This window comes from Hibiscus syriacus, unplaced genomic scaffold (genome assembly GCF_006381635.1).
Source record: "Hibiscus syriacus cultivar Baekdansim isolate YM2019G1 unplaced genomic scaffold, ASM638163v2 tig00110785_pilon, whole genome shotgun sequence".
Classification (NCBI taxonomy): domain Eukaryota; kingdom Viridiplantae; phylum Streptophyta; class Magnoliopsida; order Malvales; family Malvaceae; genus Hibiscus; species Hibiscus syriacus.
The window spans coordinates 1,142,149-1,250,915 of NW_024062862.1; the positions used below are offsets into that span (position 1 = coordinate 1,142,149).

A 108,767-nucleotide genomic window follows, 5' to 3' on the forward strand; every position below is an offset into this window, starting at 1 on the left:
CGAGTGACTCATCCTCGACCACGACCACGTCCTGTCCTGCGACCTCTAGCAGCACTCATCGTTGGATCTATAAAGCTCTACATAAAGAATTTGAAACATATGTCAGATTAGCATTAGGGATCTCGAGAGAACTTTAAATCATAAAATAAGGCGACACGTTTTTTCTTCTTCTTAAAAATCCAAAGTTTATGACCCATATACAGTTCGATTGTTTAAAACTGAAAGCTCTGATACCAACAAATGTAACCCCCCAGACCCGGTCTGTAAGTTAGACTCAAACCTAAGTGGTCACATATCCTATTTAGAGAGATTTTTTAAAACAACTTATAAAACATTACAGTTAATACTAAACAAAATATCGATAATACAAATATATCCAACAAGATAGAAAGATAAATGTCACCACACACAACTGAAAAACATATAGAGATATACATTCGTACAAAATAAAGTAGTTTATCTCCCCTGATGCCAAATCTGCTGCTTACTGTCTGCTGTTATCTGAAAAAGGGTAAATCTATAGAATGAGCTAAAAAGCCTAGTGTGCTTTAAATAGTGTATAAAAACATACATATCAAAATAATTCAGATAAAAAAACAATTTATCAAATACATTTTAATAATATGCTCACTACCCCCATCCAATCACTAAAATGTGTAGGTTCACCTGAACCGTACACCACCTGTACACCAATAAGGCTTAACATGTGCACAAAGCAGAGGAGCCTAGGAAAACTGTAAGGCTTACCCTCGCACACAACAAAGGGACCTGGGAAACTGTAAGGCTTACCTTTGCACACAACAAAGGGACCTGGGAAACTGTAAGGCTTACCTTAGCACACAACAAAGGGACCTGAGAAACTGTAAGGCTTACCTTTGTACACAACAAAGGGACCTGATAATACTTCCTTCAATTATACCCCAATGACAAAAATAAACATGTATCCATTGGAGTAAAAACGGTAATTAATCCATTAAATATGGAAATATTCCATATTTATAAATCATGTACAAAAATACTATAACTATAAACCAGTTTTAGATATATAGTTTAAAACTGTAAGATAACATTTTCAGGAAGCACACCTATAGCAGTTTGAGAAATCAGATAGGGAAACCTATTACTGGGTCTGTCGATCACGCTCTGCTGCAGCGCTAGATCCTACGAATTGGAAAAATTCATATTTAGAATCCTAATATAAATAATCTTAACCTTTTATTAAAAATAATTTACATAAACCTACGGGTAAGTCTCGTAGTACGTAGTTCGGGGTGATTTGACGAACGGACAACACTAGACCTAACTGATCCCCTCTCAGGTGAAACACGAGTACATTCATAAAATATTTTATTGAATTAATTCCTTAATCAACTTTCAAATAAATAATCAAAATGCTAAATTACTAAGCCTTTTGGGTTTACAAGCTCGATTCAGGAATTTCGGGTCAGAATTTTGCAAAACGGACTTCGAAATCGGATTCAGAACGTCGAAAAACATAAAATATGACTTTTTGAAAATTTGAATTCTTGGTCAAAATCAAAGTCAACGGGTTTGACTGACGATATGGAGACTTTCGGGTTCGAATTTTGTGAAACGGATCCCAAAAATAGATTCGGGACGTTAAAAAATATCAGGATATGTATACTCGGAAAAGATTAACGGTCTTTTAATGGCCGATCAAAGTTTTGGTCAAAGGTGGTTAAGATATGATCAACTATTATACGAAAATAGCATCATTTTCAAAATAATTATCAAAATATCACCTTTTTCAAAATAGTTATTAATATATCACTTTTTTTAAAAAAAAAAAACGAAAATAGCATATTTTCAAAAATAATTACCAGAATACCACCATTTTCGAAATAATTACCAAAATACCACCCGGTCAACGGGTCGAGTTGTAACCGGTCAAACCGATTTCAAGCATTGGCCGAGCCTTCTCCACGCGTAGTGGCGGCGTGTGGGACCTCCCCCAGTGTTCTATAATTCACGGAAAAATTTCCAAAAATTATTTTAAGTGATTTCGAGGTACTTACAAAGCTTAGTTCAAATTTTTGAACGGCGGAGAGCTCGATTTCAACAAATCGAAAACTTTGACCGTCTCACCTCCTCACGCGCCGCGGTCGACGGAGACCAAAGATGACACCGACAGACTTGAAACGGCACAAGGAACAGGATGGTGCGGGAGGTGTCGTAAACGGAGCAACGATCGGCGATGAATTTAAGATTTTCTCAGCGATGGAGCTAAAACAACGTCGAGACTTTGACTTGAAATTCACGGCGTTTGACAGTGTTTCACTTCAATTAATTTAAGGGATTTGTTCCTCGCTCGATGACGAACACGATGGTGGTTTTAAAACGACGATCAGAATTCGGACGGCGTCGGGATCATGGTTGGAAGTTGGGTGTTAGAAGGAAGAACAACTTATCAATTTTACTTATGAATTCCCCCCACGCATATCTGATTCAGCTTTTAATATAGTATCTGTCGACATTTTTTGGGTAAATTCAGGGCTTAGTCCCTGAATTTTCCTCAACTCTAAAATATGCTATAAATTTTAAAAACATTCAATTTAGTCCTCTAATTTTCACCAATTTACTTAATTAACCCTTCCAATTTGAATTAAATATTTTTTTTCCAATTTCTGGGTTGTTACATTGATATTACAAAAGGGGAGTAGAATCGTATCTGGCAGTGGTTCTTCGAATCGATCACAAATTTTCGGTCCGTCGTTTGGCTTCCACTCTAGTTGACGTCTCTTGTTTCCACCCCCATGAGAAAGTAGAGAGCAAAAACGAATCCTAGTTAATGTTAGTCGGAGTCATTGCTATGAGCGAGCTTTAATCTTCTTGCTATAAGCAGTGACCATATATAGCATATATAGCATGAAACGTCCATCTTTCCCTTAAGATTCGCAATGGGATAATAAAGATGAAAAGTGTGTTGAGGTTGTCAAACAACCTTGACAGCTTAATGTGCGTGACTCAAACTTGTTTAAAGTACAACAGAAATTGATAAAATAATATTATTTCGGTAAAATAGATATTTAGAAATAGATTCATAAATACCATCAATATCTACTAAAAGAGCAACAACGATAATAAATACAGAAGTTGCGGTCAATAAGATATTTCAATACCTTATACAATTACTTTTATAATTAAATAAATGTGAATAATAAACACAAAGAAAAGAGCTTTTAATTTAAGTTTAATTATTATTATGTAAATTATGAAATTCAAGCCTTTTTTTTTTGCTTTGAAAACTCTCTTTTATCATCCAGTGATTATCACAGTGTTTGAACCTTCCGTCATTCTAATTAATGTTTTTTCAGCTTAAATCATAATAGGTAATCTACCATTAACGTTTATAATCATCCCTCATTTTAAATTAATGTTTTTCAATTCTAAAAAATATTAAAAAATAAATACTATAATATGAGTTATACTAGTCAACTAAACACTAATTCCAAAATTTGAGGTATCAAATAAATTGTAGTGTTATATTTGGTCATAACTGTATTCTATTTATATTATAGAAATAAAATAAAAAAACAAAGAAAAGGATATGACCAAACTAATCATATTGCTTTGGGCACACTCTACCAGATACTCGAAAAATGCCACACACACAAAAAAGAGTAAATCAAATGGGTGTCCCACGTGTCTTTTTCTTTTTATTTTTTTATTCATAGCCCACGTGTCATTTTATTTTTTAATTTTATTGTTGTATCCCACGTGTACTTTCGGTTTGGGTAAGGAAAGATACAGCTTTTGTCAAACGGCGTCGTCTGGGACTTCTAGATTGTTCGTTAACTAATCTTCATAAATCAAAACATTTAATCAAGTACGATGTGGAAATGGTAGAATTAAATTCTGATAATTTTGAATGGTGTAAAATTAAATTTTGACCTTATTTTTTTATTCAAATATATTAATTCATTTTATATTTAGAAATAATTTTCATTAAGTGATAAATAAATTTTTATTTACTTAATATTTTAAATAGATTTGAAATTTGTCAATAGGTTGTTAAACACACGATTAGTAATAAATTCGGGCGATGTTGGGCCCGGTCCGGTTCAAGACTGTCCAACTTAAAAGTCAAGTGTGAATGGGCTCCAGGAAAACCCAACAGAAGGTTCGCGGATTTTGAATTCAGATTTGAGCGAAGAACGAAGATAAGCGAACCCTAGCTGCTAGGTAGTTAAGTTAGATTTGAGCAGGAAGGCTCGACCACGAGGCTTCTTCAAGCTCCAGTTTTGCTCTGCTTAGGGCCAACACGCTCTGATTCATTCTCATCGACTCCACTTCACTTTTCCCTAGCTCTCAGTTCTTCGGTACAATGTCGTTACCTTTTCATTACTTTCATATATATAGTTTTAAATTGTAGGTTCTTTTTTTTCTGATTATCATAATCTCTTGAAAGTAATTGCGGGTAATTGGAGATTAGGTTAAAGAAGGGAAGAAATATGGGAATTTTTAATGTATTTGTTAGGGTTTGCTGTTATTTTGAGTAAGGGAAAATGAAATAATCAATAAAGTGTCTTAGAATCTCATCTCATCTAGTGACACGCATGCTTGGATTATGATAGATGACAAGCGCTTGGTCAGACAGGGGCTTTGGAATGGTACATAGGGGTAGAGAAAGGAAGGGGGAAATTTGTGTGTGTGTGTGTGGTTTTTTTTTTGTTTGTCTTTTTTAATAATTGGATATTGTTGCTCCCTTCTGAAGCTCTGGAAAAATGTTAATGAGAGGATGAGGAGACTTAGTTAAAATTTCGAATTTGGAGCAAATGAGCAATGGAGCTTGTGGATGACAATTTGGAGGAATTTTGACTTGCTTTGCTTCATGTTTTTTTTTGGCTTTGCAATAAGCGTCATTTTATTCTTCTCATTATGGGAGGATGACGAGACCAATTTAACTTTCAAATGTTGGAGCAAAATGGAGCTTGTGGGACACTGCTTACAATTTGGAGGAATTACTGACTTGGTCTGCTTCATAGTTCTTTTATGCAATAATTTTTTTATCATTATCATCTGAGTGGATGCTAGTGATAATGAGATATCTGGGTGGATATTTGTTGCATTATTTTGTATATAGGGAATGGATTGTGGATTCTCTGTTAATTTGATTCTATTATTGTGCATGCAGTGAAATAATTATATTATTTGTTTTCCGTAGTTGAAATGAGCGGTCGCTTCTCTCGCACAATCTATGTTGGCAACCTACCCTCTGATATAAGAGAATGGGAGGTTGAAGATTTTTTCTACAAGGTGCCGCTGAATTTAATATTCTGCCAATGTATTTTTCTTCTATGAAAGAATAAATATAAACATTTCTTCAGCTAGTTTTCATCACAGAAGCAATGTATGTATCTTGTAGTTGTGCTTGATTTTGACGCATGTAATCTGGACTTTATATGAACCACATCATTATTAATGTGTTTGAAGGATCTCTTTACTTTTGATTGATATCTTTTTTTGTTTTCTAATATATGTCTTTCTTATGCAGTATGGTCGTATTTTGGATATTGAGTTGAAGATTCCGCATCACCCTCCATGTTTTTGTTTTGTTGAGGTACATTTTTCATCTCATGTTTTATCTAGGATGCAAAATAAAAAAGTGAAAGTTTCTTATTAAATTGTGTGTTTTGTAGTTTGAGGATCCCCGAGATGCTGAAGATGCTATCAGAGGTCGAGATGGTTATGACTTTGATGGTTGTCGTTTGAGGGTAATGAAAGGCACTTGTTGTTTTCATGTGTATTCCATCTGTGCTTCCTTCCTTAATTGGCTTTTGATTGTAATTGATGTAGGTTGAGCTTGCACATGGTGGTACGGGACAATCCTCAAGTGATCGTCGTGGTGGGTATGGTGGTGGTGCAGCTAAGTTTGGTGTATCATGTCACTCTGAATTTCGAGGTCTGGCTAACTGTTAAACTGTCATTTCTTATTTAGTTTCTATTTGCATTAGCAAATGGTTCTAATGTAGACATTTATTTCCCTGCAGTTATTGTCCGCGGGCTCCCTTCTTCTGCTTCCTGGCAAGATTTGAAGGTTTAGAGAACTTGTAAATCTTGAAACAAGTGTAGGGATTTGTTAATTAAGCTGTAACTCTTACCTATCCATATCCTCTTTTCAGGATCACATGCGAAAAGCTGGTGATGTGTGTTTTGCAGAAATTTCACGTGACAGTGATGGTATGATTTAAGGAGATGTATTGATAAGCTTATACGGTTCATTGTTTACCTTATCCCCTTGATGCCGTCTCTGTTTCTCCTTTTTCTTTTCTCATTTGATGCTGACATCTTGAATTGTAACTTGTTCCAACTCTGTTAGATCTAGCATGTTGCAATTTGATAATTCTTATCATATTATGCGGGACATACTTAAATATATGCTTTGGATGTTCCAACTTCCAACTGGTGATGTTTGTAATTATAAGATCCATTGTTTCTGCTACTTCTCTCTAATATGGTTGTACTTATCTTCTAATTCTGATTGTTTTATGGGCTTTTCCTTTAGGTTGAAACCAATTGAAATTTGAAATAGTTATTGTCTCATCTTGATTTTTCAACTGGATTGGCTTAGTTCTTAGGCCATCGTTTTTTTGAATGAATATATACTTATTTTTATCTCTCTGTTATCCAGGTACTTTTGGTATTGTTGATTTTACCAATTATGATGACATGAAATATGCTGTAAGTGGTTTAGAAAGAACATTTCATACCTCCTTGCCATGAATTTATGCTACTTCAATGCTTGTAATTCAGTGACATGTTTTTAACATCATGCAGATTCGTAAACTTGATGATACCGAGTTTAGAAATCCTTGGGCTAGAGCTTACATTCGGGTAACCTTGCTATGCATTCTTTTATTGTTACTATTTCCCATATTATTGAATGGTTTTGCTATATCCTCATTCCCTTTCATATTCGGCTGAAATATTACTTGCGTAAAATTTTATGAACAAGGTCTATTCCATTATTGATGTGGGATACATGGAGCCATTGATTTGTTTTAGTATGCAAAATTATAGTTTCTACTTTGTGCGTGTTCACACATCTGCAACTAATAGTGCTTGTACCTTTAGCCAAGTAAACACATGAAACGATACGGTTTTACCATCCCTCTATCCTTTCTCTTCTCACACTTTCTGAGAATTTTCACTGGTTAAAATTGCAAAGGTTTTCTTGCACTGTGACCCTACTCTTATGGATACATGGAGCATCATGCACCATGCACCATGCATCGATATATATATATATATATATATATTCCTTTCGTTTTGTGTACAACCTAGAATTTTCAAAATTCACCTCCATTTTTAAGCATTTGGTATTTATTAATTTATATGGACAGGTGAAGAAATACGAGAGCAGCCCCTCTAGAAGTAGAAGTAGAAGCCACAGCGTTAGAAGAGACCGGAGGTATAAACCCTATACTATTCTCTTTCAGCACTTAAACTTTATCCTTAAGATGCACTCCAAAACTCCAACCATTTTATTTCCTGTATGCAGTAAATCAAGGGAAATATCTCCGTCCAAATCACCTGTTAAATCCAGATCTGCCTCTCCTGTTAAGTCACCCAGGTAACTGGGTGTCAACTTGCTCTCAGTTTCTTTGCATTGCTATTCAGTTTTGTTGTTTTCCATATGATTTATGAAACTTCTTCACTTCTATTCTTTCATTCAGAACAAGATCAAGGTCCAAGTCAAGGTCAAGATCTGTATAGGCTAATTCCAGTTTCTGATATTCAATGCGAGTAGTGACCCTTCACATATTTTAATTTCGCATTCCATTTATAAGAAACATGAAACTGAAACTAGACAGGTTTTTTTTTTTCAAATGGCAAGCTTGAAGTAAATCTTATACATGTGGCTGATTATACTTGCAGGCCCGATCGGTGAGCCATTGATGTTCATACCGCATAGAAAACATAAGTCCGATATTGCTTGCAACTTAATGGAGTTCTAGGGTTAGTTTTGTTGAACGTCTTAGCACAGTATAACTGGATACAGTCTATGTGGGCAAGTTTAGCTAGGTGTGGCAGTGTTTCTTGGAGACAAAGCAACTATCTCTGAACGCTAATGAATGAACTAAGTTACCTTTTGTTTCATTTTGATACCATCTCTGAACACTAGTGGACAAGTTAGCTTGATATGTGACACTAACATATTTGTTGGTTTTGTCGCGGTTATTAAATTATGCATGTTGTGGTTGATGATTTTTCTTTTTTGATTTGGTTATTACATTTATTACTTATTACATGCAAAATATTAGAAAGAACTAAAATTTAATAATATAGTATCCTCAAATATATTATTATTAAGCTTTTAATTGAGTTGATATCACTAGTTAATCAAGTGTCGAATTCAGTTATAAAATTATTGTGATATTTTTTTAAAAACAAAATATTAATATCATTATTTATTGTAATAGGATTCTTATATTTTCATGGTTTTATATATTTCTTAAATAAAATAGTTAAAAACTAGGTAAAGTACACAAATGGTCCCTAAATACTATTAAAAGTTACAAAATGATCTTTTGATTATAGAATGTTGTTTTGTTCAATCATTTGACTGTTAAAAGTTATAAAATGGTCATTCGATTGTTATCGATTTTTTAATAGAAAAAGAGGAGTTTGGAACATATGAAAAGACATAATTATATTGTAACTTTTAATAGTCGGATATTCAATAAAGTAACACCCTATAGTCGAAGGATTCAATAAAATAATATTTTATTGTCGAGACACTATTTTTCTATTTTATCCTAAAATTCATTTAAAAAATGAGTAAAATATGACTATAAATTTATAGACCACTCAACATATGATCGTTGGATAAATTTTAGAAAAAAATATTTTTATACAACATTTTCTTTCTCTTATAGTGAGGTTTAAGGGAAGTTTTGTTGTGCGGCGCATAAAAAATGGCTAAAAAATAGCGTGACCGGTTAAAATTTAGACTGGTTATGTTATATCATTTAACCGGAAATATTATCAAGCACAATAACATATTAGGTAGCGCTTATATAATGTAATAGGTAGCGCTTATATAATGTAATAAGTAGCGCTTATATTGACCTATTTTCTCATAAAATCAGTAAATTTAAACCAGTTACATTATAAATTGACCTATTACATTATAAATATTGGTTTTGATGTTTTCGGGATCGATATAATTTTAAATGTATCGACACTTTATGCGTGCAACTCGTTTGTGTTTTATTTTGGAAAAAAGTATCGACACATATTTAAAGAGTGTCGATACATAATGTAGACCTATTTGCTAATTAACCGATATATTTTAACCGGTTACATTGTAAATTTACCTGTTACATAATAATTATCGATTTCGATGTTTCGAGGATCGATACTTTTTACAAATGTATCGACACTTTATGCGTACACCTCGTTTGCCATTCATTTTGGAAAAATGTATCGACACAAATTAAAAAAGTGTCGATACTTTATGTTGACCTATTCTCTCATGAACCCGATATATTTCTACCGGTTACATTGGAAATTTACCTATTACATTATAATTATCGGTCTCTCTGATTTTGGGATTGATACTTGTTATAAATGTATCGACACAAAATCTAACAGTGTCGATACTTTATGTTAACCTATTTTATAATTAAATAGTATATGTATACTGGTTACATTGTCAATTTACCTATTACATTATAATTATTTGTAATTAAAATAGTCTAATTTTACCACCTACATTGTAATTTTACCTATTACTTTAAAGTTATTGAATTCTGTAGTTATTGTACATACCTGAATATGTCCTGCAAATTTAATATTGTACCCACCCTTCAACTACCACCACTACCAATACCACATCCTATTGAAAGCACCACTGAAACATGTTGTTCAATGAACCTTTACTTACATACATCTCCATCAACTTCTGTTGGGACCACTGAAATTGCACAACAAAATTTTTGCCATGAATCATACTGATGCAGACAATGTTAAGCCAACCGAGGAATGCCATAAAGTACATAATGTTGATGAATCTGACATATTGGTTGGTAAGCTCTTTTCTTCACATGATCAAGCTTGGTACTTTTACAAGGAATTCGCACGGGAACATGGGCTTAGTGCACGTCGGGGAACAACACGGCTTGACATGGAAGAGAATGTGAAGACACAAGAATTTTGTTGTTCCAAAGAAGGTTATCGAGTATCAAAAGTCAATACCGTTGATCGTCAATGTGCTCATATGCCAATCACAAGAACAAGATGCAAGGCTAGAATCGTAGTTACAACAACAAATACAAACGATCAGTGTGTTATAAGTAAGTCTTATCAGAAACATAATCATGCATTGTGCACTCCTGCTATGACACCATTTATGCGTTCTAATAGAGCTGTAAGTAAGGCTGATACCGATGAGGCAACATCATTGAAAGAGGTTGGTGTTGGCACGTCACAAGTAATGAACTATTTAACGCAGCAGGCAGGGGGCTATCATAATGTTGGATTTACACATAAAGACCTCTACAATGCACTTCAAAGAGGCAAACCAAAGCAAATCGTCGATGGGGATGTGAATGCGCTTATTGCTTACTTTGATTATAAGAAACATGATGATCCCGGGTTTTTTGTGGCATACTCGGTAGACAAATCAGAGGCGTTGCATAATCTTATTTGGTCGGATTCTACATTGAGATCAGATTACATATGCTTCGGTGATCTAATTGCGTTTGACACAACGTACAAAGATAATTTGTATGGTCGACCAATTATGCCTATTGTCGGTGTCAATTATCACCATAACATAATTGTGTTTGCTACTGCCATAATCGCTGACGAGACGTCCCAATCTTTCGAGTGGGTGCTACAGAATTTTTTAGAAGCCATGATGAACAAATCGCCTATTTCAATTGTCACCGATGGGGATAGGGAAATGCAGAGGGTTATCAAATTTGTTATCCCTAATGCTAAGCACATATTATGTTCTTGGCATCTTTCTCGCAATGCACAAGCTAACATTGGTAACCCAAAATTTACAACAATATTCTCAAAATGCATGGTTTCCTTGTGGACATCCGACGAATTTGATATTCAACGTCGAAAAGCATCCATGGGTGATTGAGAAGGGAAATACTCGGCACTTATGGGCACAAGCATATCTAACCGGTCATTTCTTTGCTAATATTCGCTCAACACAAAGGTGCGAGTCTATGAATGCTTCACTCGCAATTGCACTGAAACACAAGAAGACATATTTAAATGTTGTTCGTGTAATTGAAGATGGAATTAGTAGAATGCGTCTGAACGAGTTGAAAGCGGATTACTTAAGTTCCCAGACGAAGCCCTTCCAGATCATAAAACTGGTTGAATTTGAAAGTCATGCTTCTGAGATTTATACGCGCGAATCTGTTCATGCGTTCCAAGAAGAACTTCAACGGGAGACATTGTACCAGATTTAGGAAGAGATTCAGTCCTTATCAGATGAATGCCAATATTTTTATTTGAAAAAGTACAAAGAAAAAAATAGGACATTTGAAATTAGTTTTGATTTTTATACGAAAACCTTAAATTGCTCATGCAGAAAATTCGAGACAGTTGGACTTCCATGTCACCATCAACTTCACGTTTTGAAGCACTTGGATTACACATATTTGCTCGGGTCTTTGATTCAAAGTAGGTGGACTAAGGATGCGAAGGCTTCTGCACCCAGTTTTGTTGATTTGAATGTGCCTCCAGAAATAATGCAAATGGCAAGGTTTGCTTCTCTATGTGCAACAACAAGTATGTTATGCTATGCTGCATCAAAGACAGACGCGTCTTTCAAAACCGCAAGAGATGAGATGAAAAGATTAATAGAAGAATTTGAGAACTCGTTTGGTATGAATGATTCAGTCAATCGGAGCAACGTATTAAACAACGTTCGCGACCCTCAATGAAAACAACGCAAGAGAAAAGAAGTAACAAAGAACAAGGTCGAGAAGAAAATTAGGCGATGTGGGTTCTGCAACGGTGAGGGACATAACAAACTAACATGTCCTCAAGTCAAGCTGGGTTTGAATACAAGCACGCAGCCTACTTCAACTGATTTTTTGAAGACGAAATGGACTGGTCATTCAGTCCCGCACATGATGTTAGAGACATTTGGAATAATGCAGACAACAATCTCCATATATCTTAAGTATCAACATGACTCATACTGTGTGTAAGAAACTGTTGAGTTAATCGATTGACAGAATTGGCCAAGAGGGGGTGAATTGGCAATTAAAAATTTGGTGGAAGCTTTTGCAGAAAATTGAAAGTAATTGCACAGCGATTTAGAGTGGTTCGACTTTCTCAATCAAAGTCTACGTCCAATACCTTAGCTATCCACACTAAGGATTTTCCAACAAATTCACTAATTTGTTCTTTCTTTTGAGGCCAAAGAGATAACCTTACAACACCCTCAAGAATATACCCCAATTCTTGAGAACACTCTTTCCCAAAGAGAAGATTACAAATTTGCAAACTTACAAGGAAAACCTCACAAGGTAAGATGTTTGCACAATTCTATAACAAGAAAAGAACACTCAAAGATAATTACAAATGAGCACAAATGGTGTTCTTGAAAGCAAAATAAATATTGAAAGGAAAATTGGCTTGATTTGCACAAACTTGGTGTTTGATGCTTTCTCTCTTGTTTCTCTATAATTTCTTATTGATCAAGGGCTTCAGAACTTGTTTAAATACACATTGAATCACTTCTGAACATTGGGGATGATTAGTGAAGATTATATAGCCGTTTTAGTGTGAAAACAATTAATAAAACAGCTTGGAGCGTGGGGGAATCGGTACCCCCTATGGGGAATCGGTTCCCTAAGTGTAAAATTCAAATATTTCGACCGTTATACAAGGGGGGAATCGGTATCCCCTGGGGGGAATCGGTTCCTTCCGAGCATACTGGAATTCTCGGAGCCAAACCATTCAGGGGGGAATCGGTACCCCCTTAGGGGGAATCGGTTCCCTCTGAGCAATCTGGAATTTTTGGTTTTGAAATGGTTCGAAATACTTTGTAAAATTATTTTTGAAATTGTTTTAAGATTAAAACTTAATTTTACACTTTGAGTAAGGATTAAAAATGATCTTTGAAAAATTTGGAGTAATGTTCTGATATTCGAATAATTCTATCGAATATACTTAGAAAATCATTTGGAAAATCTTAAAATTCATTTAACTTAATTTGTTATATCGAAATATCAAAATGTTTTCAACAATCTCCCCCTTTTTGATATAACAAAACATTTTAGTAATTTTAAGATTTTGAAATCAAGTTTTGAAATTACTCCCCCTTACTTTAACACTTCTCCCCCTTTTTGTTAAATCAAAAAGACATTTTAAAGAATTTAAACAAGGTTTTGAAATCATTTAGCCAATTGATTATATATAATATAAACTGCTAAGATCACAAGCAAGAGAAAACGTTAGCCATTAGTTTCATAATCAATATTCATAATTAATGTGAAATGGCAAAATTGGTCATATATCTAATCATGAAGTAAATGATGCAATAATGAATAAATTTAATCACACCAAATAGATAATTTCTAACCATTCATGAATCCAAACAAATTCAAAGTCAATCAATCCACAAATTCAAACATTCCAAAATATTCAAAATGTTAAAACAACAAGTTTGGAGTTCAAAGCAAAACATTGAATCATATATCCGGATCAGGAGGAGGAAAACGAGCTCGCATAGCGGCCATTTCGTTAGTGAGGTCATTAATACGTGCGTTGGTTGCTTCATTATTTGCACGTATTTCCCGAAGAATTTCTAATTGTTGAGCTCCCATTGTGGATAAATGGGACTCTATAGAAGTAAAGCGCGAATCCATAGTAGCGTATCGAAAATCGAATGTTTCCATAAAGGATTGGAAATATGGAGGCATTGGATGCGTTTGTTGTGCTTGCTCTTCGGGCTGCTCCTCGGGCTGCTCAGGTTCATCTTCGGCTTCATCGATGTCTCGCATTAATTGCTCAAGCTCGAGATCTTCGTCAGCTTCGGGTGGAGCTTGTGAAGAACTAGCTCCCGGAGTATTTGCAGAAGATCGAACCCATTTACCGGTTTCCTTATCCTTAATCCATCCCGCTCTCGTTAAGGAAATAAGGTTAATTTGTTTCTTAAGGGAAAAAACGGCATCTAGATCGACTCTAAGCCCAGCTTTGGAAAACAGATTACTCAAAATACAACCGTAAACAAAAGATGAACAGCGTTTTTTGTTAGGAACAAGATTTACGGTTTCAACAATTTCAGCAAAAATAATATGAGGTAGGTTGATTTTTAATATTGTTTTCGAAACAATGTAACCACCAAAGATCTAAGGCTCTAAGAGTAGAATAACGACCTCCGGATGGTCGAAACCACCAAGAAATCATTAGATGAAGAAAACGTTCATGAAGGTCTAGGACACTTGCACTATCCCTTCTTTTATAACGAGATCCTAAAACCTGTTTTTCATTTGAAATCCCATCATTATCTAATCCGAATGTATTGGCTATGTAAGCCGAGTCAATATATAAGAATTGTCCTAGAATGTAGGAACAAATTCCTATGGTTTCGGTTTCAGTTTGGTTTTTAACACAAACGACATTAGAATAGAAAATACGAACAAGTTGATGGTAAACGTTGGGTTCAAGGTCAAAGAGTTTATCAAATTTCCACTCTTGTAAAAGAGGAAGATATTTAAAATTGATAGCTAACATAGCTTGACGAGAAGGAATACGTTCTTCCCGGATTTTGTAAGAGTCGAAATATTGATAATACCAAAAGCGATGATTTCTAGGACCAGGATGATTGGAACACAAATTTTGGATAGTCAAATTAGGATCAATAGGATTATGATTAGAAATTGGAATAGGTGGAGGATTTGGAGGTGGATTTGGTTGACGGTGTGAACGACTAGATGAAGACCTAGCACGTTTAGGATTGGACATGGTTTAGGAAATCGGAATAGAATTGATAACCTGCAATTTGGAAAACACATGTATGCAATTCAATTAATCCCACAACTCAATTGAGTCCTCAATATTTCAAGGTTCTCTAAATCAATCCTAATGGGCAAAGTTTTTGAAAAACTTTTGAAAAAATATGGTTTTGAGAAACAATATATGTATAGTTTTCATAATAACAACATAATTTAATCAAAACACAATAATTTGATTTTTTTTTATTTCGAAAATTTAGAAAATTTAGAAAAAATCTTGTGTTTTTGATGAAATTAGTTGTAATATCTAGTTTCTAATTACTAACTAATCAATGCCCGATCAAAAATTCAACCTAGAACTAATTAAAACTAGTTCTATGTTCATAAATTGATAAAAAGAAGTTTTGGAAAAATACCTTGAATGATTTCGGATTTGAGTGAGATTAGATGAAGTTTGCACGTTTTTGATGATTCCAACAGGTTTAGAGGATGATATTTGAAGTGAATTCCGATTAAAAACGTTGATTTGAGGCAAAGTGGAGATATGGAGAGCGTAGAGAGGAGAAACGGCGTAAGAGAAGAGAGTTTTGGGCCAAAACCAAGGGTTCTGCCCGATAAAACCAGAACCCCAGGGGGGTATCGATTCCCCTGTGGGCGGGAATCGGTTCCCCTTCAAAGGGGGAATCGGTTCCCTCAAGGGGAGATCGATTCCCTCTGTACCAAAATGCTAAAATCCAATTTTAAACACCCAAAATGCTAAATTAATTTCCTCTAGTGGTATTGGCAACTCATATATTGAAAATTAATCATGTTCAAACAATTCAATTAATCTTTAAACGATATTTGAACGTAAAATTAATTTTTTTTTATCAAGAATCATAAACTCCCCCTAACTAATAGCAATGAATGCAATCAAAAATTACTATTATAAACATTTTTCATTTATTATTAAAAGTGCTAAAATTATTTTAAACACTCAGTGAAGATAGATTGGTCAAACCTAATTCTCTCCTAAGTGTCCAAAATCATTCCTTGTCTAAAGGTTTTGTAAAGATATCCGCTAATTGGTGCAAAGTATCAACAAATTCTAGAACTACATCTTCCTTAGTGACATGGTCTCTAATGAAGTGATGTCTTATTTCAATGTGCTTAGTTCTAGAGTGTTGGATGGGATTTTTAGTGACACAAATAGCACTAGTATTGTCACACTTGATAGGAATGGTACCTACTTCAATTCCATAATCAAAAAGTTGTTGTTTCATCCATAAAACTTGTGCACAGCAACTACCAGCTGAAATGTATTCGACTTCAGTGGTAGATAATGCAACACAATTTTGTTTCTTTGAAAACCAAGAAATTAGCATATTTTCAAGGAATTGGCAAGTACCGGAGGTGCTTTTCCTATCTAATTTGCATCCTCCATAATCCGTATCAGAAAAAGCATGCAAGCTAAAGCTAGAGTCTCTAGGATACCAAAGTCCTAAACTAGGAGTATCTTTAAGGTATCTAAAGATTCTCTTAACATCTAGTAAATGTGATTTCTTAGGACATAATTGAAATCTAGCACATAAGCAAACACTAAACATAATATCCGGTCTACTTACAGTTAGATAAAGTAGAGATCCAATCATTGACCTATATAATTTAACATCTACACATTTACCTCCTTCATCTAAGTCAAACTTTGTTGAAGAGTGTCATGAGGTTTCCCATTTTCCAGTCCAAACTTCTTGAGCATATATTTGACGTACTTAGCTTGATTGATGAAGATGCCATCTTTTCTTTGCTTGATTTGGAGTCCCAAGAAAAATAGGAGCTCCCCCATCATGCTCATCTCAAACTCACTTTGCATTAGCTTAGAAAATTCTTGGCAAAGAACATCATTAGTAGAACCAAATATTATATCATCAACATAAATTTGAACTACTAATAAATCTTCACCTTTATGCTTCAAAAACAATGTAGTGTCAATATTCCCTTTTGAAAAACCTTTTTCATACCAAGCTCTAGGAGCTTGCTTTAAACCATAAAGAGCTTTTGTCAATTTTAAAACATGATCCGAAAAATTTGAATCTTCAAAACCTGGAGGTTGTTCCACATACACTTCTTCTTTTATAAAACCATTTAAAAATGCACTTTTAACATCCATTTGATATAATTTAAATTCATTGAAACATGCAAATGCTAATAACATTCTAATTACTTCCATCCTAGCTACGGGAGCGTATGTTTCATCATAGTCTATGCCCTCTTCTTGAGTATACCCTTGAGCAACAAGTCTAGCATTGTTTCTAACTATATTACCACTCTCATCAAGCTTATTCCTAAATACCCATCTAGTACCTACAGTAGATTTATTACTAGGCCTTTCAACTAATGTCCATACTTTACTTCTCTCAAATTGATTTAACTCTTCTTGCATAGCCATAATCCAATGTTCATCATTTAATGCTTCTTTAATATTTTTAGGCTCTATGCATGAGATAAATGCAACATAATTACAAATATTTCTAAGAGAATATCGAGTTGTTACCCATTTTGATGGATCACCTATAATTTCACCATCCTTGACATAGTTGTACTCTCTTGGATAAGATACTTCCCTTTCTTCAATGGTTGGATTCTCAAGAGGATCATGAGTTTCCTCATTTTTTGTTTCTTCCTTTGATGATGGTTCTCCAACGTCATGTCTAACGTCATTTGTATTTATAACACCTACATCATCATTCACACAAGAATCCTTCCTCGAAAGGGGATTATCATCGAAAACAACATGTATAGACTCTTCTACAACTAAAGTTCTTTTATTAAATACACGATAGGCTTTAGAATTTAAGGAATAACCCAGAAAAATTCCTTCATCACTTTTAGCATCAAATTTGCCAAGGTTTTCTTTACCGTTGTTTAAAACAAAACATTTACATCCAAAAGGATGAAAATAACTAATGTTAGGCTTTTTGTTTTTGAAAATTTCATATGGAGTTTTCTTTAAAATTGGCCTAATCATTACTCGATTTACAACATAACAAGCGGTATTTGTGGCTTTCGCCCAAAAATATTTTGGCAAATTATTTTCACAAAGCATGGTTCTAGCCATTTCTTCTAAAGTTCGATTTTCCTCTCAACAACTCCATTTTGTTGAGGGGTTCTAGGTGTTGAAAAATTATGGCTAATACCGTTAGAGTTACAAAATTCAATAAATCCAAGATTTTCAAATTCAGTTCCATGATCACTCCTAACACTAGTTATAGAGTAACCTTTTTCATTTTGGATTACTTTTGAAAACGTGATGAATTGTTCTAATGCTTCATCTTTAGTATTTAAAAATAGAACCCAAGTATATCTAGAATAGTCATCTACCAAGACAAATGCATATTGTTTTCCACCCATGCTAGTAGTTCTAGTTGGCCCAAAAAGATCTAAATGAATCAATTGTAAAACTGTACTAGTTGATACATCATTAATGGATTTAAAAGAAACTCGCTTTTGTTTTCCTTGAGCACAAGCATCACAGATTTTATCATTATCAAATTTAAGCTTAGGCAACCCTCTTACTAGGTCTCCTTGAATTAACCGTTGCAAAACACTCATACTAGCATGTCCTAGTCTCCTATGCCATAACCAACTATCATGTTTATCCTTAGCAACTAGGCATAAATTAGTCATATCAAAAGAATCTAAATGCACCATGTATATGTTTCCTATTCTATGACCAACATGCATAATCTGATTAGATGCAATGTCAATGACTTTACAACCATTAATTTTAAATAAGACATTGAATCCTTTATCGCATAGTTGACTAATACTCAATAGATTATGCTTTAATCCATTCACATATAAAATTTTTTTAATTTGTACGGAAGAGGTATTACCTATTGTACCAATACCTTCAATGTGACCTTTTGAATTGTCTCCAAAAGTCACTTCTCCTCCATTTTTGGCGTTAAGCTCAATGAACCGGCTTTTGTCTCCGGTCATGTGTCTTGAGCATCCACTATCAAGGTACCATGAATTTGAATTTATTTCCCGTGCCTTGTAGCAATGCTCATTTCCCTACAAACATAGATTAATTTTTGATTTTTGGTACCCAAATTCTTTTGGGTCCATATTAATTAGTTTCCAAAATCCTAGTCCCCTTAGGTATCCATTTGTGTAGGATATTTTTATCTTTAGTAGTAATGAGTTCTTTAGGAACCCACATACTTCTAACGATTTTTTCATTAGAGGTTCTTTGGGGACCTCTATGATTGTAGTTTCTAAAACTTTTTCTAACAAAGTTGGATTTTGAATTTCCACCTTTTTCAAAATGTTTTGTTCCAACTTTATCAAAAGAAGTTTTAAGATCATCAATTTTCTTTTGATGATCATCATTGATCTTTGAAAGTAAATTTTGCAAATCTAAATTTTTCTTTTCAAACTCTTCTAGTTTGATTTGCAAATCTTTGATTTTACTTTCAAGATAGTTGTTGGTTTTGGATATGAGTTTGTTTTCATTTTTTAATTTTGAAACATCATTTTTATATTTTAAAAATAATTTCTCATAATCCGAAGCCAACCCATTATATTCCTCTAATAACTCATCATAGGATAAATCATCAAAATCGGATGAGTTAGATGTTACCTTAGAATCTTCCCCAAATGCCATCAAGCACAAGTTAGCTACTTCTTGTTCCTCTTCATCGGAACTTGTAGCCACATGAGCCTTGTGCTTATTCTTTGATTGATCCTTTTTCTTCAATTGTGGGTAATCATATTTGACATGCCCTGGCTTTTTGCATTCGTAGAAAATGATTGGGTCCTTCTCTTTCGGTTCATTTTTTAGGCCTTCATTTCGTTTGAATTTTCTTCCTCGATAAGGTCTCATCATTTTTCTGAACCGTTTGGCAAACAATGACATTTCCTCGTCATCGTCATCATTATTCGAATCACTCTCATCTTTTATGGATTTGAGAGCAACTCCAATGTTTTTCTTCTTCTCCTTCTCCTTTGGTGTCTCGTCAATCTTGTCGAGGTCCACCTCATCTTCGAGCATCATTTCATGAGTGAGGAGTGACCCAATCAGCTCTTCAAGAGTTAAGGACGTTAAGTCCTTAGACTCGATGATTGCCGTCTTCTTTGATTGCCACGATTTTGGGAGGGAGTAGACTAACTTCCTCACAAGCTTTTCATTTGAAATGATATCTCCATATGATTTGATACCATTGACAATCATTGAAAATCTACCCTTCATAGCTTTGATATCTTCATTTGGTTTCATCCTGAAATTTTCATAGCTATGCGTTAGAATACTAATTTTAGATTTCTTTACCTCATCGGTACCTTCATGAGTGACTTGAAGTTTGTCCCATATTTCTTTGGCGGTTGTACACGATGAAACTCTTCCGTATTCATCTGGTCCAAGAGCACAAAAAAATGATATGGATGGCTTTGGAGTTGAGCTGGAACATTCTTGTCTCTTATTCACTCCACAACCTTGGATGAGTGAGAGGTTTGATGTATCATTCTTCTACAGCATTCCATGCTCCCATGTCACTTGCTTGAATGAAGTACATCATTCTATTCTTCCAATAGGCATAGTTAGCTCCATTGAAGAAAGGAGGCTTGTTGACAGGCATCGAGTCGAGACCGGAGTCGAAGTTTGAAGCGGAGGCCATTGATGACTTTGATTATCGATATAACTCTTCCCGAATCGACTCAAGAGGTGATTAAACCTTCAAATGAGTTAGGCTCTGATGCCAATTGTTGAGTTAATCGATTGACGGAATTGGCCAAGAGGGGGGTGAATTGGCAATTAAAAATTTGGTGGAAGCTTTTGCAGAAAATTGAAAGTAATTGCACAACTATTTAGAGTGGTTCGACTTTCTCAATCAAAGTCTACGTCCACTACCTTAGCTATCCACACTAAGGATTTTCCAACAAATTCACTAATTTGTTCTTTCTTTTGAGGCCAAAGAGATAACCTTACAACACCCTCAATAATATACCCCAATTCTTGAGAACACTCTTTCCCAAAGATAAGATTACAAATTTGCAACCTTACAAGGAAAACCTCACAAGGTAAGATGTTTGCACAATTCTATAACAAGAAAAGAACACTCAAAGATAATTACAAATGAGCACAAATGGTGTTCTTGAAAGCAAAATGAATATTGAAAGGAAAATTGGCTTGATTTGCACAAACTTGGTGTTTGATGCTTTCTCTCTTGTTTCTCTATAATTTCTTGTTGATCAAGGGCTTCAGAACTTGTTTAAATACACCTTGAATCACTTTTGAACATTGGGGATGATTAGTGAAGATCATATAGCCGTTTTAGTGTGAAAACAATTAATAAAACAACTTGGAGCGTGGGGGGAATCGGTACCCCCTATGGGGAATCGGTTCCCTAAGTGTAAAATTTAAATATTTCGACCGTTATACAAGGGGGGAATCGGTACCCCCTGGGGGGGAATCGGTTCCCTCCGAGCATACTGGAATTCTCGGAGCCAAACCATTCAGGGGAGAATCGGTACCCCCTTAGGGGGAATCAGTTCCCTCTGAGCAATCTGGAATTTTTGGTTTTGAAATGGTTCGAAATACTTTGTAAAATTATTTTGAAATTGTTTTAAGATTAAAACTTAATTTTTCACTTTGTGTAAGGATTAAAAATGATCTTTGAAAGATTTGGAGTAATGTTCTGATATTTGAATAATTCTATCGAATATACTTAGAAAATCATTTGGAAAATCTTAAAATTCATTTAATTTAATTTGTTATATCGAAATATCAAAATGTTTTCAACAGAAACATGTACAACAACCTATTGTTATTGCAAATAAACCACAACATTCAATCATGTTTGAACATTACAACTATATTCGTATAAAATTAAAAACAATTCTTCAATAACTGAATACAACTGTTATATGTAATGTTCAATCATGTACTTCTTACGTTGTAGGGATTCAGTCCCTAAACCCTCAAAAGAAAGCTTATCTTACCAATTCGTAGCTTAGCATTTGGACCCTGAAAGGGTGTTTTATTGGCTATGCAGTCGACATGATTATGAGCTTCCTTTATCATTTTGCATTTAGTCAGACTGTAGAGATTTGAAATTTGTAATCAATTAAAAGATCTTAAACACTTGAATCCAATTACCATTTCAAGAACAATTACATGAATACATTGATACTTACTGGTCGCTTTCGATTTTCTTCAATGTTGATACGCTGAGGCTTCATTTGAAGGTCATCACCGTCGAAGTGGAAGAGTTCTCTGCCTTTAGGGTTTTTCGATTTGGGTTTTGTATATATAAGAAAAAAACACGCGTAATTTTAAAAAGTATCGACACTAATTTAAAAAGTGTCGATACATTATGTAGACCTATTTTCTCATAAAACTGGTAAATTTAAACCAGTTACATTGTAAAGTGACCTATTACATTACAATTACGGGTTTCGATGTTTTTAGGATCGACACTTTTTCTAAATGTATCGACACTTTTTTGTGAACTTGTTTGGAAAATTTATTATGAACATAAAGTGTCAACACAAATGTATAAAGTATCGATACATTATGTATACCTTTTTTTAATAACCGATATATTTAGACCGGTTACATTGTTATGTTACCTATTACATTATAATTATGGGTTTCGATGTTTTTGGGATCGACACTTGTTATAAATGTGTTGACACTTTTTCGTGAACTTGTTTGGAAAATTTATTATGGACATAAAGTGTCGACACAAATGTATAAAGTATCGATACATTATGTATACCTTTCTTTTTTAATAACCGGTATATTTAGACCGGTTACATTGTTATATTACCTATTACATTATAATTATGTGTTTCGATGTTTTTGGGATCGACACTTGTTATAAATGTATCAACACTTGTTATAAATGTATAGACACTTTTTTCGTGCACTTGGTTTGGAAATACATTCTGGACAACATGTATCGACACAAATGAATAAAGTGTCGATACATATTGTAGACCTATTTTCTCATAAAACCGGTAAATTTAATCTGGTTACATTGTAAAGTGACCTATTACATTATAGTTACGGGTTTTGATGTTTTTGGGATTGACACTTGATATAAATGTATCGACACTTATTTATGAACTTGTTTTGGTTGGAAAATACATTATGGACACAAAGTATCGACACAAATGTATAAAGTGTCGATACTTTATGTATACCTATTTTCTTATAAACCGGTATATTTAGACCAGTTACATTGTTATTTTACCTATTACATTATAATTATGGGTCTCGATGTTTTTGGGATCGATACTTTTTTATAAATGTATCGACACTTTGTTCGTGCACTTGGTTTGGAAATACATTCTGGACAACATGTATCGACACGAATGAATAAAGCAAATTCATTATGCACATTATAATTAGTGTTGATATTTCAACAATCCTCAAATGTATCGGTGTACAAAGAAGCAAATATGGATATAAAAGCCCGACCAATCAACCATCAACGATTTGGAGATCAAATGTCGTTATATATTCAGAGCAATCAACCTAAATAAAACACAAGAGAAATCTCGACCATTATAATTTTGAGTAACAAGCAGGCAGACTGGATAGGCGAAGAATGCCTTCCGAATATTATCCATTTCTTCCAGCTCATGAAGATATGAGAACCATAAACCGATACCGTCTGAGAGAAACATAACTGATGTAGAAGCAACTGCATATTTAAAATATCGAAGGCGATCCATTTGGTTCTCAAACATTTAAAGCATTTCGGACTTATGATTTGGATGGTACACGATAAATGCAACAAAACGCATCCAAAAAATCTCGAGAATTAAACGCTATATCTTTTAATAAATCTGAGTTGTGAGTTGATGGGGTTGTCACACTGGTCACATGGAATGGAATATTTACTTTATAAGTCACATGTTATAATATAATATTCATATTAAAAGACACAATTATTGTGTTATATGATTTAGTTTTTTTGAATGAAATGAAAATATACACACAATATAATCAAACCATAACATACATACACAACAAATTTCTGGATAACAATGTTCAAATAATATACCTACAACGAAATTAATCCGATGGAAAAGGGTTATCGCTAACGAAGTCCGAAACATAAGGCGCCTTCAACAAATTTTCCAAATACTCGCGTATGTTACCACCTTTTTCTGAGGACATATATAAATAATTTCAATAATCAAACTAATCAGGTGCAATTTTACTAACAAGAAACTAAATGATCATAATCATGAATAAATTTGTGTCATACTTAGAGCATCGTTGTCCGAATAGGAAGCAGCGTCGAAAGAATGTGGACATTTGTAATTGTTTATCTAATAAAAAACATAAATTGTTAATCAATTATTCTATGAACAACTGTTTAACTGAAAAAATATGGCATAACTGTAACTTACCGGATTATGAATCATTTTTCGCGGTGAATCATCGACCAACAATGTATTTAGTATGTTAAAATCAGTAAACTCGTTCCAAACATCATTGAGATCTTTACAATATGTAAACTTAGCTGTTGTTTTGCACTTTCTTTGATCCTGTTTACAAACAGTCAAACATAAATATGTAGGAATCTTAAACAAATTAAAGTTAGCAAAGTGTAATGACAATCATCTTACCCAAACGAATAGAAAATGGTCAGAGAACGAACGTAGTTTATCAAGTACACGGTCCATATTATGCCTGAGATTGTAATCAAGTTTGAATGTTAACATTTAATTGTATATTAACGATTTTGGCTATAGTAATTTGAATTGCTCAATAGTTCTAACCTTATCTTGGATGACCAAATGGCAACAACAAAATTATGTGTACAAAATTGCATAAATTCACATAATCCATTTCTGAGGATAACATCTGCAACATGAAGAAAATGAGATTAAAGTTGCACGCTTATATGTTAAAATAATGGATACAAATTAACAAAATTGAAACCTTCTGGATGTCTTGGGATGTAAGCAAGAACACCATTGACATAAAAAATTATAAGTTTTCTTGCAGGAGGCGTTGCAGACACGATATACTTGTTTGGATCATCATCATCTTCATCGTCATCGTTATCTTCATTGACCGCTTGGTTGTCCAAATCTATTAAAAGAAAATAAAATACATTTCAGAACGTGTAAATGTTTAGAATCATAAATAATTAATTACCTAACTCGTTTGATGTCGTTGACGTAATTCGTCACGCAACATGGAGACTTCATTGCGCAATGATGAAATATCGGCTCGCATTCCGCTCACAAGGGAATCAATATGCTCCCGAAAATTAACCATGTATTCCATCACTATCGTAATTGTGACATCCTGTCCAACTTGAGCTTCTGCAGCTTCTTCCATCATTGCGTCTCCTCCCCCGTCTCATATTGGTTGGTAGTCTTCATTGTCCTCCCTCTCTAGATCTAATCCGACATCCTTGACACGCTTCCAACTGACTTTTTCAACAAAATCATATTCCGTTTTTTTAATAAATAACATGTTAATCTTGCGAGTTAATCGAACAGGGGCGCCAAGCGAAAAATCAACTTCTTCCTTTTTCAACATATGGGTGATGACACATCCATATAGTAGTGAAGTTGAAATTGATGCTCCCTTTATGACCATATATACAAATATTTTAAACATCAGTTTAGCAATGTTTGGAGCCGTTTTGGATCTATACTTTGCTATCCACCAATAATCGCTGTCTCGAATCGTTGAATGTTTTCCCCCAGAAGGCCGAATAAACCAAGTCAACATTTTGTGAAACACTCTCACCTCTACATCTAGGTGAATTGGGCTATTTCTATCAACCCGTTGTATTGTAGTATCTAAATCATTTTCATCTGAATCCCCTTTATTCTCGACACCTATACCTGAAGTAATAGTCTCCGGAGATATATATATATATCCTTCCTCATGACATGGGTATTAATTCCTATTATATTATTCTTATTAGGCTCATACTAGAAGGAAGCATTGTTGTAGAAGACTCTAACTAGGTTGGGGTAATACTTTGGTTCTACACCAAGGAATTCAAGCCAACCCCACGATGTAAATGTGGATTTAAAACTAAATTCATATTTACCATCGAACAAGAAACCCAGGTCAATGACACGTTCGGGACGAATCTTCCTTACTTTAAAACTCCTTTTCCATCTTTCTTTCTCCGCATCGGATCTAAAGTTCTTAATGTAGAACGGCCTGATTTCCTCAGAAGAGCTAGGTTGAGAAGAGATGGGTTGAGAAGATCCCAGATTCTGAAGCTTATGTTTTGGAGCCATTTTAGGTATGGATGTTGTTACATTGGAACACAAACACATTAAGGAAATAAAAGTGACTAATCTGCAAATCAAATAAACCCTAATTTATGGCAAAATATCGACAAATTTACCTGAATATCTGACCGTAACTGTTATGAACGCTGGTATTCGTCGGAGTCGATGAGTTCTCTTCTGACTTTAGGTTTAGGGTTTTTTGATTTGGAGTTTGTATCATATAAATAATGAATGAAAAAAATGCGAGTAATTTAAAAATGTATCGACACAAATTTAAAATGTGTCCATACATTATGGTGACTTGTTTAAAATTAAATATGTATATTTATACCGGTTACATGGCAAAATGACCTATTACATTCAAATTATGAATTTCATTGTTTTAGGATCGATGCTTTTTATAAATATATCGACATTTTTTTGTGCACTTTTTGACCATTTACATTCTAGACAAAATGTATCGACACAAATTCAAAGAGTGTCGATACTTTATATACACCTGTTTTCTCATAAACCGGTGTATTTAGACCGATTATATTCATAATTTACCTATTACATTATAATTATGGGTCTCGATGTTTTTGGGATCGATACTTTTTATAAATGTATCGACACATTATGGTGACCTTGGTAAGGAAATCATTCTGGACACAAAGTATCGACACAAATTAAACAAGTGTCGATACTTTATGTACACCTATGTTCTCATAAACTGGTATATTTAGATCAGTTAGATTGATAATTTACCTATTACTTTATAATTATGGGTCTCGATGTTTTTGGGATCGATACTTTTTATAAATGTATCGACACATTATGATGACCTTGTTAAGGAAATCATTCTGGACACAAAGTATAGACACAAATTCAACAAGTGTTGATACTTTATGTACACCTGTTTTCACAAACCGGTGTATTTAGACCGGTTATATTCATAATTTACCTATTACTTTAAAATTATGAGTCTTGATGTTTTTGGGATTGATACTTGTTATAAATGTATCAACACATTTCCATGCAATTGGTAAAGAAATCATTCTAGACACAAAGTATAGACACAAATTCAACAAGTGTCGATACTGTAACATCCCCATACCGGGTTAGTGATTAAATTGTGAAATTTTAAAATTTAGTGATCAAAGTTGATAAATGGAAAGTTGAAGGATTTGATTGAAATATTTGGTGTAAGATCAATTAGCAAAGAATGGGGAACTAAAGGGGAAAATGAGTCTTTTGACAAGGAAATAATTAAATGTTTCCTTAAGGATATTTAATAAACCACGTGGAAAGCTAATGAGAGAAACAAGGTTCTGGATATTTTTTTCTTATTCTTTCTCATTCTCTGCCGTGAAGCCAAGTTAAAGGTGAGTTTTCTTGTGATCAAATTCTTGATGAATTTAAAGTTGCTTATTGATCCTTAGTTGGTAACTAAGCTTAAGGAAAGCTTAGATTATATTAAAACCATAAGATGAGGAGAATATGAAGAATCAAAGAAAGGAAGTAGAAAAGTGAAATCTTGGATTAGAGTTCCTAATAAGAATTAGAAGTGGGATTTGACTTGTCATAAAGCTAACTAAGAGGTATGAGGTGTTAGAATTCAAATTAGAACATGTTGGAATTTGGGTTAGATTCTTAAACTCTACATGGAGAATTGGATTTTTAAGTTTTAAAAGTATGGAATAGATAATAATTAGTTTAAGTAAGAGTATGCAAGTTAAGGATATAAAAAGAGGGGAAATATAAAGTGTTAAGTAGACTAAGAAGAGATTTTCGTGCTAAAATAACAATTATGGGCAATGTGCATCGATGCACATTCATTGTGCACCGATGCATCAATGATAAATCCCAAAAATTGTTTAAGGTGCATCGATGCACATGAAGTGCATCGATGCATTAATTTAAAAGAAAACATCGAATGCCATCGATGCATCGATGCATAAGGAGTGCATCGATGCACCCCATAAAATACAAACATCGAATAGGATTTATGCATCGATGCATGGTGTAGTGCATCGATGCATACCTCCATTAAAAATGAAAATGACTTTTCTTTTAGCCTAAGAAATGATAGTTTAGAATATATTAATTAGTATACTGATAAGTATCAATGAATTACTATGTAGATATCGAGCCTAAACGAGTTCTGGAACAATCGACAAGTAGGTTTGATCGAGGGAAAGACAAAGAAATCTAGGTGAGTGCATATGCATAGCATGAATATGTATTCTATTCAGTTCTAGACTTGTGATAAGTCTAGATTCAATATTTTGATACATGATCGCATTTCATATTATTATACATGACATGAATTTATACCATATGCATTATGTGACATGAATATGCAAGAAAAAGTTATATGTCTATGTGATAAAGGTATGAAAATAATATGTCTACGTGATACAAATTATGTGAATGGTGAAAGCCCATGTTATGTAGATGAGAACTATAGGTATAGTTGGCATGCCAAGGGTAGAGGGTCTACGCGGTCCTTCGGGATATATATATATATTCTTTGGAACATGTGTGAAGTCTTGTGAGACACATACTTGATCCCTAGTATATGTATATGATTCTTAAGGAATGATATGTGGTCCTTATGGACATTTTTATATGGCACTACGGTGCAATTCTATGCGACACTCCGGTGCAATTCTACGTGGTACTTCGGTGTAATTATACGAGCTGTGGTGACAGCATAGTGCACAACCTCACAATACTCACATACCTTAGGTTCTCAGTATGGTACCATGGGCTAATGAACTTAATAAGGTGAACTTATGAATGTGAATTTGATAAGTATATGTGTAAGAAACATGGTTCTGGTTATTGCATTATTTACATACATCTTATCATTGCAACCCATCTCATTTTGGCAATTCCTTTATATTTATTGATATTATTATATTGCCTCACTAAGTCGATGACTTAGCGTGTGAGTGTTTCACACGTAGGATCTGATAAAGTAGACGATCGAGGTTAAGTAACTGGACAATATTACTCCTGCAACTATCAGATCAGAAGCAACTTAATCAGTAGGTCATTTTGTTATGTAAATGGATGTTGGCATGTAAATAAAGGGTTAAGTTGTGTATGCTCTGAGTATTTTGATAAACTTGTATTAATATATGTATATTATTGTATTTTTAATAAAATAAGTTCAAATGTTTTATCGATTTTTTTAAGTATTGTTTTGTTTAGTCAATGTGACATCCCGGACTCGTATTCGGGTAGGATATGAATTGAGGGTATTACATTTAATGGTATCAGAGCTATGGTTTAGCCGATTCTAGGAATAAACCAGAGTCTATAGAGTCTTTAAATGGGATACATGCCAACAAATAGTGAGAACTTCTGATATGGTATAGTATGAGTATGTTGTTTTGCTAGTAGAACAATGTGTTTATTTTATTAGATATCCGGACATAATAGCTCCCGAAGTGAAGCGGGAGAAGATAGGCCTGCTGAAAGCAGTAATTCACCTACCCTGGCCAGGCAAGGTGAAGAACAGGCATCTCAAGGAGTGCCTGTGCAAGATCAGGATACGTTCTTCAGAACGTTAGACGCTATTTTGACGCGTCTTCAACCTCCTGCTCCACCAACTCAAAGAATGAATATAGAAAAAGAGTTGAGAGGTTTAGGAGCTCCCGAATTTAAGGAAGAAGCCGAGGAAGGTCTGGTTACAGCGGATCTTTGGCTAAATGATTTGAAAATCATATTGGATGGTCTTCACTGCTCTAAAGTGGAGAAGTTAGATGGAGTTGTCTCATTGCTGAGGGGTCAAGTGAGAATATGGTGGACGAATGTCACCATGAGGATGTCCAGTGACCAGTTGACTTGGTCTTTATTCTTAGATGAATTTAAAAACAAGTACATTGGAGATTAATTTATTCGGCAGATGAAGCAGGAGTTTTTGAATTTGAAACAGATGAACCGCTCTGTATATGAGTATGAATGTGAGTTTAACAAGTTGAGTAGGTTTGCATCCGAGCTTGTGCCTACTGAAAAAGAGGCTTGTGAATGGTTTGTGGAGGGCTTACGCCCTAGATTGAAAGAGATGCTGATAATATTGAATTTGTCCTCATTCAAGAGGTGATCAATCGTGCCAAGGCTCTTCAAAGAGCTCAGAATGAGAGATTCGGGGATTTTAGAGTTCAGACATAAAAGAGAACGAGTGTTTCTTCTAGCTCAGCACCATCAAAAAGAGGAAGAGACTCAGGATTTCGATCACAAGCTAGATCAGAATCAGTTACATCGTCTGCTAGGGGAGCAAGTCAGGCAAGACCTAGACAGATACAGTTAGTGGGATCTGGTGTTGGGAGATCTACTCCGAGTCAAGCGAGACAGTGTTAGCACTGTGGGAAAAACCATTCCGGGGCTTGTCGGATGGCTGTTGGGACTTGTTTTCGATGCGGAGATGCCGGACATTTTATTCGGGATTGTCCATTGATGGTTGGTGAGCCTGCACCATCTGAAAGAGTTGGTTCTGCCATACAAAGATGACGAGGAAGGAACCAGTCTGAATCCTCTGCTCAACCTGAAGTTTGGTCAACCGCACGGGTGTACCATCTAAAGACAAGTGAAGACCGTGATGACCCTGTTATTATAGCAGGTACTTTTCAGCTGTATGATAAATTAGTATTGGTACTGATTAATCCGGGTTCTAATTATTCTTACATTACAAGTAAGTTAGTAAAGGAATTGATGATTTCCTTAGAAGCTACGCGTAATGAGATTATAGTAACAAATCCTTTAGGCTATAGTGTTCGGGTGAATAAAGTCTGTAAGAGATGTCCCATAAAGGTTCAGGGAATTGAATTCCCTGCTAATCTGATAGAATTACTCTTTGACTAGTTTGAAGTGATTTTGGGGATAGATTGGTTATTCCGTTACTATGGAGATGTTAATTGCAGATTGAAAAAGGTAACCCTGAAAAGTCCAGGAGGAACAGAGATAAGTGTGAGTAGTGAAAGGTTTAATCCTTTAGCAAATGTAATGTCAGTAATGTCAGCTAATAAGCTATTGCTATAGGGATGTCAAGCATTTCTTGCAAATGTGATAACTTTAAGAGCTATAGAGAAAGGGCTAGAGGTGATAGCTTTAAGAGCTATAGAGAAAGGGCTAGATGTCAAGCTATTACTACAGTGTAATTCTACGCGGCATCCGGTGCAATTCTACGTGGCACTTCGGTGCAATTATACGAGTTGTGGTGATAGCATAGTGCACAACCTCACAATACTCGTATACCTTAGGTTCTCAGTATGGTTCCATGGGCTAATGAACTTAATAAGGTGAACTTATGAATGTGAATTTGATAAGTATATGTGTAAGAAACATGGTTCTGGTTATTGCATTGTTTACATACATCTTATCATTGCAACCCATCTCATTTTTGGCAATTCCTTTATATTTATTGATATTATTATATTGCCTCACTAAGTCGATGACTTAGCGTGTGAGTGTTTCACACGTAGGATCAATAAAGTAGACGATCGAGGTTAAGTACCTGGACAACATTACTCCTGCAACTATCAGATCAGAAGCAACTTAATCAGTAGGTCATTTTGTTATGTAAATGGATGTTGGCATGTAACTAAAGGGTTAAGTTATGTATGCTCTGAGTATTTTGATAAACTTGTATTAATATATGTATATTATTGTATTTTTAATAAAATAAGTTCAAATGTTTTATCGGTTTTTTTTAAGTATTGTTTTATTTAGTCAATGTGACATCCTGGACTCGTATCCAGGTCGGATATGAGTTGAGGGTGTTACAGATACTTTATGTACACCTGTTTTCTCATAAACCGGTGTATTTAGACCGATTAGATTCATAATTTACCTATTACATTATAATTATAGGTCTCGATGTTTTTGGGATCGATACTTTTTATAAATGTATCGACACATTTCCATGCACTTGGTAAGGAAATCATTCTGGACACAAAGTATCGACACAAATTCAACAAGTGTCGATACTTTATGTACACATGTTTTCTCATAAACCGGTGTATTTAGACCGGTTAGATTCATAATTTACCTATTACATTATAATTATGGGTCTCGATATTTTTGGGATCGATACTTTTTATAAATGTATCGACACATATGTTTACCATACTCTCATTAAACTGGTATATTTTACCTATTACGTTTTGGGAACCATACTTGGACAAAATGTTGGAATCAAATCTATGTTTATTAATTTTTTCAGTGTTATTTTCTATTTTTACCACCTACATTGTAAATTTACCTATTACTTTAAAGTTATTGCATTTTGTAGTTATTGAACATACCTAAATATGGAATGGCCATTCAGTCCCGCACATGATGATAATTATGTTAGTGACACTTGGAATAATGCAGACTCCTACCGTGTATAAGAAATATGTACAACAACCTATTGATAACTTTTCTCATCTCATACATAATTACATTCACATACAAAATTATAAATCATATACAAAATTAAAAATCTTATACAAAATTAACCCTACATTTACATCATCGCTTCCTTTTGTTATTCTTGTGTAGCATGGTAGCTTTTGTCATCTTTTCTCTTAGTTGATTTTGATTGTGGCATACGAGATCGTTTAATATTCGCATACGATCCCATTATCCAACAACTTATATTCAAATTATGATTCAAACCATATTTGGAGGCAAGTACTTTCCAGTTCTTACTCCTACAACACTTTTGCCTTTGTTTTGTACCCCCAAGACGGCTGCAACAGTCGATACCCCCAGAGGGAATGAATAATCTCCATATTTAGCAATACATTGTTTGACATCAAATTGCTCCATCAAGGATCGACACAATTCCCTCTGAATTGGTCGATCATTTACTCCTATCAATGATCCAAACCCCATTTCACTCAGCACATTCAACTGATCATTCTTTTTAAGTTGTTCAATTAATGAATACACCCTTTTTATGTTGCACCTTGTCGACACATCCTACAATTTTTAACAATATATAATGTTATTGTTCTTATATATCTTGTATCAACGTATTTACAAGTTTAATGAATACCTTCTTTTCATGTGCTTTCCTCCGTTCTTTGTATTCTTTACTATCATTCCTTGACTGTGTGATGTAAGGTTCCTTTTGAGCATCACTCATAGAATTCCATTTCGACCTCACATCTTTTGTCACCTAATATTAAGCATAAACGTTTCTTAATCAATACATTAACGCTAAATAATACTCAATGTCAATTTCATTTTACATACCGAACCGCTGTGTGTGCCATCTTCCTTCATCCTTTTGTATTCGACCATACTGTCAACATTTAAAATTTGTAATCAATTTAAAGTTCTTAAATACTTTAATTCAATTACCATTTCAACAATAATAACAAAAAGAAATTGATACTTACTAGAAGTACATATATCCACCCTTTGGTTACTTTCTACCCATTGACTTCATTTTTCCTTCATATATCAGTTTACGCAAATCAAATCAAATACTTTTATACAAAAATCGATAGCCACTATTGTGGTAAAACGGTTGCTCTTCAAAAGAATTTGAATGGCCACTACAACAAGTGTCGACACATTTATACAACCTAAAATATCATTTTCTACCTACAATATTATATACAAGTATCCATATTTATTTTCTACCTATAATATTATATAATAATTGGTCCCAAAACCTCCCTATTTCCTTCAAACGAATGGGAACACTCAATACTCCAAGTATCGACACATTTATACAACCTATAATATCATTTTCTACCTATAATATTAAATAAAAGTATCGATATTTATCATCTACCTAGAAGATCACTTTCTACATATAATCGGTCCCAAATACTTCTTTACTTCGAAAACCCCAAACAACAACACATAAAAACCCTAATGACTGTAATAATAAAAAACTAGAGTTTCAACAACGTACATTTCGATTTAAAATACAGCAACAAACAAACAAACTTCAACGTAGAAACTCGTTCTGAAATGCAACAACAATTACGTTTCGATTTCAAAAACTCTATCTATTTTCAGAAGAAATTTAGTTATGCCTTTATATTTACATCGGATATGTTATTTATATTTAATCGATACAATTACATAAGTGTCGATACTTTTATGTGAAGTGTCAATACTTTCGATAGGATATTTACCTATTTCTTTGAAAGTGTCGATACTTTTTTACGCGTACTTATTAAAGTACCGACACTTTCAACATAACTGGTAGCGCTTTACCGGTTTTGTCATTTCGATACCGGTTTTGTCATATTTTTACATATTATATTGTTATGGATCGATACATTTTCATAAAGTATATACACTTTTTAGGTGCTATAACTTCTTCTCTTTTAAATTACGAAAGTGTCGATACTTATATTAATTTATCGACACTTTCAATATATCCGATAGCTTTTTACCGGTTTTATCATTTCGAGACCTGTTTTGTCATATTCTTACATGTTATATTGCTATGGATCGATACATTTTTATAAAGTATCGACATTTTATAGGCGCTATAACTTCTTCTCTTTTAAATTCAAAAAGTGTCGATACTTATATTAACGTATCGACACTTTTAATATATCTGGTAACTCTTTACCGGTTTTATCATTTCGTGACCGGTTTTGTCATACTTATACCTGTTATATTGTTATGGATCGATACGTTTTTATAAAGTATCGACACTTTATAGGCGTTATTACTTCTTTTCTTTTAAATTCCAAAAGTGTTGATACTTATTTTAAATCTAATCGATACTTTCGATATATCCAGTACTCTGTTTTGAAAATCGGACCAGACCGGCCGGTTCAACCGGGAACCGTTGCTTAGTCCGGTTCAATCTAAACCGATTGAACCGCTATTAGTGAACCGACCAGAACCGCTGAACCGTTCGAACCGTACCGGCTGAAAACCGGGAAAAACTGAGATTTTTGTTTTAAAAAAAAAAATTAAACCAAACAACGTCGTTTGTTAAACGAGCCAAATCGAACTCGAGTATTGCTGAGCTCGACTCGAACTTGAAAACTTTAAAAGTAAGCTCAACTCAACTTAAACTCACAAGCTAAAAATTATCAAGTTCAACTCAAACTCGAAATATAATATTGAAACTTGAACTCAAAAAGGCTTGAACTCAAAAAAAAATTAGAAGCTCGATTGAACCCTAAAATTCGAGCTTGATTGAAGTGAAAGAATAGTTCACTCAATGCTCACCAAAAGGCTCCATGATTTTGAATGTCAAATTATCTCTATTATTTATAGAAGTTAGTTCTGATGCGCTTTTATGTTTCTTAGCAATGTGAGATTGTTTTGTTCTCATATTTTTACTCTTTAGACTTTTGGGATGTTCTTCTATGTTTCTTAGCCATGTGAGATTGTTTTAAAAAAAAATTAAACCAAACAATATCATTTTGTTATGATTTTTTTAACCCCAAATTTATTTTTTAATTATAGTTATATAATTATATTTATTATTTAATATGTTTTTACCTTAAATATTATGTTGTACTTAATTTGAATCATTTTGTTTCACTTGATTTTATGGTTTTTAACTTATATATGTTATGACTTGCTTTGAATATGACTTGTGATATAAAAAATTATTTTTTATTAAATATTTTTAGTATTTTTATTTAATTTTTTTAAATAATTATGACGTCGTCCGGTTCTTCTGAGCGGTCGGACCGATTCGACCGGTTGAACCAGTGAACCGGTAGCATGACCGGTTCACTAACCGGTCCGGTTCTGAAAACCGGTCCGGTTCTGAAAACCATGATCCAGTAGCGGTTTACCGGTTTTATCATAATGAAACCGGTTTTATCATATTTTTACCTGTTATTTTGCTATGGAGCGATACATTTTTCATTTTTATCGACACAAACCGACAAGCTAACTTTATCGGTTGCTAAATTTTTTAATATTTTCTTCATGATTTCCACCTACAACATTGTTATTACTCGATATTTCCGATAGCGCTAAACCGAATTTATTAAATATATTATAATGTATCCGGTAACACCGTATATTAACCATATATTAACTTGCCTTTTCTGATATAATCCCGAGGTTTAAGGGTCAGTTCTTTCGTCAACCACAAGCTGATCAAGTGGATGCCGACAAGAAACTAAAAGAAGTCTTAAGATAGCAAATTACGGGGGGATGTTAGCAATGAATCAAAATGATTTCTTGAGGAGTCAAGGGGTCAGCCAACTTTCTATTGGATTGAATTGAAGGGCTCAACAAGAACTGGAAAAAAGATCAATCTTTTTAAAGGGGGAAAAAAACCTCTTCTTTTTTTCTAATTTCAAACGTCTAAGCAACCCACCCACACTGTGATGTTCCTTTGAAAGATACCAATTTAGAGGGTCCCTTTGCCTCATTTACCTAACAAAACTAAATTAATTAATAAATTTTATTGAGAGATCTTTCGATTATATAACTAATTAAAAACTTTAACATTTAATTTTTATATTACGGGGATATCGTAAAATAGTAAAGATTTTATCTTTCTATATTGTAATTAATATTCTACGATAACATTATTATAAAAATATAATATTTAATAATAAAAATTTTCGATCGATCTCACAATTAAAAACAACCTTACCACAAGTCTCTGCTACCAAAAGTTGATAGGATTAGGGTAAATGTATTGACATGCTTGTTCTAAGGAATTGTTTATGCCCTTTTCTTAGCGGCTACATAAAGACGCCCATAAAATCATTGCAAAAATCAATTTGCAGATTCTTCATGTTTCCATGAATCATTGGGGGTTTAACTTCTTCTGGCTGGGCTACCTTTACACGATGATTATATCACGCTTTGGTTCACTCCGGTTCGTTACACCATTTTCAGAGCATTATTGTTAATATCGTATCGAATTAAAATTCGATAATTTAAAAATTCGACCATTAATCTTGTTGATGAGAATATAAATCGAAATCGTACTCTTTGGATATTGACAAGTTCCTTAAAATTTTATCGCCTTTAATTACATTTTCAGATAAAAATAAATCTACAATTATATTATGAGAAAAACAAATAGTTTAATCTTGAAATGAACAGAACAATTAAATCATAAAAACTAAGGATGTATTAAAACTTGTAGTTGAAGCCTGTTGTATGGTTCTTTGAAACTGCATCATGTCATGCATATTCATGATTTGATCCGGTGGGGCTATATGTCCTAATAGAGGCTCTTGGGACCCATGATGTGTGATTTTTATTAAACTTTGAACACATCCATACATGAGTTGCATTTGTACTTTAGTCGTCCTCATTATAACAACAAGCTTCTAAATAATATATATATCTAAACATATTAAAAACACACTTTATTTATAAAACATAATCAAAATATATGATTTACATAAGATTAGAGTTTAACTCGGGTACTAAATGAATATATGACCTCATTCTTTTATCAACCGTTCTTAAATCTTGTCAACATAAAATTTACATGTATGTAAAGATTAAGGATAGTAAAAGTCACTCAATTACGTAAAAATAAAATTTGAATCAATGATCTTTTAAATATTATAAAATAACTTTTTAAATAATTGTAAAATGGTCCCATTTAATGTTAAAATAAAAATAAGTTTTGATAAATTTAATGAGTATTTTATAATAGTTTGATCAGTTTAAATATTATTTTGTAATAATTTGAAAATTTTTAATGACAAGTTTTTAACCATTTAAAAATTTAATGATCCTTTTGTAGTATAAAAAATCATTTTTATATAGTTCAATGATCTCTAATATATTATACCTTCTATATAATTGGAAATTCAAAAAAAAATTAGTTATAGCAAAGTACCGTGATCAAATCATGACAAATTAAATAAAAAGATTAAATTTGTAATAGTTAATAAAGTAGATGGACTAAATTAAAATTAGACCATAAAAACAATTGCTGCCTTTTTTGAGTTTCGCCCTTTATTAAAGCCTATCGGCCACAATTTCTCAGGCGTCAGCCTATGTAAAAGTAAACTACAACCCTTCTTCCTCGTCTCTCTTGCAAATGTCTCAGGTGCTCTCAAAATCTCCAAAACACTGCGCCGAGAAACAAAGCTTTCCCATCAGCAAGTTCTACAAGAAACTATTCTTCGTTTTCTCTTCATGTTTCACCATCGTTTTAACCTTCATCTTCCTCATCTGGCTAACCCTCCACCCTTCCAAACCACACTTCTCCCTCACACAAGCCGACATCTACCAACTCAACCTCACTCGCCCTTCGCTCCTCAACTCGTCCATCCAACTCACCTTCCTCTCCAACAACCCCAACAACAGAGTCGGCATTTACTACGACGAGTTGCAAGCTTACGCTTCGTATAAAGGCCAGCAGATCACTATGGATACCCCTATTCCTCCGTTTTACCAAGGACATGAAGAGAGCAACTTGTTGACTGTGGTTTTGCAGGGAAATGGTTTCCCCGTGGCTCCGTCTTTCGGTTACGAAGTCGGACGAGATCAGAGTGTGGGGAGGATGGTTTTGAGCTTCAAAGTTATCGGGAAACTCAGGTGGAAAGTCGGGAGTTGGGTTTCCGGCCGATATCGGTTTAACGTTAACTGTGTGTCGGTTGTGGCGTTTGGACCTGGTGCTGTACCGACGAGTCCGTTCATCGGTTCAAGTAGAGGGACTCAATGTTCCACTGATGTGTGAGATAATATTCTAATCTTTTTATCAGATTCTTGATGTTTTTCTGTAGTTTTCAAACTTTCAGATTCTATCATTTTTAAGTCTCTTCTCTATCGATATTAACATATACTGATCATGGTATGTAATTCTCTTGTGTCCGATAATTATATAAATCTCGATTATATTTAAAATTAAATCGATTCAAACTTATAACATAAATACATATACTATAGTATTTTATATAACGCGGAAATTTATTGTATAAAAAATTACATAAACACGTAATATCTTAAATACTATTATGATAAATGAAAATATAAAATAAACACGACACGAACACACATATTATCACATCGAGTGAGAGGAAAAGGAAATAGAAGGAAAGTGGCAACCTTTATCCCAAAAAAGGTTCACGGCACGAGATTTTGATACACTTGTTGTTTTTGTTGCAATGATTTTGCAATTAATAATTGATTTCTACAGTAAAAAGAATGTATAATACAGACAAAATACATTCACTATCAGAAAACACTTTAAAAAGATTGAGGGACTATTTTGTAAAGTGAGGAAACTTTTTTAATTAGGACATCAAAGCTAGTGGTCTGTCACCCGATGATCGTTTCTGCTAATGTGAACGGTGAACTACGAAACTTGACAAAAGTATGTGCAGGAAACAGTTGGTGAGGAACTTTATGAGGAAGTGCACGATTTAGTTGAAAAGAAGGAAATGGAAGTCTTGTTTACTACATAGTTGTTCGAACTCAAGAATTAAAAAAAAAATTCTTTTAATTGTTGAGGCTATTTGATAGATTCATGCTTCGTTTTTTTAATCAACGTTAATAGTTAACTTTAATAATTATTTTGAACAAGTTGATATCACATATCATTCCAAAATATTATCAAAGAGTATTTTTAAATATTTTTAATAATATTTAAATAACTTTTTTAGATTTTTTAAAATATCTATAAGTTCTATATGGCAGAAATGTGATGTAACACGTGATAGTAATATCTTAGAAAATTTTGTTAAGAGTTAAAGATTAAAATTAATTTAAAGATTTAATTGGTTTAATTATTTAATTAATTTATTTTTCAATTTAAAATTTAAATGAGTGTAAAAAGATTAATAATTTAGTTAACATTTTTAAAAAAATTAAGGACTTCGTACCCTATTAAGTTTTTCTAAAAGAATAAATATTATACATTTGTATCTTTTTGGTTAATTTTATTAAAAAAATGAAATATCCAAAACCATAATAAAGGTTTACAATTATAAGCATAAATTAAATATAAAATTATGACAATTTTTTATAACTATTGACAAAATAAGCTAGTCATTTGAGATCATATAAAGAACATAAAAGAAAAATGTTAAAAATTCAAATAAAAAACTCGAATAAAATATAAATACGAACAGATCTAACGGCATCGAAAAACAAACCATAAAAACATATCAAATTATAAAAAGATCACTAATAAATCATAAATTAGAGTCGACTAATGTGAAAAAACAATCAATGACTGTAAGTCGTATATCCAAATTAAATATGAGAGTCCAAAATAAGAAAGATCAAAATGTTAAAAAATTGAACTAAAATTATTTTTAATTTTTAAATTCCACAAGTAAAGGATTAAATTCCTGGAATTAGAAAACTTAGGACTAAATTTTAAAAGTTCAAAACGTAGAGGTACTGGAGCAGAATTAGATTCCGAGGTTATTTTTTATTTTGGGGGAAATCCAAGCAACGGTTGTCTTTCAAATTCAATTTTCAAGAAAGAAAAAAAATTCAAACTTGTTAAAAAAAAAATCATCTATCAGAAAGGAAATCAAAGGATTTTAATCGGAAAGTGAAGCAACACAAGGTTTCAATGGCAAAGCGTCGAAAATCAAGCAAAAGCGAAACTCCGATGGCGGAGAAGGTAGAGGCAGTACTTTCATCAGCGGAGAAAGATACGAGCATAAAGAAACTGACGCATGAGAGGAAGGAGAAGAAGAACAAGTACGATCCAGTGGATGGGAGTCCTTTAAGATCCATTTTTTGTTTGAAAAAGATCGTCGACATGAAGCGTGTTGAGGAGACTGAGGATTGCTTTATCATTGATTTTAACCTTTTCAATCCCATTGACATTGCCAAGTTCTACGCCGCAAACAACGGCGATGTTGACGATGAACTCTCCGTAGTCGCCGAGCGTGGACAGGTTTTGTTTTCTCCAATTTCGTAATTTAAATTCAAATTTTTTGCTAATATATTTGAAATTTACACTTTTTGAAAGAAAAAAACTTCAAATTTAGTTTAATTTAGATCTCTGGGAATTGTTTCTTGTCTACCAAAAGAACAATGATATTTGGTTTTTGTGATTTTGATTTTTTTATTGATGTTGTTTTAGGTGGCCTGTAGAGATTATCCACATTCAAGGCATCTTTGTCTGCAATTTCCATTTGATACTACACCTCATGAGAGACATTGTGGCCTGGTATGCCTACAAACAGTCTTTTACTTTACTGGCGGATTAGGTTTGTTCATGGTTTCAATCATTTGGATTTTGTTCTAATGATTTTTGTTTTGGTTTGATGCAGTGTTACTGTTATGTTTGCGATTCTGCTGCTCCTTGTGAGTGTTGGACGACACATTGCCATGCGTCAGACCATGTCAAGAATTGGAGATCTCAACGGCGGATGAGGACTCGGTAGGTTCGGCTTCGTACCTTCCGTTCCATGTCAGAAAATCGAATCCCGAACTCATGCTTAGAGTTCGATTTCTACTGGATTTTGCTAACAAGTGTCTTCTCTTTTGGATCAGATAAGGATGTATAGAATGGTTTTCAAGTTAGTTTGAATGAAGGGAATTTCATTGTTGAATTTGGGGGTCAAAGATGATGTCTTTGCTTTAGGGTTGCTTACTCCTATATGCATTGGGGGTCTGAAGTGCTATACTGCCATTGTTATGTGTCCGGACCTTATCGAGCACTTTAGACAGGTAATCTCGATTACGATATAGACGAGTGAACACAAGTCTTTTCATTCAAACTCATTGTTCACTCGTCTATTACTTTATCATCACTTCAATAAACTTTCTATCGATTATGGAATCGATCGATTGGATACTCCAAACATTTGGAATGATTAGTAGTTTAATAATATCTAAGTTTTAATATAAAGATGGTATCAAATTACAAAACATTCAATGTGCTAACCAAAGCTATAAACAAAATTAATATCACAGTAACAATTCGAAACATAATAATGCTAAATGACTTCTGCCGCCGACGAGCTGAAAACCTCTTTAACCATCGAAGCGGAACCTCTTTCATGAACTGAAATCTTGGTCTTTAACCTCGAAACATTGTTTCTGCTCAACTCGGAAATGGATATTTCCTCGGGTTCATCCATGGTGGTGGTGCCAGGAGCAGCATTGTCGCCAACAGTGATTTCGTCTTCCACGGTTTGTACGCCCTGTAAAAAGACAACCAACCTTATTAATGTTCATATACATATCTGGATTCGGCAACGGCTTAACACTATCATTATTTACAGATTCCTTACCTTTGTAACAATGGGTTTTGAATCATCTTCCTTTTCTTCGGAGCGAGGATGGACTTGAAGTTTAAACCTTCTTGATGCAGTCCCCTGTGTGACCAAGTTTTCGATGTTTGGTTGACTTCGACAAGTGCAAGATCGAATCTTGATTCCAGTGATAGGTTCAGTATCGATTTTATATGTTGCGTTCACGTGATTGCTCGATCCGCCATTGCTATTTAGCACATTATAGAATGCCCCATCACCAGAAAGTTTAATATCATGTGCTGTCGCTTTAACCTCTAGAGGAACTCCTCTGTCATCATTGCCAGTCCCGTCCCGTAAGAATATCCAATAAAAATACCATGAGACATTACAATGAATCTAGACGCACTATGATGTTCGACCGCAAAAGCAGTAGCAGTAGGAACGTCAGATAAGCAATATGTAAGGAGCTTGATTCTGCCACTCACCATAACTCGAACCATGTCAGCATCGGATTCACAATATGATCCACCATCCATACCAAAAGCCATGGGATTGGGTGTCTCTTTCAATAATCAAATTCATTTGACAGCCCGAGTCGTTGCTGTGGTAGACACCCGAATTTTTTAGTATGGAATGCATGAAGTGGGAAGTACAGGCATCATTTTCATTAGAACCATACTCGAACTCCACCCCACTGAAATCGTTCCCGACATGATCTAACATCCAAGGCTATGCTTCGATCTGCGAATGCAACGGAGAAAAGAGTTACCGATCCAGTGGCTACATCATTGGATCATAAAAATGATTCAAAGCTTCTCCAAGTACATCCACCTGAAAATCAAACAACATAAGCGCAAAAGCAATGACAGCAAAATCCGAATCCATGTCGAAATCTAAATCCAAATCCAGTTTCATTTTCTCACCTCTGCAGGTGCCATTTCTACCAGTTGACCTCCTAAATGGTACATCATTTTGTTATCTAAACCTTCAAGACAAGTTTCACTGTTATAGGGAACTTTATCGGATTTCACTTCCACCGTAGGTTTGTCTCGAGGCACATCAAACTCAGATTGCACGTCTTCGGTGTGAGACGATGAGCCGGAATCAACGTAGTTGCCATTAATATCTTCGATAGTCTCGTCCTGTTTCTTGAATAGACGACAAATTACAAAAGGATTCTGCAGAACAAGACACCGGAAAATCAAACAATATGAGCAAAACTAACCAATACACGGAACAAGGATCGAACCCTCAGCTGGAGTCAAACTGAAAACACAATATTCAAGTCAAAAGAAAAATACCTGTCCAGCCTTGGTGCCGTCGAGCTCATCGAGGGTAGTACGGTACTCGTGCATAACCCAATTGGTGCGCTTTCCCATAGGAGCCCGGCCGGTGTAAGACACCAGAGTTTTCTTCATGCCGATCAAGCTAGACCCGGACTTTATCTTCCGATCCTTACCCGTAGCCTTCCTGTAACCAGCACCGGTAGCCCAGTTGAGCCTGTTTCCGTTCGGGTACTTCCGGTCGAGCGGGCAAAAGAAGAACCACTCCGTTTATCTTGGACCGCAAGTAACAATCGATCAACTCCTCATCAGTTGGTCGGAATCGGATTCCGATGAGCAGTGAATTCAGTGAAATAACAGCCATAATAAGCTTTTATTATTATTATTTTTCAGAATAATAATAAGCTTTTATTAAACCAAAAGAAAAGGAATCGTTCGTGAACCTTAAAAGTTGTAGAAAAAGGTGAGAGGATTGAGAGAAGATTCAGAGGGAATTAGGATTTGGATATGGAAGATTTTGATTAAGGGTTTCCTGAAGAGGTTCCATGGCCCATAGCTTGCTTTACTTAATGCCCGCGTTTGATCATATTCCGCTGTGAAAGTTGTCAGCTAATCTATGCTTTTACCATTAAGCCCATTATTCTTTTAAATGTAAAATAATAAAAAATATTCAAATTATTTTGAAGAAAAATTATATACATACAAGATTATCATTGTTAAGAGAATCTTATTTTCTTATTGCATTTTATTATTAAGCAAAATAAGAGTAGACAATAAATAGGTTAAATTGAATTCATTAAATGATTTTCGTAATTAAAATGAAATTGTTCTTTCTAAATATCTTAAATTCAAATAGTTATATATACAATATAAGTATATTAATTTTTTTTAAATTCTTTTAAATAAATATTATTTTATAATTATTTCATATTAATTAAAAATAAATAAAAAGCTACCCTGTAACTGAGGGTATATGTGGCTTATGTGGTAACCTAAACCTTTGGTTGAAAATAATCTATGAATTTAGAGTGTCTCGATCATTTGAACAGCCAACTCCCTGTTATCATTATGCGCTTTGGTCAACAAAGCTGTGGTCTCTATCACCAACAAAGTTAAGTTTCGAAGGAACCGAATCCAATGGACTGCTTCATTCCTTAATCTACAAGCAAAACATTCCATAAATTATTATTCCTACAAAATTTACAAATATGTAATAGTTGGCCCCACCGCGCCTCCACCATATGAAACCAAACCACTATCTGTGATCTGCCTTGTATGAAAGGAAAAAAAAATTAGATTACCCTATTCTCTATATAATGGGGGGTGAGGAGAGTTAAGGTAGTAGGTTATCCCCAACAGGTTGAAAGTAGTTTCATTTAAAATATATGTTTAATGTTTTAAATATTATATTTTTAAGTTTCTAAATCATAACGTTCGTTAAAAATTTTATTAACTAAAACATCTCGTGTTTATATTCTTTCAGAATTTTATATTATTTTAAAGAAAACTTTAAAGTATTATTTATTTTAAAAAACCCCAAAATTTTATGAAATTAAAAAAATATGAATTTTAAAATTTCTCATTCCAACCCTTATTATCAGTTGTCATCCGTTATCACCGATCGTCTTTATCACCATCATACGACCACTCACTCATCGGCAAACTTCCACTATCAATCATCCTTTTGTCACGTCTCAATCTCTTTATATCTATAAATCCTTAAACTTAATATCCATTTCCTTAAACCTAATCTCAAATGTATTATTATTTTTATTTAAAGAGGGAAAGAGTGTAATGATGCATCAGCAGTGGTTAGGCGCACAAATGGTGAATCCTGCAAACGTGAATCTCCTATTTACCACAATTTGTGTATTACAGTATTGAAATTTTAGTTAATACCTAAATTGCCTTTGTTTTAATACCTTACTTTGGGCGATTATGTCTTGTGATCTGTATCTTGTATTTACTTTGCCTTGTTGTATTTGCAATCGACGGTAGTGGTGACCGTCTGCGCCGGCCGACAACAGGGAAGAGAATTAAAATTGAGGATTAGAGATTTTTGAGGTTTTTTTTTTTAAATTTCAAAAAGAATGTGATGTTATTTTGAAAATAATATTATTCTTGTTTTTTATAAAATATTTTTTTAAAAATATAAACATGACATGTGCCAGATAACAATTTTTTTTAACGACCGTTGCAGCTTATGCACTTAAAAGTGTAACGTTAAAAACGCTAGACATTTATTTTGAACGAAAAATTCTTTAAACAATTAAAGTTAACTTTAAGTATAGTTTTAACACTTAATTTTACATTAAACATTTATTTTATATATTAAGTTATTATTAACTCACATGAATATTATATATTTGTATTACTTATATTATAATTTATTTTTCCATGAACAAATTTTAATATAGTCTTTCAAAGGTTCGAAATAAAAACAATTGGTTAAAAGGATAAAAATAAGTCTAAAATGACTTATGAATATGTGAAAGGGGTGAAGATAAATGTTTTCAAAATGATTCATAGAGATGGACCCACGAGTGTTATGTCAAAATTTTATAAAGTTAATTTTTTTTATCTAATTTAGTTTTTTTATTTGTATATAATAATATAATTTAAATACTTAAATTTTAAAATTTAAATTTTAAAATTTATTATGTAACTCCTTATTTTTTTGGGGGGTAAGGTTTATATAATTGCTTATAATTTTACATTCATTTTTAAATATGAAAATGTAAGAACATAATTTTTATTTATCATAGGTGATAACGGTTTGATCAAAATTGAATTTAAAATTTTCATTAATGATAGCTAGGAAAGAAAATCTAATAAATTTTCACTGAATCAATGGTGACTATAAAAGATGAGGATTTTCTAATAAAAAAAATATAAAATCCATGTTGAAAATGATAGGTAGAAAAGAAGTATATTTTTTCAGTGAATTAATGGTGACTGATTTAAAATAGGAAAATGTTTAGAAATTTTTAAAAAAATACAGAAAGAAAATTCAGATTAGGCCAAAGAAAACAGAGATGCCTAGAACAATGAGCCAAACTATATGCAACACAAGTAAAGCCTGACCAGGGAAAGATCCAGTCCCGCCGTTATTTCCCACGTTACAGAATCCTATCTTCGCAACCTTAGCCCCCGAGCAATGTGCGTCTGCACACCCACACCAATACGTAACTCCGTCGTCCCCGCAAACGGGATCCGTCCTAAAGCAGTTGACCGGGCACGAAGAACGCCGGGAGGGAGGCGAAACACCGCACGCATCCGCCGCATCGGACGGCAACAAGATCCCCGTCGTGAAATTCCGTTGCGATCCGACAGCAAAAGAAGAAGAAGAAGAGGAAGGAACGACGAGCAACAACAACAACAGCGACAATGCGGATTCGTGGAATTGGATCGTAAACAACGTCACCATCGTTTTGACTTGAAATCCTTTCAAAATTTCCGGAAAATGAAAGCGAGCTTTCCTTCTTTTTTAAGCAAAACTGAAAAAAGAAAGAAAAAGGGAAAGCTCGCGTTTAATGCTGCTTTCCTTTGTTTTCTCAGAAGAGAGGGAATTCCATGAAAATATTTTCTTTTCTCAAGGCATCCTTACCTTGAAAACAAAGAATTTGTACATTTTGACGATTCACAGGGACGTGAATGGGAAAGGAAGAACTATATAAAGGGGAAGGGAATTAGATCTTTACCGTCAAACAAATTCATTGACCAATAATAAATCCTACCATTTTGAAAAATGATTTTGTTTTAATCGGTAGAAATTAAGACTAATTAATTTAGATTGGTTTTATGTTTGGTTGGAAATCAAACCTTTGGTTGTGTTCTTAGCAGTTCCACGACGGTTTTCAGGTATTAGGATAAAATTATTTCTTAATTTTCAACTTTAATTTAATCACGCCACGTGAGAGATTGTTGTTTTTTCTTTCTAAAAACATAATAGAAAATGATGGAGAATGTTTTTTCCCCCCGACAAAACTTGTTGCAGGTCCCTCTGTTGTAAGGACTATTCCATTTAGTCCCTCTAATATATCAATTTTGTCCCTCCATTATAGAATCTGGTTAAATTTAGTGCCTATGGATCAGTTTAATCGTTGTACCCGTGATTCGTGAAGAGAAGGGTAAATGGTATATTTAGTCACTGAATTATAAAATCAATTCTATTTTGGCCATCAAACAAAAAACTTATCAATTAAGTCACTAACATATTTTATGCGAAACATATTTAAAATATACAAATCAAATTTTAAGTATTTACTTCATCTAATTATTATCAATATTTTGTAGAGCCTTATTCGTATTCTATAAAAGAGTTATGTTTGTGTATTTTCCGTCATTTATAATTATTATAAATAAATATTTATAAATATGTTACATCGATTATTTTTAAATAAATTTGTGTGTATTATTTAAGAAAAGCATAAAAACTGCTACAACCAACAAGGTACCAAATAAAAACTAAGGATACCCTACAAGGAGATACCCCAACTAACACAAAGGCCTCTATTTACAACGTCTCCTCTATTTATATTCCTATAAGTAAGTTTAATTCTCACAATCTCATAAATTATATCCAGCATCACCTGTCAAGTGTCAACCCCTTACAATTCCCTTAAACTGCTTTCCATTTCTCTCTTTCCAAACACAATAAACAAGAGTATTCATAGCTATCCTAAGTATAAAGAAAATCAAAGACTTACACCTAAGATACAAGGAAGTCCATTTCAACAACAACTCCCAATTCGTAGCCTTCCTGTGAAGACACATTACCAGAACAGTCTCTCAAATATTCCTAAAAAAGTGACAATCGAAGAAAAGATGATTCTTGGTTTCAAAATTATCACAGAAAACATAATTTTCATCCACAACAAGCCCTATTTACAACAACTTGTCTTTAGTCCCTAGGATGGCCATCCACCCGGTGATGGCATGCTTGGGAACATGAAGGAAAAATCACAAGATCTTATGCAACTTTAACTTCCTCCGGTCGAACTGAAGATCAAATTCTTTGAACATTGATGCCTTGGAGGTTTGGTGTTGGTGCATAAAAAGCTCGAGCTTCATCTCTCAAATCCAATAGCTTCTATAGGTTCCAACTAATATTAGGCTTCCTTTCAAACCGCCAAAACTCCATCCCATTTAAAATAAAACGGTAATGATTAAAATATAAACGAATTAAAAGTTTAGTGATCAAAGTATAAATGTCCTAAAAGTTTGGTGCAAGCTAATTGAATTTCCTGCTGTTTAAAAAGTATTGGCTTCAACATAATCGATGCTGTGTATATATGATAGATTTTTACTTTGTTTGCAGGCTCTATCAGGAGGTCCCTTGGTACAAGCTCGAAACTTTTCCGTAATGACGGGTGTCAATGCCGGCATATCTTGTGTTATGAAAAGATTGAGATGGAAGGAGGACGTGCAATTTAGGTGAACCCCTTTTTTATGATGGTTCAATTCATCGCCACTTGCTTACTTTCAGTTGGTTTGTGGCTATAGGATATTTCTACTAGTCATAATCAGAGTACAGCACACCAACATACACACTAGAAGTGTTTTTTATCCTATATCTGTCCTCGGTTGTGTATTGAATCTCAATGTGATCCTTGTTGAGATGAAAAGAAAATCTCGATGTCATTTTTTAAGGTCGAACCAAGCTTAGCTCTCCATATGTTATGGTCAAAAAGGTTGTTCATGTTAGCGTACCTTTGCTGCCTTTTTTTCTTTCTTTCTGAATTTGGTCAATTAGAAAGGAATGTTTTCTCTTGCATTGGTCTAACAGTAGCCAGTTTGATTCAGCAACAGAGAATTTGAGATAATGAAGTCTATGTCTCTCTCTAGTTTTTTTTTTTTGGGCCTTAATTGGGTGGCAATGTTCTCTTGTATTTCACTGGAGACTCTTAAGGGCTGTTGCCATTTAGGAGCCAACTTATTTTCCATTCTAGCTCTGTAGCTTGGTCGGGAAAATTGCCCGTGTCAAGCTCTGCTAAGAATTAAGCCTGCACAAATTGACTGGTACAGTTAGAAGGTGATTAATCAAGTACATATTATTTTGAGTAGCAAATGAGATGACAGTTTCTGAAGATCGTTTTGATTTTGATTGATCTTGTTTCCCTATCAATTTAGAAACTTGGCCTGCAGAAATGCAGTTTCCTCAACCACCTGTTGAGGATGTGAATTATTCCAGAACGAAATCCATGTTAAACAGTCTCGGCCTGCAGAACTACGAGAAGAATTTCAAAAAAGGCTTGTCAAGGCATACCACATTGCCTTTGCTCATTGACAGGCAAGCAGTCGGATGTTTTCATCTTAATTTAACTTTGTAATTAACATTTTACGAACTGTTTCGATATATTGTAATGGCCTTTAAATCGGCATATATCGTGTTTCAGTGCTCTTAGAGATGTGAAAATACCCCCTGGACCCAGGCTCCTTATTCTCGACCATATTCAGAGGTTAGACTCCATCTTCCATGAAGGATAATTATAATTATTGCCCTTGAGGCCATTGGATCCTATCTCACCTTCTGGCTTCAATCGTTCTCTTCAGGGACCCAACATTAAGAGAGAAGCAAGGGTGCCGTGGGTGAAGTTTTGTCATCGAGACCCTTCACATCGAAGGGCAATTTCAGGTTTATCTGAATCCCAAGAAGCGAGCTGAGAAGTAGTTTGTATATTTTAAGATGAAATGATTTCTTCTTTGTTTCTTTGGATTAACAAGTTTTTAGTGTACCAACACATCGGATAAATATGAAACGATTTCCTTTTTGTTTCATGAGGTTGAATACAGTAATTAGGTATTTGCAGCTTGTTTTAGTTATTAGTTTGTATCTTTCACTTGTATTCTGGAAACTGCACTTACAAACATCCAATATCCAGTTCATCTGTTGAATTTACAGTACAAATCACTTGTTCTAAAGATTTGATGTTTCAATTTACATTTGCAAAATCTTGAACTCGATCTGGTCGACCAATAGATCGCATCTAATCCAGGGGCAAACAGTCCATGAAACTCCCTGGTTTTTGTGTATGTACAAACAATTGCAACGAACTGAATCAAACACGACCATCACCATCAATCAATCAACAATGGTACTCTTTGGCCGGAGGCAACAACCGTGAATCAACAGAACCGATTTTATCCTTCATTGTCTGCACTATTTCTGCAGCCGAAGGCCTAACGGTAGGTGACTTTTGAAGACAGAGTTCAACGATTAAAAGCATAGCTTTAGCTTCTTCCAAGTCTAACTCACCACCCAACTTTGGATCCACCATCTCCGCCACCCCACCACCAGCCTCGACAACCTCTCTTAACTTCGGTGCCACCATAGTCGTCAGCAATTGTCCCCTTTCGGGACAAAAGGCCTCCATCCCAGTCACAAGCTCCAAAATAATAACACCCAGACTATAAACATCGTTCTTCTTAGAAGCAATACCGGTCCTCAAATAATGAGGGTCGGTGTACCCCGGCGAGCCTACCATTATCTGCTTCGTCTTTGGCGGCACCACCGTCGATGAAAATCCCATCTTCGCCGACCCGAAATCGCAGAGCTTGCAGTTGAACCGCTCGTCTAACAAGATGTTCGAAGCTTTGATATCGCCATGAACTATCTGGAGACTGCATTTGTCGTGCAAGTACTCGATTGCTTCAGCAAGTTGAAAAGCTATGCTAATACGGGTCTTCCATGGAAGCAATTCCTTTCCGTTTCCATGGAGTTTCTCTTGTAAATTTCCATTCGGAACGTACTCAAACACCATTGCACCTTCCTCTGTAAAACAAAATTGAAAAAATATTATAAAAAATACTAAATCTTTTTTGTTTGTTTTTTTTTTCCATTGTTGAACAGTTAAAGCAACTACCTTGATCGTCGCAGTAGCCAAGGAATTTAACGATGTTGTCATGTCGGATTCTGGTCAGAATATCCAGTTCCTGTTTGAACACTTGATTTAACCGATCATTTCCGACATGGATCTTGACTGCTCCGAGGGTGGAACCCAACAAGTTAGCCAAGTAGACATTGCTGAACCCTCCTTGTCCGATCAAACGCGAGAAATCCTTAGTCGAATCCTTAATCTCATCCCATTTAAACCTCTTAACAAACCCTTTACCTTCTTTGACGCTTAAATCTCTTCCCTTTTCTTCATCGGCCCAGCTGCTGGCCGCCGTGGGTTTACGGCGTTTGAAGAATTTCAACAAGAACCCCATTGCCAACAGTAAAGAAGAAGCAAGACAAGAGAAACAGTAACGAGGATGGCGAGTTTGGGATGGAGCGACGATCGGATTGTTCTTAAAGAAGGTGCCGGGACCGCTGTGGGCGGATAGAAAGCGGTGGGGGAAGCGACGCAGAAAGTGAGTGGAGAAGATGAAATGAGTATTATTATTGGTAATAATAAGGAAAAAAATGTGATGGGATGTTCCAACAACATGGGCACCAGCAGACAAAGTTTCAAACATCAATAATCCAACCATTTTTAACCTTAGATTTATCGGTTGTCAACGCTGTAGACATGGGGACGTACATAATCTGACAAAACTCGATCTAAATGTGCAGATTTCATTGCATAAAAAAATAGAAACTGGAAGCCTTCTTCTTGGAAAGCCATTGAGGTTTTTCTCTTTCCGTGTGATGAACTATTGGCTTATTTATGATAATATTCATAAAAGGATGCTGTCATTAAATTGATACTAAATGATCACTACTTGTAAGGTATTCAATAACAATAAAAGAGTCATTTTTAATTTCGATCGACCCTGATATTTAATGTCCAAGTTAATAATTATAATAAATAATATTTTATGGAAACGATACTTTATCTTGAATATTAAGTGAAATATTATGAATTTTAAATAGAATATCTTTAACTTATATATCCAATTAATCAATTAAAGTCTTACATCATCGATCATTTTTCACTGTTATTATTTGTCATTATTGGTCGTCAACAAGTGTTGTCACATATGATCGTTAGACTAAAAAGTTTTATTTCACTTAAATTTTAATCTTTAAATGTAAATTTGATATATATTTTATTGAAAAGTACCTAACATTTCACAAATGTGATTTTTTTAAAATTAAATCATAATAGTATTCACAATAAATTTACCATTATAGTTTAAAATTAAAAGAAATCAAAGATATAACAACATATTTACGTTTAAGTGATAAAAAATGAGTGAACTAAAAATTTTATAGTCTAACAATCAGAGACGGTGACAATCAATGGCAACCGAAAATGATTCATGACAATGATGAGCAATAGTTGAAGGTATGAGACTTTACTTGAATTCATAAGTTAAATTAATATTTTATCTAGAGTCTATGAGTCAAATTAATATTTTTTTTTAAATTGAGAGATCAAATTAAAATTAATCTATTTTTTAACGTATCAAATCATTAAACTAACATGATTTAACATCTTAATGACTAAAATATTACAATTCAAAAACATAATAGAAAAAATATATTATAAATGAATAATTAATTAAAATACTATTTTTTAAATATTCAATGAAAAAAATGAACTTACAAAATAAAATTGACCATTTTTATAATTTACCCTAAACATTTCTTATTGTATATTGACATATATTTCACGTGCGGAAATCTTTGTTTTCTTCTGGCACGGTCGCGAATATTACGGTGGCCCACTAAACAGCTCCTGCGTTTAACTTCTACAAATTTTTTTCTTTCCTTTTTTTGTTAAAGATTTATTGAAATGCGAACAAGTCATGCCGATTATCTAATGATTTTTTAAAATTAAAATTAAAGTTATCACAAAACTTATTCTCGGTCCTTTTGTTACTTTGTTTCGAATTTTACAAAAATTTTATTTATTTTTTATTTTTTATTATAATTATTATTATTTAATTTATTTATGAGTTAAGACTCATTTACAAAATATAATTTTTTTATTTTACACATATTTATGATCGTTAGATGAATTAAAATATGGCAGAGATTAACTCATTATTTTTTATATTCAAATATATTCTCATTTTTTACTGTTAATCTTAGCTATTTATTTTTCAATCATCTAACGATCCTAGATCTGTATAAAATTAAAAAAGTTTTATATTCGGGTCGGATTTTCAGTCAAACCGACCTAAAATAATATATTTATTAAAAAATATTATTTTTATTCAATAAAAATAGTGATTTAATTGAAAAAAATATAAAGGAGTATTATTGAAATTATCCATAAATATAAAGATAAACTTATATGTTTCGTAGGTCGAATATTTTTTATCCTAAACATGAATCAAATTTTTTTTAAAAAAAATCCAACCCGATCAGGTCGAAATTCGTCAGATTTGAGTCCCATGTCATCCCTATTTATTACGAGGATTTCAATTTAATATGAAAATTTTCAATCACTAGTCACGTTTAAAATATCTATTTTTTTTATTAATATAGGATGATAATAAAGTAATATATATTCTAAATATTAATAATCATTTAAACAATAAAAACTCTAACACTTTTATAATTTCTAATATTAGGACATAAAATATCTAAAAACAACAATGATTCATTTAACCATATCATTAAACGAGTCAAAAGTTATAAATAAAACACACATTATATGAAAAAAAACAATATTTACTATTGTATAATTTTTAGTTTTATAAAACATTTAATAATGTGGATTTTGACATAAAGTATTAATCAATCTAACAAACCAAACCGAGCATTTGTTTTATACTTGGCACAAGGGTCAAATTTAAATCATTTTGCACGCGTTATTCATCTATTTGTCAATTGTCGTGTCGTGCTCTTTATGACCGTGACCGCACGTTCACATGTATATTTATTTTCACATTAAAAAATAGAAAACTTTAATTATATCATAACTAATCTATAATAAATCAATAAAATTTAATAATGATCGGTTGATCTTAAATTTTTAAATAAGTTAATAATTCAAATTATAATATTATAGATAAAAACTGAATTAAAAAGAATATGTTTTAATAATATTTAATTTAAATTAATTAATAATATAAACAAAGAAATGAATTTAGAAGAAAATTGTTATGATGTCCAAATTGGGGGGTTTGTAGTTGGATTACGACCGTATACTTAACAAAGCGACTCCGTAATAGCAGCGAAGAGCATCCTTTACCAACCAAATCACTTGGAGGAGATATTCGACCAAATCAATTACTTATTTTATTCCTAATATTTTCACACCAAATGTTTTAATATTTAATTAAAATATTAGACTATAGAAGTAACCAGTTCCTTTTTAGTAATGTGATTGATACTTATGTGATATCTTTTATTTTCAAATATGTCGAGGATTCTTTAAGAAAAATAAATAAATTTAACATCATCTTAATTGATTATTGACACTTTTTTAAATTTAATCTAAATTTTTTTGAGTTTGACAACTTCATATCTCAAGACATTTAGGTGGCGTTTGGTTCGCTAGAATGTTTATGAGAGAATTAGAATCTGTGAAGGAATATGAATCTGTAGGAATTGGAATATGAATCTGAAACATGTTTGGTTAGCAGGAAATTGAATTGGAATTCAATTCCATATTCTGTTTAGTTCGCATACATGTCAGATGAATTTGATTTCAGTAATGTAAAATGACAAAATTACCCTTCTTGTTTTTTTTGCTTAATTTTAGTTTGTTTTATAACTTACATGTAGCAATATATTATGAAAATTTATTGATTGATTATTCATTTTAATACATTATAAAAACCATACTAATAAATATAAGTTAAAATCATCCCAATTAGGGATGGTCATGGGTAGAGTTGGGTCGGGTTTTTGGTCCACCCGACCCGACCCGACCAAAATAAAGTTTTACCCGACCCGACCAAAATAAAGTTTCACCCGCCCCGACCAGAATATATGAATTAGAAACCCGACCCGAAATAATAATAAAATTATTTTTATTCAATAAAAACAATGACTTAATTGAAAAAAAATATATAGAGGGATATTATTGTAATTATTTATAAATATATAAGATAAAATTATATTTTTTTTCGGGTCAGGTATTTTTCACCCTAAACCTGAACCTGACCCGAATATCACACTTTAAAAAATCCGATCGACCCGAATATCACACTTAAAAAAATTGACCGAACCCGACACAAATATCACACTTAAAAAAACTAGACCCGACCCGAATATCAAACTTAAAAAAACCCGACCTGAACCCAATTTTTTTTATAAAAAAAACCGACCCGAACCCGACCCGAATATCACACTTATAAAAACCCGACCGACTCGAATATCAAACTTTAAAAAACCCGACCTGAACCCGATTTTTAAAAAAAAATCCGACCGATCCCAAAATTTAAAAAAAATCCTACCAAAATACCAAAAGATTGATGAGGGTAGTATGATCAAATTTCACATTCTCTCCTCCAAAGGATTTCAATTCCATCATGTTATGGATGAAATTTACTTTCCCTCCATTGATGGAATTAGATTTCAATTCCCCATTTGAAAACTTGAACCAAACATGAGAAAATAGTAAAATTAGATTCAAATTCTCTCTAATTCCAAGAGATTCCAACGAACTAAACGTCACCTTAAAATATTTCTTGGATAACATGGCACTGTTTAGCTCAGGTCAAATAATAAGGTGAGCGAAGTACAAAGATTATTAAACTGAATAATATTTAAAAATGAATTTTTATTCATGTTAAAAAAATGAATTATTATTTAATTTTTTTTTGATTAAACTAAAAGTGATTACAAAGTAACATATGTTCTAAATATTTTTAATTATTTGACATTGATCGCTCAATCACCCTTGTAATCGTTGGTACTCAAAACAATGACCTCTAGGTACAACAGCGCTTCCTTTACTGAGGTAAATTGATTCGTGCAATACTATTTAATATATTAATATAAAAAATATTTTACAAATAATATTCAAGTTATAACCAATGGACTTCCAGGCTTTTAGTTTTCTATATGGGTGTCCATTGTTCCCATATGTAATGGGATAAGGGGAGGTAAAATAGTAGGATGCCCCCAATACTAGGTTGAGAGCAGCTTCTGTAAGAGACCTCTAAATTATGAAATGCCCTCTATGAGACTCGATCTCACGACCTCAAGATTAAGAACCTTGTGTTCTACCAACTGAGCTAGATGGTCTACATGTCACCTTTATTTGAGCACGATTCAGTTCAGTTTGAATATTTCATTTTACAATTTAATTTCACAATTCAGTTTAATTTTATTTTTTATAAAAAAATCATGGGTAAAGTACACAAATGGTCCCCTAACTATAGGGCACTACTTTGTTGAGTCATCAACTATTAAAATTATAAAATGGTCCTTAAACTATAAGATATTACTTTATTCAATCCCCCAACTATTAAAAGTTACAAAATGGTCATCCGACTATTCACATGTTTCAAACTCTTCCTTCTTTGTTGAGAAAATGATGGCAACCTGAGCTTGACGTTAACATACTGACTAAGATATGACAAAAGATGATCTCATAATCTCAAACGAGTATCATATCTCAATCAAAATGTTAACGTCAAGCTCAAAAAACCGTTATTTTTTTTAACGAAAAATGACAAGTTTGGAACATAATGAATAATCAGATGACCATTTTATAACTTTTAATAGTCGATAAACTCAATAAAACAACATCCTATAGTCGGGTAATAATTTTAAAACTTTTAATAGTCAACGAACTCAACAAAATAATATCTTATAACTAGAAGACCATTTGTGTACTTTACCCAAAAATAATTTATTCTAAATCACATCAAATTAGACAAAGGAAAATAATAATCTAAATCAAACTCTTTTTAAATTTATCGTAAGATAAAAGTAAATAAAATTCCAAAACTAATATATATTTTTTTTACTTAAACTTGTGTTTACACTCAATTTAAGCATCAGTGAAAAACTCCAAAACTAAAACAAACAAAAAGAAAAAGAGTTTTCATATAATTCATTTTTATTTAAAAAAAACACACAATACAGTTAGATTCATTTTCTATTAAAAAAATTAAACCGAACTGAATACACACCTAACTCTAATTACGCGTGCGGAGACAATAAAACTGACAAATTGAGAACAATATGCACAAGTAGAATAAACACAAACATTCAAAATATTTCATTTTCAGTTCAAATGGTCAAAAGAATTTATAGGCCTTGCTTGCTCAACTTTACATTTCTCTTCAGTTCGGTTAAAAGAGAAGAAAAAAAAAAGGAAAGAAGAGGGTAATTTCATATGATGTAATACTGCCTATGAAAATAAATTAGAAAAAAAATCAATACCTCATCCAAAGACAAACAATTAGGGACACTCTAATCCAACACCTTGTTCTGAGTTCTTTTCATCTTCGCCTTAAACCTCGACTTCGTCACTAGCGATTGTATTGTGTTTACAAAGTTCCCAATAGCCATCACAACCAGAAGAATCCCACAACAAATCACCTACAAAAACTCAGATTTCCATCACTAATTGTACATTTTCTAGCTTATATGTAGTTGTATATTGTATTGTTTTCTAATTTTTCATACATGCTTTTTCGACATATATGGCTGAAGAGAGAAACCATGAAAAAACCTACCTGCCATTTAGAAACAACCCCAGCAAATGCAGACTTGAGAAGTAGCAGTCCAACGTATGCCTCGAAACCCTATAATCAAGTTCAATATAACCGAAAATTTTAGTAAGCGGTAAAAGAAACTTCGTTCCATCTACTTATTCTTGGCAATTAGACAAAAGTTAGGTTGCATTACCTGCATAAGGAAAAGTACGGGACATAAGATCCACAGTTGGCCATCTACACCAGATGCTTCTCCCCAGACAACATCCATTCTATTAGCCTGGAAACGACAATAAACAATTAGAAGTTAGGATTGGTTCTCTATGATTTGAAGGACCCCGAATAACGGCATAATAGCTAGTGTTGATGGCAGACAGAATAACTAATTTAACAAAGGGAAGTTTTTTTTAAAAAAAATATGGGAATACGATAACACCTTTCCAAGGGCAATACGAGTATAAAGCCTCTGACGCTGATATCTATTTTGAAGAAGCATGACAACTCCTTGCATCATAGCCCATTGAAGGAAAAGTTCTACAGCTCTCTGCCACAGGATTTAACAGTTTGTTAATGAACGCTAACTCAATAAGGTATAATGGTTAATTAGTGCACAATGGTACAACCCTGACCTGCTTTTGAGCACAATTAGGCTGTCCTTCAATCTCCCAAGTGATACTAATTAGGGCCATAACAATAGCACAATAGTGATGGTGTATCCACCTGCAAAAAAAATTATTTAGTCATCAATTAAGTTGCAAGACTAACCATGAAAATACAACTCACACACACAAACTACAGTCGAACATCAACAACGAGAAAATAGAAGTTCTAGAACTGATGATTAACTATAAGGGGTATAAAAAAAATATCAAAACATACTAATCAAAAAGGAGATTCCACGAGGTTATAGGTAGTTCATAGCTGGAAACAGCCTGCTATATGGCTCTGAAAGTTTTCAGATAAACCAATATTTGATTACAATCAGCATAGGGATAACATACAGACAAACCATCTACAATATAGTAAAATGGTTACAGGTTGAAACTGGTACACAAATTCAGTTGTGATGATGGAGTAACCAAAAGAGAATTTAACATAGACAGACACCATTTTCTTTCTACGCCATCGGAGAAACAACCAGGAGGATTGATTCCACCCTACACAACTTAAAGAAACATCAACTTCACATTATAATACTGATAATCGACCTCCGTCTGACTCTAACTCTCCATTACAAGTTTGCTTTCAGGAAACGAGGTCAACAACACAACAAAATAAACACATTATTCACATTATAAAACTGTTAATCGACCTCAATCTGGCTTTAACTCTAACTCTAACTCTCCATTACATGTTTGCTTTCAGGAAACAACACAACAAAGTAAACATGTTACATGTTTGCTTTCAGGAAACATTTGGGGAAAAAAGGGATGATATTACCATGGACGGATATCACTTCCATTTATTCGCAATATGTTCTCTCGCATAGCCAAACCAGTGTAAAGGAACAACAACCATGCCTGAAAACAACTTATCATATGCTCGGTATTAATTCACAGAAACTGAGCTCATCATTAAATCAACAACAATAGAATCAAACCCAAATAAAACCCCCAACGAAAAACCAGAATAATACCTCGTACAATTGAACTGGAAATGCAGGCAAGCATCCATCCCAAATCCATGATTTTAAAACAAGCAAAGTTAACGGAAAAAGAAGAAACAGAAGGGCAGTCCTATCCTGTTGAAGGGAGACAGTACTTGGTAAGAGTGAATACTTAAATTTTCAAATATTCCCAGTTTTCTTTCTAAGAAAAATATGCATAAATACATCATGAATTCGATCGAATCCTACGATTAATTCAGGGTATTGAAAATACAATAGGCAGGGATAACTGAAATGCAAAATGTGTATATTGGGGTGAATTTCTATAGCATGCAATTGTAAAATTAAAGAATATATTCGCATGCAAAGTGAAAAAATCAATCAAAGAATAAAATAAAAAAGAATGAAAAGAAAAGTGATTCTTACTCTGTAGCTGTTATATTCCTCCTTAACTTTCAGCTGGACTTCTTTACGAGATGCTCGCACATTGATTGGTCCCAGAAACTTTCTCAGAAATCTCCCTGTCATTAGCAATTACAAATGAATTAATCAACATCTCTAATTACATGATAATTTAATCACACAAAAAATACAAACAGATAGTATACCCTGATGTTTGGGAGGCAGAAAAGCAGCGGCGTCTCCATCGGCCATAATGCTGGTGGCTCTCTGCAAATCCTCTTCGAACTGTTTTTTTTTCGGATCCAAATTTAAAAAACAATCCAGATTTGATCTAGATAAAGACATAATGAAAAAAGGAAACATGCAATGTTAAAGAGTTTTTGCCTTCCTGGCGAGATTGCGATCCATAAGCTTCTGAGAGACAAGCGAGCTGATCAATGAACGAACGCGGCGAATGGAAGATTCAATGGAAATGGCATTTTGGCGGAGCGATTGCTCCTCGTTCGAAATCTTCCATAAAAGCGAAGACCCAGATTCTTGTAACTCTCTGGCTTGCTTCATCAGCCTCCCCACTTCTTCTTGCAATCTATCCGCCGGCACCGGCTCCGGCTCCAATTCATCCACACTCTTCATTTTATTGATTTTTTTTCCGAGTAAAATCAAGCAATCTAAACTATGGGTGATTTAGTATTCTTTGATGTGTGTGTGTATATATATAGTACAGTGTAAGGTCAAAAGGTTGCATTTGAACGAAGGAGAGGGTGGGCTTTCGTTTTTTATTTTGAAACGTAACCTTCTGGCCAAGCCGAAGGGATCGGAACAAAGGCATCTTCACTTTGTAATATGTACTTGCATGAATGAAATGGAAAAGCATAGATACCAAAATTATATATAACTTTTTTGTCTAATTAGAATTTCATCACTTTACTTTACAAAATTAATAAATTAGTCCCTTTAACTTATTAGAATTTTATCTTCATACTTTATGAAAAAAAAACAATTCATTCATTAGTAAACATATTGATTTTTTTGATATTTTAGTAATTTATTATACATGTTGAATTGTTTGTTTCTACTAACTCCAAGCATAAATGGTTAAACTATTGATTACTTTCTAGTTTTCTTACAATGTGAGAACTAAATTTTCACAAATTAAAGTAAATGGTCAACTAATTAGTTTATATAGTAAATTTGACTAAATAATTATATATAGAGATAAATGTAATTTAGATATTATACTTTTTATATTTGTGACTTTCAAACATATCAGTAATTTGTATCGTATATAGAAAGAGATTCACCTATAATAATTTAAGTAATTATACACACTCTTATGAATTTTTATACAGTTAATATAAAGATAATGATAAACGAGATCGTTTCTCGTCCAATTTTTAGGGTATTTGTATTTTGATCACCTAAAACGATTTTTTTATTTTAATAATTGTCTTATGAAATATTTTATTTCAGTTGTCGACTCGAATGTTGTTAATAATTTAACGATAAGATGATTAAAATGAAAGCATTTTTTAACGATAATAACTAAAAAATATATTTTTTAATTTATTTGATAAAAGTGCAAACATCCTGAACATTGAATGACACTAATTTACACAAACAATATAAGGGTCATCTTTTATTGTTCATTTATGTAGAGCATTCATACCAAATTTTAAATCAATTAAAAATCTCTAACTATTCTTTCAGAAAACCTCCAGCTATTTTGTCACGTGTAAAAGTTTTTACAATGTTTAATGTGTATTAGTAAATATGTTACATTGAATCTATATGTTATAAATGTAATAATTTAAAATTTTAAGTATACGATAAATTATAATTGTATTGATAAATTTAATGGTTAAATTATTAAAATATTATATATGTAAAAGCTATAAAAATGGGTAAGGCAACTCTAATTTATACACTTGTGAATGTTTTTTTATATTTATAAATGTATTTAAATTTTGGTGTTTAATTAAATCATAATCCGGTATCACTAAATCTAAGTCCAAGATTAACTATTACCAAATTGATTAGGAGCAATCCTTAGCCGCAATTTCCCACCAAAATGTCTGCCCAATTAAATAAGCTTATTATCCACACACGGTAGGTAGCCGGGACGGGACCCTAAACTCTTAACCAGGGGAGGACACCTGGGGCCGGATCTTTCATTGGTGTTAACTAGCCTAACTCTTAGATTGATTCGACCGGTTTAAATAAAATTATCAATTAAATCGAATCTTTTGTCATAATGTTCGGTTGGTTGAGATGAATTATTGATTGTTCGGTTTACTTTTACGAATTATCATAATATTCAAATCTTTTTCATTATAAATAATGACTTTTTATCTAAATCAAGAGTAAAGTGCCAATAACATTAATAATTATCATCTCTTTCGTTGTGTATCAATAATAATTAAATTGATTTTCTCTTTTAATAACTTAGGGTTGTTTGTCACTAACAAAGTTAATTTTTTACTAAATTATTCTAAATGCTAAATAAACTATGATTTGCGAGTCGTTGTTATATTTTAATGAATGATTTGAATATAATTTAATGATCTTTTATTACTTGTGCTAAGATTCCTTTATTCATTCAAGAAAGCACTGCGCCGTACAAGTCCTTGAAACCTAGAGCGCCCCCATTGTGGTGTGTGTGGGTTGGGGGGGGGGGGATAAAGAAAGAAGTGTTGCGTAATTTGCCCATTGGCTACATCTGTCAAAAACCTTAACCTAATTTTCTAATAACCTCCATATCTATGTCAATACAATACCAGTGAAGGGCACATAGTCAACAAACTAATTGGTTTGTGGTAATGTTCTTTATTTCTTTTATCTCTTTTTTTTCTTGAGACTATTATAACAGTTTTCTTAAAATATCAACCGTATATATTTTTTTTATAAAAATAAGTGTTTGTGATTTTACTTTTAGATCAGAAGAGATAATCTGTCACCGATATCCACAACCATTGTAAAATTATAAAGTATTGGATTTAATTGATATTTTGAAAGAAACGGTAAATTAAATTGTAAAATTTTAAAGTTTGCAGATCGTTTTAAGAAATACAAGAAGTTCAGTGACTAAATTCATAATTTAGCCATTTTCCTTTATGAGATAATTATAAGTTCTCTTCCCAAGTGTTTTCTGCAGAAAATGCTCCATTTTCCTCATCCGATCAACCCACTTTCAACTCCGATCTATTCACCGTCCGTCGTCCGATCGACAAACTGAAACTACCATCGTGTTCGTTGTCGACCGAGGAACAAAATCCCTCAAACCTTTCGTCATGAATCGTCGCTGTTTGTCGTTAATTTTAGTCGGAAGTATCGTCGGTAATAACTCAATTTCAGTTGGTTTTTCATCGATTCACGACAATCTGATGATCCGTTTACGACACTTCCCGCACCATCGTGTTCCTTGCATCGTTCCGAGTCTGTCGGTGTCATCCTTGGTCTCCGTCGACGGCGGCACGTGGGGAGGTGAAGCGGTAAAAGTTTCCGATTCGTTGAAATCGAGCACTCCACCATTCAAAATTGTGAATTGAGCTTTGTAAGTGCCTCGAAATCGCTTAAAATATTTTTTAGGAATTTTTCCGTGATTTATAGGCTGCCGGAAGAGGTCTCACGCGCTCCCACGCTCCGCCACTGCCTGTGGGGAAGGAAAAAATGACCGGTTTGATCAGTTTTGGAACTGTTTTGACCGGTTCCAACCCGACCCGATCCAACCTGTTGACCCAACCCGTTGACTGTTGACCACAGTTGACCAAAACTTTGATCGGGCATTAAACGACCTTTGACTCTGACCGAGTATACCTATCCTGATGTTTTTCGACGTTCCAAATCTGATTCCGCAATCTGTTTTTCAAAATTCGGACCCGAAGGCCTCGAAATTGCTAGTCAAACCCGTTGACTTTGATTTTGACAGAAAATTCCAAATTTTCGAAAAGTCATATTTTATACTTTTGACGTCCTGAATTCGAATCCGAGGTCCGTTTCGCCAAATTCGAACCCGATAAGCTATTTTTATCTGATTTATCATCTTGATTCGATCCGTTTTTCAGAATTAAGTTCCGTTTTTATGTAATTTCTGTTAATATGGATCCGAGGAAATATTGGAAGATGATTTCAAGATCGAGGGCGTTCGAATGGAATTTAATGGTCGATCAGTATTGTACGAAAATCGAGGTAATACTTTACTACCTCTTTATGCTTTATGGAATATGTTGATATCGGTAAATGCATAAATAAGATAATGTTGGTCACTTTTGTGGAGTCGAATAATTTATACACTCGATATGGATGTGGTAGAAATTATGTATCTGAATATAGATCGAATGACTAATATAAGAGATTGAGGAATTGTTAGAACTAAATTACAAGTTTGTGATTAGTGAATAAGAAATCAACCCTGGATTTGTAACTTATAATTTATATCATCAAAGGTAAAATATTAAAGGTACTTGGATGGGAAATTATGAGAATACTTCGGTAGGATAAAATTACTAAAATACCCTTATATTGTAAGATGTTAAGAATTGTCCTTGAAAGTTGGTCAATAAATTTGAAAAGACATATTGATTCGGTAAAATTTCATATGTGTATAAGAAATCCTAGTTTTAGGAAATACGGATAATCGGTTTTTAAACCCAAGAGGGTTTGTGCAACATACTAGAAGTCGGTTAAAGAATCATTTCAAGATCAAAGAATATTCGGGAAAGCAATTAATCATAGGATCTCTAAATTATATTATTAGGTTAAGAGTTAATACCGAAATTATCTGGTTAAGAAATTACAAAAGTGCCCTTGAGAGGTATAATAATCTGAGTTGATCCTGAATGAGAAAGTACTTTGAGGATTCGTACTTAACTCGATTAAGTATGGATTTAATTGTTAAGATCTTGTATGTGTACAGAAAAATTCATGATATTCCGTTTGTTAAATCTGAGAAGGCACTTGACCCGAAAATATTCGAGTTATGAGAAAATACCTGAAGAACAATTTATCGGAGGGTGCTCTTTTATCAGAATTGTTCGAAAGGACTGAAATAGATGATAAATTGGAATTAAATAATAAGATCGGATGGAAGGAAAAGATTGAAATACCGTATATCTGTAAAATGACCAGAATACCCCTGTAATGGAAATGACCTAAGAATATTACCAAGCTCAGGAATAATGAGATATCCTCGAGCTCTGTAATGATTGGAATAAAACTGAACACAAAAATAACCAAAATACCCTTATGACCTAGACTAAGTAGATGTTGGAGTAATTAAGGAATCCAAATAAACATGGGTGTGGTACTGATCTTAAAAGTTATGGATCACATATTAAGTCGAGCAACCAATACTAGTGTTATATCAGTACCTGAACGACATAGATGTCACTTGAATGCGTGTTTGTATTTTCAAGTTTGGCACGATGAGGTAACCTCAATGAATGAGAATTTAGTAAGTGATTTGGATAAGTCTGGAAACTCTGATGAGTTTACATAGTGTACATGTAACACCCCCAACCCGTACCTGACCCGGATACGAGTCTGAGGTGTCACATTGACTTTTCAAACTTAGACTCTTGACAAAATTCAAAGAAAATTTAAAACTTTAATTAAAGTAAAAGCAGTTTATTTACATAACTTGACCACAATAACTAAAATTAATCAGAGCATATTAACTCAATCCTTTAGTACATGCCAATTATATTCAAAATAACCAAAATCATTTAAATCATCTATTTTATGATCTGAAATTTGTAAGGGAGATGCTGACCTGTCTTACTCTCTTAGTTTTTCTTCTAGCTTTCCAGAACCTACGTGTGAAACACTCACACGCTAAGTCGATGACTTAGTGAGGCAAATAAAACTTATAATGCACTTAATAACATTTAACAATGCATGCATGTTTCATTCTATCATGCTATACTAAATCACCTTATTTCATCATAGCATCCAAAATCATATCAGATTACTTAACAAAATATACCTACATACACATAAAGCAACATTCACAGTCTATCTTTTAATCACATACTTTTATACTAAACCCCTTAATCAAACAATATACACACACACAACATCATATCGTATCACAAACATATATTTGTTATTATCTCATGATTAGCCCATGGACATATGTGAGAACTATATGTATGTGAGTCTATAGAGGTTGTGCACTAATGCTGTCACCACAGCTCGTATAATTGCACCGAAGTGCCGCGTAGAATTTTCACTGTAGTGCCATAAAAGATTGTCCACAAGGACCATATATAAATTCCTTAAGAACCATATATATATACCAAGGATCAAGAAAGTGTCTCAAAAGACCTCATACATGCTCCAAAGAATACATATACGTCCCGAAGGACCACGTAAAAAATTCCTTAAGAATCATATACATATGCTAAGACCAAATACGTGTCTCAAAAGACCTTATAGATGTTCCATAGGATACCTATATGTCCCGAAAGACCGCGTAGACCCTCGACTCTTGGCATGCCAACTATACCCCAAAGCTCTCAAGACACATAACATGGGCACTATCTTTTATATCCTTACACATATTCAATAAACATAACACATATTCATATAAGCTCGTAGCTTCATTCACACATACATGTAATCACGTAGTTCATATCAATTCTCATAGGATTTCATATTCATATAATCACGTAATTCACTTACACATAGCATATTTTCATGTAATTCATAGATATCCCTTAGCTTAATCACGTAGTTCATACCAATTCTCATAGGATTTCATATTCATATAATCACGTAATTCACTTACACATAGCACATTTTCATGTAATTCAGATGTCCCTTAGCTTATGTCTCTTGATCATTTAATCACAATTTCTTACCACATATCTCATAGTCATGTTTTCATATATTCATTTCATTACACATGCTCATAGTTTATGGTCATATCATTCACATTCTCTGACTTATCTCTTATGCTTTGGTAATCACTACACTTATTTCATATAACTTATTACTGTATAATTCACATATAAACACCTAGATCACTTTCACATAGCTTATATAAGTTTTCTGAATCCTTTCATATTACTTGATAACATATATCATATAGATATATAATAATTTATCTCATTTCGTCTACTTTATGCTTTATTTATTTGTATTCCCTTAGATTATATAACTTATGTCGTATTTCTAAACATATATATTACACTTAATAGTATTTTATTTATATACTACTTTAATCCATTTAATTAATTCAATTTCATATATTCCTTATAACCTTTTCATATAACTCCATAGATCTTTAGCATATAATTTATCCTATATATATACATATCATCGCTTTATATTCAAGTTCCCTCTTGATATATTATTCACATTCCATTTTATAATTCAATCTTATTTAGTTTCCTCGATTCTCATAAAATCAAATAACTCTATTTTACTAATTCTCATAACCATGTATTCTCATAGTCTTATATTTCATTATCATATTACTTATATTTATTATCCTATGATTCTTCAATAACCTCTATTTCCATTTCCTACATCTCTTGACTTATCTTCTATATTCATATAATTTCATAACTTATTTGATATTCTCTCATTAACACTTAATAGTGTTTGTACATAAACCACATAGCACATACAAAACATATCAATTCATATAATCAAGCATATATACACTCATATTCAACTCATGCCTTTAATCATGAATTCATATGTAACGTTTTAGGAAATAGACTCATCGCAAGTCTTCTTCCCATCACCCATCATATACTATTGAATATGCACTCACTTGGTCTCACTAGTCAATTCCAATCTCTTATCTTTCCCTTTGATCGATCTTACTTGACAATGATTTCGGAACTCGTTTAGGCTCTGAATCTACATAATTATACATTTTAAGGCAATTATTAGATACCTACACCTTGTAATTTGATACTAGAAACTTAACCGAACTCATTAAACCAATAATCACTTTTTCTTTTAGGGGGAATCGGTTCCCTACTGTGGGGGAATCGGTTCCCGAAAGACATTCTGGAATTTCTTGTTCGGTTGAGGGGGTATAGATTCCCCTTTGAATGTGTACCGATTCCCCTAGCCCATAAATCATGTTTTGAGCTCGAAAATCACTTCATTTTCAACTCCACACTTCCTTTAATATTCTAAACTCAAATATACATACTTAAACTAATTTATACCCATTAATTTCATCTTAAACCTCAAAATTCAATTCTCCATATAGAAATCAATAATCATACCAAATTTTCCATGTTACCCAAACTTAATTCTAACACTTCTAGCTTCTTATTCTCATAGATGACAAGTCAAATTCATCCTCTAAATTCATATAAACCTTCTTATTCAAAATTTCACTTAAAAACTCCAATTCTTCAATCTCCTCTAACTCATTTATCTTTTGATTTTAAGATAACTTAAGCTTTCCTTAAGCTTAGTTATCATCTAATGATCAAAACTAACTCATAAAATCAACAATTAATTGATTAACCAGAAAACTCACCTTTGCCTTGGAGCCTTCACGGGAGGAGAGGAAGAAGAAGAAAAAAGAAATAGTTTCCAGATAACTCTTTCCCCCACCCCACGTGATTCATATTTATTAAGGGGAAAAAATATCTTTCTTGTCAAATGACAATTTTGCCCTTTAATTCCTTTAATAATTACTAACAACTTTAAGGAAATATCTACACATAAATCATTGAACTATTCAACTATCCTACTTTTATCCCCAAATTCTAAAATTTTACAATTTAATCACCAACCCGGTATTGAGTATGTTACAAATCTCCCCTCCTTTAAGAAAATTCGTCCTCGAATTTTCATTGCACACATATTGATAAGAACATATCTCCTAATGTTCTTATGTTGTCTCATCTACTTACTCTATCATTCCTTTGGTTCTTCAACTAACTTTTCCTTTATTCATTCATTTACTGTCGCTTATCATATAAATATTAACCAGCAATCTCATCCATTCCTTCTTTCTCTCCTGTGAATATGCATTTTCTTTGATCTTTCTAAAATCCCTATAATGTTATTCATCACGTAGACAATACATCATTTTTCATCATTCAATCATCATAAATCCATCATTAATTATTTTATAACAATAACCAAACTCTTCTTCCATCATCCTTTGACCAAATATGATTAAACATATACTTTACGAAATCAAACAATCTTTATCGCATCTTCACAACTTTGATATTCAACCTTAATTATACAAAACTTCATTCTTTACCATCTCTCATACTTGTATTTTCCTTCATAAAAACTCCTTTCAAAATATATAAATACTCGACTACTTGCCTACACCATACTTGATTAACTTAACTTTATCTTTCCTTCAAATCTTAGAACTCTATAATCCATACCATTACAGCAAATCAATAACAACTTTTCAATCTAGGCATAAGCTCTATCAAACTAATCTTATACATCCTTCCAGTTGAAATCCAATCAGTATTTTATACTCATTGTATCATGTCCACACTCTAATTCATATGCAGTATTATTCCCTTGTCTCCTTTACTACATTACATTTTCATGATCAACATACATAATCATGTCTCAATTCACACCATACTTAGTTAATTTACTCTGATATCATCTTCTACTCCTTTAACTTTAATACACTTACCATCACCTAATTCTGTTAGTCATCACCAGTTCTTCCAATCCAAAGCATAAACCTTCCTTAAGATTCCATGCAAATACTTATCTTCTTTTCTACATCATAGCTATATGATCAGAATACACAACTATATTCAGTTTCACATCATAATTGATTAACTCAATTCTATATTTTCCTCCAATTTTATAAATCTATCACCTTTACTCTGACAGTTAGTCAATAACATCTGTCCAATCTAGGGCACAAGCCTAGTCAACCGATCATATACATTCTTTTCAATCAAAATTATCTCAAAATTAATTTATTTAACTTATCAATTTCGCCTCTATTATCATACATCCTGTAATTTCCGTTGCTCAAACTCAACATTCTGACTTCCTTTGTCTTATAATCTGATCATCGATATACTCATTCTTAAGTTCTTCTTATCAATCATCAACTTTACTCAAATAAGCAAATCCTTACTTCCTTTTCCTTTATTATACCACATTACTATGATCCAAATATACAACTGTGTCCAGATCCATTTCATATTTAGTTATCATATCCTGATAATATCTTATAATCTTATAATTCCATACATTTTCCATCACATAATCTGGTTAGCCAAAGCTAACTCTTTCCTTCTTAACTGTAAACCCTTATCATATAAACACTCTGCTTATACACAATACCATCACTTCGTTTCGAACTCATAAGATATGACTATATACATTTTATACGTTTGTCACTAATACACTTATTCTTGAACTCTTCTACCAATTCTCACTGCATCATTTGATCTTTTAACACTCTTATGGTGACACTTGTTCACCTTATTTTATCTTATTCACGTAATAATAAAACTACTCCATATCACTTTTTCGATTCAAACAGTGAAGATCTTTTATCACTATTCTGATATGATTTCAACTTTCTGAAATCGATCTTTGATCTTACGAGACACTTCTTGAGGTGTCCGCTCTTCATCCTGCCTGGCCAGGGCAAGTGAATTGTTATCCCGATCAGGAATATCGCCTCTCACTTCACTTCGAAACTATTACAATCAGATTTCTACAATATCATATTATTCTTATTATTTTAGCAAGACAATATACTCCTTACACTTATCAGATCAGAAATTATTGACTTTGTGTTGACATGTACATATTTTAAATCTCATTTAACTTCAGTTTAAGCCTAGAATCGGCTAAACCTTAGCTCTGATACCATTATATGTAACACCCCAACCCGTACCCGACCTGGATACGAGTCCGAGGTGTCACATTGACTTTTCAAACTTTGATTCTTGACAAAATTCAATGAAAAATTAAAACTTTAATTAAAGTAAAAGCAGTTTATTTACATAACTTGACCACAATAACTAAAATTAATCAGAGCATATTAACTCAATCCTTTAGTACATGCCAATTATATTCAAAATAACCAAAATCATTTAAATCATCTATTTTATGATCTGAAATTTGTAAGGGAGATGCTGACCTGTCTTGCTCTCTTAGCTTTTCTTCTAGCTTTCCAAGCCTACATGTGAAACACTCACACGCTAAGTCGATGACTTAGTGAGGCAAATAAAACTTATAATGCACTTAATAACATTTAACAATGCATGCATGTTTCATTTTATCATGCTATACTAAATCACCTTATTTCATCATAGCATCCAAAATCATATCAGATTACTTAACAAAATATACCTACATACACATAAAGCATCATTAACAGTTTATCTTTTAATCACATACTTTTATACTTAAACCCCTTAATCAAACAATATACACACACACAACATCATATCGTATCACAAACATATATTTGTTATTATCTCATGATTAGCCCATGGACATATGTGAGAACTATAGGTATATGAGTCTATAGAGGTTGTGCACTAATGCTATCACCACAGCTCGTATAATTGCACCGACCGCGTAGAATTTGCACCGTAGTGCCATATAAGATTGTCCATAAGGACCACATATAAATTCCTTAAGAACCATATACATATACCAATGATCAAGTAAGTGTCTCAAAAGACCTCATACATGCTCCAAAGAATACATATACGTCCCGAAGGACCACGTAGAAAATTCCTTAAGAATCATATACATATGTTAAGGACCAAATGCGTGTCTCAAAAGACCTCATAGATGTTCCATAAGATACCTATGTGTCCCGAAGGAACGTGTAGACCCTCGACTCTTGGCATGCCAACTATACCCCAAAGCTCTCAAGACACATAACATGGGCACTATCTTTTATATCCTTGCACATATTCATGTAAACATAACACATATTCATATAAGCTCGTAGCTTCATTCACACATACATGTAATCACATATTCATATCAATTCTCATAGGATTTCATATTCATATAATCACGTAATTCACTTACACATAGCACATTTTCATGTAATTCACAGATATCCCTTAGCTTAATCACGTAGTTCATGCCAATTCTCATAGGATTTCATATTCATATAATCACGTAATTCACTTTCACATAGCACATTTTCATGTAATTCACAGATGTCCCTTAGCTTATGTCTCTTGATCATTTAATCATAATTTCTTACCACATATCTCATAGTCATGTTTTCATATATTCGTTTCATCACACAGGCTCATAGTTTTTGGTCATATCATTCACATTCTCTGACTTATCTCTTATGCTCTGGTAATCACTACACTTATTTCATATAACTTATTACCACATAATTCACATATAAAAACCTAGATCACTTTCACATAGCTTATATCAGTTTTCTGAATCCTTTCATATTACCTGATAACATATATCATATAGATATATAATAGCTTATCTCATTTCGTCTACTTTATGCTTTATTTATTTGTATTCCCTTAGATTATATAACTTATGTCGTATTTCTAAACATATATATTACACTTAATAGTATTTTATTTATATACTACTTTAATCCATTTAATTAATTCAATTTCATATATTCCTTATAACCTTTTCATATAACTCCATAAATATTTAGCATATAATTTATCCTATATATATACATATCATCGCTTTATATTCAAGTTCCCTAATTGATATATTATTCACATTCCATTTTATAATTCAATCTTATTTAGTTTCCTTAATTCTCGTAAAATCAAATAACTCTATTTTACTAATTCTCATAACCATGTATTCACATAGTCTTATATTTCATTATCATATTACTTATATTTATTATCCTATGATACTTCAATAACCTCTATTTCTATTTCCCTACATCTCTTGACTTATCTTATATATTCATATAATTTCATAACTTATTTGATATTCTCTCATTAACACTTAATAGTGTTTGTAGATAAACCACATAGCACATACAAAACATATCAATTCATATAATCAAGCATACATACACTCATATTCAACTCATGCCTTTAATCATGAATTCATATGTAACGCTTCAGGAAATAGACTCATCGCAAGTCTTCTTCCCATCACCCATCATATACTATTGAATATGCACTCACATGGCCTCACTAGTCAATTCCAATATCTTATCTTTCCCTTTGATCGATCTTACTTGACAATGATTCCGGAACTCGTTTAGGCTCTGAATCTACATAATTATACATTTTAAGGAAATTATTAGATACCCACACCTTGTAATTTGATACTAGAAACTTAATCGAACTCATTAAACCAATAATCACTTTTTCTTTTAGGGGGGATCGGTTCTCTACTATGGGGGAATCGGTTCCCCAAAGACATTCTGGAATTTCTTGTTCTGTTGAGGGGGTATCAATTCCCCTTTGAATGGGTACTGATTCCCCCTTGAATGGGTTTTGATTCCCATTGAATCGATACCGATTCCCCTAGCCCAGAAATCATGTTTTGAGCTCGAAAAGCACTTCATTTTCAGCTCCACACTTCTTATTTCACTTCCTTTAATATTCTAAACTCAAATATACATACTTAACTAATTTATACCCATTAATTTCATCTTAAACCTCAAAATTCTATTCTCCATATAGAAATCAATAATCATACCAAATTTTCCATGTTACCCAAACTTAATTCTAACACTTCTAGCTTCTTATTCTCATAGATGACAAGTCAAATTCATCCTCTAAATTCATATAAACCTTCTAATTCAAAATTTCACTTAAAAACTCCAATTCTTCAATCTCCTCTAACTCATTTATCTTTTTGATTTTAAGATAAATTAAGCTTTCCTTAAGCTTAGTTATCATATAATGATCAAAATTAACTCATAAAATCAACAATTAATTGATTAACCAGAAAACTCACCTTTGCCTTGGAGCCTTCACGGGAGGAGAGGAAGAAGAAGAAAGAAGAAATAGTTTCCAGATAACTCTTTCCCCCACCCCACGTGATTCATATTTATTAAGGGGAAAAAATATCTTTCTTGTCAAATGACCATTTTGCCCTTTAATTCCTTTAATAATTACTAACAACTTTAAGGAAATATCTACACATAAATCATTGAACTATTCAACTATCATACTTTTATCCCCAAATTCTAAAATTTTACAATTTAATCACCAACCCGGTATTGAGGATGTTACAGTACAATTACGATGGTTTATGATTAAAATAATCAAGTACGTCAGCATTACATGATATTGTGGAAACGTGGAAATGAAATGAAGACATTGGAAGATCTATTCAGTGATGATTCGAAAATGATCTATGGACAATAATTTGTGGTATTAAAAAGTAAATACCCTGGAAGAACAATGAATTGATCAATCGACAAGCATTAGTTTTGGGAGCTATTCATCTAAGAGTTGTTTGATAATCTGATCAATCGACATAGACTGTAAATGTCATGAACCTTCATTTCTTCCTTATCAGCTCAATTCACATTCTGAATAAATGATGATCCTGTCAGTTAATGAACTCTTCTAATAGTGATTCTAAATTCCAACATTCTATCGCCATACTGAAGAACTGTGTTTCTCTGCCTGATACAGTACCTCTAAATAATACCTGTAAACTCTGGTGTGTTCCCTAATTACATGAATATTTTTTGATTTCTTATTTGAATTCTGTTATGATACCTAACCTGGATTCTGATCTGATATTGACACGGATTTGATCTGATACATGACTTGGATTCTGATATGATACTTGACTTGAATTATGTTTTGATTTTTGATATATCCGTTTACGGACGGAACATGTTTTATTGGGGGGTATCGTTGGAGGAAGATTACTTGCAGGCTCCTCGGCTTTGTGCTCAGGGTCTTACTGTTCGTGACGGGGTTGTATGGTTCTGGGGAACCTACACATTTTGTTCGTGACGGATGGGGGTATATATATATATATGTGTTTTAAAAAGATCTGAAAAGTTACATGGTTTTTGGGAACACACTAAAAAACCTATTCTGATCTTCTAAACCTAAACATCTGAAATATTTCTCTGAACTGAAAGCTCATTGTCCGTTACCACCTGAAATATCAGTAGGATCTCCGCTCAATATAAAGGTCTGTAAATGTATGGATCATTAAGAAAATATATGTTTATTGTATCTGCACGTTCATCAGCATCATCTGGTAGTTCTGTATTACTGAGATTTCCAAAGCTCACTTTGTTACTCATCTTTTCAGGCTAAAAGAATTGTACCAGTGCAGCTATCGACTTCAGTAAGTGAGTTCTTCCGGTGCTGTTTGCAGAGTACGGTACATGTGATTAGGGGGCATGTAATTGTATTTTGTTTTATATACAAATCTGAAAATCTATTTTATTTTTGAATACTGATAAATGATTTTATAAGTTTACGTTTTGATAAAAAGTTTTAAATTTTTCGTTATTTTTACAGTGGGTCGCTCTGGTGGCCCTAATGTGACTTCCCGGGTCTGATCGGGTACCCGCATCGGTCTGGGGTTACAATCATCTTTTCTCTTATTATACATCAATATATCACATTTGATTTGGTTGACATAATATTAATATTTTGATTAAAATATTTTAAGATGAATTTAAAATCTAGATAATAATTTAAAGACGTTACATGAGATGAATCTTTCAAAATATAATATATATTTAAAACAAACCCTTTTCATTCATGCCAAAATCACTTGAATGTATTAGTAAATATAAGGTTATGGCAATTTGGCAAGTTAGTCAGACCACTTTGTTGGATAAGTTTACTATAGTTGGTCATTAGTTGGGTAAGTTGAGTATTTGGACAGTTGAACCAATGCGAAGCACATTAAATTAATAAAGTATTTATGCATGGTAAAAGAGGTTGTTGGCTTGCTTTTGAATTGAGAAACATGCAAACACACTACTCGGTTGCAATTGGAAAGCAGCCAAAGTGCTGAGCCGTTGATCAAAATGACATATGGAAATGGAAAGTCTAACTAACATCAGAGCTCAACCACCATTACCACTAGAAGAATGAAGATATCAATATAATTGCAACATTTGAAACCTCGTTCATCAAAATATCATTTTTTACATATTTTAATAACTTTACTTTAATATCAATTAATTTAAGGATAATTTTGTATTAACTTTATAAATATAGTAACTATTTCGTAACATTTAAAATTTTAATAAATAATAGAAAATCATTTAAATTTGATATTCTTTATTCTTATAAAATTGAGGAAAAGAACAAATGACACGTACTATATCCATCTACAATATCAACAAACAATGATTTTGTAAGAGGATTCAACGTTGGGATAATCCGATTTTACACACATATAGTATATAAGTATGATGATAATTTAACCCGAAATCGATAGATTTTAATCCAATATGATCTGATAGGGTAAGATTTTTTTTAAAATATCCAGGTCGGATTTGGTCATGTCGGATTTTATAAAAGATCGAGGCTGAGTCGGGTCAAAGTCAAGTGGAGAGTGAAAAATCTCCGATCCGACTCGACCCGATGGTAATAATATAATTTTTTCAAATAAATTTATGGATAATTATTATAATACTCATTCTCTCTATTATTTTTTAATTAAGTCATTATTTTATATAAGGTCGTGTCGAATTTCTATTCTAAAATTTGGGTCAATTTAGAATGAGATGAGATATATATTTTCAGATTGACTCAAATCGAGTAAAATATATATATTTTTCAAGTCTGATTAAATTGATAAAAACTAATACTAACCCAACCTATTACCATCCCTGGTCATAAGGGCATTAGTTTTGCAAAACCGATGAATGAATATGTTTCATCACTTTGTTAAAGCATAATCATCTTCCAATGTGAATGGCATCTTGTTCAAGTCCTCATGCCAACGTATTTTCTCGGATTATCTCTACCGTTTCTTCGCCGAATACGAGGCCCTAGAAAGCCCTATAATTTACCACCAAGCGTTATCTAACAAATTACTTGACAATTATATTATATTATATTATATATCTATTGGCATACAGTTAATTTTTTTGGGACACGTCCTAGATAGTCCCGACATAAAGTAGTCTATGAACCGTGCGTCATCCCCGATATCACATCTCCATCCACCGAAACCCCAGATACATAGAAAAATCCTCAAGTGTAATTTTGCACTCTCCGCACGGAATATGAAATGTGTGGGTCTTCGGCCTCCACCACTTCACTAAGGCAACAATAAGGTATGGTTCTATCTTACAGTGACCCTCATATCTACCTATGTGACCGAGTTCATTTCTACTAAATACGGTAAGACACGGCTAGGTATCACTAATTTAAGGTTCCTAATAAAAGGATCTAATACACGATCCCTCTCCTAAAATTAAATAATTACAAAAATTAATTTTTAAACTAATAATCATGCATTAAATAAATAAATAAATTATTACTAATAATTTAAATTATATTAAAATGTTAAAATGTTACTGTATCAATAAAATGTCGCGATATATGATTTTCATCCAAGCAAAATAGACCTCCTTCCGTTTTATATCTGTAAAAAACATTAATTAAATAAAATATTAAAAAATTTAAATACTTAAATAAATTAAAAAAATATTAAATATAATAAAATATACCTTAAACAGTTAAAATAGAATATAAGAGTATTTGAGAGAAGTTGAGAGGATTTGATGTTATGAAAGTGATTGAGAATATGAGTATTTATAGGGAGGGGTGGGGTGTGAACGGTCGGGGTAGGTGGGTAACTAAACCTAAGGCGCGCTTCAGGGGGCGCGCCTTTCTGACGCGTGTCAGATTTAAAGGTAAAGCGCGGCCCCTGCACGCGCTATACCCCACGTGATGCCAGATTAACGTAAAACGCGCTGTAGGAGCGCAGCTTACTGCAAAATATGTTAGATTAAAAAAATAATCTAAAAGGTGACAAGAAAATATATAAAGTATAGGTGATATTTCGGAAAAAATGTCGGCAAAGCAACCATGGTGGTATTCAATGATCTTCTTTAAAGGTCATAGGCCTTTCATGGGGTCTACCCCTTTGTCTAAAAGCTGATTGCAACCTAAACTTATCCTTGTGGGAAATAGTATAATTGTAACATAAATTATTAATATTGATTGGATAATTAAATTGAATTAAAATATAAATTCACACATCAATTGTATTGCAGAAGAATCAATACTTAAAAAGTAAATCTATTATTATTAGTGTTAAGGTTGGACCTAGAAGGAGCGGTCAGCTCTTAAAAATTTTAAATTTTTATGTATTTTAGATATTTTTTAATATTTTTTATTAAAAATATATATTTACCCTCAACATGAAAATTTACGTCTGTCCTTTATTGATATAATTGTTGAATTGAACATATTTTTTGAGACTAACATAATTTTAAAAAAAAACATACGTTTAATAATTTTAAAGTGGATAATAACAAGTACTTATCTTCTCTAAAAAGAAAAAAAGTTTATTTAAAAAATATCTTAAATGATAGAAATAACTACTCAAGAAAAGAAAAGTAAAATTATGTGGAGAGGAGAAAAGAGGTTGAGTACTATTAAATTGAGTTGAAATGAATTATTATTTATAAATTAAAATATATGTAGTCGTATTTATAATCTAATTTTTAAGATATGAATTCGATAGGGGTAAAAAACATTAATCTTCTTTATCTATAAATTCATCGAGATATTTTCATTAAAATCATATAAAAAATTATGAGATATGAATTCATTAAGAGCGAATTATTCATCTTTATATATCAATAAATCGATTAAATTCTCTTCACTGTAATCTTCTAAAATTTAAGATGTAAATTCGAACAAAATTTTATATATATATATTATGGGTCAAATGAAAACTCGACCGTCATTAGTGATGCTTCGATGTGTTGGTATGTTAGCAGGCAATGATTTGTTCCGTTTTATTGTTTTTGGGGAATTACATCTTTTTTCTTTTCAGACTGGTTAGATATAGCTCATTTCTGGGCGTTGGAGAGAAGCGAATCAATGGGTAACTTTTAAAAGCGACGTTTTTGTTTCAATCGTCGCTAATGCTCATATGATAAAGAGAGAGAGACATTCATGCACAATTCTACAAATTATTGGAGCCCATTGCCTTACGCTTATTCCTTACATTCTCGAAATTCCTCCATTTATCTATATATGATTGTTTCTATCACGTGGATTATCGTTTTATGTATGCCTATAAAAGAACAACCTCTCGTTTCATCTCACACGCTATATTATTCTCCCATAACCCCAAATTACAAAGGAAAAAGAAAACCAAAATGCGACCACCGCAGGCGCCACCGGTTTCTTCCAGCAAACCATCGCTGACATCTTACACTTCGAACTCCACGTGTACTCCCCACATTTGCAGGTGGCAGCCTTACACAAACTCAAATAATTTTCAAGATAACGTTGCTATGGTCTTAATCATTCTCTTCTGCGCTTTAATCTGCTCTGTGGTTCTTAACGCCACCGTCCGCTGCTTCTTACGCGGGGTTCTTGGCGGAGGTGAACACCGCCCGCGGCGTTTCGGCGACGGCAGCCACCTTCCTCGTACCCAGCAGGAGATAGGGAGAGAAAGCCACACCCGGAGTCAGGTACAGCACGCATGGTGGCGGCTCCGACAGTGGTTTACTCGGCCGGTATGGAGCTCGCCGGAGCGGAGGGTGGTGAACCCGAATGTGCAATTTGCTTGTCGGAATTCGAGGAGGGCGATGGAATTCAAGTGTTGGCTAAATGTAAACATGGTTTCCATGTACAATGTATTCAGCGGTGGTTGGCTTCCAACTCCTCGTGTCCCACTTGCCGTTGTAGCTGTCTTCGGCCGTCGTTGACATTGGAAGAAACTACTCATCAATGCATAGACGACGGTTCCCGACCAGCGATGCCGGACCAGGAACCATAGCAAGCTTTAGTTGCTCTTTTTTATTCCGTACGTATTTAACATATTCGATTTTTTTTCTGATTACCTTCCTGGTTATAATCTCTTATATAACTCCGGGATACCTGAGAAATCGATTGTAAAAACACACACACACACACACAAACAAGTTGCCGGAATAGTAAACTAAAAGAGAGGAAACCCGAGCTGAGAGTGGAGTGAAGAAGATGAAAGAGGAAATGAAGTTTGGTAGATTCTAGAACTGTGTTCTGATCATATCCATTAGTACTGTTTTATTCATTAATGTCGGGGGCTCATTAATGAAGTTTGAATGTATAGTAAATGATTATTGAGCCATGGGAAGCGGATGGAATCACAGCAAAGGCAGGGAGATATCTGCTGCTGCTTTTAATTATTATCCTACTAGATGAATGATCAAATTACAATGCAAAATTAAATCTTTAGCTTAGCATGAAATTTAATATATAAAATTTTAATCATTTTGAATTTTAACCGAATATTAATTATTGCATCATTCATCCGAATGTTTGCATTATATTAAATTAAATTAAAAATTGGTAATCTTTTAGCATAAATTCAAAGTTCCATGTCAAAATTTCTGGCAACAATAAGACTTTGCAGAAAAGCTAATTGCCAAAATGATATTCGTTGAGGAACAATTCTATTATCCAACACACAACTTAAAATGAGAACCATAATTAGAGTACTAACGATCAAACAGATAACCAAAATTCTCCAGACGATAAACAAAGATAACATCCTCGCACTCTGCAATCCATGGAAAAAGAAAAACAACACAAGAACCGAAGTCCTAAGATATTACCACGACATAAAAATAAAGCTGCTTGTAACTATTACTTGAGATAACAATCATTCCTCTTCGGCGATCCTGCCCTTCTCACTAACATAGATACCGTCGAGGAACTTTCTAATATCCTTGTTCTTCACATGGCATTTCTGTTCCAAATGAATGTCAGATGATACGATTATTGAAGTATCGCATAAATCATTTGAAATACTCGAGTAAAGCGTTAATGTTATAAACATCCTAGACAAGTACCTGGTTTATCAAAGCTGCAGACCGGGAAACAAGTTCGATGTCATTACCATCCAAAACAATCTCATCCTTAACCTTCTCGGATCTCACAATGGAAACCCCTTCCAGCATATCCACCTTACGAACCTGAGGTTTAACAAACAGAAGACCAGCCGTATTTAAAAGACATTGTATAAATATAAAAAATAAACACCAACTCTTAAAACAATAATAGCATGGCAATTCAAGTGTAAACATGGTTAACATATAAAAAACCACCACAGATGCAGAACACAAGGAATTAACCAAATTTGCATACAATGTAAAAGAAGAAAGAAAAACATATATCCTATGGAACATGGGCCAACCCAACAAATCTTGCTCACGGGTTTGAGTTAGGACTTAGGGTTTGGGGACAGATATTCCAATGGATTAACAAGAGATCGTTCTCAGTGAATGTATCATTGTGAACAGAAAAGATTCCATAAAGAGGTTCTGTTAAATCATTAGGCATAAAGGAACCACACGCTTCTTCTGGAATTGGTAGAAAGCAATTTATGATTTCAGCATATTTGTACGCTAGACTAGGCTGTTTCAACATTAAATTTATTGTAACTAAAGGTCATATCAAAATGACGAATCATCAAACAAATATTTTCAGAAATAGAGATTGCACTTAGGAAAACCTAGAAATGCCTTGAATAATAAAATCAACAGTAACAGTCAAATTCAACATAAATATAAGCAGAAATATATATATATATAAAAGGAAGGAAAGTGAGAGAGCGAGCGAGAGAAACCTTCTTCTCGCCAAGGAAGTTGCGGATCTCGATGGACTTGTTGCCGTTAGTGATGGAGGCGTTGATCGGAAAGTGAGCGTAGACGAACCTCATCTTGTAACGGTATCCTTTAGTGACTCCGGTGATGAGATTCTCGACGTGGCTGAGAGCCGTACGGATGGCGGCGCTGGTCTTCCTGGAGCCAAACCAGGCCTCGATCCTGAGCTTGCGCTTTCCGGTCTCTTCGTCCTTGATGAGATGGAAGTCGAGGTTGAGGTGCTTGAAGTTGCGGGTGAGCTTACCCCTTGGACCTTCAACCTCGATCATCTTGGCCTTAACCTTAATGCTAACCCCTTCGGGGATGTCCATGGTCTCGGAGGAAAGAATGGTCTTCATTTTGGCTCTTCGAAGCTTTCCTTTCAAAGCTCTGTCTTAGGCGGCTTCGAGGAGAGGTTGAAGAAACCCTAAACCTAGCTGAGGCCTCTTATATACCTAATTCGGAGAACGCCCATAGATGGGCTGCTCTAGTTGTTTTTAGATCAGTCCAAAAATTCCAGTTTAATGGGCCTCGTGGTTGAATTGTAAATTTGTAAAGTTTATTTGCCAATAATAAATAATCAAGTAAAAAATATTTAAATATTCAAGTCTTATATGTTAAAAAATGAATTTCCTGTTTATATTTTCATCATCTTTTTATGAAATCTATAAGCAGATTTGATGAGAAATTATTTCTATATTTTATTGAACCTTGTTGAGTTCATAACATTGAAAGAAAATCACAATATTAAGAGAAGCTGTTGGTGTTGATTGTTGTTCATTTTTTCACTTCAGTGGAGAGCTATGAATTAAGGCTAGTGGTTAAATTTAGGCCCAGTCATTAGAATCAAAGCTTGATAGAGGAAGGAGAGAGGCTTTGCGCGCCTTTAGATTTAGCAGGGTTCCAATTTGTAATGCTCGTGGGCTGATACAATAAATCGATCAATCTAATTAGAAAAACAAACGTTATTATTTCTTATAACAATTTGATAAAATTTAATAATTATTGTATTAATTTTAAATTTTAAGTGATCAAAACAATCATTTAAACATAATATGCTTTACTATTGGCAATAATAATACTAACATACGATCTTCTTATTGGCAATAATGATATAATGCCAATTCAGAAGTAACATGTCGGAGGTTGAAAAGGAGAGAGAAATTACAACATTACAAATACAAAATCAAATACTCAACAAACAACAGTCGGGTGTTACCCTAAACAATATGGCAAATTCCTGTACAATTCATATCAACCCTTCATGGAGATTGTGGCTATCCGTAAAGCTCTGTAGTCCGGAACAGCTCACATTTACAAGTGATCTTTATTGTCGTCTTCCAATTTGTACGAGCTGAAGTGATTGACCTTGAACTTCCATTCTCCTTTGATGGGATCATACGACAGAAACTCGGCTCCTTGCTCCTCCGCCTTCCTCTTAAGCACGTTCTTGTATCTCTCAACTCGGGGGCCTTCTGAATATTGCTCTGAGGTCTTTTTATCGAAGCATTTGATGTTGAGAAGTGTTACCTCTGCGGGTTTATTAAGACCTTGTCCGACAGGAGGTTTCTTGCTGTCGTCCAGGTAAACGATCACCTCGCGGTTGTTGAACTGGACAAGGGACTCCAGATCAAGACGTCTCACATCTGTCTCTCCCAGGAATTTGATGCTCCCGTAACCATGCCGCCCGACCACAAAGTCCTTTACACGGCGACAGTACCCTGGTTCAGCCCTTTCCTTAGCTGCCAGTTCTTGGGTTCGAGGTTCCGTAAAGTAGTCAGACCGGATGAGCTTTGGCATTAGAGCCTCGATGTCAGCCCCATGCTCATAGACAATAGCCGCCTCACTGGCTCTGTGGCCACCAATCCTCTTGTACGAGTCCTCTTTCTCAACAGAATGATCATCCTGGACTCCGTTAGCCTTTTGGTTACCTTTAACAGGATGGATTCGCAACTTCACATGGGCATTTTCAGCAGGATTTTCTACAATGATCATACCAATGCAATTTTCAGGAATTAGAAATAGTTCCTAAATCAATCGCGGAACAAGACAAAGGGAGAACTTTAAGACCGATGCAATTTTCAAATTATAATAACATAAATTTGATAAAATGGAAAAATACGAAATTAAAGGCGATTACAGTTTCAGGTAAAAGATACTACTTACCATCTTTATCCTCGGCTTTGTAGCCATCATCAGAAATTTTGCCTAAATAAAAAGGATGCTTCAAAAAGTCAGTCACAAGCAGTCAAAAATTAACTAAACAGGTCATAAAATGAATTACACACAATTCAAAAATCCGAAAACAAAATCACTGCATTTTCTCAATTCAATAAGTTATATGATTCGAAGCAATAAACTCACCCCTATTTACAAGCTTCTCTTCTAATCTAATTCACCTGGTCCGGAAAAAGAAATGTAGATGAGCTTGAAAGAATCTTACCATTCTCATGCACTGGAGAGGATGCATCCTTCAATGGCGATCTCCTCTCTGCAGAGGCTCTGGAAGGCCAATTTGCCGTAGGACGAATGACTAGAGACCTTGGGTTTTCCCTAGGAAAAATGATAGCATCAGCCTTAGGCACGCTGGGTGTCTCTTCATCATCACTGAAAAAGGAACCTATATACATCAGAACAAAGAAAACAAACATTCGTTAGAACTTGAGCAATGAAAAATCCTTTTAAATAATATCAGAGTTACTATTTTCATGGGACACAGCATCATCACCTTCGGACTGTCCTTATCAGGATAATATTTCCTTGCAGGCAACCTAATCCTCCTTTGCGAATGGTATCGAGAAGTCAATAAGGGGGATATTCTAACAGGAACAGGTTTGTCCACAACCTGATAATTCCATTACCAGTCAACCAACAAACCATTATATTTTAATTTAAACAAAAATCATAGGCAATACTAACTACTAGCATGGAGACAGATAAATATCTAAAACAAGTAAAAAGCAGCAGTTCAATCTTGAAGCATCAGTAGCTAAACCAAGATCAAATTACAGGCATGCTAGAAATTCCATATTGAACAGATGGGGCAGCCCCCGTCCGACCAATTGACATTTGCGGCATAGCAGGGAGTGTTCCATAGGGGTTTGTAATACTTGAGGGTTGAGCTACAGCAGCATTCTGAGTAGCAGACCTGTCAAATAGGAGCAATCAGGATTACACTTCAAAATATAATCATTCAACTATTTGGATAAACAAAGACTTTTTCTGGCATATTTTGCATTTACGTGTGCACAAAAATACAAGAAAAATTTATACTAGTAACAAATATGCATATGTTTGTAGACATATAAATGAATATGTACAAGAGCCGCTCAAAAAAAGAAGAAAAAATCAAAGGAGATAACACATACGACAGGCCAATATTACTCTGACCAAAAATGCTCGATCCACCACCTATAAATCCAGCAACATCATTAATTTCAGCTCTATCAATGAAGGTTTAAACAATCAATGATAACATCTGAGATAAAACCTCTACTACCTGACTGTGTCTGACCAAAATTGCTGAAGCTGAAAGCACCACTGGTCTGAGCTGGCTGAAAAGGTGAAGAGAAAGAGGGCTGCAAAAGCGGCCAAACTCCAAATTAAAATGCAGAAAGAGTTTCAAAGGAAGCATGTTTTACAAAAAAGGGCGTGTGCATAAACTAGACAGAATTGTTACAAATTGAAACTAGCAAAACCGATCAAATCATAAAGCTAGGCATGAATTTTTTCCATAGAATATTTGAAACATATTTCAACGAGTCGTGACATTTAACTAAATCAGTCCCTGTGAACCCTGATCATTAGATATAAAAAACCTATCCTCATAAAATAGCAATTATGATTCTTTATCGAACAAAAAGAAAGGCATCTAAATCCGACAAGACAAAAAACTCTTATTTGGGTCTTTACTATATGCATTATTGCATGATACCAAAGCAAATATCTGGGTCCTACTAGCAACTAAATCAGACATTTCGGGAGACTAAAGCAACAAAATTTTCAGCCTCATTCTACAAACCAAATAACACGAACAAATAATAATAAACTTGATGAAAAGAAGAATGAATCTAATGATTTCACAAGCAACTTACAGTTGTTTGGCCAAAGGGAGCTGGGCTGCTAGAAGGAGCCAAAGAGGGATAGCTTGAAAACATATTCCCACTAAACGCAGTGGAAGGAGTGTTGAAAATGCTTGTTTGACCAAAGTTAGTAGTATTCTGTCCAAATGTAGAGGTTGCCTGCCCAAAAGCATTGCCTGTCTGCCCAATTGCAGGGGTAGAACTGAACAGGGAGGATGTCTGACTGCCGCTAAAATTTAAACCAGTAGCAAATGTAGGCGCTGTTGCCGGAGCCACACCAGTACCAAAAATGGATGGTGAAGTTGAAAATGAAGGAGTGACAGATGAACCAGTTCCGAATGTAGGAGTTGAAGATGAACCAAATATAGAAGTTGTCATTGACGAAGTTGGAACAAAAAGGCTTGATGATGTTGATTGAAAAGGATTTGACGTAGTAGCCAAGGTTGTAAAACCCATACTATTGAAAGATGGAGATTTTAGACCAAATGGATTGGTACTTGTGCTGGAAAAAGGATTTGCAGATGTCTGACCAAATGTTGAAGAGGAGCCAAAAGGATTTGAAGGTGTAGTTGAAGCACCAAAGCCAATCCCTGCAGCTGGATTAGATCCACCTAAAATTCCAAATTCGTGTATCAATGTAGCCAGTGTCAATTAAAGAAAAGAAGAAATTTTAACTGTCCCAAGTTTCACAGATTTACAAAGGTACCTTTATCTCCTGATTGATAATCCTCCCATCTCAACTCCTCATGGCTTTTATCTTTGTAAACAGGCATCGCTGATATTGACTCCAACTTTCCAGCTGCCTGTGTACCACTCCCACCATCTGCTTCAGTAGTAGGAGTGTAAGGAGCTACTCTACTTCCCCCACGTTGACCCCCAAAAGTTGACTGGCCAATGCTAGTGCTTCCAAAAGCTGGTGCAGAAGATTGACTTCCTATATGAGAGTTCAAAAGAATTTAATTACATATATGTAATTTCAAATGTCATAATTAATCAATGTAGATTTTTTTACTCACCAAAAGGAGAACTCTGGGCTCCAAATGCAGTGGTTCCAAAAGGACTATTACCAAATGCTGGTGTTGACTGGCCAAAAGATGGGCTAGACCCAAAGCTGAATGAAGGAGTAGAAGATGCCCCAAAAGCAGGTGTGCTTGGTGCTCCAAAAGTGCCTCCAGTTCCAAAGATCGTGGTGTTAGGCGTACCAAATGCAATTCCACTGCTCCCAAATGCTGGACTTCCAGTTGAACCAAAGGCGGGGGTGCTTGTAGCACCAAAGGCAGGGGTGCTTGTGACACCAAAGGCAGGGGTGCTTGAGGAACCAAAGGCAGAAGTGCTTGTGGCACCAAAGCTACCAACTGCAGGAGTTGACTGGCCAAATGCTGACCCAAAGCTGAATGATGGAGTTGAAGATGCTCCAAAAGCAGGTGTGCTTGGTGCTCCAAATGTACTTCCTGTTCCAAAGACCGGGGCATTAGAGACACCAAATGCGGTTCCAGTGCTCCCAAATGCTGGACTTCCAGTGGAACCAAAAGCAGGGGTACTTGTGGAACCAAAGGCAGGGGTGCTCGCGGAACCAAAGGCAGGGGTGCTCGTGGCACCAAAGGAAGGGGTGCTCGTGGCACCAAAGGAAGGGTGCTCGTGGCACCAAAGGAAGGGTGCTCGTGGCACCAAGGCAGGCGTGCTCATGGCACCAAAGGCAGGGGTGCTCGTGGCACCGAAAGCAGGGGTGCTCGTGGCACCGAAAGCAGGGGTGCTCGTGGCACCGAAGCAGGGGTGCTGGTGGCACCGAATGCAGACTGAGTTGAACCAAAAGGCACAGAGGAACCAAATATGCCACTACCAAATGCAGGTTGTGATTGCTGCGTTGTGCTTCCAAAAGGACTTGATTGAGTAGTGGTAGACCCAAAGCCGAACGCAGGCTTCTGACCAAAAACAGATGATCCTATCCACAACAAAGATCATCAGTTCAAAACTGAGGAAAATTAACCAGCTTACCCAAGAGCTAATGGCTAAAAAGTCAACACATGCATATAATTAAAAGCAAATTAAATGTATACGAGAAACAAAATGAACTCCTTCTGCAAAAGATAGCTCTCATTTAAAATCATATTTAGGTGCTCACTGAAGAATGAAACAAACGAGAGTTTCTTACAAATGAAACAATAAAATCTTCCATCTCTACAAAATAAAAAGTGTAACGTTAACATGAATATCTCTATATAGGCATGCATGATTATGCGTAAGTGTAACAGCTCAATGATATATGCATATGATTATGGGGTATTGGAACGCTAGGAATTAAGCATCACAAAATATCAAAAGACTAAAAGACATTCAAATTTAAAATCATACTCGCTAATATATTTAACTACAACAGAAAGAATAATAATTGAAGGTGAACTGAATTATAATACCAGAAAATAAAATAAATAAAAAACACAGAAACACTTACCACCAAAAGATGATGATGAACTGCCGAATGCTGGAGTAGAAGAAGATCCAAAAGCTGGAGTGTAACTTCCAAAAGCTGAAGATGATGAGGTCCCAAATGCAGTTGTTGAGGAAAAGGGAGAAGAAGATTGGGCAGCACCAAACACTCCAGTAGAAGTACCCCCAAATATTGAACCGCCTGTTTGGGATCCAAAAGGGGTAACACTTCCAAAGGAAGGATTAGGAGCATATGGATTGTTATTTGTGTTGTTGGTCTGGCCAAAAACAGATTGGGAAGCAAATGGGCTATTTGATGATTGCCCAAAAGCTGTTTAAAGCATTGTTAACTTAATTAAATTTCCCAAAACGGCCACAAGAAATAACAAATTTGTTCTCAAAAAGGTTAACATATAGATTAGAGATAACAGCAAGATTTAAACATGAACGAATGAAGTACAAGCATATATATATATCAATAACAAAGCACGAAAGTCGATCAATAAGAAGCACAAGGACTTGGCTAGTAGTTAACTAGCAAGTGATAACTGATCAAGAAGCTAAACAACCTACTAAATAGTTAACGGGCCAAGATCGTGCTATAGGATAGACTTTTTTCTCCAATAAAATACAACAGAGAAACAGGAAAAATATCAATAATAAAAAAATTAGCTTAAGAGAGATACTCGTAAACACTTAACAATAATCAGCGGATATCACGGCATACAACATAGAAACCTAAACTAGGAGTTCCAAAGAACAAAACAAAGTAACTAGCCACAAGCTCCTAAAATTAATAAAGAACGGAAGCTAAACATAAAATCATCAAAATATCAGCCCAGAGAATTAAATAAAAATAAGATTTCTAGTACATTTTCTACGGATTTAATAAAACGTAAGATAAAAGTAAACTTACGGCTAGTTGAACCAAACATCTTCGTTTTATATTGTTGTTTCACTCCACAGCTCGTCCTTGATCTCAAATAGAGAAAAACGAAAAAGAAGCAAATTAAGCAAACACGAAAACTTTAATAAGAAATAAATCAATAAGCTAACAGAATCCGTGCGAAATTTGAATCACGTTGTAAAAGTAGATTAAACGCGGTAAACATGAAGCAATGAGCCAAACTTCCGATCCATCTTTCAGCTGATTTTCAACCTATGTTTCTCCTTTTTCCTTCCGATGCATTTATTTAAAACTATAAATAAACAATGAAAATAAAATATAGTGAAGCAAAGATAAATAGGTATTACCAAGGTGTTCGATGGTTCAACGAATCGCGGGAGAAGCCTTAGCTAAGAAAAGCACTTCCAAAAACCTATTATATTAGCAAAAGAAAAAGGAAACAATAAGCAGCGTTGTGAGATTGAGCAGTGAAGCAGTGGGAGTGGGAGAGGAACGTTAAATAAAGAGAAATAGTTTTTGTAGAGAAAACGAAGGCTTTTTTGGGGATCGATCTGAATCGGGAGATGATTGTGTCGGAGAGAGATTTAGAGCCGCGAATTAGAAAGGGTGGGGGGGGGCGGGGAGAGCCCCGAATAGAGCGACCAAGGGGCGGGGGTTCGTAGGGTCGGGTGATTCGCGTAGCGTTGTTTTTAAGTCCGGATGGATAGTTAATTCGTAGCGTAGCTTTTTTCGGATTTTGGTCGCAACAAGTTTAGCTGCTTCAAGTCTAAAAATAAAATCAATTATGTGATATATTTGTCTAGTAAGTTAACTTATATGAATTTTTAAAAAATTGAAATTATTGGAATGCATAAAATAATTTCAGTAGTTAAAGAAATATTAATTTTTTATAAGATCTGATTTTGAATAATTATATTTGTAGTATGTATACGTATTATCAATAATTAAAAAATATTTTTAACAGAAATTATTTTATAATCACTATAAATTATTAAAAAATAAATAAATAATACTAACATCAGTAAACCTTTTAATTAAATTTTATATTTCTAGAGGTCATGGGTTTAAACACCAACAATTACAATGGTAATTTAGCGTTTATTATCAAATAATTAAGATTGAGAGTACTTGAAACATATACTACTTTTGATATTGAAAAAATAGTAGTATTTTGCCACTGTCCTTTCCCAACTAACAGTTGGATGAAAAAAATTCAAGAATTTTAAAAGTTGATGACCAAAAATAAAAGCAAAGTTAGGTGACTAAGTGGATAATTTACCCAAAAGTATATTAATATTAAAGGTTAATTTCACTAGATGTTGGTAAACTAAACTCTAAATTCTAATAGGTTTTCAAACTTCAAATCGTTTTAATTTAATCATCAAAGTATCATTATCAATTAGAAAATTCAGTCAACCTATCTATCAATTTAGTCATGAAATAAATTTTAAACACACATGATGTGTTAAAGAAATACATAGTATCACTAAAAATTCTTCCTATTTAATTCAAATTATCCCTACAATAACCACATCAAGTTCGAATTAACATCTAAAACTCAAAATTGACGATTAGTTTGATTACGATACAAACATTTATCAAGATCTACATTCGGGATTCTAATGAATTTCTTACTCTTGCGGAGTGAAATGGTAAAATGGGGGCAACAAGTACTGGTAATTGATACAGATAACAAAGTAGGTAACTACATCTACACGAGTATTTCTTTCTTTTTCGGTTCAAGAACGGGTGGATCGACGTCGATTCCCATATTAGCAGCAGTCCCGGCTATAATTCTCATAGCCGATTCGATGGTCGTACAGTTCAGATCAGGTAGCTTTTCAGTAGCGATAGCACGTAATTGATCGATCGTGATCTTCCCCACTTTCTCTTGTTTCGGGTCTTTGGAACCTTTCTCCACTCCTAGAACACCATAACTAATAATCAAATTGCATTGTTATTCAAAGAATGGTAAACATGTTCATTTCTATGCACAAGTTTTTTTCATATTGATCAAGCACCGGATACCTAAGGCGATCAACCAAAATCTACCATGTTTGTATGACTGAAAACTTGTAAATTAGTCATAAATGCGATGGCCGAACAATACGGAGAATGAGGATATATCCATTAGCAAGGATGAACAGAAAACCAATAGTGTATATTAGACCGACAGTGTATACGCAACGACGATGGGAAAGCGGTTTACTTAGGGGGACAAATTGGTGATATCTACACGAGGCAATATCCCCAAGCAAATAATCTTTATACAAACATAAAAGAAGAGTCCAGTAAATGGCACACAAATTTTTATGATTCCAACATGCAAACAAAACTAGCTGCACATAATCGAGGACTGAATTATAACTGTTATCATAGTGACAACCTATGTTACTTGGACTTGACTGGGAGTGTCGGAAACAGGTATGTGTCCTAAGAGAATCAGTTTAATTAATTTCAAGTTATTTTTCCATGTATTTTGAGTTTGTGGAGAGTTATATCTCCATACCCACGTCTAAAAATGTGTAGGACAGACTAACAAGGATATACGTTAAGAAAAATGAAGAGTCGGAGAAACATAGATGACAGCTAAAATCTGCACGTTAGAACTATTCATTGTGCATATATCATCTCTGTTGCTATCTAAAACATTACCAACTTATATATACACGCACACATACATGCATACATACACGCACACATACATGCATACATACATGCATACAAAAAAAGGGGTTTAATTGGGTTTTAGGTCCTCCTACTTTTGAAGGTAGACAAACTAAGTCTTGTCCCCCCTAATTTTTTGGATTCAATTTCTTTTTAGGTCCCTCTTAGTTTAGAAACTAGACAAATTAAGCCTTGGCCTACCATTTTTTGGTTTAAATGCTTTTTAGGTCCCTTCAATTTCAAAATTAAACAAATTAGATCTTAAGCCCTCCAGTTTTAATTTCAAATTGATGGCTTGACAATTAGGCTCTGACCATCATTTGATTCCTATTTATATTTACCCCTGACGATTCATCCTGGCACTGTCTCGGGCTAAGGACAAATTATTTTGCAATCATTGCCAACAACTCGCTACGCACACACGCACATATATGATATGTGTGTGTATATATATATATTGAAAATGTTGGATGATTCCAACCCCTTAAAGCACAAACTAGCTACAGTGATTTCAATTCCACTACTTTACCTTGAACAAAAACTTAAATTCAAGCATAACAAGTGAAGACATGGAACTATGCCCAACACAAAAGCAGGAAATCCCATCTTGTTTAAAGAATGGAAGCGATAATAGAATGAAACCGATATAGCAAAGAAGTATTACCTGCTGCCTTAAGTAACAAAACAGAAGCGGGAGGTGTCTTTAGAATGAAAGTGAAGCTTTTATCCTGGAAAGCAATTAAACGAAAACAAAAATCATCCATTATTGTTTTGGCAGAAAACTGAAGAAATTAAGGGGGGGACCCACATCGTAGACAGTAATTTCGACAGGGATAACATAACCAGCTTTATCAGCAGTTCTAGCATTGTAATCCTTACAAAAGGCCATGATATTCACACCCTTTGCTCCAAGCGCCGGCCCGACAGGCGGCGCAGGTGTCGCCTTACCTGCTTCCAGAGCCAACTTTATCACCCCAACCACTGCAAAACACACATAAAGACAAAGAATGTGAGGAAATTAAGAATTAGGTATCGAATATAATGAAAGGAATGAACAGACTTTAAAACCTTTCTTGGCTTTGCCACCGGGTTTAGGAGGAGCCATGGCGATGACAGTCAAGGAACCTTGGAGGTGAAAAGATGAGTGGGGGCAGTTTCCTATTGAGGAATTTGAGAGAAACATTGGGGTTTGAAGATAAGTTGATGGGTGAAGGACAAAGAGAACTGGAAAGCTTGCCATTGTCGATGCTTCTTGGTGAAAATGAAGAGCTGAGATGATGGATAGTGGATAACGAATATGCCATTGCAAAAATTCAGAAGAAAGAAGAGCTAGAAAATCCTTTTTTTTGGGGGATAAAACCAAAATTTCTATCTTTCAAAACTTCAATAATCTTCAATTGGGCTTCCGTTTGAGTTGGAATTAGAGATGGGTTTCAGTCAGGACCAAACTATACTTTTGGGCTCATTTCTGTTTTTTTAGATCATCAACAAAACCTAATAATAATAATAATAAATTTTAATATTCAAATCAAAGGGTATTGATCCACATTTGAACTAATTAAATTAATGCTTAATAAACATAATATATTAAATATAAATAATTTTATATTTTAAAAATTATAATATATATATTGTATGGGTGCATTCATACATTATTAAGGATAATTTTTTTCGAATATTTATTGTCCTCCGCATTACAGTTGGACTACTCGGTGAACCTTATTTCAACTTAAAAGCAAAGCAACTTCGGTCTATGGGTTTCTATCATCGACTACAACCTCTATGATTTGGAAAGAGTTCTGAAGTATAAAGGAGAAGGTCCCTTGAGAGACTGATTTGACATCCAAGACATATTTCTAAGAATTTTTCAACTTTTTGGATGGCAGTCTTGGATAAATGACCTACCAAAAGATGGCAGTCTATGAGTGAATGTGGTTTATATTTATGAAAAAGTGAGATCACGGGTCATTTATTTTTTTAGTGTGAGATCTCTTAATATGTATGGAGTTGCATCTTGTATCTTTGTAATGAGAATAAACCTGTAATGGGTTGGTGTAATGAGTTTGATTGGGCTTATCGTAGATTGAAGGGGAAGTCTTTACGATCTTGGGTGTTGAAGTTAGCATGGAATGCATATACTGTTGTGATTTGGAAAGCGAAAATTACAGGTTGTTTAAAGATAATATGGATATAATTTCAAAGATGGTGGAACGTATCAAAGATATGATAAAATTGAGAACGTGGAAAAAACACCTTAATAATGAATGTTCTGTAAATAGAGATATATGTATAGCATGGTAATGGGAGTAGGTTAACTTTGTACAATTTTAACTGATTGTAAAATTGATTACAGATTTTTCTACTTTTGAATACAATAATGTTGTAACCGTCTTTCGGGTGGATCCGGAATCGGGCTTCGACTTAAATAAAACATGTTAGAGCCGTCACCGATAATTTTTTAAGAAAAAATAGGTTGACCGTACACCTTAATTTACCATCTTAAATGTTCTGCATTTTACCAGAACTATGTCGGATTCGGGAGTCAGTTACAGTCAAGGAAGGATTAACACCCTTGTACTGCCTTTTCGGTACCATTTTCATTTTTCAGTTGTCTTAATTACAAAAATTAAAAGTTAAATTATAAATGAAAATTCGATCCGAATTACTTACCATTGAAAAATTTAAAATTGACCTAAAATAGAAATAAATTGAATTAACGTTAAACATTAAAGAAAAACAAAATTAAATTAAGTATTATAAAATAAAAACTTTAAACTAAAAGGATTTAACTGCGAAAAAATTTAAATTTGAGGATCAAATGGATATTATTTGAAAAGCTACAAGAAAAATAACAAGTTAGGAGGAGTTAATTTGCAAAATATGAAAAATTGAAACATGGATTAAATTGAATGAGTTCGAAATTCCAGGACAAATTTATAACAGGTGACCAAAACGAATGACGCATCAAAACTACAGGGACTGCGGAAATAATTTCAATATTTCATAATTGCACAATAGCCCTCCCTATAAATAGCCCTTAAACCCCAAAATATCTTCATTTTAAACCAAACTTAGAAAAAAAAAACTTCTCAAAAAACACTCTCCAGGTCTTCTCCGGTCGAACCCCGACCCTCTGCTCACCGTAGTCCACCGCCCAGACCGCCGCTTCGGCCACCGAAAAAACCCAAACTCACCCGATAGTTTCCTCTCGCCACCCCGAAGCTTAAACCGAGACCCATATCACCCAAAAAACCCTAAATGACGTAGATCTACGCCTAAATGTTCGGGTTGTTTACCTTTTTCCGATGAAACCTTTTGTTTTACAGCGCCGCTCCCCTCCCAAACCGTTACTGACATTGCATTGTGCTTCAGAGTTTGTAAATAACGCCTTGTTTGTGGTTATTTCTTTGGCTTGGTGACTTTTGATTTTAACCGAATATGACTTGTTTTAGTGTTGGTTTTCTTGATTCGGTTGTGTATCACCTTTTTGTTCTTCCTTTGTGTGGTTGTTGTTTGTATTGCTTTTTTTCTCGATCTTGGTTCGTGCTTTTTTGATTTTTTTTCAGTGATGCTTTCTCGGGTTCCCCCTTTATCTTTCCCCGACGAGGCTTTTATAGCCTTTGATTGGTCGTTTGGGTCCCGATGATCTCGGGGTTATCCCAATCTTTACGGGGCTATTTCCCGACCCGTTCACGTTCTGTTGAGGTCGACGTTGGGCTGAAAATCCAGAGATGGTTCAGTCTCGGGAGTTCGGCCGACAATCTCAACCAACTCGTTGGCTCATGGCCTCCACGCGCGTGACAATCTCACTCAAGCTTGTCGGGTCTGCTGGGTCAGGCTTACCCGGATGGATTGTATTCTGGACCCGAATTTTTAGACTATTCGAACTTGAAAAAAAATAGAATAAAAAAAATAAGTATACTATAAAATATTTTGTAAAACTAATATTATATATATTTCAAAAAATATTTTCAAAACCTATATATTATATATATATTCAAAAATGTTTTCTAAAGTATATATTATATATATTTTTCAAAAAAAACTTTTTAAAACTATATATTATATATATTTTCAAAACTATATATTATCTATATATTTTTTAAAATGTTTACAAAACTATATATTATATATATTTTTTCAAAAATGTTTTCAAAACTATATATTATATATATGTTTTCAAAAATGTTTTTAAAACTATATATTATATATTTTCAAAAAAACGTTTTAAGACTATATATTATATATATTTTCGAAAATGTTTTCAAAACTATATATTATATATATTTTCAAAAATGTTTTCAAAATTATATATTATGTATACTTTCGAAGAGAAAAAAATGATTTCAACACTATATATTATATATGTTATGTATATATTAAATAAAACCCCGGACGAAAATGAGTGACTACAAATAAGAACATCCATCCAATATTAAATTAGATATTAACAATAATAAAAAATTATATAATTAATTCAATAATTAAATCGACTCAGATTATAACTAAAAAACACTCGCACGTAAAAAGAAACCGACCAAAAAGATAAACCTTCTCCATAAAAAAAATCAACATCTTCTCATGAAAAATGCCAAAATGGTGTGCGTGACGATGATCACACATACACAAAGTTAATGGACCATTTTCGTTTAGAGGTACCCTTCTTTTCACGTTTCAATTATGTTTACTCACTCTCCTAAAAGTCTGCTGACCTTCTTCTCCGTCCTAAATTACACTTTTCCAAGATTTTAAAAATAAAAAATAAAATTAACTATCATGTAGTTTCATAGGATCGGTTTAGGGTCAGATACAACGTGTATTGTAATTTAAAGAATATTGAACGTTTATGTCAATGTCACGAATTCTCGTGTATTGTACTAATATTACTTAAAAAAATATAATACATTGTTACCATAGGCAAACTAAACCAATTAATATTTATTTAAGATATAATACGGTAAACCATGCTAAATAATGTTTTTCAAAATTTGAAGTCAATGTTGTCGAAAGTTGAACTTTCATTTTCCGTTTCGACATCAAATTAATCAACCAATAATAAGTCATACTGACCAGGTTAAACTTTAACACGTACCCTTCTAATTAGTTCAAATACCTAATCTACAAATATACTATATTTTTATAGTTAAATTTCTTTAAAAAAAGATTATTATTTAACATATTATTTGTGACAAAAATAATCTCACAAGTAATGTTCAGAAATAATTGTACAATTTTTAAAAAATTTCATATTTTTTATAAATATAAAAAATAAAAGAATATAATTCTGAATAATTCAAATAATTAAAGATTTTGACAAAGACTTGGTCAATGTTTATTAGGATTTCTAACATTAACAGCAGCATACTGTTCCTTTTTCAACTTTCTTTTTAATAAATATTGGATAGTCTTCAACGATTTTTAAATATATTCTTTCCATTCAAATTTTCAAATATAGATGAAAATAATTTTATTTAAATCATATATTTAAAATTATCATATATTTTATATTTTTGTCATGTATTTTTTATTGAAAATATATTTTTTATCTTTCATAAATTTATAAGTTTATCTATTTTTAAAATTTTAAAAATTGTCTCAAAATATAAAATCATACGTTCGTCTTTAATTATATGATAATTTTCCATCCAATTCATTTTTTTAACAAATGTTATATTTATTCATTTTAAAATATTTTAAAAACACTTAATATTATATTTATTCATTTTAAAATATTTTAAAACACTTAATATTATATTAATTTTTAAGAAATCATGTTTTCACTGATGATATATAATAAATAATCATCCATAAAATTAACACAGATCGAAAGTATAGTAAAAACGAGTATGAGACCTTATAAAAAGAATTCAAAACTAAAATAAGTGAAAAAATAGTCAGCAAACGTGAAAAACGAGGAAACGCGGTGACGAAAATGGGCTATAAAGAAAAGCTTACAATTTTACAACCAGTATAAAAACAACGAGAACAGAGCGTGCGCCACCAAGGCATCAAGCGGCAACCAAAGTACCCGAACCTACCCATTCCACCAACCAGCAAGCATTTGTTAAGAACAAGATTAAAATAACCCAAAAAAGCCTTTTTCTTCAATCATTCTATCCATTTTTTTGGCCATTTAGAACCGGCCAGCATTTGCCTGTTACTTTCCCCTCAGGCTTTAGCCAATTTTTAGAAACGTTTGTGTCAGAAACATGATTTAATATGGCGGAAACGTAGATGAACATAGTAAATATTTTATGAGAATTTGTCAGCTTTTAATTTATTTTCCCTGTTTTTTCTCGAAATCCTTATCCGTAATCTATTCAGCGCCTTGCTGCCTTTGTTTCCCTCGGTATTCGAATCGATTCTTCCTTTTCTTAATCACCTTTCAAATTAAAATCTGTTTGGGGGGTTTGTCTGGTTTTAGGGTTATTTTTGTTTCCTTTCATTTCTTCGAACAAACCCTCGAGAGATTGCAGCGCTTAAAGATGGCTTTGGTTTCAGTTCTTTTTGAGATTTTAAGCAAGCCCACAATTGGGGATGTTTTGAGCGAGTTAATGGTCTTTATAGCTCTTTTATGGGTCTCTGTAATTGTCGGTGTTTTGGTTGGATGGACATGGAAGCCAAAGTGGGCAAGTATAGGCAGAGAAATGTTGATTGATTGTTGCGGTGATAAGGATTCATCTCCATCTTCAGGTTCTTCATGTATAAGTTTTGGTTTCATTTCAAGCTTGAATTCGATCAAGTCTCAGTTGTCTAGCTGCATCTCTTGGATTTCAGATAATGGGGCTCAAAAGGATTATTCTTCTTTTCCACCTACCCTTGATTCCAATTCCAGGTTTGTAACTTCACCACTTGATTTCCCCTTTTTGCCTTGTTTTTAACTAGATAACATTTGGTATATAATTGGGTTTGTCTTTGATTTTGCTAATAGCTGATAATATTTGTAATTGTGGCAGTTCATCACCGATTTCGAAGGAAAAACCCAGTTTTGTGAAAAATGAGGATTTAGAACATTTGTGTAATTTAGTTGAAGAAAAAGATGGTGGCCCTGCTTGGATTCATATGATGGATTGCTCTACTCCAACTATGTATTATCAAGCTTGGGAAAGAGATCTTGAGGTAAATTGAATCCAGTTTACACAAGACCATACTAGTTCGTTGTGTACTATGCGTGCTCTATGTATTGCTTACTTTTGTTTTGCATCTGTTTGGTAATTCATTTGATTGATTGATTTTACTTTTTGTTGTTCGACTAGTCCGGTCCTACAGAATATCGTAGCCGGACTGTTTTCGAAGATGCCACTCCCGAGATGGTGAGGGATTTCTTTTGGGATGATAAATTTCGACCAAAGTGGGATACGATGCTTTCTAGTGCTGCAACTATGGAGGAATGCCCCACCACTGGAACCATGGTGGTCCACTGGGTTCGCAAGGTTTGCAACAATTTTATACGGACTCCATTTGGGTTGATTTTCATTGTATTGAAACGTTTTTTCTAAGCCGTGCTTTCTTTTTGCAGTTCCCTTTCTTCTGTAGCGACAGAGAATACGTGATAGGTCGTCGGATTTGGGAGTCTGGGCGGTCATATTACTGTGTTACTAAGGTAATCAGCCAATTGTCAATTTTGGTTTTGAAACCAATGTCTAGATTGTTTATTACTGAGCTTTGAGCTGCATTGATCTGATAGATAACTTGGGGTGAATCGACATTCTTTTATGAATCTGATAGCAATAACACCGCATGTCATGACAACATCATGTTGAATCTGATAGCCAACTTTGTTTTCTCGTTTTTGATGTGCTGAAGTTTAACTCATAACATGTTACTTCACATTTAAGGGAGTACCTTATGCTTCCGTGCCGAGAAAAAACACACCTAGGCGCGTTGACGTATACTATTCAAGCTGGTGCATCCGTGCAGGTATTGGACTTCATATCATGTCGTTTTTGTTCTCTCATTTTTCTAACGTGCTCCTATGAAGTTTGAAACTTGAGAAAATCGATTTAGATTGGGTATCAAGCATAAAGGAAAGGGAGATTATCTAACCCTTCCTTTAGATGGATTTCGTAGGAATTTCATGGACTAATGTTTCGTTTAAGTTTTGAACACATATACTGTAATATAAATGCTGACCGATAATTCTTTCGTGTTCTTTTTAAACAGTTGAATCAAGGAAAGGGGATGGTCAGCTTACTGCTTGCGAGGTGTTACTTTTCCATCACGAAAATATGGGTATACCATGGAAAATTGCAAAGTTTGGAGTGAGGCAAGGTATGTGGGGTACCGTCAAGAAGATCGAACCCGGCTTACGTGCGTATCAGAATGAGAGAGCATCAGGAGTTCTATCCCATTGTGCTTTCATGGCTCAGATAAATGCTAAAGTAAGTGCAGACTATCTAAGATCCTTTGAAAGCAAAAGTAACTACTCGTCAGAGCTTGAAACACATAATTCGTCCAAGAAACCGACGGGAAACAACATTCCCAAACTTTTAGTTGTTGGTGGGGCTATCGCCCTTGCTTGTAGTCTTGATCGAGGACTCTTAACCAAAACAGTCATATTCGGAGTAGCCCGCAAGTTTGCAAACATCGGAAAGAGATTGTGATCTCATATATTCCGGTCATCCAATTCGGAGTAAGTCGGTGAAAGCTAATTGTTGCTACAATGAAGTGAGATGTTGCTATCATTGGACGACCTACTCACCTGCTTTTAAAGGGTGGAAGATAGAAGGTTGTAAAGTTTTGTTTATGTCGGCGCCGTGAAGTTCAGATCCGGTGAAATAAAGATTAGATATTTGAATTAAAGCATTTGTTCCGATGCTCTCAATCTTAAATTTATTTATTTTTCTTGGTTGATTGTAGCCCTAAAAAACATCATACGAAAAGTATAAAAGTCGATAGACCAAATCAGTCTACTCGATCATATTAAATCCGATCATTGAAAAGGAAGGATTAATAAAATCTGACCCGAATTTGAATATAATCAGATAAAACAGAGAATTCAAATTAATCAACAGAAGTTCCAAATTATTTAACACATTTTTACTTCAGTAGGAAACAAGGGTCTCAGAGCAGTTGAGTCTGTCGAGCTCCGGTGCAAATCGGGGAGTGCTCTGTTTCTTCTTCTCAACGTTTCCTTCTTGTTTTTCTTTCAATGATTCTTCACTCATCTTTGATACATGCATCACAAGGCTCACATCAAAAGAAGAAGTAATAAATCTTCCAAATGATCTACTCGTCCAAGCCTTGGAAAAGAAGACCAGAATAACAACAGACTTGCAACGACTTTTTGAATGGGATTCTGATCTTATTTGGTTAACATGTATTCTGGAGATACAACTGTATGTCTCTTATCTTTCCAACGATTCTTGAATCGCATCAATCCGATATCGGGAACTCAAGATACGTTCATTTTAGTGAAGACAACGCATGCAGAAATTTCTATACGAGATTAATACGTGATTTTGTAAATATTACGAATTTTTAATATTTATATTGATTATTTGTAATATAATTTAATATAGGATGATGTATTATCTTTTAGGATTAGATTTATTATTTTATTAGGAATTAAGGTTGAGTTAAAACATTATTTTTTATTATTATTATTTTATTAGGAATTAGAGTTAAAACATGTTTAATTTGTTATTATTTTATTCATTAGTTATTTAGAACATTTAGAACTCAGTCCCTATTTAAATGAGGATTCATTCAACTTTGTAAGACAAATTTCTTTGATTAATAATACAACGAGAGTTCGTTTTTGCAAGTGATTATTGCCTTGTGCCTTCGAAGTTTCTTCTCCTGGAGTTCTTTCAAGTTCTTGTGAGGGAGATTAATCTTCACACTCCAATTTGTCTTTTCATCGCGATTAGGAAGGTTGGTTAGAGCCATATTATCGTGTTTGTCTTTTCATTGCGACCATGATGGCTCGATAAGATCCATATATTTTCCACAAATCCATCCTCACCATCATCACCTTTGTCATCCACCTTCACAAGGGAGATCTTTTGATTTATTGATTATCATACTTTATTTTTAAGTTCTTTATCTTTTGTTTATATTATTTTAATATTATTTTTACCTTGTTTGTTCTTGCTTGTTCTTGCACACAAAACCATCAAGGTACCCCAGCGGAGCTAGTTCACAAAAGATTCATCGTTTCAAGTTATTTTTATTTAATTTTAATTTAGATTCAAATTCTTCTTTGTTAGTTTGTTGTTTTTTTTATAAAAAAAACTCAAAAAAGCCAAAAAATCACAAAAATTCAAAAAATTGCAAACGAAAGATTTTAGGACTGCTTTTCTCCAGATCTCATATTCATCCTAAGAGTAATCTCCAGTCTAAAATTCACTCCAATCGGAGTTCATTAGAGTCTTCAAATACATCATTCAAGTTTAATCGACAGATTTGGTCTAGAATCTTGTCGAATTTCTTGAAAATCCTACTGGAGGAATTTCTTGGTGAAAATTTCCATATTGAAACTGCATATATTGAAGATCATTCACAAAAAAATCAGAATTTTTGAAGATCAATAACACCTTCAAACAAAACGATTATAAAAAACAGATTGTTTGTTCAACTAAGAATCTTATGGGGTAGCTCTCTGGTAAAGACGAAGCCACTGGCGTCTTTATTTGTTGCAAAAGCAAAGGGAGGTAGTGTGAGTGCCTGTCCCAATAACTCATCACCCAAAGCATCGAAGGAACTGAAAATTGAGTTCATGATGATTGCCACCTTCAAGGGGGGAAAAACACAATTCTTTTTAATGGATTGATGACTTACTGTTTGGTCGCTGAGAAACGATGGCTTAAAGAGGCCAAATTTATAAATTCGAATATATTATCTGTGAATTCATTTATGTTCAGTTTACTTTGCGAATTGAAGTTGTGGAGCCTGACGCCCTCCTGCACCGTTGCTATTGGATATTGGCATTAGATAAACAGTAGCACTCGAGAAGTGAGCAAAATTTTGAGGAAAACTTTGTCCTTTTAACGAAATGTAGACAAGGAAATGACCGACATCCGCTCAGCATACCCGAAGTTGAAGGCTCTTGAACTACTTTATTACAGTTCTCGGTAATCCACTAACAATTAAATTGCTGGGTAAAATACATAAATGTTATTTTGACTATAAAATATTGGTTTGTTAAATTATCTGACTATTAAAAAGTTATAAATGATCTTTCAATTATATGATATTATTTTGTTTAGTCCTTCAACTATTAAAAATTATAAAATGATCACTTAACTATTCATATATTAAAAATTCATCATTTCCAGTAAAAAATTAACAATCGTTTGACTTGGATATTAACATGCTACATGAGATATGATAGTCTTTTGAAATTTTGTGATCAAATTTTAACATATCTCAGTCAACAGGTTAACGTCCAATTATTTAATGAAAAATGACGAGTTTGGAACATATAATTGGTCATGTGATCATTATGTAACTTTTAATAGCCGCAAGACGAGGACTCACAAAGTAACACCCTATAATCGAAGGATCATTTTGTAACTTTTAATAATTGGGAGACTCGATAAAGCAATACTCTATAACAGAGGGACTATTGGTATACTTCACCCTTAAATGTTTAACCAACGCTGGTTGGATTGAGCTGTAATAATTAAAGAAAAAAATTAGTAATGACAATAAAGTTAAAGAAAATAAAATAATAAAATGATTTATTGGTCATGGTATAATTATTGTCTTATTAACTGATTTTACTCTAATCGGTATAACAGTTATGCTTGAATTCTATCCTGTTATGGTGCAGCCTTCGAAAACAGCTATTGCAGCGGTTAACCCGACGTTTTTGCCGAGGGTGAGGCACATTGTCACCAATTTGTCATACGGGAACCAGTTGAAATCTTGGAATCTTTCCAGTTTATATATACATTTTAAATACATACACACGCATGTAAAGATGTTTCCGGTGTTGCTCATTGTGATCTACGTATATTGTCATCCTCTGCTGCAGTGCTTCGGTATCCTCGTTACTATAGGAGTTGTCTCTTGGTCATCCTTGCTACTTTCAGTACATGGATTTCGATGGATTAAAATTAAAAATGAGTAATATAGAATATAAGGATTAAATTAATATTTTAACTATATTTCAAAGAGCCTCTGCAATTTCATTTAGCAAGCCCACGGTGTGTCAAAGAAGAGAGATGCGAGCTTGGTGATGGTGACAAATTATATGGCTGCCACGGCATCTGCAAGGGCAAGGCAAGGTCCCGGAGCACACCGAGACAAAGGCCAGTGAACCCAGAGAGAGGTCAAGGCAGTTCGTTATCTAAAGAATAGACTTGCTTACCAAGCTAATGAAACTCATGCTGGTTTAGGCCATAACTTGATAATGCCTAATTTCAGATGTACACCAGGACACTTTGGGTTGGAAAAGAATCAATATGTTCTTCATGTTATAAAGGAAGTTTTGGGGGTGAAATTTCTCCATGTTCAATCACTGATCTAAAGCGGTTGACATGATAAATCGAGTCATTTCGATATTACTTTTCACGAAGGATATGATCCTCAAGACATCAGTGTGTAATTTCAAATTAGAAATTACCATTTGGCTCATATATCATTCAATAGTCGATCAAATAATGTAGATTACTACTTCACGTGATGAGATTAAAGGACACAATTATATGAAATATCAAAATTTATGTATCATAAACTATTAACCTATCAAAAGTATATAAATATAAAACTTAATAAACGAGCATTGGCATAAAAAGAATACACAAACATGAAACAGATACGCCAGATCATGCTACAACAAATTCCCACGAGTCATTGAATAAACAAGAAGTTTAAACAAAAAGTATAGCATGATTTTGTTTATTTTTGTTACAAACTAAAAGTTCACAAAAGTGCATCAAAGTTTAATATTATCCTACCAAGTAAACCAAAAGAGGGGAAAACAAGTACGAATTATAATTAATTTTTCTTAACAATGATGCCATTTTTTAGAATATGGGTTTTACCTCAATGTCCCAGTTTGATTTGCTGTCCACTTTCTTCAATTAGTGTCCATAGGTTTCCCTTATCTTGACGATTGGTATTACAATTCAAACTCATCTTCAAGCTTCAACTGCTCAGCAGCAGCCTCTTCCTCTTCATCATCGATAGCAAAATATGGGTTATGCGCCTCTGGCTTGAATTTATACCCAGTAAACACGTAAAAGGCTAGTGTAGCCAACTCCCCAGCCAACACACTAGTCCAAAAATACTTGTACGATGTAATAGTCTCCAAAGCATAAACTACAACTCGAGTGAAGTAGATATAGCAGATGACCACAATGTAATACTGCCTGAACAGGGTCAACTTCATCAAATTCACTGCAGCTTTTCCATCCGTCCGAGCTGCCTCACGCAAGTTCTTAATCGACCAAACAATCGGGAACAACACGGCACAACAGCAAATGACATCAACAAGCAAGAACACTTGCTTCCATGTGACCCTATCTTCACCGAAAGGCGAGGTCTCATCGACAACAACTTGGGCAATGTTAGCAACAACTTGAAGTGGAATCACAATCATCAAAACCTTCTTTTCCTTGTCTTGCAAGAAGGGTTTCAAAAACGACCAACCAGTGCCGATCAATACGATCAGAGTAAAAAGCATGATCCCTTTCAAGAAACTGAAAATGTAAAACAAAACATCCCAACCATGAGCACTTCCGGTTCGTTTGATATAAGATTTATCCTCTGCTTCGAATATCAGATTAAAAGCTTTTAAAACAACGACGGCCAGCATAAAGAAATGGATTCTAAAAACAGTGAGTTGTTTTTTGTAAAGCACATAGATCCAAAGCCCTGCGAGAGAGAAATAAACAAGAGACAAAAGGAAATAAACCCTAGGGAGAATTGTCTTGCCGGCGGAGAGATAATCCCTGTGGCCATCCCTCCCCTCGAGATTGTACATCGCCGATCGGACGTTCATCGATACTTTGACATCACTGAGACAGTTTGCAAAGACCAGCGTGTACTGTTCAGCGTTGCTTACCGGGACAACGACGTCCAAGCTAGATTTTCCTTTGGCAGCCTTGAAATCGGAGACAAGCTTGACAAGATCCGACTCGAGAGCGCACGTGACTTCGCCGTTGGCGAGTTTTTGGAGCACGTGCATCCAGGCGTCCAGCGTGGAGAGGAAGAACCCGACTTTGGCCAAGTCGAGGTCCGGATTCTTGTTCGAGAGATCGATCCGAGAGACGTGGAGCTCGAGGCGGCCGGTGTGGGTGAACCCAAACTGGTCTAAGGGAATTATGGGGTTGGCATCGGATCGGATCTCCGCTAAACGGATCTCGGAAGAAACGTACGAAACAAAAATAGAGATCAAAAGGAAAGCAAAACGGAGCGACATATCCTCGCCATGGGAAACAGAAAGGCAAAAAAAAAAAAAAGGGTGAAGATCTAAGAGAAATTTCAGATCTACGAAGAGAATTGAATCTCTCCGGATTGATTTATTTTGCTTGCTTTGTTCGCATCGCCCGGTTGAGTCTTATATTGATGTTTGTTTGGTTGCAAACTTAGGAATTTTACAAGTTGACTCTAAAAATAAGTACAAGAAGTATTTATTCGCATTTAGAATTATTCAGTGCTGGAATTTGGAATGAGTACACTATTCTATGCTACATTAAAATCTTTAAATATATATATATATATATAATTATTTTTATTATTGCAAGTAATTAATTTTAATTAATAAATAAAATTATAATAGAATAATTATTAAAAAATAAACTAACCATATTAATCAATCATATTTCTTAAAATAATTAAATAATAAAAATATAATCATACAATAAAATTAAAAAAAATTAAAAACATGAACAAATACGTCCATCAATGATGGATGATAAACATCATTATTACTAACATAAAAATAAATATAATGATGATAACACATTTATAATTAACTTTATCATAATCAACACTAATATAAAAATAAATATAATGATGATAATACATTATTAACTTACTTTATCATAATTGAAACACAACATATACAAAATAATTGCAAACACTTATTAATGTGAATTCTAAAACAAGAATAAAAGCTTATGGTGGATGTAGTCATAGAGATATTAGAAAATGTTTATGGATCACGATCAATAATAATCTATCCCTTCAAATTTGAGAGACTCACTAACTATAGAGGAAAGAGAAAACTATAACTCTGAAGCTTGACTGACTCAGATTCAGATTGAAAAGGTTAAAAAAACACTGACGAATCTATGTGGGAAGTGAGAGGGGCAATTATCACCCCCAACTTTGATGGTTTAATTAGTTTTAGGTCACTAGTATTTTTGAAAATATTACAATTAAACTGTTATCTCTCTCAAAATTTATTGGTTTAATTATATTTTAGAACTTTTTCAGCTTTAAAATGAAATTTTGGTTTCTAATTTTCCTAATTTAATTATCCCTTAAACCCTTCGATTTAAATTTAGTGAAATTAAACAATAATATCTTTTAAATTTTATGATTTATTTAATTTTAAAGACTTTATTTGTTTCAAAGTTAAATAACTTGACCTCTTATAATTTAATCTTAACTCTTATCTCTTGAAAGAGATTTTTATTATATGTGATAACATAAATTAGGTGGATCGACAATAGCAAAAAGTATTGATGTGTGATAACAAATTTTGACATTAAGAATTGAGAAAATTAAATTAAGAATATCAACTTATAATAAATTTATACGATGTATAATTTAAATTAATCGATAATAAACTGAATATCGATAATTATATTCGGATTCAACTTTTCTTTTTTCTTTTTGTATATAAGATATTATTATTAAGTATTGATGTCAGAATGGTTTAATGTTTAATTTTGATGGTGCCGTAAGTTTGCAAGAGAAAAAGGACCAGGGAGAATGGTCAATTAATGAAAAATGGTCAACAAAGCTACCTCAATTGATTGGTACGGAATAAACATTGTGTTTTATTTATATTCTTAAATTTTGACAACAAATATATATGCTATTAATTAATTTGGAATTTTTTAAATTTGAAAATTGAAATTATTTAATAGTGTTTTATTTGATCTGGCCATGATTTTAATATATATATATAAATAGTATAGTATACGATGGATTAATTAATTCATGAGACTGTTACGGGCACATATTCATTCAGCCTTTCACAAGACTAGAGCAGTCTTGTAAACGTGGGAGGTTTGGACTTCGGACAGGGATATCCACCAATGAAATCTGAATATAGGCCAATAGCCTCAATGGGCTTAGCATGGCCTTCATTCCAGAGATAAATAAAACTCGGTTAAAATTAGTTTTATCCAAACATTCGGGTTTGTCAGTTTTAAATAAATAAATAAATTATTTTAATTAATTAGTTCGGGTTTCGATTTTATATAAAATGTTTAAATATATCGATTTTTTTTAAATATATAAAAATACGTTTGAATCACCTAAACACATCTATCTCCTGCACTTGGTTTTTCTGCCAACAGTATATCACATGATAATTCAATTAGATATATAGCATTAAACAAAATCAAAGCATTAAAATGAGTTTTCCACAGTATCCAGGTATGGATGGTGGGGTGTTGCCTCTGAAATTTTCAAATTCTTTAATATTTTATATTTTTATTAATAATATGGATGATTGTCTTGAGGGATAGCTTTGAAGCCACGCAGCACGCATGCAGAGTAAGAATCTCACCTTTGTCGAGTTTGGAGCTAGTGACCTGAGAGACGTTGAGTTCAAGGCAGCCGGTG

General features: G+C 33.7%; 10 protein-coding genes and 4 pseudogenes across 13 annotated transcripts; 6 read left to right on the forward strand and 8 right to left on the reverse strand.

Moving 5' to 3' along the window:
• Positions 1-4,186: 4,186 nt before the first annotated feature.
• LOC120140419 (serine/arginine-rich splicing factor SR34A-like) lies at positions 4,187-8,170 on the forward strand. Of its 4 annotated transcripts, none has more exons than XM_039155404.1 (14): positions 4,187-4,340; positions 4,596-4,993; positions 5,156-5,277; positions 5,516-5,581; positions 5,661-5,735; positions 5,818-5,923; positions 6,012-6,058; positions 6,144-6,201; positions 6,653-6,702; positions 6,799-6,855; positions 7,365-7,432; positions 7,523-7,594; positions 7,698-7,767; positions 7,900-8,170. In XM_039155404.1, exons 3-13 carry the CDS (start codon positions 5,191-5,193, stop codon positions 7,735-7,737), a joined length of 726 nt encoding a protein of 241 aa, XP_039011335.1. In that variant the 5' UTR covers positions 4,187-4,340; positions 4,596-4,993; positions 5,156-5,190; the 3' UTR covers positions 7,738-7,767; positions 7,900-8,170. The 4 variants fall into 4 exon arrangements, with proteins under 4 accessions (XP_039011335.1, XP_039011334.1, XP_039011336.1 ...); XM_039155403.1 differs by having other exon boundaries at positions 4,188-4,340; positions 7,698-7,737; XM_039155405.1 differs by lacking the exon at positions 4,596-4,993 and having other exon boundaries at positions 4,188-4,340; positions 7,698-7,737.
• Positions 8,171-38,170: 30,000 nt separating this feature from the next.
• On the forward strand, positions 38,171-38,870 carry LOC120140454 (NDR1/HIN1-like protein 26). The gene has a single exon (XM_039155442.1). The coding sequence runs from the start codon at positions 38,209-38,211 to the stop codon at positions 38,848-38,850; it is 642 nt and encodes a 213-aa protein (XP_039011373.1). The 5' UTR covers positions 38,171-38,208; the 3' UTR covers positions 38,851-38,870.
• Positions 38,871-40,642: 1,772 nt separating this feature from the next.
• Positions 40,643-41,558, forward strand: LOC120140455. The gene is made up of 3 exons (XM_039155443.1): positions 40,643-41,025; positions 41,215-41,301; positions 41,405-41,558. The coding sequence occupies exons 1-3, from the start codon at positions 40,696-40,698 to the stop codon at positions 41,516-41,518; spliced, it is 531 nt and encodes a 176-aa protein (XP_039011374.1). The 5' UTR covers positions 40,643-40,695; the 3' UTR covers positions 41,519-41,558.
• A 392-nt stretch (positions 41,559-41,950) lies between these two features.
• On the reverse strand, positions 41,951-44,153 carry LOC120140453 (annotated as a pseudogene).
• Positions 44,154-46,560: 2,407 nt separating this feature from the next.
• Positions 46,561-47,082, reverse strand: LOC120140546. Its single transcript, XM_039155515.1, has one exon. The coding sequence runs from the start codon at positions 47,039-47,041 to the stop codon at positions 46,625-46,627; it is 417 nt and encodes a 138-aa protein (XP_039011446.1). The 5' UTR covers positions 47,042-47,082; the 3' UTR covers positions 46,561-46,624.
• Positions 47,083-48,529: 1,447 nt separating this feature from the next.
• On the forward strand, positions 48,530-50,287 carry LOC120140532 (chloroplastic import inner membrane translocase subunit HP30-2-like). The gene is made up of 6 exons (XM_039155501.1): positions 48,530-48,544; positions 48,935-49,050; positions 49,120-49,199; positions 49,747-49,906; positions 50,013-50,075; positions 50,170-50,287. The coding sequence occupies exons 1-6, from the start codon at positions 48,530-48,532 to the stop codon at positions 50,207-50,209; spliced, it is 474 nt and encodes a 157-aa protein (XP_039011432.1). The 3' UTR covers positions 50,210-50,287.
• A 323-nt stretch (positions 50,288-50,610) lies between these two features.
• On the reverse strand, positions 50,611-52,135 carry LOC120140544 (probable receptor-like protein kinase At1g33260). The gene is made up of 2 exons (XM_039155513.1): positions 51,480-52,135; positions 50,611-51,388 (listed from the first exon to the last, which is right to left on the reverse strand). Exons 1-2 carry the CDS (start codon positions 52,087-52,089, stop codon positions 50,703-50,705), a joined length of 1,296 nt encoding a protein of 431 aa, XP_039011444.1. The 5' UTR covers positions 52,090-52,135; the 3' UTR covers positions 50,611-50,702.
• A 5,706-nt stretch (positions 52,136-57,841) lies between these two features.
• Positions 57,842-60,856, reverse strand: LOC120140545 (transmembrane protein 120 homolog). Its single transcript, XM_039155514.1, has 10 exons — positions 60,560-60,856; positions 60,382-60,460; positions 60,200-60,294; positions 59,804-59,908; positions 59,608-59,687; positions 58,797-58,887; positions 58,604-58,711; positions 58,361-58,447; positions 58,189-58,257; positions 57,842-58,051 (listed from the first exon to the last, which is right to left on the reverse strand). Exons 1-10 carry the CDS (start codon positions 60,806-60,808, stop codon positions 57,923-57,925), a joined length of 1,092 nt encoding a protein of 363 aa, XP_039011445.1. The 5' UTR covers positions 60,809-60,856; the 3' UTR covers positions 57,842-57,922.
• An 18,517-nt stretch (positions 60,857-79,373) lies between these two features.
• Positions 79,374-80,361, forward strand: LOC120140400 (annotated as a pseudogene).
• A 417-nt stretch (positions 80,362-80,778) lies between these two features.
• LOC120140404 (60S ribosomal protein L9-like) lies at positions 80,779-82,380 on the reverse strand. Its single transcript, XM_039155390.1, has 3 exons — positions 81,917-82,380; positions 81,141-81,263; positions 80,779-81,037 (listed from the first exon to the last, which is right to left on the reverse strand). Exons 1-3 carry the CDS (start codon positions 82,289-82,291, stop codon positions 80,951-80,953), a joined length of 585 nt encoding a protein of 194 aa, XP_039011321.1. The 5' UTR covers positions 82,292-82,380; the 3' UTR covers positions 80,779-80,950.
• Positions 82,381-82,963: 583 nt separating this feature from the next.
• LOC120140492 lies at positions 82,964-90,029 on the reverse strand (annotated as a pseudogene).
• A 936-nt stretch (positions 90,030-90,965) lies between these two features.
• On the reverse strand, positions 90,966-93,378 carry LOC120140491 (annotated as a pseudogene).
• A 4,787-nt stretch (positions 93,379-98,165) lies between these two features.
• Positions 98,166-100,874, forward strand: LOC120140490. The gene is made up of 6 exons (XM_039155473.1): positions 98,166-98,850; positions 98,972-99,134; positions 99,272-99,448; positions 99,535-99,618; positions 99,854-99,935; positions 100,179-100,874. Exons 1-6 carry the CDS (start codon positions 98,270-98,272, stop codon positions 100,616-100,618), a joined length of 1,527 nt encoding a protein of 508 aa, XP_039011404.1. The 5' UTR covers positions 98,166-98,269; the 3' UTR covers positions 100,619-100,874.
• Positions 100,875-104,840: 3,966 nt separating this feature from the next.
• Positions 104,841-106,546, reverse strand: LOC120140511 (protein CANDIDATE G-PROTEIN COUPLED RECEPTOR 7-like). Its single transcript, XM_039155487.1, has one exon. The coding sequence runs from the start codon at positions 106,384-106,386 to the stop codon at positions 105,085-105,087; it is 1,302 nt and encodes a 433-aa protein (XP_039011418.1). The 5' UTR covers positions 106,387-106,546; the 3' UTR covers positions 104,841-105,084.
• Between the last annotated feature and the right edge of the window lie 2,221 nt (positions 106,547-108,767).

Coding starts and splice junctions, on each gene's coding strand:
- LOC120140546 (XM_039155515.1), bottom strand. CDS start 47,041: ATGGTGACGTTGTTTACGATCCAATTCCACGAATCCGCATTGTCGCTG.
- LOC120140545 (XM_039155514.1), bottom strand. CDS start 60,808: ATGAAGAGTGTGGATGAATTGGAGCCGGAGCCGGTGCCGGCGGATAGA. Junction 60,295..60,381: donor TCTGCCTCCCAAACATCAGG/GTATACTATCTG, acceptor TGCTAATGACAG/GGAGATTTCTGAGAAAGTTT. Junction 58,258..58,360: donor CCGTACTTTTCCTTATGCAG/GTAATGCAACCT, acceptor ACTTGATTATAG/GGTTTCGAGGCATACGTTGG.
- LOC120140544 (XM_039155513.1), bottom strand. CDS start 52,089: ATGGTTGGATTATTGATGTTTGAAACTTTGTCTGCTGGTGCCCATGTT. Junction 51,389..51,479: donor TGGCTACTGCGACGATCAAG/GTAGTTGCTTTA, acceptor TTTGTTTTACAG/AGGAAGGTGCAATGGTGTTT.
- LOC120140404 (XM_039155390.1), bottom strand. CDS start 82,291: ATGAAGACCATTCTTTCCTCCGAGACCATGGACATCCCCGAAGGGGTT. Junction 81,264..81,916: donor ACTTCCTTGGCGAGAAGAAG/GTTTCTCTCGCT, acceptor GTTAAACCTCAG/GTTCGTAAGGTGGATATGCT. Junction 81,038..81,140: donor CTGCAGCTTTGATAAACCAG/GTACTTGTCTAG, acceptor CATTTGGAACAG/AAATGCCATGTGAAGAACAA.
- LOC120140532 (XM_039155501.1), top strand. Junction 49,200..49,746: donor TTATCCTATATCTGTCCTCG/GTTGTGTATTGA, acceptor CTATCAATTTAG/AAACTTGGCCTGCAGAAATG. Junction 50,076..50,169: donor ATTCTCGACCATATTCAGAG/GTTAGACTCCAT, acceptor CGTTCTCTTCAG/GGACCCAACATTAAGAGAGA.
- LOC120140419 (XM_039155404.1), top strand. CDS start 5,191: ATGAGCGGTCGCTTCTCTCGCACAATCTATGTTGGCAACCTACCCTCT. Junction 6,703..6,798: donor ATGATGACATGAAATATGCT/GTAAGTGGTTTA, acceptor AACATCATGCAG/ATTCGTAAACTTGATGATAC. Junction 7,433..7,522: donor AGCGTTAGAAGAGACCGGAG/GTATAAACCCTA, acceptor TCCTGTATGCAG/TAAATCAAGGGAAATATCTC.
- LOC120140455 (XM_039155443.1), top strand. CDS start 40,696: ATGGCAAAGCGTCGAAAATCAAGCAAAAGCGAAACTCCGATGGCGGAG. Junction 41,026..41,214: donor TAGTCGCCGAGCGTGGACAG/GTTTTGTTTTCT, acceptor ATGTTGTTTTAG/GTGGCCTGTAGAGATTATCC. Junction 41,302..41,404: donor ATGAGAGACATTGTGGCCTG/GTATGCCTACAA, acceptor GGTTTGATGCAG/TGTTACTGTTATGTTTGCGA.
- LOC120140454 (XM_039155442.1), top strand. CDS start 38,209: ATGTCTCAGGTGCTCTCAAAATCTCCAAAACACTGCGCCGAGAAACAA.
- LOC120140490 (XM_039155473.1), top strand. CDS start 98,270: ATGAGAATTTGTCAGCTTTTAATTTATTTTCCCTGTTTTTTCTCGAAA. Junction 99,449..99,534: donor TGGTCCACTGGGTTCGCAAG/GTTTGCAACAAT, acceptor TTCTTTTTGCAG/TTCCCTTTCTTCTGTAGCGA. Junction 99,619..99,853: donor CATATTACTGTGTTACTAAG/GTAATCAGCCAA, acceptor TTCACATTTAAG/GGAGTACCTTATGCTTCCGT.
- LOC120140511 (XM_039155487.1), bottom strand. CDS start 106,386: ATGTCGCTCCGTTTTGCTTTCCTTTTGATCTCTATTTTTGTTTCGTAC.